The sequence below is a fragment of the Eptesicus fuscus genome, chromosome 10, assembly GCF_027574615.1.
Source record: "Eptesicus fuscus isolate TK198812 chromosome 10, DD_ASM_mEF_20220401, whole genome shotgun sequence".
Lineage (NCBI taxonomy): Eukaryota > Metazoa > Chordata > Mammalia > Chiroptera > Vespertilionidae > Eptesicus > Eptesicus fuscus.
The window spans coordinates 16,929,109-17,073,287 of record NC_072482.1 but is presented as its reverse complement, the minus strand read 5'-3'; the positions used below and the strand labels follow the sequence as shown (position 1 = coordinate 17,073,287).

The window sequence follows — 144,179 nt, the reverse complement described above, 5'->3', positions numbered from 1 at the left end:
GGTGAATTACTTCTTGGGGTCTCTGCATCCATCTATCCATCCCATTAGATATATCCTTGATCCTTAATCCAATAACATAAAAGATTTCTTATATTAATTCCTACATATAACAAATTTATGACAGATGGAGATCCAAACAGGAAGGCCCAGGAATTGGTAACTCTGAGTAAGTTAAAATGGGGAGCAGAAGGAAAGAGGTGAGGGAGGAAGTACAGCTGTAGGGGCCTCTGATTCCTCGACCTCATCACCACTAATGAGATGTCCATCCATTCAACAATGTCCTCAAATCACCAAAGATCACACAACATTGCTTAGTAACCTTGTACATTTTCTTATTACGCTTGATTTCCCACTGTCCAAAATGACTATTTCACATTTTCCGTTCTGCTAACAAGGCTACCTCCCACTTTCCCTCCACCCCAGTGGCATTGACTCTTACTTTGTCAGGGAAATAGAGCGCCACAAACACCTGTATCCACACACCTGCATCTCTTTCATCCGTAGCAGCTCTGCTTCCAAAGCAGAGATGAAAGCGGGGTCTGTGCTCCTCTCAAAGGCTCACATCTTCTCTGATTAGAATCCCATTCTTCTCTCGGGGAACCTGCTTGTCCTTCAGTTTTCTCCCTTGTATCCTGCAATACCAATTTCTCTCTCTCTAGTGGATCATTCTCAATAGCTTCATACATATTATTCACTCCTACTTTAAAGAAAAATATAAACAACACACAAACAAGTCCTTTCATATCATATTCAGCTACAAACCTCAATCTTTCAGAACAGCAAATGAATAAATATAACTGAAAATGATCCTTCTCGTGGCAGATTTAACACCATACCCACTGGTCTTTATACTACCTGTTTTCCCTCTTTAGCCATCTTCTCCTTTTCTTGATATATTAATGTTGGGGTGTGTCCAAAGCTATTCTGGGCCTCTCTACTTCTCCTATTTTATTTATTTTTTTCCAAAAACTTTTATTGACTTGAGAGAGAGGAAGAGAGAGGGAGAGAGAGAAGAAACATTGATGTAAGAGAGAAACATCTATCAGCTGCCTCCTGTACACACCCTGACCGGGGATTGAACTCGAAACCCAGGTATGTGCCCTGACCGGGAATCAAACTGGGGACCCCTCAGTACGTGGGATGATACTCAATCCACTGAGCCACACCTGCCAGGACTCTATTTCTCCTAATTTAAATGACACCTACATGTCAACGAACCCCAAATTATTCTCTCTATCATAGACCTTTCACATATATAATCTTCATAAAACTTCCTACTTCTAACTAAACATAGCCAAAAGGGAACACCCATCCTCTATCACCAACAAGTCCTTCCTTCTCAATAAATACTATTATCTTACATGCAGTATTTCAAGTAAAATAGGCAAAGATTATTTTTGATTCTTCTCTTTTTTTTCACCTCAATTACACTGTAGACATCTGGCTAACTGGACTAGACGGCAGGTACAGTTTTGGGCCAAGGAGAGGCAGGCATTAGCTTGGATAAAAATCAGACTGACTATTTTCTTTGGCCTCTTTTCAAGGCCAGTCCACTAGAATAAACCTTTTCAATTCTGCCTCCATAACATGAGCAAGATTCAATAAACGAAGATTGCAGGGACTATTGCAGTAAGTGGGGAAAGCGAGTCCATTTGTCCCATCCTAGGCTTATTCACTATATATCTATTATTAATACTTCAATATATTTTTTCAGTTTTAAATTTTTATTGGCTGATAAAGAGCTGCCACATTTTCTCCCCACCTTATGCCGTTATCCCTGAATTTAACTTGCAAAGGGAAGTAGAATCCAAACATTGTATTTAACAAAATTTAAACAAGTGGGGGAAATGCTTGTTGTTAGAAAAGAAAACTTATCTGTCTCTCAGCGTAAACTTTGCCTTGTACATCGTATTATTATTAAAATACAGTTTTGTTTTCAGATACAGCTTCACCTGGATCAACGCGGGCCCGATGGTCCTGCCCAGGGTACTTGTTCCGGGAAGTGAATGAAGGAGGGAGCCTGGGTCACTCAGAGGACAGAGTGCGACACTCACATTACTGGTCTCCAAACACATCAACACACACACCCTCTTAATTTTATTCTAGTCCCTTTTTTACTAGGCATCATTTTGTTTTTCGCATTGTTTTGTGTGTTGGGTATGTTGTTGCTTCAGCAATGTGACTAGAAACTCGAAATTATAATTCGTTGGTTTTTATTTCCCTCAATTCTAAGGTATGCTTGTTTTCTGTTCTTTTTCATTCTTATTTTCACGTTCAAAATTATAGAGCTGTCTGTTTTGATTTATGAGATACAATGTACATACAAACTCTATGTCAGAGTAAAAGGTAGAGAACACACTGGAATCAGAAAGTCATGTCTCTGCTTTTGTACACACCCGACTGCTTTAAAGAATGTAGTTGTGTGTCCACGTCTCAGTTTTCTTATCTCTTCCTGAACTTCCACAGGACTAGTGTGAACACAAGAGGACAAACATAAGCAAAATGTGCCAACATGAAGATCTGTATCAAGATTGCCATGGGAAAAGGCAACATTTGTTTCACTATCAGCCCTGACTCTAAGCAGCCTAGATCTGTCCTAATTCCTTATGATTTTTCTATTTATATTTTAATAATGATATTGTATAAAGAATATACGAATGCACACACATGACTTTGATATAGCCATTCTAAACCATTTCTTGAAGATGAATGTAAGTTCTAATAAACTGACACAATAATATATTTGTGGCCAGGGTATTTTGCATGTTTGTTTGTTTTGTGGTGTGGTTTTTTGTTTTTAATTTTGTTTTTTAAAATATATCTTATTATTTCAGAAGAGAGGAAGGATGAGGGAGAGAGAGATAGAAATATCAATGATGAGAATCATTGATTGACTGCCTCCAGCATGCCCACTACTGGGGATCGAGCCCACAACCCAGGTGTGTGCCCTGACCGGGAATCAAACCCTGACCTCCTGGTTCATGGGTTGACGCTCAACCACTGAGCCACACCAGCCAGGCTTTTTGTGGGGGTTTTCTTTGTGTGCATGTGTGTGTGTGTGTGTGTGTGTGTGTGTGTGTGTGTTTAATGAACAGAAAATATATTCTGTGGCCAGCTTCCATATTGTACTCCCCATTCATTTTCCATTCATCTCTCTAACACGGGATTTCTCAACCAAGGCACTACCGACATCTGAGGTCCAATAAATCTTTGTTGTTGGAGTTGTCCTGTGCCTTTTAGAAGGTTTAGCGCCGCTCTGAATACAACTCGCCAGATGCCAACAGCAACATGTACCCCCAGTTTTTGACAATAAACAATGTCTTTAGACACTGCCAAATGTCCCTGGGGGTGGCTGGGGGGGTGGGGTGTGTGTGCAAAATCAGCCCTGGCTCAGAACCACTGCTCTAATAGAATTAAGAATGGCTTTCCTTGGATTTGACTTTACTGAGAGTTCAGGTATAAAATATGTTTTGCTACCAATTATATGTGTAAGACAAGGTCAATTTGGGGGACCTATTTCCAAAGCAGAATGAAAAAAAGGGTTAAAATCATAGGGAATCTAAGTGTTACTCCATGTGTATATATCCTGTTCCCCATCTTATTGAAAATACATCAAAAACTTTCTTGAATATTTATTATGAACTTAAAAACTTCTTAAGACCTGCACATGAGGTAAGATGAGAAGAAGAACTGCATTTACGTATTGAAAATCTTCTGTGGTTCAGCCTCTATATTTGGTGGTTTTCATATCTTATCTCCCTGGATATGACAAGGAAAAGCATGGGTTCTATAGAAGATAAACCTGAGTGTGTCCTGTTCAGCCACTCCCTAGTTTTGCAACATTGATCACATTGTTTTACTTCTCTGAGTTATAATTTCCTCATTTATACGTCTCCTATATAATAAAAGCCTAATATGCAAATCAACCAAATGGCGGAACAACCAGTCGCTATGATGCACACTGACCACCAGGGGGCAAATGCTCTCAATGCAGGAGCTGCTCCCAGCTGCAGACCCCAGGCCAGTCAAGGTGGGTGCAAGTGGGGATCCACCCCCTGATTGCCCCACCAGTTGTCCCACAAAGGAAGGTGACCGGCGGCAGCAGTGGGGGGGCAGGGCCAGCGAGCGGGCAGTGCCAGGCTGGCCAAGGCGGGGGCCAGCAGGGGTCCCCGATTGCCCCATTGGTCGCCCCACAGATCAGCCCTGATTGCCAGCTAGGCCTGGGGATCCTACCTGTGCACAAATTTCATGCACCAGGCCTCTAGTAGTTAATAATAGTGTCTACCTCATAGGATTATTATGAGATTTAAATGTGAGAATGCATGAGCAAGTCACAAAAATTCTTATGCGGCAAATATTCCCAGATGTAAAATAAGAAACATTAGCCTTTCAGTGTAGAAAAATCAGACAATTTACAGGTCCTTTAAACTTCATATTCTTTTTTTTTAATATGGTTTTATTGATTTTAGAGAGATAGGAAGGAAAAGCAAGAGAGAGAAACATTGATGGGAGAGAGAAACATAGATCAGCTGCCTCTGGCATGCCCCCCACTGGGGATCGAGCCTGAAATGTGGGCATGTGTCCTAACCAGAATCAAACCCACTACTTCTTGGTGCATGGCACAATGCTCAACCAACTGAGCCACATTGGGCAGGACTAAACTTCATGTTTTTTAAATAAAACTTTAATAATTTATTTTCTTCCACTTATCTAACTTCTTTGTACATACATTACAATTTTTCAAGTTTTCAACCTCAGGAGGTTAATGCTGTATGACAAATTCTGTCAGACTAAAACTGATAATGCCCTTTGTTTTATTTGCAGTAACAATTAATGAGCTATTTTGAGACTCCATGTCATCTGTAAAAACAAAAGTCTGAATACTCAAGCATGGATAAATTTTTAATGCACTCTATGAATAATAATAATGGATTATAAACCAGCAATATGTCAAAGAGGGAAAAGTAGAAATCTCATCATTTCCTTCCTCCTATTGTTTTTTTATCTTTGACATTATTATATTTATATAAATTTTTAAAAGAAGAACTTTAAACACCATGTTTGATTTTAATGAGTATAATACCGTCTCTTTGAAATGCTCAAATTTTGTCAATTTTGATATCACAGTGACACAGAAATAAGCCAAGACTGGTGACCTAATAAAATTACACAGACAACTGCTTGACTCATTTTCTCTTTCTCTAGAAAAGCTCAATTAAATAGAAGTTATCTCTTCATATAGGTGATTCTTCACAGTAAATTTGGGTAGGGATTCTAACAGCTAAATTTGGGTGAAATCTAAATCTTAGATCATTTGAGAAGCAAATTACACAGGGCATGTTATATTCCAGGGATAAAAGTCCAAATATCTATACTAATAAAAGAGTAATATGCTAATTAGACCAGACGTCCTACCGCTCAGTTCATAATCTCACTGGACATACAAAAAGATCATTAAGTGATACAAGCAAGAATTGCTGTAAGAGGTGGCCACACAAATGAGAGATTCAACCTGAGCAACAGTAAGAGATATTGAATGCAGAAAATCAGGTTAATCTTAGTACCTTTCCTCCTCTCAACTCTCAATTTCCTTTCTTCTGGCTCTTTGCCCTTCTATTCAAAGCTACTTCTATGAGAACAGCATAACTGAAAATTCAGGAGTTAGTGTATAAAGCAAAGTTAAGAGAAGAGCCCAAACCTAGAAATACTTACCACAAAGTTCTGATAGGAAGAGCTCATATAAGGTTACCAAGTACAGGGAGTTCATACTAGTGGGTTAGTCCATTTTGGTGTTTGTTTGGCAGTGGAGAGGTAAAGAATGATTTAAAAGTGAATTTGGTGGGGTACTTCCTCCCACCTTTTAAGAAGACGGAAATAAAAGATGGTTACAGATGGAGGTAGTTTGTAAACCTGGTAAGAGGTTAGGCTTACGTTTTACTCCTAGCCAAATGTTTTCCCTCCCAACTGCAAAAATATAGGTGATTAAAATATTATTTACACGTGATGAGATCTTGGCAGGAAAGATTAACGAAATAGAAACAAAGCTACCATAACAATTGTGATGAAGGAGTAAATGCTCTTACTTTAGTAATGAATGGTATCAAATATGTTATTAGTCTATTAGTATGTTTACTACAATAAAAACATAAATTGGAAAAAATAAATTAAATGCTATACTTTTCATGTTTGCCAGAAAGCCAGCATGCCAGGTGCTTTCAATTATTATCCTCAACAAAGAACTTAAGGCTAGCAAACATTGTTTTAAGACATGCTACAATTTTTATTAAATCCCTCTGAGAAAAAATTAAGAAAAAATATTTGTGGTGTGCAATCAATGTGTCATACATTAAACATTTAGACACACTAAGATCCATTAATTATCCATCACCATCAGTAATGTATAACTCTCTATGCCTTGCTATGCTTTATTTTTGTTTGTCTAAAAATGGAAAGAATAAAATTTACTGCATTTTGTATGCTGCAAAAGAAGATACTTATTATGCTCAGAGCATCATATGAGCATACTGATGCATGAGATATTCCAGTAAGAAAAAATTTACATTATGTCTTTGGCATGTGAATGACAAAGGGGAAATTGCTTCCTACTCTGAAGGAAAAAAACATAGAATTATAGAATTTAAAACTTTAGGATATCATTAAAATGGTTCCCTTGTCAGAAGATGTCTAAAACTTCAGATTTTAGGAAAGCAATCATTTAGACATCATCTCATAGTGATGTTTCAAATCTCACCTCCAACACACATATATAACTATACATTCCAGGATCTTTTGTGACTCCTTCCTTTTTATAAGTTGTAGTTCCTGTTTTTCATATCATTCAGAGGCAGAAATGCAGTCAAAAACATGGATACAAGAATAGAAGTCTCTGGGTTTACATGTTGGTTCCAGAAACTCTTACTTTTAAGACCTTGGAATTAATCTTTCTGTGCCTTAGTTCCTTCAGATGTCAAATTAAAGTGATAAGGCATTTACCGCAGAGGGTTGCTGAGGCTTCCAGTCAAGATGGCAGTGTAGGTAAATGCAGTACTCGCATCCTCCCACAACCACATCAAAAATACAACTAAACTACAGATCAGCCATCACCCAGAACCACCTGAAATCTAGCTGAATGGAAGTCCTACAACTAGCGATATAAAGAAAAAGCCACATAGGGACTGATAGGAGGTGCAGAGACCCAAACTGGCTCCCACACACACATGTGGCAGATAAAAATTGAGAGGAATATCTTGGCTGCAGAGGTCCCCACTAAGAACTGAGGGGTCCAAGCCCCAGAACAGGTGCCCCAGCCTAGGTGCCAAGAGTGCTGGGAAGGGAAGTCCTCATAACTTCTGGCTGTGAAAACCAGTGATGATTGTGGCTGAGTGAGACAGAGGGCTCCTGGAATCCCAGGAAGTTCCTCTTAAAGGACCCACGTATGCCCGGCCGGTGTGGATCAGTGGTTGAGGGTTGACAAATGAACCAGGAGGTCACAGTACAATTCACAGTCAGGCCACAATCCCAGGTTGCAGGCTTTATCCCCAGTAGGGGGCATGCAAAAGGCAGCTGATCAATGATTCTCTCTCATCATTGATGTTTCTATTTCTCTGTCCTCTCCCTTCCCCTCTGAAATAAATAGAAATATTTTTAAAACATTTTTTTAAAAAGGACCCACCTCTGGACTTACTCTGACTCATTCCCTCTGAATTCCAGTCCTGTGGCAGCAGCTTAGAAGGCAGCAGGACATACTGGAAAGAAGTAAATTGTCTGGCATCAGAACTATAGCTCAGGGACCAGCTTTCTCCCAGAAATAATTGCTGGCAGAGGCCATTGTTTCTTTTCTGAGCCCTTCTCCCCACATAGCTGGCAGATGGCTGCCATATCTGAGTCTCCATCAACCTGGCTATCATTGTTCACCCCACCATGGTGATTCCCTGAGGCCCCACCCCCACCAACGTGTGGGCCCACACAAGCTGTTTCCAGTGGCTTTTTCATAGGAATGGCCTATCTTGGCTCATAGTTCAGACTTTCCTAAAACCTCTCAAATAATCAGCATATGGCCTCAGCGTGCTCCATGGCTCCAGGCCTGGCACCTGTAGCAGCTGGCCTTCACAGCTTGGCATCTACTGGGCCCCTCCAAGCCCAGCACAAATAGCAGCCATCTACAGATAACTTTGTAGCTCATATCAGGTGGCCTGGGCAAAACACAGATGGTGACTAACCTTGGCCTGCACCTCCAGGGAGGCCCTACAGCCAGCACACCTGGTAGGCAGCTTCAGACCACATCAAAGCACCACCCAACCACCTCTACAAGAGACACACTCAAGGGGTGGATGCAGTGGGCACCAGAGCCCCATTGAAGTAAGTCCTGCCCCGTGGGGTGGGCTCTTACACAGCTGATCCTCCATGGTGGTGGGTGGTCACAGTCAGTCCTTGTAGACAATTGGCCTGGGGGTAAATCCCTCCCATTGATGTGCCAAAATCTGGGTGAGACCATGTGTCCCTGGATCCGGGTGAGGCCTCGTGCACCTAGGCCCGGGTGAGCCCAAGTGGCCCTGGGTCTGGGAGAGGCCAAGCGTTCCTGGGTCTGGGTGAGACCATGTGTCCCTGGATCCGGGTGAGGCCTCGTGCACCTAGGCCCGGGTGAGCCCAAGTGGCCCTGGGTCTGGGAGAGGCCAAGTGTTCCTGGGTCTGGGTGAGACCATGTGTCCCTGGATCCGGATGAGGCCTCGTGCACCTAGGCCCGGGTGAGCCCAAGTGGCCCTGGGTCTGGGAGAGGCCAAGCGTTCCTGGGTCTGGGTGAGACCATGTGTCCCTGGATCCGGGTGAGGCCTCGTGCACCTAGGCCCGGATGAGCCCAAGTGGCCCTGGGTCTGGGAGAGGCCAAGCGTTCCTGGGTCTGGGTGAGACCATGTGTCCCTGGATCCGGGTGAGGCCTCGTGCACCTAGGCCCGGGTGAGCCCAAGTGGCCCTGGGTCTGGGAGAGGCCAAGCGTCCCTGGGTCCGGGAGAGACCATGTGTCCCTGGATCCAGGTGAGGCCTTGTGCAACTAAGCCCGGGGGAGGCCACGTGCCCCTGGGTCTGGGAGAGGCCAAGCGTCCCTGGGTACGGGTGAAGCCAGATCCTGGGTCCGGGTGAGGCTGTGCGCCCCTGGATCCATCCGGGTGAGGCTGGGTCCCAGGCCCGGGTGAGACCACGCGCCCCTTGGGTATGGGTGAGGCCACGTGCCCCTTAGTCCGGGTGACGCCGTGCCCCTGGGTTCGGCCGAGACCAAACCAGAGGGAGTCGGACCTCCATTACCACCATTTGTCCACCATCCAGAGCTGAGGGATCAGTGCTGACATGTACACATAAGGAACTACTGGACATTGAAATTGGGTCTCAAAAGAACTGTTGGTCCAGGGGGAAGCTCGCTACAGATTGATTCATTTGCCTGTCAGCATAACTATTATTGCTCGTCTCACATTCAGTTCTTATTAGTATATATCTAGTGACATATGATCTCGCTCATCTAGGGGAAATGATGAACAACATAGACTGAGGAACAAGAACAGAACCAGAAGCAAGGAGGCATCGATCGGACTATCGGGCCTCAGAGGGAGGATAGGGGAGGGTAGGGGGAGGGTGGGGGGAGGGGGAGAGTTCAACCAAAGGACCTGTATGCATGCATATAAGCCTATCCAACGGTTAAATTCAACAGGGGATTGGGGCATGCGTGGGGAGAGGGGTGGGATGGGAATGGGGGGATGAGGACAAATATGTGACACCTTAATCAATAAAGAAATTAAAAAAAAAAAAACAAGACTCAACTACATTAACCAAAGAACTTATATTCATACTAGTGGCCCAATGCATGAAATTCATGCACAGGTGGTTGCGGGTGGGGGACAGTGTTCCTCAGCCTGGCCTGCATCCTCTCCAATCTGGGACCCCTTGAAGGATGTCCTACTGCTGGTTTACAGGGATCGGGCCTAAACCAGCAGTCAGACATCCCTCTCACAATCCGGGACTGCTGGCTCCAGCCACTCACCTGCCTGCTTGCCTGCCTGATTGCCCCTAACCACTCTGCCTGCCGGCCTGCTCACTCCCAACTGCACCCCTGCTGGCCTGCTCACTCCAAACTTCCTCCCCCTCGCCCCCCGCTGTCCTGATCACCCCCAACTGCCCCCTTGCTGGTCTGCTTACCCCCAACAGCCCCTGCCATCCCATCCTGGCCTGATCACCCCCCGGCGACCCAAGGTCCCAGCTACTCCTTTTTTACTTTCTCTCTCTTTTTTTTTTTTTTAGCACCTCCTTGAGCGGAGGCCAGGGCTGGCTGGAAGCAAGTATCTAGGATTTATTTATCTTCTTTAATTGAAACTTTGTAGCCTTGAGTGGAGGCCAGGGCCGGCCAGGGCAGGCAGGAAGCTTGGCTTCCTCCATCACCGAGGCAACCCAAGCCTCCTGCTTGCTCCAGCTCCATGGCCGGCTGCCATCTTGGTTGGGTTAATTTGCATACTCACTCCTGATTGACTGGTGGGCGTGGCTTGTGGGCATAGTGGAGTGATGGTTAATTTGCATGTTTCTCTTTTATTAGTGTAGATATGCCTAACACATGGACACAGACAATAGTGTGACGAAGGCCTGGGGTGGGGGCAGGGGTGAGCTAGAAGCAGTCAATGGGGGGGAGGGGGAAGAGGATGCATCTTTAATACTTTCAACAATAAAGATAAATTTTTTTAAAAAGACTCAACTACTCAACAATAAAGATAAATTTTTTTTAAAAGACTCAACTACTCAACAATAAAGATAAATTTTTTTAAAAGATTCAACAATAAAGATAAATTTTTTTTAAAAGACTCAACTACTAGAGGAAGGTGTACACAGCCCACACAGAGAGGGTAGATCCCTCCCATTGATGTGCCAACAGCAATCAAGACTCAACTACAACAGGAGGGTGTACACAGCCCACATGGGGCAGGTCTGCAGGGGTGCACCTGGACTGTCCAGCTCAGGTGAATGGGGAGGCTGTGCCACTGGACTCTACAGGGCACCTATTACATTAGGCCACTCTACCAAACCTGGGAGATGTAGCAGCTCTACCTAATACATGAAAACAAACATAGAGGGCTGCCAAAATGAGGAGACAAAGAAACACATCCTAAATGAAACAAAACTTCAGAAAAAAAGAACTAAACAAAATTGAGACAAGCAATCTACTAGAGGCAGAGTTCAAAACATTGATTATAAGGATGCTCAATGAACTTAGGGGAAGAGTAGGTACACTTAGAGAGAACTTCAACAGCATAAAAAAGGACATAAAAAATTGTAAAAAGAACCAGTCCGAAATGAAGGATACACTAACTGAAATAAAGAATATTTACAGGGAATCAATAGTTGAGTATATGAAGCTGAAAATCAAAACAGTGATTTGGAAAAGCAGTTAATTACCTACAAGGGAGCACCCATACAACTGTCTGCTGATTTCTCAATAGAAACTTTGCAGGCCAGAAGGGAGTGGCAAGAAATATTCAAAGGAATGAAAATCAAGGACCTACAGCCAAGATTACCCAGCAAAACTATCATTTAGAAGTGAAGGTCAGATAGAGAGCTTCACAGACAGGAAAAAACTAAAGGCATTGATCATCACCAAACCAGTATTACATGAAATGTAAAGGGTCTTCAAGAAGAAGAAAAGAACAACAACAACAAAATATGAACAATAAAATGACAATAAATACATATCTATCAATAATTGAATCTAAAAAACAAATGAACAAGCAGAACAGAAACAGACTCATAGATACAGAGAACATTTTGATGGTTGCCAGATAGGAGGGGGGTTGGATGAAAAAGGTGAAGGGATTAAGAAGTATAAATTGGTATTAACAGAATAGTCATGGGGATGTAAAATGCAACATAGGGAATATAGTCAATAATCCTATCTAATAAAGACAGAATATGCAAATTTACCATAACTCTGTGACAAAGATGGTGGCGCCCAAAGCCAATAAGGAGGGAATATACAAATTGACGCGACAAGGTGAGAGGCAGAAGGTGGCTCTGGCTGGAGCGAAGGCAGAAAGGTGGCTCTGGGCCAGAGCAAAGGCGGAATGGCGGCTCAGGCCCAAGCGAAGGTGGTGCTGGCAGCCAGAGGAAGGAAAGCCTGTTCTTGCACGAACCTTTGTGCAAAATTATTTTTTAAAAAATTGAAATAGCCCTGGCCAGTGTGACTCAATCAATGGGAGTGTTGTCCCATACACTGAAAGATTATGGTTCGATTCCCAGTCAGGGCACACACCCAGGATGCGGGTTTGATACCTGGTCAGGGTGTATACAGGAGGCAACCAATCAATGTTTCTCTCTCACACTGTTTTTCTCTGTCTCCCTCTCCCTTCTTCTCTCGCTAAAATCAATAAAAACATTTTTTAAAGATTGAAATAGTGACTGACACATAGCAAATGATTTTTATAAAATTTAATAATTATTAATCACAATTCATCAATTTACCTGTGCCAATTTTGCATTTTCTTATATTTATAGTTTTATATTAAATCATTTCTCATATCCAGAAGTCAGATATTTTCTTTTTAAACCCCATCAAAAATTGGATAGTCAGCAAAACCTTTTCAAACAAATGCACTTGCATATAGAACGCTTTGTATGCCTTGGTCAAAAGTGAAAAAAACAAAATACAAAGAGGAAGGTTTAGTATAAATTAAACTATAAAACATTTCAGTGTTATGGTTTAGATCAGTAATGAAATAAATACTAGCTTTAAATTGCCAAGAGCTAAGGGAGGCAGGTAATGGAGAAAGAAAAGGGAGTGTGAGGATTTTATGTGGACTTACAAGCTATTTTCCTTAACTTTCTAGTTGGCTGCAGATTCAGGGAATGGGAACTTGCAGCAGAAAGAAGCCCTTTACACTGACAGATTTCTATGTCTAGAAAATAATCCAGTATTTCCTGGGAGAAAAATTAAAGACAATTAGTCCATTGTTTTTAAAGCACTTTTGAACAAAGTTGTCCTAAATCTCTAAAAAGTATTGTGGGTTTGGGGTAAATATGAATATCTTTTCTTTTTCAATTAAAAGATGTAGAGTCAGTTCAGTAGGGGGCAATAGGATTACCTGTAGCTTTGTTTGTATAGCAAATGTGTTTTTCTCACTTACATATAATCCCAGAGTCCTCCCTGAATCTTCTCTTTTTCACATCTCCCAATCCAGGAAGTCCTTTGTCTCTACTTCAAACACATGTCCCATTTACAGTGTTTCCCCCAACCCTGCCATGCCACTAACTTCCCTCCCTGGGTAAGTCAGCAGACCCCTGATTGATTTTGCTGCTCTTTCTGCCTTTGTATTTCTGTAGTCTCTCTCCCTCTCTCTCTCTCTCTTTTTTTTTTTTTCTTTTTTGGTTAATCCTCACCTGAGAATATTTTTTTCATTAATTTTTTAGAAAGAGTGGAAGGGAGGAAGGAAGCGGTGGGGGAGAGAGAGAGAAAGGGAGAGAAACATCAATGGAAAAGAGACACATCAATTGGTTGCCTCCCGCATGCACCCCGGCTGGGGCTGGGGACCAAACCTGCAATCCTTGACCAGCAACTGAGGGACCCTTTGTGCACAGGAAAGAACTCTAACCACTTAGCAACACTGGTCAGGGCTACAGTCTTTTCCATGAGGCCATCAGAGTGGTCCAAAAAGTATTTAAAAGGTATAAATCAGATCACAACTCTTTTCTCAGAAATCTCCAAAAACTCTATCTCGCTAAAAAATAATAATAATAAAATAAAATAAACATCCTATATTATTAAATGATGTAAAAGGCTCTCTAGGGCCTGCTGCCCACCACTTCTCTGCCCATCTTCACTCACCATCTTGCTCATGCTGCTCCAGCTGCACTGGCCTCCTGGCTGCTCCTCAGAGCCTTTGTACTGCTGTTCCCTCTGCCTAAAATGCTGTTCCCTATGTATTGCATGCCTAGCTACATTCCGTTTCTGCTCAAATATCTTTTCTGTGAGGCTTCCATGATCACCCTAGTCACTTCCCAACTCCAGTCATATCTTTATTTTTCACTGCAACACTGATCCTGTTTCACACATTTCTCACACACTGAGTCCCTGCGAGAATATACTTTTCATGAGGCAAAATGTTATCCGTATTTGTCAATGCTATGTCCTCTGAGTCATAACAGTACCTGAATTACAGAAGGTACTCAATAAATACTGGTACCTTTTGGATGAATTAGATGAATCCATATTGTGATTGTGTGGTTATTTATAATAGCTTAAGTGGGTGATAAAACTCATGATTTGGGAGGGAGAGTGTCAAAGTTACCTTTCCCACCCCTGGCCCTCAACTCCTATTAACACCTGAGAAGAGCTCCAAGATCTGAGATGGGATGTATTTAGAGGAGGGGACAGTGTGACTAGAGCCAAGTTAAAGAGCAAGAGCAAGGTTCACAGGGAGTTGGAGAGAGAGGGGGCTTGCAGCTGTAGATGATGTCAGAGATAGGGCTGCCAGATAAAACCGAGGACTCCCAGTTACATTTGAATTGCAGATTAACTGCTTATATAAATTTAAATATGATGTGCCTCAATGCCTATTTCTTACATCATTATCAACTCTAGGTAATCAATATGGCCGAACCCTTACGATAGGATCAGGTAATCACTTGGTTGCCTCTTGTAAAAAATGAGTATAAAATAAGAAAGTATAGAAAATTAGCTTCATAAATCTAAACTAGACTCTACAGGTAATAATACATTCTGAATATTGATTGGATAAAAACAGTCATTCATTGGGATTTAAATGTAGATCTGTTGACCAAATGCTTATTTTCATAATGTAATCTACAACTAAATCATTGAGATGATTAAGAAAAATCATTACACTAATAATTTTACTCCAGATTTGATCCTCTACCTTTTCTTACATACATGCCACTTAGATTTCCCTATCATAATGCTCTCAGATTCCTGAAGAGCTCTTGCATTTAAAAATTAATTCTAAAGCGAAGAAAAAACTGATAATGTAGCAGATCACCATTCTTCTTCCATTACAATGAAAAGTTTCATCTCTAGAACTCTTTCCTTATTGTCTGTCATGTTATCTTAAGCAATAAAAATTCTGTACTTTGCATTTTGTGAAATTTTCAAGATGGTTTTTGTTCTTTTTTAAATAGTAGTTTTCAACTAGTTTGCATTTAGAAGACATTATTGAATATTAGAATTTTGGAAAGGGACTAAAATACTCAAACAACATTAACAAATCATCAATAAGTTCAACACAATATTGCCTTAGAACAATGTCTAACAGTATTAATATTTATTTCCTGGTTATCTTTCTGCATTGAGCGCTACCTGAGAAAAACTGTTTACTGCCCTCACCTTTCTCTACTATATGCACCGGGGACAAAATTCTCCCATGTTCCAATAAACATGATTATTTTCCTTCAGAACTAGCTTGACTCCATGCCTATGCCAAAAAAGCTAACACCATAGCTACACACTTCATATAATATCCCCATAATTAGGTAATGATATAATTTAGGTAAAGCAAAACAAATGGTTGTTAAATAATGCTTATTAATATTCTTATTAAAAATTTATCTTTACAGTGCTATCAGAGTAGACTGGCAATTTAACTGAAGAAACTAGAACTCAGCTTTAAAATGTCTTTCTCATTTAAAAATGTATCTCTATAGGTTTAAAAGGTACTCATTCAAAAATCCCTACTAAAATCTCCTCATGAAATCAACTAAAATTGCAATAAAAAAAATGCAATAATGGACCAGACAGTATGGCTCAGTGGTTGAGTGTCAGCCTATGAACCAGGTCACAGTTTGATTCCCAGTCAGGGCACATGCCCAGGTTGCTGGTTTGATCCTCAGTGTGGGGCATGCAGGAGGCAGCAGATCAATGATTCTCTCTCATCATTCATGTTTCTATTTCTTGCTCCCTCTTCCTCTCTGAATCAATAGAAAAATAGAATTTAAAAATGCAATAATGAATATGGAATTGAGAGTGTTAGAAAACAAACAACTGAATCTTCTGTTTAAATGGTCATGTAAGCCCTGGCCAATGTGGCTCAGTTGGTTGAATGGGAAGTAGCTACAGGCTCTTAACAAAAGAAAATGTCCAATGTCCTCTGAAGAAACTCATCTTCAAAAAAAAGCATGCATATAAGCATAATCAATGGACAGAGACACCAGGGGGGTGAGGGCATGAACGGGACTGGGATGGGGGAAGGTAATGGAGGGGGGGTAAGGACACATATGTAATACCTTAATCAGTAAAAATAAATAAAAAAATTTTTAAAAGATAGAAAAAAAACATAGGAATAAATTGACCAATTATAACCCCATGGAGATGTTTAAAACAAGTATTAGTAGTTAATATAGTAATCAATTAAAAATAAATAATAATATCAAATAATTAAACTACAAAAATTTTAAAAACTTGAACTAATTGACATCAATATATAGACAGGGGTGGGAAAAGTAGGTTTACATTTGTAATACAAATAAATAATTCAATAATTAATAAAGAATAATACAAGAATAAACTTTTATGTAATTAAAACTATAAATATGCTTTTGCCCACCATTGAATATATAACATCATGCCCAAATATAATAGAATATGCATTTATGTCAATTATAGCTTTATAAAGTGACCACCTTTTATAAAGTGAAATGATGGAAATTTAAGCTATGGGAGTGAACAGACTCATCCAATATATATAGGTAGAAAGAAAAAAGGAAAAGTTTTAGGCAGAACTCTGAATATGAGGCTGAGCATAAGGACAAATACTTATTACTTCTAAGTCTATTCCCTTAGGCTTAACTATTTTTTTTAGCTGCAACTAAAGAAATCCATCTGGATTAATGTATGTTTATCAAATAAACTAGAGGCCCAGTGCATGAAATTCATGCACAGGTAGAGTCCCTAGTGGCTGCTGGCCTGCAGGCCAGGGACTCCCTTTCCAGGGCTGCCTGCCACCACCGCTGTCCGGGGAGGGGCCGGCTGGGGGGAGGGGCTGCAGGCCGTTGCCCGGCTGGCCCTGACCCTTGTTCAAACTCTCAGTCAAACTCCTGGTTGAACTCCCAGTGAGGGGACAATTTGCATATTAGGCTTTTATTATATAGGATGATTTCCCAATTTAATTATCAAATGTACCAAATGAGTCCTCTTTCTCTGTGTCTTATTTCAGAGGCTGAAACCTCTATAGACTATGGCATATTACAGGGGCTCTCTTGTCTCCGAATTCCCCTTGGGTTTCATCAATGGAAGTCTCTGAAAGGAGATCCAAGGGTTGGAAGAAGAGTATTAGAGTATTCACTGACCCCCTTCCATCATCCCACTCCAGCTTCATTCTGGAAATGTCTGCTGCAGCTCTAGCTCCTTCCTGCAGAGGATTGTAAAGAGCCTCTGCTACTGGGAGTGTCTGCCTACCTCCTGCTCCCTGCTGGTCCCGTCACCCTGAACACACCGTTGCACGCAGCTTTTCATTAAATTATTTCTAAGTAAAGTCTTCTGAGCGTGCCATCTGTTTCCTGCTGGGAGCCTGAAGGAGCCATCACCAATACATTTCAGACGTGATTCTCAGACAAATGCAGAAGCAATCGTGCCCCCCTAATAAACAGAAGCTGGCAGTCAGTCTTCAAACATACAAACAAGTCTATGTTGAAAAGCAGTGGGCTTTCCTCACAGAGGAGCATGAATAAATCAGGAATTATTGTCCTTTCCCGAATAAGCATGTGTCAGCTGCATACTAATTTATATTCTCTTGATTATTTTTCATTCACGCTTCAAAAGTGTGATGCTTCCTAGCTGCTTTTATTTCAAGTCTGTTGAACGAAAAGATAAAATAGTAAAATAGCCTCCTAATGTTTACAGGACTCTCATTTCATCTCTAAAAGATGTGTATCTTTGAAATGCAATTGTGTGCACCAAAGCTTTTGGGCAATTCCCTCAATTTTTTACCCTTTATGTTGTCACTTCTCTTTCTCAGTGGAAAATCCTCAATGCCATTAGTTTTGGAGAAATAATGTATCTCTAGTTTGCTGTCAGGACCCTTATCATCTGTGGATTGAAATCCATGCCTCCCATAAATCAACTTGATTTAAACTTGCCCTCTGTCTCCCTTTGCTTCACCCCTCGTTCTTTCTCTAATCTTCCACTCCCCACTGTCTTACCTCCTTTTGACTATTTATAAGACAGATATTTAATCTGGCCATAAAGTTATGTATTAAGGCTATTTTTCCAAGCTGACTTATTTTAGCCATTCAGTGTAATACCCCTGAAGTTCTAACAGGAAAATTCCTCACAGGCTTGCTCACTAGCTAAATAGTAGCTCTGTCAATAAAAAAAAAAAAAACTGATAGGTTCATTGCATAAAAGTCTCAAAACTCTAGAGCTGCTTGTTTCTGTTCCTTTGGGAGGTCAGGATAACCAACACAGCTTTGGGAAATGTAGGCAGGTTGACTCTGACTATAACTCACCAACAGGAAAATGTTGAGACCAGAATTGAGTGCACTGACCGCTTCTAGTCCAGAAAAACAGGAGAAACCCGGAGAAAGACTGGGAGCATTCAGGGTTGTCACCCTTCTTCTGCCTAAAGAGACAGCATTTTGAAGTGCCCGGCTAGCTCAGTCGGTAGAGCATGAGACTCTTAAAGAGACAGCATTTTTATCTATCTCTGGGCAGCATCCAGAATGTGAGTGCCCGGGGTCACTCTTAAATGCACACACTAGAGAATGTAACATCAAACAGATGAGCACTCTACCAAAAGTCATAATTCTTCTGTCAATTTAATATGCCAGGAAGACAGAATAGATTACTTTGATCGCCTGGGCATTTAACTGTAATGCAATATATGATCTAAACAAATTCTTTAGAATTCAAGCCTTTGTTGAAATGATTCGTCACTTAGATTCATGGAAGATATATAAGAGGATACCATCTTACATACCAAACTATTTGTAACAGAAGGCTTTGCTAATACCCTCAGCCTTAATCATTGACTTTGCTAAAAATGATTTATAAATCTAAGTGATTTCTCATCCTGAGGTTTCAATGGACACGTTTAACAATAAATGAAATACAGACTCTCAATTAAAGAGAGTCATATTCATAGCGTTTAACTAATGGTCTCATACTGCTTCCTGTTTTCTGAGTATCATTTGTAATTTTTTCACCTAACCAAACTCAACCGTCTTATATCTTTCTAATTTCCACTGCAACCTTACAGAATAAAAACAAAATTATATGGATCTTATTAATAGCAGTTTCAGATTTTGGTCACTTACTAGAGAAATCAATAGAAGCAAAGTCTTTGTAACCTCACCCTGCAAAAGCCCTCCTAGCCCTGGCAATCTCAAGATGGTTCACGCAATCTCTTTCACTGTTGCCATGTAAGCTGACATCCTCCCCCGGCACCCCCATACCTACACGCTGTTGCTCTGTGATGGCACCAACATGATGTGGACTGACATTGACATGGCTTTGTTCTATGCAATACCTTATCCAAAGCATTCATGTGATTTCTTTAAGGTCTTTACTCCGTCCATCGGCCGTTTTTCTTCCCTTGCCATCTACTTTGTTCTAGCTGAGGAGTCTTGATAGTAAAATGGATTTTGTTACAAGCTCACAAAAAAAGGTCTCTCAGTTTCTTGAAGTGATAAAGGTACAACTCTTTTTACTCACTCTCCCAGTTCCCTGGTAGATAGGAACTGCAGGCAAATCTGCAGGGTTGGGTCAAAGATCAAAGCATAGTGGCTCTTTCAAAAGTATCCTTTTCTACTTAAATCGGTGAATCATTCTGAACTGAACTCTTCTCTGTTCCATAGCCTTACAGTGATGATTAAGATAAAATTAAAGCACTTGGAGCTAAACATACACTAAATGTATAATAAATATTATTATTATCATTATACTCTTCATATTATAGTCAGTTGTTACAAGGATAAGAATATTAGGTTTCAATCACGATTTTAAGTCTACTCTCTGTGGAATAATATACAAGCCACTAAACCCCTCTTTGGCCACCCTGACCCCAATCAAGCTTCATCTACATTCTACATAAACACTTTAATAGCTGTCTCCTGCCAGCACAATTAAGTCCAAATTCCTATGCAAAGTGCTTCAGGCCTTTGACAGTAAGAGCCTTGACTTTCCAATCTCACACCAACTGGACATTCCACCATTAACCCATCATGCACTCAACACTGGAAACCCCATGCTGTTTCACACCTGGGACCCTTCACATGCCATTCTTCACTTAAAATGCCCTTTCACCTCTCCTTTTCAATATGAAATTTTAGTCATAAAGACTGACTTAAAATATTCTGTGAAACTCTCTCAGAATCCTCCAGTCAGTTACTACTGCCAATATGCTCATATACACTAGTAGTTCCATACATATTTATATCTTAATACCTATGTTGCTCTGGGCTTATTTACTGCTCATATCCCTACCTCAGCTAAGGTTTTCACTCAAAGGTAGGAATCTTATCTTGCTGTCTCCATAACCTCAGCAAGTGGTGCTGCTTTCAGCACAAAAATCAATCCCCAAACGTTGGTAGAAAAATAAGTAAATGAAAAAAAGAGCATTTATTTTAGGCCTCAAAACTCTCATTTATAAAATTAGGAAGTTGTGGCTAATAATCATTTAGGAAAATTCTATGATGCCATCATGAATAATTTTTCTTTAAAAAGATAAATGTTCTAATTTGATTGGAACCCATGTTTTATTCAACCTAAAGAAATTTATTACATGATACATTAATTTCATTACTTATCCACAGCTTTATTGCTGCAAAATAGGCAATACTGAGAACAATTCTGTAAAGGTGTTGGTTTAAATGATATGATTTGGAGGCCTTCTATTTCAAAATGAGATGAAGTAGTTTGCAACAAACCACTATGCCCTGGGAACAGGGACTGAAATCAATGTAGATGGAGGAAAGCTAAAAGGCAAGAAAAAGCACAGAATCAGAAAAAGAACAAAGCGAGAATCAGAACCAAACTGGGATATGACACAGATTCTGGAATTACCAGGTAGGGACTTTACATTCACTACGATTTGTATGTTAAGGAAAAATGGGAAAAGTAGACAACATCTAAGAGCAGATGGATCATATAAACAAAGAGATAAGTCTATCAAAGAACTGAAAGGAAATACTTCAGATCAGAAGTGCTGCAGCAGAAATGAAGAACACCTTGATGTGCTCACCAGCAGACTAGACACAATGAAGGAAAGAATCAGAGTTTAAAGAAATGTCAATAGCAACTTCCCAGACTGGGTGTCACAGAGATTGCTTGTCCTTAAGCAGCAACACCACTTCATGGGCCCAGACAAAGCACCTCAGGAAGTGAATTGAACACAAACTTAGTGAATTGAGGAAAAGAATGAAAAGCAAAATTGGTGATTGAGATACAGTCAGGTTAAAACTGAGGGAAATAATTTAAGATTAAAGCAAATAGGTGGAAAATGGTGCTTACAGGTAAAATTTAATATAAAAATCATATTTACTAGGTAATTTTACAACATACTTGTAGTGCTTCACTTGCTCCTTGGAGAAATGAGCCTAAACTGACATTTCTGAGACAATAACTTAAAGACAATTACATTTTAGCTCATTGAAAAATAGCTTGACTATATTATCCAATGATTGCTATAAAACATTTTTACATGTATTTCCATCCTGTGACATCTCTCTCTCTGCCTCTCTGCCTCTCTCGCATCTGTTCCCCAGCACCAGAGGGATCAGGGATTTCTCTTCATAGACCGTATCTCCAGAGTGCCCTTTTCTCCTCCTATTTAACATTTGTTGACCTTTCATATACTCAAAAGCCTTATTCCTAGGTCTTCAAAGCAACCAATAAAATCTCCATCATGCAAATGAAGACACTTAGCAAAAAAGGCAAAAATGACCTCTAAGGTCATACAACCATTAAATAGATGAGCTAGGACTTGATGCTCATGTAATTTCATCTTACCTTTGCATTTCACATCTCCTATGGGATTCCTACTGTCATTTTGTCATCCTCAACACTGTTTACTAAAACCTAGACTTTAAAATGCATGATTAGTAGAAGTGAATTATTAGCTTTACCTTATAAAATTCCAGTCAACCTATGTATTGTAGCAGTGAAAGTCAAAAGTATCTTAGCTATTTTGAAAAACATTATTGAAAACTTATTAGATACATTTATTTTTACCAATCCTTTACGCATTCCAGGAGCACCTAGGTGACTTCCCAATATAAAGGGTTGGGTTTGGCCCTACCCAGTCTGGCTCAGTGGATAGAGCAGTGATCGGCAAACTCATTAGTCAACAGAGCCAAATATCAACAGTACAACGACTGAAATTTCTTTTGAGAGCCAAATTTTTTTAACTTAAACTATAAAGGTAGGTACATTGTTATTAACTTAATTAGGGTACTCCTAAGCTGGCCTTTGCTAAAAACTCAAGGGGCCAAAGAGCCGCATGTGGCTCGCGAGCCGCAGTTTGCCGACCACTGGGATAGAGTATCGGCCTGCGGACTGAAGGATCCCAGGTTCGATTCTGGGCATATGTATAGGCACACATACATATGACTAGTAAGTGGAAGAGCTAGTAATATGGGTTGCAGGCTCGTTTCCCAGTGGCGGGGGGGGGGGGGGGGGGGCCATGCAGGAGGCAGCCAATCAATGATTCTCTCTCATCATTGATGTTTCTATCTCTCTCTCTCCCTCTCCCTTTCCTCTCTAAAATCAATAAAAATATATTTTAATTAATTAACTAATGGTTGGGTATGTTTAATGTCACTAGAACAACTCTATGCAGAGCTTAGGAGAAGCTAGCAGAATATTTTTACCTGGTCCTACCCACTTTTCAAACACACTCAGCTACCTTCTATAGACAGAAACATAGTTCTAATTGTGGCCACATCTTATTCTCTTCTGAGACTGAATGGAAGATCCCTCACATTTTATCTGAAACACATTTTTACCACCCTTTGTGTTAAAAACACATTTTACCTCACTTTCTAATATCAATAGTATTTATTTCAATTCAGTATTTATTATTTATAGGCTGTTCCTCAGTTTATCTTGACCCAGGGTCATAGAGAGTTTCTCTTATTCATCATTATTTTATGAAGCATTTAATGTGTTCTATATATTGTTTTCAGTAGTATGGATAAAATATAAACAAAGCTCAGTCCTTGCCAGAGAGTTCTAATTTTACTAAAGAAAATAAAAATGTGCATAGATAATGCTAATACTAGATTTTAAATTCCTTAAAAGAAATAAACCAAAAAGTTAGGGTTTTTTCCCCCCACACACTCTTATTTTCTTCACCTCAATATTTACTACCCTAATGGTACCAAATTTAATTTTACATTTTAAACTTCTTTGTCTATTGAAGCATTAAAAATTAGTTAGTATGAAATGGCCATAAATAAAAACCAAATTATTTTACTTCAACCAGACTAATCATTCATGTATCACTTTCAAACTTCATGAATAATTATAATTACAGAAATGCTGTTATCTCCTAAATCCACCCATTTAAACTCTACCAGAATTTTTGCATTGCTTTGCTTAATAATGTAATACCTAAAATATTTACAAATTAATTGAGTAAAATTAGTTCATACATATGTTGTAGCAATAAGACTACAGAGTAATAAATATAATTAACAAGAGAATATCAGCAAGGTATAGAGTACCAGTATACTCTAATTTCTACCCATATGTTATTGTTACACATAAAAAAGCACCACAAGTTTATCATCTCAAATTTTTATGAAACTAATTGATTATAATTAAGAGTTTAATGGCTCCTTCATTTGTCTGTTAAACAAAGTCTCACGGGCCTCATTGAAGGAGGCATGATTCAAGACTAATATTTGGAAATATATATGATCTTCCCTCATAACTCATTTTAAGCTTCAAGTGCTTTTTGTGTTTCTCAGTGTTGCTCCTGGACTGTTCCCATACTCAGTGGCTGCCACTGCTGCCATAACATAACTGTCTTAAGCCAAAAACAAAACAGTCAAAGGAAGGACAGATTGGCATGCAAAATTTTGGGGGAAGTACATCCAATAGTGAGAAATCATAGATGAGAAACAGAGGTAAAAAGGACCTCTTTCAGGGCATACGTATAGGCACACATACATGTGACTAGTAAGTGGAAGAGCTAGTAATATTAACTTGAAATCCATGTGATGGACTTTTCCAGAAGGGCCCCCTGTGATCCCTGCCTCCTGGAATTCATATCCTTGTATAATCCCTGCTCACATTGTACCAGTGTTGTTCTGTGTGATCAATAGAATATGGTAGAAGTGATGATATGTCACTTCTAAAATCAGGTTATAAAAGATATCACAGCTTCTATCTTGGTTCTTCTATCTCTTGGATCATTTGCTTCTGGAGAAGCCAGATGTCTTGTCATGAGGAGCCCAGTAGAGAGACCTATGTTGTGAGGAACTGAGACTTTTTGCAAACAATCACGTAAGTGACCTTAAAAGTAGATCCTCCAAGACCAGTCAAGATGGCTGCAGCCCTGGACTGCAGCTGACTGCAACCTCATCAGAGACCCAAGCTGGAAACTACCCAACAGCCATTCCTATATTCTTGTGCTACGGAAACTGTGAGATGATAAATATTTGTTGTTTTAAACTTCTGTTATGGCATAATTGTTTTCTTGTTTTTTAATATATTTTTTATTGATTTCAAAGAGGAAGGGAGAGGGAGAGAGAGATAAAAACATCAATAATGAGAGAGAATCATTGATTGGCTGCCTCCTCCATGCCCCACACTGGGGATAGAGCCCAAACCCAGGCATGTGCCCTGACCGGGAATTGAACCGTGACCTCCTGGTTCATAGGTCTACGCTCAACCACTGAGCCATGCTGGCCAGGTTGTGGCATAATTTTTTATGCAGCAATATATAGCCAATGAAATGACTTTGGACCTAATTGTAATAAAAAGTTCTAAAAAGTAAAAAGATTGGGGGAGAATGGTATTATACACTAATATCTGAAAAACCAAAGTCTTGAAGGCAAAGCTAAGATCAGTGTCCAAGGGTACTGAGCCACACAGGGAAACATGGACAAGGACCAGTATTTGTAGCCTTACATTTAAGCTGGGCAAGTGGATTCTTATTATAAGAGAAAAGAATATGTTTGAGATTCATAAGCATTAGGCAGTGGGAGGTACCTAGACTAACCCTTTTGGAGTAGAATGACTTAGCCCCTGCCTACAAATTCAACTTCATCTCATGCCAGTCTTCAATAGCTCATCACATTGTACTCCCATTGGTTTTCCATTAGTTTTTAGGAAACTCATTTGTATCTCAGGAACTTGAAACACTCTTGAGCAGCTCCTAACACAGCAGGTGCCTGGTTCCTCACCTCACTCTGTAAGTAGATCCACACTCTGCTCTTCCTCTCCTAAACCTCATCACACGATATGCAATCATTTCTGTGTTTGTTTGCCTAAATATATTTTTATTGGTTTCAGAGAGGAAGAGAAAGGGAGAGAGAGATAGAAACATCAATGATGAGAGAGAATCATTGATCGGCTGCTTTCTGAAAGCCCCCTACTGGGGATTGAGCCCACAACCAGGGCATATGCCCTTGACTGGAAACGAACCCGGGACCCTTCAGTTCGCAGGCTGACGCTCTATCCACTGAGCCAAACCAACCAGAGCACATTTGCCTACTTCTTACCATTCTTTTCATTAAACAGTACAATCCAGGAGGGCAGAGACACTTTCTTTTTTGTTCACTCCTATATTCACTGAGCCTAGCACATTTCCTGGCAAGTAGTAGCTACTCAGAAAATAACTGTGGAATCTTGTTGAAATTCAGAGCAGATGATTCCTCACAACCAACGGTTTAACAATTGCTCATCTCAGAAAAGGGTTGTGTGCCCTCTGCCTGCATTCAAAAAATGTAGAGAAGCTGATAGGGCAGCAAGCCGATGGATGTTCCCAAATGAGCTGGATGCGCCCTGCTGATGATCTCGGAGGAGAGCTGTTTCCTCTAAGGCAAGGCAGCGCTTCACAAATGTTAGCGAGTATCAGAATCACCCGGAAGCCCCACTGCAGTTTCTGATTCAGTAGATCTGGGGTGGGAGCCCAAAAATTTGCATTTCTAACAATTTTCCAGGCAATTCTGTTGCTGCTATTAGGATGATCACCTTTGGAGAGCCACTGATAAAGGAGCCTTCTTCACAGCACCTATTAATATTTCCATATGTCCTTTCCCAGCCTATACTTGTTCAGATGAAGACAAGCAGATAGGAACACTTACATGGCCACAACGGGGCTTTCTACTTGAACTTGGGGAAAAAAAATTCATGGATCTCTCAAATAGGAAAAAATAGAAAAAATAATAACTTTAAGCCAGGAAAAAAATATGCACAGACTATTCCATCTCTCAGCAAAAAATAATAATAATCCTTTGTTCTAAGAAAGCAACTTACATAGAATAAATATTATTTAGAAATGTATTTATTCATTTATTTATTAAAATATTTATTTTAAAAAATATTTATTTAAAAAATATTTATTTATAAAAAATATTTATTTATTTTAAATAAAAATATAAAATATTTCCTAAATTCCTCATAGATGATATGGCCCTTGGAAAGGTCAACTAAGGTCAACATGTCTGTTTTCTATAGAAACTGTGTATGACTCCGCTTTTGTAGAATCATGGGTTACAGAAAATTCTACACAAGAGCACATTTCTTTAAAACCTATACATCTATGCCTTAAAATTCCGTAATTCTTCTCTAATTGTCATGGATATTTTATTCTTATTAATATAAAAATTATGAAATTACAATTATACCAGGACAGGAGCATTGAGCACATTCGAAGTGTGAAGAGGACCGGTATCGTGATGTCAGTAACAAGAACAGTCTGAGGGCCCGGCACACAGACAACCTTGCAAATTTTAATCCGCGTTGTTGCTGGGGTCTCCCTGGAAGCCCAAAAAATATTTGTTCTCTTTCCAAATTCTGAACAAATTTAGAAATAAGAGAACGAGAACCTGGTAGAGACCAAATGATCACTGTAATAATTCACAGAGACTACATAGAAATAGAGAGCTTCATGAGAGAACGAAATGGCCTTTTCACAAAGAGATCATACGCAGGTTCAGACTTCCTGCATGAAAAAGGTAGGGGTTATGCAATCATGGTTTCACTTCGAAAACTGGCCAGAGATCAGCCACCTCTTTCAACTGGAGCAACAGTGAAGAGCTGGGGAGAGAAATGTAGTTTCACCAGTTCAGCCTCTTCCGGAGGAAACATCAGGAGTAAGAAAGAAACGTCCTCACTACCAATGAATGGTACTTTTCAAAATCATCCAGTGTTGTTATATATTTCTATGTTCAGGAGTGTTTGTTTGTTTGTTTGTTTGTTTGTTTGTTTTTAAAAAGACCTCAAGTTTCTTATACTAGGATATGTGTTTCCCCAAACTCCTTAGCATGGATTCAAGGTGCTTTGTGATCTCATCCCCATTTACCTCTTCAACACCATTGCTCATCACTCCCCAACAACTTACTACCCCAGCCTGGACTAGCAAACCTGCCTATTCCTTCCTCAGGACCCAATTTCAACACCAGCTCCCCAACATGGAACTGCAGAAAATATTGATCAGGGAGGAAGCGCTGGCCCTTGCCCAGGCTGAGCCCTCTATGAGAGCCCTCCGTTGCAGAGAGCTACATCTCTTCACACTAGCAGACTCACACACCATCTTCAGGTCAGCGCTGATCTTGCGGATGAAGCAACTACGGCAAGGTGCAGAAACCAGCAGTGGACAGCATGTATGAAGAGTGATTCTGTATATTTATTAGGGGATAATTGTCATAAATGTGCCTCAGTTAATCTCTGACTCCAGCTGAAACTGTGTGAAGTTAATGTTTCGGAGGATGGTTACTTGAAAATCGCTTTTAAATTGAGTCAGGCAGCTAATTAAGTTTCCATTTCCCAGAATTGTTTTAATAAGCCTTATCAAAGCTATTAATAGACTTTGTAGTAAAACACATTTATTACCATTTTGAAGGCCCACAGTGTAGATCTTTTAACTTTTGATTAATGCCTAAAAAGTCACTAAACCACTAAAAGTAATCTTTATCCCTTGTAATGTTTCCCAAAATTATATAGATACTATAAAGGAGTTTTTCATTAAAGCATTTCATTAAGAAATATTTCCCAAGTTCCTCATAGATGGTACATGAAATGCATTGTATTCTAGCACCATAAAGTTAGAGTTAGAATTAGAATTAGAATTAGAATTAGAATTAGAATTATAAATAGAATTAGAAAAAAACATTATGGATCCCCTAACCCATATGTTGTAGAGAGAAAAACAATCCCTATCTACTCAACCTTGAAAGTTTCTGTAACAGCTAGCTAAAAACTGTAAAATATAATCAAAATATCCCATACCCAGAATATGGGTAACTCTTATGATCAATATAACAAGTTACCTGTCTTTCTAGGAGGCTATTTGGTTGTATGACAACTAGTAACCTACAACTCCAAAGAGAGAAATTTCGATATTGGTAGGATTCTAGAATCTATGTGTCCTTGCCTCAATGAAAATGGATGATTTTAGCTTGAGTTGATAAAGGAAGAACCACAGCAGATTGCCATGAAATGATAAATGAGCTGGTAAATTGCTATACCTAATGATAAATACACAAGGATCTATATAAAGCAAGTGTCTGCTCTGGAAAACTTCAGGGAAAAAAAATTAATGACCAAGACAGATTCCAGGAAATGCTTGCATAATTTATCAAATTTAGGAAAATGAAATTGGGAATCTACTTAGACCTCTTGGAAATAAGCCCAAATTTCTTCCAGAAGGCTGAGTAATGTTAAATAGGTATTTATCTCTGTATAGAACAGCTGTCATCTTTTTGCTTGGAAATATATTCCGTTAGCTTCTTTTAGAATATTTTAATAGTTAGAATTTATATTTGGCATTAATATAATTGTTGTTTTCAAATATATGGTATATTTGAGTGATTATATCTATTAGTACATGTAGAAGCTGAGATATAGAGAATTCAGCTGATCTTCCTAGTCATATGTGAGATTTAGTATTTGTTTTGAATGCTCCCTTGTCCTTGTCTTTAGTACCCCGTTTTGTACACATACAATTCCTTGAGCCCCTAGTGCCTTCACACTGCCCATCACTTACCTACTTCCTCTCATTTTAGTGCCCTACCAAGTCCTATATTTCCAGGACACTTCTTCTAACTTAAAAACTTTCTGATAGCAAATTGCAAATGTGCAAGCCCTGCATTGTCTTCTAGCACCATAAAGTTAATTAGAATTAGAATTAGAAAAAACCTTATGGATCCCCTAACCCACATGTTGTAGATGAGAAAAACAATGTACTCTTGATGTCATTGAGAGATTAACAGTTTAATTTTCTTCTCTCTCATGTTCTGGCTTTGATTACAGAAAAATTATACCTTCTGCCAAATGAGGCACATGTTTCCTGGAGGAATCCAAGCATAAATGATGAGCATTTCTATGTACATAGGTTGAGGGGGAGACAGGGAACCATTTAGAGCAGTGGTTCTCAACCTTTTTAATGCCGTGACCCTTTAATACAGTTCCTCGTGTTGTGGTGACCCCCAACCATAAAATTATTTTTGTTGCTACTTCATAACTGTAATTTTGCTACTGTTATGAATCGTAATTTCCAATGGTCTTAGGCTCTACAGCAGCAGTTCTCAACCTGTGGGTCGTGACCCACAGGTTGAGAACCGCTAGCAGGGTCGCCTAAGACCATCGGAAAACACAGATATTTACATTATGATTCATAACAGTAGCAAAATTACAGTTATGAAGTAGCAACGAAAATAATTTTATGGTTGGGGGTCACCACAACATGAGGAACTGTATTAAAGGGTTGCGGCATTAAAAGGTTGAGAACCACTGATTTAGAGCCTTCATAGTCTACCATAGTTGTGGTTACATTCTTCAGTGTTTAGTCAGGTTTGCTGTAATCACATCACAAATCCTCATGTATAGAATTAGTAAAGTGGTGTTTACTCCTTCATAGGAAACTATTTCAGGCATCCATCTAGAGGCACTCAGATTTTAACTCCTGTTAGCATGTATTAGGTAGGAATACACTTAAGCAGTGAGGGAATTTCAGCCTCCTACTGAATTAGAAAAAAATCCAAGAAAAACAAATTCAGTCCTAAGTAATCTCTATGAATCTATTGAGTGCCTGCTGTGTGTAAGTCCCACTATGCTCTAAGCCACATAGTCCCTCCACTCAAAGAGCTTACAGTTTGTTTTGAAATATAAATCATAAAATGTGAGCTAACAGTACCAAACCATACTGCCAATGCTTCTTTACTGTTATAACATGTGATGTAACATAATAATCTTATCAGCATAAAATCAGCTCTGTGACATTATCCCATAACCATATTTTCCACGTTCCAACTTCTCATGGCTTTTATAATGCACATTATGGGTCTACTTTATAATCCTGTCCTCTGTCATTTTAACATAGTTCAGAGCATATCATGTAATCTTTAGAGCAAACAAGAGCAGAATTCAATATTCTTTTGAAGTATACATGGAATATAATCTAAGATAGTCTATTAGGGTTTGTCATAAAACAAACCTCAACAAAGATAAATAACTAAAATCAAACAAAGTATGTTCTCTAGCCACCTCAAAATTAAACAACAACAAAAGTTACAGAAAGGTATCAGGAACATTCTTATATATTTGGAAGTTAAAAAAAACTTCTAAATAAACTATGGTCCAAAGTTGAAGTGTTTAGGGAAATTATAAAACATTTTAACTGAATAAAAAATGAAAACAACATATCAAAATGTATGAGAAACAGAGAAGTTACTCAGAATTTTACAGCATTAAATGCTTATATTCATACATTGTGAAAAGAACTTATATAAAATTAGCAAAGAGAAAACTTCATTAAATCTTAATGACTTTCTAACAAAGTTTATGAATAAATAATATACTACTTGTAAAGAAGTCTAAATGCTACAACAATTAGAAGACAAAATAAATTGGGCAACAATTGAAGATGAATCATAATGACAAATCCTGCCTTCAACTTCCAAACTTTTTAGTTACTTCTCTTCAGTTAGAAAATCTAAGCTACAAGCTTGCCTAGTTAAATTAACATGTGTTCTTGATTTTTGCTTTAATATAAATTAAAATTTTTCCTCCCAAGGCATTCTTTGTATTTTTTTCTTAGCTAATCTCTTAGTGACATGTCAGGTGAAATTACCATTTTGTTCCTCATTTCACATTTAGAGATAGCTATTTCTTATGGTAAAGTTACTTCATTTCAAAATTGGTCTCATTTATTTAATCTTAATTAGTTCATAATTAATCTGCAATAAAATGCAAACAAAATGAATTCTAATTAAAAAGCAAATTCAACAAGTTTTCCAAATCTAATTTTTCATTAAAATCTTCAGGCTAGATTTCATACCTTATAATACTATAAAATTGTTTGGTTCATGACACTGAAGTGAAACCATACTTTATCGTATTTTTTTAATTGGTTAACAATAAACCTAGGTATAGAAGGGCATACATATCAAAGGTAATGGGGGGAAGCCATCTTAAAATCTGTCTGCCACACCTTCCTTCACAACTTTGTGTATGTCCCCATTTCAACTTTTCTCTTTAGATTAAATACAGACAGAAAAGCAGTAAAGGGTAATATAGGGTACATACTCCTGCTTGTGAGCCTCTAGCTAGAGTAAGTATAAGATTTTTTTTAAAAAACTTAAAAAAAAGAAAGCATTTTTATTGTCAATTTTTATGTGCATACCCTCTGTCAAATTACTGTAAAATCTGGGTCCACAACCCTTTTTTTTTTTTTATGAACCTCTAGCTAGAGAGTAGATATGAGAAATGAAATAGGAAATGTTTGTTAAGGACAGATGTCAGTTAAAACTGTGTTTTAATTCATAAACTTGAGACGTGGACACTAAGCAGATACCAGACATCATTTTATGGACCTTTTGTCACAACTATCATAACACATTAATTGTGCATCATTTGAAACAACAGAACTTACAATGCCATGAGACACGATGCCACATGGGTTGCAGAAACAGTAATGGTATAAAAGTGTGAACTCCCTATATCTTCCAGAAGAGATAGCAAGTGAGTAGCCATTCTGTAGATAACTTGTTTTAGGAGGAGCCTATGGGAGAGAAGCTTAGAAAGGTTGACAGATTTGGGAAGAAAAAAATAATGGTTGAGTCATATGAAGCTCAGATGCTTTGTACAATGTCTGAATCTCCAGTTTGACTAATGAGGAAACCTAGAGGGGGTTTTCATCATTCACTGGCTTGGTGCATGTTTATTGCTATAGGTCAGGGGTCGGCAACTCATCAGTCAACAGGGCCAAAGGTCAACAGTACAATGATTGAAATTTCTTTTGAGAGCCGAAAACCGACTTCTGCGCATGGGCCACGAAGTTTCAATCGCACTGTATGTGCGCGCCCGCACGTGGTATTTTGTGGAAGAGCCACACTCAAGGGGCCAAAGAGCCGCATGTGGCTTGCAAGCCATGGTTTGCTGATCACTGCTACAGGTTATGGGAAGCCAAACAAACCAATGAGCCACTATACTCACAATCATGGAAGCACTGTTTCATGGCAATTCACAGACTTCATTCCAAAATGCACAGCAAAAATCCATCCAAGCCCAAGGCTGGCTGCATCTCGAGATCAAACAAATTGACTCTGTGACATGTCCAGCATAGGCCTGATCATTACTTTAGACCCATGGTCGGCAAACTGCGGCTCGCAAGCCACATGCGGCTCTTTGGCCCCTTGAGTGTGGCTCTTCCACAAAATACCATGGCCTGGGCGAGTCTATTTTGAAGAAGTGGCGTTAGAAGAAGTTTAAGTTTAAAAAATTTGGCTCTCAAAAGAAATTTCAGTCGTTGTACTGTTGATATTTGGCTGTTGACTAATGAGTTTGCCAACCACTGCTTTAGACCTAAACACACCTACTTTGCCCCATATTCATGTTATTTCTTTGCTCTGATAGGTATCTCTATACAGACAGCAGAGTGGCCATTGACTTTTACTTTCAACAACTCAGATAAGTTTCACCTCTAAGCACAGGAGGAGTGGAGAGTTGGCACTCATCAGGATCAAACATGTTACTTAGGAAGCTAAATGTACCAAGGGATTCCAAGTCCTCCACATAAAAAACACAAGCTGGAAGGATTACTGCAATAACTCTGTGTTGGACAACAACACACCTTTAAACTTCAATTTCTCTCTCCAGCCATGCATCTACTGTTATAATGACATTCTGCACCAAAGAGAGCCTAATCTCTACACAGATTTTTTAAAATATTTTTTTTATTGATTTCAGAGAGGAGGGGAGATGGAGAGAGAGAGAGAGACAGAAACATCAATGATGAGGGAGAATCATTGATCAACTGCCTCCTGCATGCCCCCTACTGGGGGTCTAGCCCACAACCCGGTCATATGCCCTTGGCTGGAATTGAACCCAGGATCCTTTAGTCCGTAGGCCAATGCTCTAACCACTGAGCCAAAACCAGCTAGGGCTACACAGATTTTTTTTTTAAAGCCACAAACATTAGAAGTTTTTGCACAGCAAAGGGAACCACCAACAGACAACCCACTGAAAAGGAGAACATATTCACATTTGATAAGAAGTTAATGTCCAAAATTTACAAAGAACTGATAAAATTCAACACCAAAAAAACAAGCAATCCAATTAAAAATGGGCATAGGACCTGAATAGACACTTCTCTAAAGAGGACATACAGATGGCCAATAGAAATATAAAATGATGCTCAAAGTCACTAATCATCAGAGAAATGCAAATTAAAACAACAATGAGATGTCACCTCACACCTATCAGAATGGTTATCATCAATAAATCAACAAACAAGTGTTGGCAAGGATGTGGAGAAAAGGGAATCCTTGTGCATTGTTGGTAGGAATGCAGATTGGTGTAGCCAGTATGGAAAGTAGTATGTAGTTACCTCAAAAAAATTAAAAATGGAACTGCTTTATGACCCACAATTCCACTTTTGGGAATTTATCCAAAGAAACCTGAAAAAACTAATTCAAACGAATATATGCACCCATATATTTATTACAGCATTATTTACAGTAGGCCAAGATCTGGAAGCAGCCCAAGTGCCCATCAGTAGATGAATGGATACAAAAGCTGTGATACATTTACACAATGGAATACTAATCAACCATAAAGAAAAGGAACATTTACCCTTTGTGACAGCATAGATAGACCTAGAGAGCATTATGCTAAGTGAAATAAGCCAATCAGGGAAAGACATAGATTCCACGTATGACTTCACTCATATGTGGAATCTAATGAACAAAATAAACTAATACACAAAATAGAGACAGACTCATAGATAGAGATCGGGCTGACAGTTGTTGGAGGAGAGAGGACGACTGGGAGGTGAAGGGATTGAGCAAAAAAAGAAAAAACTCATGGATACCGAAAACTGTGGTGATTGGGAGAGGGGAGTTTGGAGGGGGGAAGGCCATAGGGGGGTTAAATGGTGATGGAAGGAGACTTGACTTGGGGTGGTGAATACATAATACAGTGTACAGATGATGTGTTGTAGAATTGTGCACCTGAAACCTGTATAATTTTGTTAACCAGTGTCACCCCAATAAATTCAATAAAAAGGCAAAGTCACAAACATTAACTTTGCAGTGTTCTGAGAATACTGGACTCAATTACCCTATAGGCTTGGTCAAACCTAATTTAAAACCCTAAAATTACATCTTATTCAGCACCTGCCCCTCTGGGCTTTCCAGAGATACCTAATCCCCTGTCCAGTGGAATCCTCTTACTGAAGAATTATCAGGCTCATAAGCCTTTGAAAGAAATTTTGCCACAGGGAGCCATTCTGCAATGATGGAGATGTCCTGAAAATGCTGTCTTTAAGTATTTCACCATTCCTGAAATACTCTTCTTGTAAATCACACTGAGCATCACTGGCTTTTATTAGGAACCAGAAATGTACTGCTACCCTCTAGGCATAATAGAAAATAACCAGCTTTTCCCATCTTCAATTCTTCAACCAATCAACCCATAACTTTAAAATCTGGAAGCCATGCCTTTTGTCCTATGCCACAATCATAGGTCCAACTTTAGAGTGAATTTTCTCTCAAAATCCCCTCTGATTCATGAGCTTTATCATTGATCCATAGATTCAAATCATGGATTTGTATGTCAGTTTCACTTCTCTTTGTCATAAACCTTTTACACAATATCCCAGAAAAACACGCCAGCTAGATAAATAAAAATAAATAGCCTATTAGATATGAAGAAAGAGCTCATGAGACCTTAACTTCTTAAGACACTATAACTAGAGGTTACTATTCTCTGGAATAGTGTCCACATCATATGAAAACCACCCATCAGTTTTATTTAAAGAAAAATCAATCAAAACTTCTATAGCAAGCTACTGTGGTGGCTATAGGTATTTTAAAAACCCTCCAGATGGAAAACATTAATAATGCTATACAAAGTATTGAAAAACCTTTTCAATGCATAGCTGAGTTCACATTGAAATAAGGAATATTCTCAAAGGAAAGAAGCAGGAAGGAAAAGTGGAATCCAGAGAGCTATACAGAACATTGAAGCAGGCATCGTCACTTGGCTTGAGCTCAGGGGGCAAGGGATAAAGCCAGGAGGGTAAGTAGGGTAGAAGATCAAGGTGAACACCTCCATATAAGAGAAGGATCCCTAAAGGGAAGGCAATACCTTCATAAGGTCCATTAGCTAAACGCTGGCCCCCAGAAGAAAAGGGGAAATAGAAGAGCTAGAACTTCACTCTGGGTGGAGCTGAAAAAATAAGTTCAACTTGCCGGTTCCAATTCTGGGTAATTAGCAGGCACACTACGCCCTGTCTCACCCACTGAATGGACAGAATGCATGGATTCTGAAGAATAAATGATAGCAGGTAGATTGTGGGGGGGCGGGGAGGGGAGATACCAGAATTTGAAATACCACTAAATTAATGATGAGTTTCTTTTTTATCTCAAGGTATCACCCAATCTGGACTCAAGGCAGCTCAAAATATCGAAGTTCAGATACCTGGGGATATTAGAGAGAGCTCCAGAAATCCTCAGGTTCCGTCTTAAAGAATGGAAAAGGAGTCTCCTAACACACAGAGAAACTTGGGTGGGAGTCTCCCTTTTTTTCTTTGTTCTCTCACCCCAGCCCCCGGGCCATCCCACTGCAGCGCTAGAAACAAGAGCACCCCTGGTCCAGCCAGGGCCCAGAGGTGCCCCCACTGTGAGAAGAGGGAACTTTCTCTTCAGTCAGGGCAGAGATGATCAGAAGAGGGTAGGGCTGGCGAGCCTCCTTTCTCTCTCCTCCATCACTTGACCCCAGGAGGAGGGCAGCAGAGCAGAATAAGGGAAACCCCAGCTCCAGGCCAGAAGACTGAAAAGACAAGTACCAGAGAACCTCTTAGGGAACTAAGGAATGAGGGGAACTTCCTTAACCTGAGAAAGGGAATCTATGTTTAGAAAAGGGTAGTTACAGTAAACATCACAGAAAACTATGAATGGTAAAAGCATGACATTTAAGTTAAAAAAGTCAAGTATATAGCTATTAGCACTTGCCTTTTTTAGCCTTAATAGTAGGTACATTGGTATTTGTTTTATTATTATTGCTATATAAAATGTATATTGTATTTTAGCCCTAGCAGGTTTTGCTCAGTGGATAGAGCATCTGCCTGTGGGCTGAAGGGTACCAGGTTCAATTCCAGTCAAGGGCACATGCCTGGGTTGTGGGCTTAATCCCCAATAAGGGGCGTGCAGGAGGCAGCCGATTAATGATTCTCTCTCACATTGATGTTTCTCTCTCTCTTCCTCTCCCTTCCTCTCTGAAATCAATAAATATATATTTAAAAAATAATAATAAAAAGATTTGTAAAAAATTTTAAAAAATGTATATCGTGTTTAGACACTTTTATGCCTATATTTTAGGGGGGGAAGTATGGAAAATTATAAAACAAAAAAGAATGTCTTCATCGCTGTGCATATAAAGTCCATGTTGTACCTCGGGAATGCGCTGCACAGGAAATTTGAAATCAAAATGTCTAGCCTCCACTGTCACTCACTGTCTGCATGACTTGTACTAACTAATCACTGAACACTTCAGAGCCTCAATTTATTTTCTAATAAATTAACTGAGTTGGACTCAATATCTTTAATATATAGTCACACATTCTATAATTCTTTTCAATTAACTGATTGCCAGGCTCTGGGTTTTCATTGCTTTATTTGCATACTTTCATGTATTTGAAGTACAGTTTTGCATTCTTGACAAAGTATGACTAAACAAAATGACATAAAATTCAAATGTCAATGTCCACAAATAAAGTTTTATGGGAACAGAGCCATGCTCATTATTTATGCAAAGTCTATGGCTGCCATTGTGTTTTAACAGCAATGCTGAGCATGTGCAACAGAGACCATATGTGGTACTCATTACTTTCACTGCTGCTCAGCGCACAAGTCACAGTAACAGAGTTATAACTTGGCAACTCTTCAAATGCCATACATATCGCCATGTGGGACTTGATATTTTCAATTACCACTGCATACCCATCGTGCAAAAACAAGAAAAGAAAACTGGACTTCGTACTTCTAAGACACAGTGAAGGGCTTTGTACTCTGGACTTCGTACTTCTAAGGCACAGATTAGGTCACCAAGCATTGTATTTATCATGCAAACACTATAGATGTGCTCAAAGATTACAATATGTGTTGATGTTACCAGATCAAGCACTGATTGAAATATTGACTGCAGCAGAAGAAATGCATCAAGAGAAAACAAACTTGTTTACAAGTAGGAGACATTAGGAAAAAATTTAAATCGGGTTATTCATTTTAGTGGCAGCATCTTCCTCCAAGTTCAAGACAGCCACTCAGAACACTTCAAGGAAGGTGCTGTCCTCCTCATCAATGTAGCCCTCATTATTTATGTAAAATGGAAAGTCTCCTGGGCCTTTTCTTCCTAAACGTTTGAATTCCTTCCTCTTCCTTGCTATAGGAATTTCTGGCATCTCAAACTTCTTCCAGTATAGGCTCCCCTTAGTCCAGTTCCAGTTAACAAGCCACACTTCTCTCAGCTGCTCAAGCTACAGCGGAGCCACTTCTTAGAGCCTCTTCTAAAACCATGCTCCCCTCTCCTGGGTCTAGTGCTCTCAGGCTCTATTGCTACATAACTTTTTTAAAGTCTTACCAATCTTTCCATGGTAAACCTTTCTTCTAAGGTTTGAATTTACAATGGGCCTGTTCACCATAGGGCACTGTTGGAGGAGCTCATTGAGAGGACATTGGAACCAGTGGACAGCCCCATCCCCAGCTGGACCCTGGCAATCGGAGGCTCCTCACCTCCTCCTCAGTGCTGGGAATGTATATTCTGCCCACCTTTCCCTCAACTGAGCCGTTCAAGGATGCAGACTTGAAGGAGCAATGTGTACTGAAACCATCTGGATGGTATATGTGACTGAACCCAGTTAAGGCCTCTGGATAAACTTTCAAGATTCTGGTGGGCAGGTGAGGAGGTCTACTCGTCTTGCTGCCACCAAGACAAGCCTCATATGAAAGTTCCCTTGCTTATTAAAACTGCCACCTACCAGTCTGGAATGCCCTGCCTCTCTCTTCCACCTCTCCTTGCTCTCTGGGGCAGTTTGCTAGCCAACAGGCATTCTGACTCTAGTTATAGGAGAAGGCAATGAGAATTGGCATCTACCTGCCACTTAACAAGCTCATGTGAGTTTAATGAAGGGTCTTCAAGCAATGTAGACCAGGTCCTCAGACAAATGTAAGAGGACAGCCTTTCCTGATGTGAAAAGTTCTGTGAAATTTTGGACTTGAAATATGTGTGTGTGTGTATATATATATCCTCCAAAGTACTCCTTCCATATCTCTATGTCCCACCCTTCCAATAAATCCTAACTTCCACAACAGATATGTTGAGACAATAAAATTAATATATGTTTAAATTTAAGAAATGACAAAATCATATTCTGCACCTGGAAATTACTTACAGAAACCTCATGGCTATCCTATATAATAAAACCCTAATATGCAAATTGACCAACAGTGGAATGACTGGTCGCTATGAAGTGCACTGACCACCAGGGGGCAGATGCACAATGCAGGAGCTGCCCCCTGGTGGTCAGTGCGCTCCCACAGGGGGAGCACCACTCAGCCAGAAGCCGGGCTCACAGCTGGTGAGCACAGCAGAGGTGGCAGGAGCCTCTCAGACATCCCCCGAGGGGTCCCAGACTGCGAGAGGGTGCAGGCCAGGCTGAGGGACACCCCCCCCCCCAGTGCATGAATTTTATGCACCAGGCCTCTAGTAAGAAATAAAAAATTTTAGTGTCTTCATAGAAAATCTTTGGTTTTTTAATTAAATTTATTGGGGTACATTGGTTAATAAAATTATATAGGTCTCAAGTGTACAATTCTATAATATATCATCTCTATATTGCATTGTGTGTTTACTACCCAAAGTCAAATCTCCTTCCATCACATATAGCCTTGAGTGTAGAATTTAAAGCCCTTGATTCATTTTCTCTATAGCAGAGTTTGCAGAAACTGTCTCACTCCATAGTCCTTGTATAACTCATTATAACACATACCCATCATAATATGCCATGGCAACCACCACTTGGTCTGTCCTTAATATTTTAAAGAAATTGATGTCACTCTCTAATAGTATCCTGCTCTTCACTGCCTTCAAATCCAACCAGGTCACATAATAAATTCCTAATTACCAACCTTGAAGTCTGTTGCTTATAATGTCCTCGGGTACCTGATTCTGTATTGGTTTACTCTAGCAGAAAATATTCTGGGCATTTTAAACAGCAAGAAGTTTAATACAAGGAATTGGGTGTTTGCATAATTTTTGTGAGGATTAGAAAAATTCTCTGTGGTCCATTTTCAAAAATTCCTTCCAGGAAAATACCACAGAACCAGCCCCGCGAGGAGTCTCCTTTTCTGCCACAATCAGGCAGCCTCTGTCCCAGCTTCTGGCTTCCAGATTCCAACCTTGCTACAAGTGTCTACAGAGGAAAGAGGTTTCTGTGGTGGGTGCTGAGTAGCCAGAAGGCAGAAGATACACAATTATGGAGTGATGGGACCTAAAAAGAATTTAGGATTATTAATTTAGGCAATAAATGAATGAGGGAAGCACTGATCACAAACTTTATAAAATATTCAGTTCTGTGAAGAAAAAGCCTATTCTAAGTATCTGTTTTACATGGTAGAAAATTGAGCAATAAACCATTAGGTGGGACTGTTTATACCTCTTAAATGAAAATAATCACAGCAATTTATTTCATTGTGTCATTTTACTTTTTCTGGAAGATTATTTCATCTTGTTTGGCTTCTTCATAGGCATTTACCCAAGCTCTCAATTTTTTTCACAGAGTAGAAAATATATAAACAAATATCACACTTAAAAACTGGGTCTCTAACACCAAAGCGAAAAAATTAACATAACTATATAACTCCAGTAAAAAATAATAATAAGCAGGGCAGTCAGAAAGAAGTTTAAAAACTCACAATAGTTTTTTCTATAAAAGTCAAGTAATTGAAATCAAATGGGATAATATGTTTTAAGTGGAGAAGACCCTGTGACCAGAATTGGAGGGTAAATAGTTTATCTGGGAGGTGATCTGAAGAAGCACCAGCGGGGAGAGGGGAAGGGGAACTGGAAGTGAAGGGATCTAATCAAAGGGCTTCAATTCGCTGGGAAAAGGTGTAAACTCACCTCAGGATTATCCCACCCCGGGAAGCCAGGGTGTTTCTCCTCCAACTCCCATCATCACTCATGGAAGCTGCTTCTCAAGGCATCACTGCCAGAGGCACCCAGCCTGGGCCCGCTGAGCAACAGGAGAGAAAACTCCTGCTCCAAATAGTTACGGGTGCTCTCAGTAGGAGGCCATGAACTTGCCCAGCATCTATCTGATACTGTGCGCGCGCGCGCGTGCACGTGTGTGTGTGTGTGTGTGTGTGTGTGTGTGTGTGTGTGTGTGTGTGTGGAATTATCCCAACAGCTATTTCAATCACTTATTTTCTTTTGTGTAGGTATTTTCTTTTGCTGCAAATACAAATATAGAAGCAAATATATACCAAATCGATATACCAGCTAGCAAAGGGTATTAATAAATGCAGAATAGGTAACAGCTTTATACTTTTTTCTTTTTTAAAACAATTTCCAACTACAAAAATGTAGGTATTCAAAATGGATTTTCATATATATATATATATATCTGCTGCAAACAATGAATCAAAAAGCAAAAATGTCCTCAGCATGTACCTCCAGTTTAAAGTCTTAATTGACAAGTTACTTTCATGTCCTTAAGTAAAAACCACAAATGTTAAATAGCTGTTGAAGGAGAGAGTAGCTAAGTGGTTAATTTTATGTAATTCTCTGTTCCCTTTTATTTTCTAAGTCATTACTTTTGGGAAAATTTTCCAGTGTAAAGAAAGGCTATCCCCAAGTATCCGTCTTTCCACTCCGTTAAATACACTGCTATTCAATATTGAGAAATGACTGTGGGGGAAAAGCTGTGAATTTAGATTGCTTATTAAGCACAAAGTAAATCAAACTTCACCTAAGATGTCTTTTTCCTTCTGCCTTTCTTTATCTCCTGCTGCATCCTCTGTACCTTTAAATACAACTTTACTTAACAACAGCAAAACACCAACAATTCTCATGACTTACTTTAAAAACGACTCTCAACATTGTAATCTTCCACTGCTAAAATGTCCATCAGGACACATACAAAACGTTTCCTCTTAATTGATAATAACAAACCAATTTTTAATTATATTATTTCAGTTGCAACAATCTTTTGCCCCTATATTTTTTAATTTTTGGTAAATAAGAAATCAACACTCTCATTTTTGGATTTGAAATGGCATGAAAAAAGCTCCCAATTGACTTTTTGTTACATTTCCATCTGTGACAGGAGGAGCTGATGATAACAGCGAATGTATATTGAACTTCTTTTCAAGTTGTCTTCTTTCCAGAATAATCTTTTTTAATGAAATTGATCAATCTGAGAAGTTTGTCCTTCAGAGATTTTCTCCAGGAAGAGCATGCCAGTGAAATTCAGTAAGGAATTAACTCACACAAAAAATGCAAGTCATTCTATTGCTAATGAAGCCAAAGATATCACTTTTGTGATTGAACTATAAGGGAAATAAAATTGCCCTTACCAATCTGAATATTGTGCAGTACAAAAAAATACATTTCATCTATTTTTTAAAATAGACATATATGTCAAAAAATGATTTCTCTGGTCCAAGAAAATTTTCATTTACAAGGCATTGATCAAAAGGTGAGTTTTCAAAGTTAGTTAATTAGGAATCATGCTAAATACAATAATATTTTAGTAGTGAAATATTATTACACATTTGGCAGTACTATTAAAGGACATAATTTGGCAACCTTGTCACTAAACTTGGCTCCTCTCATAAAAATGAATACCCAGAGAGATTTTTATGCACACTCTAATTTCATTTAAATGCCAAGAATTACTCTAGAGAAATATAGTGCTAACTTTTTAGTGTTTAAGTAGACAATGGTATACATGAACAAAACCCAGCAATGGCAGGCATAGTTTGGGGAAGAAAGGGAAAACAGCAGTGGAAACCCGTTTTGTTAGAACCATGTTCGCCTACCTATTATCCATTCTCCCCTTTCTTTGTACTCACAGACTTTGTATATACGGGCAATCTGCCAACTAAAATCAGCATTTTTCAGCCTCCCTTGTAGCCATGATGGCCAAGTGACACATTTCTGGTCAATGAGATAGAAGCCATATTTTCCTAGGGGTTTCTAGAAATGCCTTGTATTACTGGAATAAGCAATTTTCTTGTTTCCTGTTCCTTTCTTTTTTTTAATGCCTGAAACGTGATCTAGATCTGAAGCAGCAATCATTAACCCATAACTATGAGAGCCACATGCCAACGATGATGATGGGGCATAAAGCTCTGGGAAGACAGACTTTAAATACAACTTAGCAACAGCAAAACAACAACTCTAATGACTTTCTTTTAAAATGACTATCAACATTGTAATTGTCTATTGCTAAACTGTCCATCAAAGTTCTCATGGAGCTGCTACCTCAGACTAAGACTACTTGAGTCAATAATCCTTCTATTATGCAAAAAAAAAAAAATCCTTTTCGGCTAAACCATTGTCGTTAGGTTTCTGTTACATCATGCCAAGTAACCCCTATTGATAACTACCCTCAGTGTAACTACTAAAAAAAAATGTGCAGCGAACTTCTTGAAATTGGACAGCTATTCATACGGGTGTTTATCATGTGTCTTCAGTCATATTGGTGGAAGAACACTCTCTACATAAGAAAATCATGACCTTCTGAAATGGGCTTCTCCTCTGATTTTTATGCAGAATGTTGTAGAATCAATTATCCAATAAATAAAGTAGGATAAGTTCCTGTGAAATGAAAATGCCTCCCAGCCTAAGGTGAATTTGTTGCAGAGCCAAAGAAAAGAACCGACATTCTGATGGAGCATCTTAAATGGTCATGGCTTAGACTCCCTTCCATCTTTTTTTCTTAAAATTCTTCTTCAACTAATTATGTTATTTTTTTTTTCATACACATGTGACTACCATCAGGATCTCAGAAGCTCTGAGTCTGTCCTAACATTCATAATACAAATGTTTCTCAGAAGTCCTGGGAGTGTTGCTCATAGGCAATGATAGCTAAAGGGCAAGAAGCTTGAATTTCAGATGGGTTTGTTATTATCTCTATTTCTCAGGCAGTTTGCAATCAATGATTCATATTGCATTTGCAATAACTTCCTTTAAGTGTTGTTTAAAACTTCACTTTTTTATTTTGCCAGCTTTGCAAAATGGATGTTTACAAACTGCTAAAATTCATAAGGGTAAAGCTAATCATTTATAGATAGGCACATTTCTTTTGAACCATTAGATCAGACTTGCCCAATTTCTGAGGCTCATATCCATAATCCATCAAATTACCAAATATACTTGCTATTTATTAACTTGAATGAAATAATTAATACAAATAATGAACCTCTTAGGAAATATATAAGTCATTTTATCTGTGGGATCTTTGCTTTGATAATTCTCAAGGAAGAAACTGTATAGTTTAAGCAGAGGACTCAGCCAATTCCACAGGGAAGTCTGTATTTGGAGACCTTCAAAGGTTCCCTAAATTGAAATAAAGGGTGAGGCTTTACTACTACATTTACTAATCACCAGATGGGGGCTGCCCCTGGAGAGGGGAACTGTCCTTGGGTGAGTCAGTTCCCATGAACTAGAGTAGTGCTGAAAGAAGGAAGCAGCTGGGATCCATCAGCAGCCAATGCTCCCAGTAGGTGGAGGAATGAGTGTCTTGACCTGAAGGTGACCCTTCTCATCACCATTTGTATGAGACAGAGATCTCATCACACTCTGTTCCCACACTATCTCTCACCCAAACATCCTTGTTGTCAATTTTCTAAGCTTCTTCCATGTCCTTGACCAGTAACCAACCTATTAATGTCTGCCCTTGAATCTCTGTAGTTTGTACCTCAGGTTCTCTTCTGAAATAAATGACCAAAGGCACAACCCAAAGTTTTCATTTTTGTTTGTTCATATGTATCTGCTCTCAGACTATGCAGATACATATGAACACTAGTTGCTACTTGTCCACAGGTATAGGTGGAGGGAGAAATGACAAAGCCGTAGAGAGTACTACAATGTGAGTCTGAATCACCTGCTTTTACTTCTCTACCTTCTGGATTTGCTGAGATCCAACCCCATTACATCATTTCCATTTTATACTGGAATACTGCCGTGCATATTGAGCAGCATGTGCCTGTCAAACAGATAAGTTCAGTTCCACGTGGACATAATCACCTGACTGTGCACCAAGTCAGGAGCTGCTTTTTAATTGGTTGGAGAGGATAAGAAAGAAAGAGAGGTTAAGAGTTACTCGAAACTTGTGGGGGATGATGGTAATGATTGGTATCAAACAATATGAATAGTGAAAGAAGACATTGGTCAAATGAGGCAAATATTGAATTGCAAGTATGGGGGATGAGGTGACTTTGAATGCAGTCTTCATGAATCTTTAGCAGAAGTTCAGTTCTCTCTGAGATGTCCATACTTTTAAAAGGCTACACAGGAAATGGAGAAGGAGTGAGGGGCAGCTGTGTAGGGAGTCAGAACAACCATCCAACTGTGATTACCCAAAGAGCAGAGACAACAGGAAGAAAAGGTGTGTGTGGTTTTTTTTAATTGCTTTTCTATATCATAGTATTTACTGAGTTATGTGCTGACTCAGTGTTGAGTCCCTACACACTCTCTATCCTCTCTAATGCAAATAACAAACCAGTTTTAATTAATTGCCCAGCAATCATTGGCAAATGCCTGAGATGAACTTGAAACACAGACCTGCTAGCTCTGAAGGCCACACTGCCCCACCAGGTAGCTCTCATTCAATTTTGCTGATTTCACAACTTCACCTGGGTCAATCATGAAAGACATTCTGTGTAAAAATCCTTGTTATTATGCAGTTATCTAGGCAAACATGGAATGTTTTCATTCTAAGAGAGGCCTGGAGAGCTCATTAAAGTGGATATATGCTTAGTTGGAGAAAATTAAATTTGTCCCTTGCTTCCTCTAGCTAAGGGAATTTTCAAGGCTCCTTGACATGAAAAGCATTGGGGTACAATGTTCTTCACACTCACGGCCTTCAGGTATGTTAACATATGTCAACTATATAGTTTGAATTAGATTTGGGAACAGGAGAGAGGAACTCTTCCAGGCTGAGAAAACATTTGTGAATTGAAACTATTTTCTTTCTAATTGATCTTCAAAAACTGTTCTAATTTTTAGTGTTATGATTCCAATCAATTCATAAGGTAAAGCATTGTCATTTGAGACTTATCAAATTACATTTCTGCAAAAACAAAAAAAAAAATATTAGAATTCTTTTTTTAATTCATCATTTTTGTAGAGTTTTACTGAAATGATAATTAATTCCTTTTCATAGTTAATGTGTTGGGTCTTATACAGAGCACATAGTAAGTGTTATAAAAGAGTTTGTTTCATTATTGTGTGTGAAACTTAATGAAAATATAAGAAATCCCTTGACATATATTCTAATTTTCTTCTATTATATTGACTGACTCTAATGCATAGCTGGCCCTCTGGGAGCATGAAAAAATTCACCACATCCTAAGGTGTCAGCGAGTGAAATCCCACCATCTCAATTTTTAACAAGGGATTTTCATATCTGTGGGTCTAGCAATGTATTCAGAGACCAGGCCTACCTTCTGGACATGAGGTATTAGATAGACAGCCAATTGGAATGATTTGGAGAACCAAGAACATTGGGGCCAAATATCTTCCTACTGGAGATCTTTTACATCGGTGAGCTCAAACTGGTGGGCTCCAGCTCAGATCTGTTTTATTTGAATGCCTTTATGCTGGCCACACCTTCTCCATTTTGACACAATACCTACCACTTCTTATTGTCTTATGTCCTGATCCAAACATTGATACTACCTACTGGACTCAGAGCAATTAACTTTGGGCAGAAGATATTTCATATTTTAGGAATGCTCTGTCAAGTCCTTAAAGATTAATGATACCTAGTTTTGGCAAGTGTGCAGAAAAAGTCATCTTTCTACATTTTAGCTAAGGGAAAGCCTTTTTGAAGAGAAATGCAGGTTGGTTATTAATAACTATCAACATTTTTTAAATTGTACCATGGATTTTATAATTCCAAATCCAAGAATTTATTTTTCTAAATACTTACAAAAACTTCTATGTACAAGAATGCGTTTAGCTGTGTTTTTCAAAGTAGAAAAATCTTAAAAGCAATCTAGATGTGCATTTATAAAAGAAGAGTTATAGAAATAATGCTATAGCCCTGGCTGGTTTTGCTCAGTGGATAGAGCATTGGCCTGCAGACTGAAGGGTCCTGGGTTTGATTCTGATCAAGGGCACATGCCCAGGTTGTGGGCTCAATCCCCACAGGGGGTGTGCAGGAGGCAGCTGATCAGTGAACCTGTGGGCTGTATGTGCATCCATGGTGTTTGTTGATGCAGTGCAACAAGGGCCTCTCTAGTAATTCATTAGTTCTTTCATGCTGCTGAATCTCCTCTGACTACTGTGTTATTCACATGCCACTGGATGTCTATTTTCATCAGTTTTATTCAACAAGGTGTTAGAGATCAAACTTATTTATTCCCATCTTGGGATTGGCCCTATTTAGTCATTATTGAAATGAATATTACTGGAATTTGCTGCTAATATTTTCTTATGGTAGGATCGGGCCTAAACGGGCTGTCAGACATCCCTCGAGGGGTCCCAGATTGGAGAGGGTGCAGGCTGGGCTGAGGGACACACACCCCTGTGCACAAATTTCATGCACCGGACCTCTAGTATTGAAATAATTCTCCCTAGAATCAGAGATAAGACAAGGATGTCTATTTTCATCAGTTTTATTCAACAAGGTGTTAGAGATCAAACTTATTTATTTATTTCTTTTGTGGTTCAAACTTTTGGTGTTTGGAATGATAAATCATCCCTTAATGTATGGCCACAACTTTTTGTGTGGGCTTTCTTCTACAAGTTTGCCAGTTTGGAATTTTACATTTAGGTCTATGATCTATTTGGGGTAAGTTTTTATATAGTGTGAGATATGAATTGAGTTTTTATTTTTGTTTGTTCAAATCTTAAAAGCAATCTAAATGTGCATTTATAAAAGAATAGTTATAGAAATAATGCTATAGTTTTGTTTTGTTTGTTTTGGGGTTGTTTTTTTTACATATGGATATCCAATTGTTCCAGCATCATTTGTGTAAAGGGTTATTCTTTCTCCATTGAATCGCCTTGCCACTTCTGTCAAGAGTTAATTGAGCCTCTATGTGTAGGCCTATTCCTGGATTCTCCATCCTGTTTTATTAATGTATGGACAAGAGAAATGATTTTGGTAATACCATTGATTTATAAAATTGTTTTGCTAAAATCACACTCTATTGAATACCATAACATTATATTAAATCTTGAAATGCAGAAATATGAGTCCTTCAAGAGTTTTTCTCCCAAAATTGTTTTGAATATTCTATGTCCTGTGCTGCTTATAATAATTTTTACATCAGATGAAAGATTTCTAGTAAAAATTCTCCTCGGATTTTAATTTCCAGTTATTATGTATTTAATATATCTCTCTCCTCTTTCTCTCTCTCTCTTTCTCTCTTCCTCTCTCTCTCTTTCTCTCATCTTACTGAATTGATTAAGACCTCCAACACAGTACTGAATATAAGTGATAGAAGTAGACATTCTTATCTTATTCCTGATCCTAGGGAGAATTATTTCAATATTTCTACATAGAATATAACATTAGCTGTAGGTTATTTGTAGACTTTTTTTATCAGATTGAGAAATTTCCTTCTTCTTTAATTAAAGCTATCATAAATGTCAAGCATAATGCCCCAGAGCCGTGGTCGGCAAACTGTGGCTCGTGAGCCACATGCAGCTCTTTGGCCCCTTGAGTGTGGCTGGCCAGGGAGGGACTTTGGGAGGTTCGCTCCAGGGCATGTCCAACCCATCTCACCCAGTCCTACCCCGCTGGCCACCTTCTAATTAATTTCCTTTCAATGTGCATGAATCCATGCACTGGGGCACTAATTGAAAAAATAAAAGATTAGAAAACAAGCTTCTCAGCTTTAGTGTCTGAAATATCCCTGTTAATCAAAGCCAGAAAGGGAATCATCCCTAAATCCCACTTACCCCCTTCCTTCCTTCCTTCCTTCCTTCCTTCCTTCCTTCCTTCTTTTCCTTCCTTCCTTCCCTCCTTCTTTCCCTCCTTACTTCCCTGTTCCTTCCCTCCTTCTTTCCATCCTTCCTTCCTTTCTTCCTTCCTTCCTTCCATCCTTTCTTTCTTCCTTCTTTTTTTCATTGTAGTAAGAACACTTAATATGAAATCTCCCACCTAACAAATACAATACTATTGACTGCAGGCACTACGTTGTTTAGAAGATCTCTAGAATTTATTCATCTTGCATAACTGAACCTTTTTTATCCATTCTGAGTCTTATGAATAAACATAGCACCTCAGATCTTGCTAGTGTATCATGTTTAGCAGAATGTAAGCTGAACAGCAAGGAGAGGAGCCCTAAAGCAAAGGAGAACCTAATCCCTTGTTCCCATGGAATCCATCCGCTTTGACCTTCAAAGAGAAGCCATCCCTGAAGCATCTAGAAAAGCAGCGTTGGGAACATGCCGCTCCATCAAAGCGCTTTGCACTACACACCCTCTCTCCAGCTCCTCCAAATGGGAATCAGAGTGAGTGTATTGAAAGTACACACATAAGGTGAGAGACTGGAGTGCCCAAAATATATGTATATAAATGATGTTTGCAACTAAATACTGTACCCAAAAGACAGGAAAATAATTTTCTTTACAAGAATCTAAACTATCACTCCCTGGGCATGTTTATGTTATTAATTTTTTCTGTAAAAACCCTTTTTGTGGACTATGAAAAAGAAAACTTCAGGCCTGTTTCTGTCTAAATTAGTTTAGAATATAACCCAGTATATCAGAAAATGAGACTTTTTTAAAAGGTAGATCAAAGAGGTCACATATTCTTTTCACTGTGTTCTAAGTGCTTTAGTATTAAAGAGAGCTGGGGAGTAGGGGAATAAAGAACAACCTTGTCCTATATTTAGTTATTTTCCAGCAAGTGACACAGCAGAGGTTACAAGTAACATTTAGAGTTCTGGGAACCAAACTGGATGGTACGCTGCTGCCACAATGCTCCACAGCCAAATCCTGGCAAGCATTACCTCTGCAGAGAGAACAGTGAATTCCCCCTGGATGTCTTGAAAAAGAAAACAGAAACACTCAAGTTGGGGATGAAAATATCCAAAATGCAGGGTGTTTAAACACCCAAAAAACTGTGGCTCTGGAAAGCACGTCATGCTCCGTTGCGAAGGAAAAGAGCAGGTTACAAAATGCAGGATTTAATGTGAGCCCCTTTACTTATAAATATTTGATATATAGGCACAGATATAATATACGTATGCAATATATGTATATAAGAAAAATATCTGGGAGTAAAGCCTACAAGATGCCAACAGTGCTTAGCGTGGAGTTTTGTTTTCTCTTGCCTCTTTTGGATGATTAAGGATGGACTGATGACCCTCTACATGTACATAGAGGTTTGCTCTGTGTATAGCACACTTATCATTATACTAGTCAATGCTTATCATCTCGCTTCTCCAGTAAACAGAGCAACGTGAGGTCAGGAACAGGATCTTGTATTTCTGGATACCAAAGAAAGAAAGAAAGAAAGAAAGAAAGAAAGAAAGAAAGAAAGAAAGAAAGAAAGAAAGAAAGAAAGAAAGAAAGAAAGAAAGAGAGAGGGAGGGAGGGAGGGAGGGAGGGAGGGAGGGAGGGAGGGAGGGAGGGAGGGAGGGAGGGAGGGAGGGAGGAAGGAAGGAAGGAAGGAAGGAAGGAAGGAAGGAAGGAAGGAAGGAAGGAAGGAAGGGAGAGAAAGAAAGAGAGAGGGAGGAAGAAAATATCATTAATGTGTATGTACCTTCAGTTAAGAAGTGCTAGTGCTAAGATTCAGGGCCACATGTCTAAAACCAAACTAATGTTGGTGTTAAAACTTGAAGTCAAATGGGAGAGAGGAAGGAAAAGAGCAAGCCATGTAGACTTGGTAAAAGTTTAAAGCTATAGTGTAAATCAAATGAATAGAATATCAAATGAAATCTATAATGAGCAATTACTTTTAAAATGTATAGAAAATATGCATGCCACAGCAAATACGTTCTCCCTCACTGATGTATCTAGGTGAGAGCTGAGTAACTAGTGTTTGAGAAAGTTGTAAGAGATATTTCTGTCCTGGGGGAGATATTGATAGGTGATATCCGGGCCCATCCAACTGTGTTTCCTATAATATTTCATTAGGACCAGTCTCCAAATTTTCTAATGAAAGTCCAGGTGACTTTTAGGGACAGAGCCTTCCTTGCTTCTTTCCTTTGACATCCTCTTTTTTCTGGCAGCCATGCACCCCAGTGGCACGTGAAGGCAACAGCAGTGAGAGGAGATTCAGCAGCGTGAAAGAACTGATGAATCACTCGAGAGGCCCTTGCTGCACTGCATCAGCAAACACCATGGATGCAAACGCAGCCCACAGGTCTCACGGAATTTTTTTAATAATTAAAAGTCATGCCGTTAGTAATACCTCTGGGGCATTATGCTTGACATTTATGACAGCTTTAATTAAAGAAGATATACCCATAGGTAAACGCTGGGTATACTAAGAAAGGCTCAGGTTATCCAAAATGTAGATGAAGAAGTTGATTTCTCCTCTGGGACTTGTATTTAGAATAAGTTGGTTAAAACCAGCTACCAAGTAATTGGTGAATGTGAATATGAATTAGAGCGATCTAACAAATAATGCAATTTAGAGCTACCTATTGTCTAAGTCGGCGATTTTCAGCCTTTTTCATCTCATGGCACACATAAATTAATGACCAAAATTCTATGGTACACCAAAAAATATACCTTTTGCCAGTCTGACAAAAAAAAATAGGTATAATTTTGATTTATATACACTCCATGGCTATTGTTGTGCTGGCTGGTGTCATTTTTTTTTATTTGACAATCTAAGGGAAAATAGGTCAGTGCCCCTGACTAAATAGTCAGATATTGCATGTTTTAAAAATTCATGTGGCTCACTGGTTGAAAATGGCTCGTCTAAGTACACAGTCGTCTTTGCCCCAACTTTGAATTAAGTCCTAAGGTATTGAGGAGGCAAAAAGGGCTAATTCCAATGTAGCCCTGATATTTGGGGCTAGTGATGTGAGTCCAGGCCAGTAAGCTCGGTGTACATTCCTGATAACCTATAATTAAGTCACTACCTCTTTCCCAGATACCGGTCTTGCAGAACCAGTTACAGAGGCCATTGGAATGTGGACAGTGCTCTGGCCAGAGGGAGGGCTATTGACTCTGATGCCAGGCCAGACCACCAGATATGGCCTGGAGACCCCCAACACCTGGGGGCCTTCTTGCAAGGCCCGAGAAAAGGACCGGAAGCATGATCCATGCTTGTGGGACAAAGAGCACAGGGAGGGAGATATAAGGGAGGGCCCCATGGGTGTTCCTTCACTCAGATTTGGAAGGCTGTTCCCTGAGTCCGCTGGCGTTATTAAACAGTGTCCCTCCAACTTCCTCAGAAGCATCCTTGGTCTTCTTGGTCTTCTGCAACAGTATGAAGGTTGGAATGAAAAGTGAGAGGATCCAGCTTTTCATTCTTTGAATATTTGAATATTTCTCAGGCATATAGCTAAAGAAAACTGTTCCATTCAAAGAATGGAACTTGGCCCTAGTCGGTTTGGTTCAGTAGATAAAGCATCGCCTGTGAACCGAAGGGTCCCAGGTTTGATTCTGGTCAAGGGCATGTACTTTGGTTGCAGGCTCCTCCCAAACAGGGCCCTGGTACATGCAGGAGGCAACCAATTGATGTGTTTTTCTCACATTGATATTGATCTCTGTTTTTCTTTCTCTTCCACTCTCTCTAAAAATCAACGGAAAAATATCCTCGGGTAAGGATTTAAAAAAAAAAGAATGGAACTTGATCTTTTTCCTATATCATGAGTCACATGGGCACTAATATTAGTAATACTACCTACAGTATTTAATAAACAGAAATATCATTATTTGATGACTGTTAGTATGTGTCAGCATTTCATAGCAAAAACAAATATCTTGGATTTTCATAATATAAATCTATAAAGCTAGTACTTCTTTTCACCTATTTTATTTTTAACCTACTCTCTCATTTCTTATCTAGATCCTTAAAGCCTTTAACCCTACAACTAGCACACACAAAAATAAATACATCTGACAGAATTTAACAGTTATCAAATTCAAAAAGTTCTGCCAAAATGAGATAGAGGCACTTGTCTCCTGAGAAATCTTTTGGGAGACAGTAAAAAAGGATTAAATTGACATTCCAATCACTCTGTACACACACACACACACACACACACACACACACACACACACACACAAAGAATAAATAGCTCTGATCAGAAGGAACTTCTCATTCATGGAGAAGATAGACCCGTAAGTAAATAAGTGTTATACCCACAAATAGGTGTACTGAAGGTAGATGCACTGAAGGAGACACACACGGGTGTTATCGGTGCCCTGGGAAGTGAGCCCTCACTCAGGCCATTGTGGGAACGGAGGGCTTCCCGGATAGCCACTTGAGCTGAGATCAAGCCATGTAGGTGTTAACCAGGCAAACGGGTGGGGGCTGCGCGAAGCAGAGTAGGGAAGGACGTGCCAGGCAGAAGGGGTGACATGAAGAAGGGCAAACCAGAAAAAGTCCAGTGGGGAACTCTGAAGCAGTGTCATGGGTCGTGGTGCGAATGAGGGGTGAGGAAGAACTGGTGAGAGAGGGTGAATAAGATTTGGAAAAGTCTGTGTGAGAAGGGAAGAACTATCGGGTGACGACAATGGTAGCAAAAGCTGAACACAGTCCAAGTGAAACAAGCCAAAGGAGAGGGAAGGTTGACGATATAAAAAAGAGAGGAGCCCTAGCTGGTTTGGCTCAATGGATAGAGCATTGGCCTGGGGACTGAAGGGCCCCAGGTTCGATTCCAGCCAAGGGCACATGCCTGGGTTGCGGGCTCGATCCCCAGTAGGGGGCGTGCAAAAGGCAGCCAATCAATGATTCTTTCTCATCATTGATGTTTCTATCTCTCTCTCCCTCTCCCTTCCTCTCTAAAATAAATAAAATATAAAAAAGAGAGGAGATGTCTTCAAAGGTAATGCCCCAGGGGAGATGTGAGAAGATGAGATCTTAAAAGATAGAAGAGGTGACACAAATGAAAGGACTGACCTGATGCCAGAGACAACTCTGGCTTGTCTCTGTATTGTTTATCTTTCTGTTGTTGTTGTTCATTCTTTATAGAACACAATACTAGGCTGGCGCAAAAACATTTTGTTAACAGTTCTAAAGAGCATTGACTTCTTAGCACTATCGTAACATACCTTTATCTGGAAGGTCTGAATGTGCACCTTCTCTGGGGAATGTACTCACTAAATTCAATACAAGTACCTGCCCTGCATCACTGGATCTTTGTGAATGCTCAGAACACCTGTGTAGTCATCGCCTGAATTAAGTCTTGACACCCTGTCAGTACGTCTTGTGACAAAGAGGAATGAATGTCAGGTTTTCCTTCCTCAAGGGTACTGTTAGGAGGAACCGTCTGTTCTTGTTTAATTAGCATTGATTTTCTTCAAACTGACTATTACTCTCGGGTCATAATATTTTTTAATTGCTTGAGATGAAACAAACACTTCATTTGGTGAGTTTTTTAAAAGGATCACTCTTTGTAATACCTTCTGTTAATTGAAGATTTTACTGCTTGTTTATATCTCATTCATTTTATATGTAGATCTGAATATTTTTCTCATTAACAGAAAACGTTGATGAGGGATATCCAATTCATAATAGGGATGAAAGGGTAGTGTTGTTGTTAAAATCTGGTCTCTCAAACTGCTGGATCCATATATCATGTTACAACCTGGGCATGTGCCCTGACCGGGAATCAAATGCATGACCTTTTGGTGCATGGCATGACATTCAACCAACTGAGCCACACTGACCAGGGCATATAATATTACTCTTGATATGATGTGATAAAAATGGTACTTTACTTCTGTAGTGTTCCTCTCAAAAACATAGAACCCCAGTGCAATCCTTAGAAAAACATCGGACAAATCCCAAATGAGGGACATTCTTCAAAATACCTGAAGTGTAAGCTTCCAAAGTGCCAAGCATATAAAAAAATAAGGAACGCCTGGGAAACTGTCACAGTCAAGAGGAACCTAAGGCGCCCTGATAACTAATGCAATGCAGTATCCTGGATGGGATCCCAGAAAAGAAACAAGGCATTCAGTAAAAACTAATGAAATATGAATCAAATATGGATTTTACTTAATAATTGTGTACCCATTTTGGTTCACCAATGGTAGCAAATGTACCATAGAAGGTAAGGTGTTAATAATAGCAGAAATGTGGGAAAGCTTTGTATTATCATCTCAATGTGTCTATAAATCTAAAACTGTTCTAAAGTTTAAAATTTTTATTTAAAAGATACATTTAAATAAAACACCTGCAATTTTGAAACAGATGTTAAGCAATTTCTCTGAAATTACCTTTCTCTATCTGTCTCTTTATTCCTTCTTCCTTTCTCTCTCTTCCTCCAAATTTACTTGCTGGGACTACTGCCCCTTAGAAGCCATAAGGCTAGGATGAGAGTTTCCTGAGGTCCATTGAGAAGGATCCATGAAGGAAGGGCATGCCAAGTTCACACACAAGAAGAAGCATGTTATTCATTAGGGAGAATCAATTCCTGGCAAAGCTGTGAACAGCTATCATACGGGGAGCTGGGTACTGTGTTAGGTACCACTTACATCATCTTTTCATATCTGTTCTCATAGTAGCTGTATTGATATAGATACCCATCCCTTTTTGTAGATGAGGCTTAGTTGATACAGAATCCCACAGCTCACAGGAACCAGAGTTAAGTTCCACCCCCCTAGTTGGAACCACTGCACATACTCCCAAGGCCATGGTCAGATGATCAACTTGTCTTTCGGGATCTCCAGCTTCCATTTTTGTGTACCTCCTTCTCTCTGGGAGTCCAGCAACATTTAGTGCCCACTAAGCCATTTAGTACCTCTTCCTTTCTCCAGAAATAAAAATGAGAGCAAGGGAGTGTGGAAGGATGTGAGGAAAATGAGAAGGGAGAAACAGAGCTAAGATTAGTTGAGCAGCTGTCATCCACCAAGACACTTGGTAGATACTTTACCCACTTTAATAACATGAGCCTGCATGAAATCCTCATAAGAGCATCATTTCCATTTTTAGGCTCATGGTCACTCAGTGCTTTTACTTCAGCTGCTTTAAAAGGGAAAGTTCTTCCTTTTCTGTTATCACTCTCCACAATATTCCTTTATATACTGTTCACCCCATTCATGCTTGCCTCCCCTGTGTCCTCCCTGTCCTTGCTGGGCCCCTACTTCATCCTGTTCTAATCTCCTTGATTTTTCTGCTCCACTGGCCAGCTTTCAAGTTTTCCAATGTGAGTTTTGCTTGGCTCCATATATTTCTCCTCTACTCTAAGCTTTTATGAATACTGTCACCTCTGTCTTCTGTTCTTCATACAGCTAACTCCTCCTCTATATTGGATTTTCACTTACATGTCAATTGACCGAGCAAGGTCTGTCCCAACATCCCAGACTAAATAAGGCCACCCTATTACCCTATTAATAGCTGTCCGTTTTCTTTAGCTGGGGTTGACACATGCATTGTAACTGTGTATGCAGTGATGGTCTTATGCATTTACTTTCTGTCCCCAATCTGGACCATCAGCTCCATGAAGAAATAGATTATATCTATTTTTTTCATATATGCATAGCACAGTGTCTGGCATATAATATGGCTCAATAAATATTTATTAAATATAGTTTTGAAATTAATAGATATAATAAGAAATGTTTTCCTTTCTGAAACATTCTTTTCAAGGAATGTGTCACTGTGTGCCTTATATTAAAGTTATTTATGCACATGCAGTCTTTTCTTAGCTAGACTTAAAGCTCTAAAGGTATTTTCCTATGTAGCCTCTATTTCTCTCTCTCTCTCTCTCTCTCTCTCTCTCTCTCTCTCTCTCTCTCTCACACACACACACACACACACACACACACACATACACACACATACACACACACACACACACACCAAGAAAATCCTATGTGGTAGATGCTAAATAGCAAGATGGCAAACTGAAAACAAACCATATAAGTTCTTTGAAAGAGCAATACCGACAAGCTATGCCTGAAACCCATTAAATGGCTCTGGATGGTGTATTAGAATCATTACTGATAAACTAATGGGGCTTCACAGAGTTCAGAAACCATCTTTCTTTTTTTTCAAATCCCTTCCATAAATAGGCTCCTCCTGGCCTCAAAGTCAACGTGCTCTGTTTGCAAAAAAAACTGTCAATGATCCTTAAAGAATTTTCACAGTCTCCCTCCTCCCCCTTCTTCACTTCAGAATGCAATGATGCCCATAAATCCCCCCACCTACCCACCCACCCCGGTTGTCCCCAGAGGGTAAGTGTCTTGATCAACATCTCTCAGCTGCCTGAGCAACTTCCTGGCTCAGTCATGACCCCCTGTCCTCTGTTCCATCTTGATGATGAAATCCTTGTCTGATGTCCCTCCAGCAAGGCTCAGAAGCATTTCCTCTGTCACATAAACAATTATCTGATCATTTTAAGTTCATTTCCAAGGGGGGAAAAAACGCAAGATTTAATTTAAAATGTAAGAGCATGTTTATCTCGAATGCCTCCGTCATCAGAGAATGAGCTCATTCCCTCTGAATAGCACTCGAGGAGATGGGCTGGATGGTAAGCAGCATCGTGCTGTCACCAAAAGATGAATGTGTCCAATTATCAGTGACGCCTTGCCCTCGGTAGAGTTAAACTGAAGGGTAACAGAGGAGAGCTCTTCAGCGCCAGGGCTGGTGGATTTGTGACCTAAACTCAAAAGCGAATCCTGGTCAGCACAGTGTGAACATCCTGCTCTTTTCCTAGTGCTGGAGAGCTTGGAGCTGAACATAATTGTGGAGCTTAAACAATTCACAAGCATTCATTAAGCAACTCAATGGGGGGTTTCTCGCTGTGCTCAGGCTTGGCGCTTCCCCTCTCTGACTCATCCTCCAGGCCATGCGGGCTGGTGAGTGTGCACACTTGCTTTGCCAGCACACTCGGGTATGTGTGTTGAGAGTGGAAGGATGCTGTGAAGAGGAAGAATTAATACGGAAACATGGGAACTGAGTGGGGATAAAAGAGGACCACTGACACTCTTGAGTGTTACTATGTTCACCCAGAAGCCAGCCTTCCCACACTAGCAGTTAGCAGCTGTGCATCACTGCAGGTTGCCCAGGACCAAACCAGAGAGAGTCGGACCTGCATTACCACCATTTGTCCACCATCCAGAACTGTAATGTCAGTGCTGACATGAACACATAAGGAACTGTTGGACATTGAAATTGGGTCTCAAAAGAACTGTTGGCCCAGAAAGAAACTCACTACAGACCGATTCATTTGCCTGTCACCATAACCATTATTGCTTGCCTCATTTTCGGTTCTTATAAGTGTATTTCTAATAGCACGTGATCTCACTCATCTAGGGGAAATAATGAACAACATAGACTGATGAACAAGAACAGACCCAGAAACAAGGAGGCATGGATCAGACTGTTGGGCCTCAGAGAGAGGGTAGGGGAGAGTGGGGGTAAAGGGGAGAGATCAACCAAAGGACTTGTGTGCAAGCATATGAGCCTAACCAGCGGTTAAGGACAACAGGGGTGTGGGGGCATGTGTGGGGAGGGGTGTGGAATGGGAATGGAGGGATGAGGACAAATATGTGATACCTTAATCAATAAAGAAATTAAATAAATAAATAAATAAATAAATAAATAATAAAAGAATTAAAGTAGAGAGAAGGGCTCTTTAGTACTTGAAATATATTCATTTTACCAAAAATCACCCCACATGCTGCCATTGGCATCTGCACTTTAGGTAGTAAACCTCTCCCCATGCTGACATCGGGAGCCCAGAGGCACCAAAGAGGCTACAAATCAAAGTGAAAATGCAAAGCAGGATCTGATTCATTCACCTTATGATATAAAATAAACCTGCCCTTTCATGGTGTTAGACTGCATGTTTATAACTATGAATACAAATATATAACACAAAATAATGCCTTCCAAAATGTGGATATTTGTATGGAATGCTATAATGAACACTGCCATTTTTAATATCTAGTATGCAAACATTTTTCTCTTTGAGGGATTAATGCCGGGGTGATATCCAGCATCTAGAAGTGTTCAGGAATCTGGAGAAGGCTCCACGTGTAAATTAATAAGGAGACTAGAAATACAATATAAATTTGTAATCCACAGGGGAGCCAGACGAGGGCTTAGCTTCAGTAACCAAGTTCTCTGAATCTGGACCCCTCGCTCTTTATTAATACAAATTGCCCTAAAGCAAAGCAGATATACATATCAAAGGTTAAGGTTTAGTATACAGTAGGCATTGTCAGCTTTGGGGGCACTGCCTTCAGCTGTTCAGGTGTTTGGCCAGCAGGAGGCAATAACATGTAGATTAAAATGCCCTCAGCTGACTGGCAGCAAGCAATCATTTATATAAATTCAGGTTTGGGGAAATGCTTTTTGGCCATTCCAGTAGGCAATAATAGTTATTCAGCCCTGCTGAATATAGAAGCCCATCAACCTTTTGAGGACTTCTTGCATTTATTATGACATGCTGGAATTAGCCTCCAGCAAGGGATATCTTAAAGTACAAGTGGGGTTCCATCTCTTACAACATAAGAAAAGAAAGATTGTCTTCCCAAGACTTCTGGCAGCTGGGCATGGCTGTCACACATGGTATCAGCCAATTGATATCCCAATTGAGAATTTGAGCCTTTGAACCTTGAGAGACTAATACCAAAGAATTAAAGAAAAAATTAAGACCTCAATAAAATACTAGCAAACAGAATCCACAAAATATAAAAAGAATTGTAAACCATGACCAAGTACACTAGCATCTGAAAATCATTGTAATATACCATAGCAATAAAGACCCAAAACCACAGAATCCAATAGAACAGAAGGAAACTTTCTCAAGCTGATCAATGACATATATGGAAAAACTAAACTAATATCGTACTTCATGGTGCAAGACTTAACACTTTTCCCCTAAACTCAGGAAAAAGATGAATATGTCCACTCTTGTCACTTCTATTTAGCATTGTATTAGAGGTTCCAGTCAGGGCAATTAGGCAAGAAATAAACCATATTGGAAAAGAACAAGTAAAACTTTCTCCATTTTCAGATAACAAGATCTTGCATATAGAAAATCTAATAAATGCATTCAGCAGAATTGCAAGGTACAAAAGATGAATATACAAAACCAACTGCATTTCTATACACTAGCAATGAACAATGAAATTAAGAAAACAAAGCATTTACAATAGCGTCATAAAAATAAAATACTTAAGTGTAAAATGTTATGTGCATACCTGTATATGTATGTGTCTGTAAATTTAAATACTTAAATTTAACGTAAGTGTAAAATGTAGCCTTCAAAAACTATAAAACACCATTGAAAGAAATTAAAGAATTAGTGTTTTCTCAGAGCAGCAGAAGTGAAGTTGAGAGCTAGGCAATAACAGATGACTAAGGATGAAGATGCTGGTGATAATAGGGACTGATGTTTCCAATAAGGAAGGAGCAAGAGACATCACCAGCAAACTCTTTGTAGGATGGAAATTTGGCCGTGGCATAGCTCTAAATGTTGGTCCACTCACTGAGTCTATTTCCTCATCCCTCCCTTAAGCCCAGATCTATGTATTGTCCTCTCAATAATTTCCATTTAGTCAGAGTTGGTTTCTATTTCTTGTAGCCAAGAACCCTGACCGAGGCAGGTATTACTATTTAGTTTCCCTTCCAATTCTATTGATTTTGGTTTAAAAAGGAAAATTCCTTTTAATTCCTATTACACATTTTTTAGAACTTTCTAAGTGCCATTGATTTCCCAATGTTTAATTCATTTCCTCGGTAGCCTTATAACTTAATAATAATAGCCTTATGAAGTATATATTATTACTCTTCTTTTTACATATGAGAAAACTAAAATTGAAGGAGGTGGCACAATTGCCTAGGATAGGATGGATTACAGATGGGAATCCAGATAAGCTGGGTACAGACTCTAGGCAGCTTCTACTACACTAAGCTGCTTCCTTGATTTTCTGTCCTCAAAACACAGAGTGCAGGTGAGCTTGCCCACGGAGGAGTGGCTTGAGGTCAAGTAGACACCACTCTAAACAGTATAAAACCTCAAATTACTCATGAATTGCTCATATCCAGTCAGTGAAATAGGAACAGTTATTAACAGTTCTGTTTTCCAAAAATATTTAATGACATAACTAAATGCACAATATTAGTTGGAAATTTTAGGATAAACATGGTCAGAAACAAATCCAATCATGTTATGTGCATACCTGTATATGTATGTGTCTGTGTATGAGACAGACACACAAATTTATGTAAATTGCTAACCATTAATAACAAAAAGGGAGCATCCCAATACGTTGAGATTTTGCTTCCCGGCAATTGTCGACAGTTTGGCCCTAATAAACACACACACACACACACACACACACACACACACACACACACACACACACAGATGAGGAAGGAAAATAGCATAAATTTCAAGGAGAAATAGGGGTATAGGAGACAGGCAGCGATAGAGAAAATATGTCGCTCTATTCTTGGCCATGAAGGAAAAGTCAGGGCCCATGGAAATCCTACCAAACTATACTCACCAAAATCCTATTTCAGTCCCTAGTCCTTAAAATAAAACCACCTTTCCTTTCTGTGTCAGAGATTCCTATCACTTTTTATTATTATTATTTATTGGGTTGACATTGGTTCGCAAAAGCATGCAGGCTTCAAGCATACAACTCAACAAAACAATCTCTGTACACTGCATCGTATGCCATCGCCCAAAGCAAAGTCTTTTCCATCCCCACTCATGCCCCTTTTGCCCACTTCCACCTGCTCCCACCCTAGTTCCCAAATATCCAAGGAATGCTGCCCTCTCCTGGCCATTTCTGGTATTACAACTCTTCCAACTGGAGCACACTTAGCACTAAGGCGACTATCAACCTGTTCTCTTCACTGTTTACTGTTCCAAGATGAACTGAAATGACCACAGGTGCCTAAGAGGCTAACACCGCTTGGGACCCACTGCCAACAATCCTTAATCCCATTTATGTCAGTCTGGCCATTATCCAAATCCAAGTTCACAATGGTGGGCACTCTTGAAAGCTCCTACCCACCCAACCCTGGGCACTGGCAATTTTCTTTTTTGATTAAGGCAGTTTTTGCAGGCTGGGTTTCCATAACGAATTTGAATGTTATCATCTGTGTTCCCTGGTTTCATACCTTTCTACTCACACCTGTGTCTTCCTTCTGCCTAATTGAACGGTATGACTCACTTTAATAATTTTGAGTCTCCACACTAGACGATAAAACTGCTGAATTTGGTGGCATTATTAATATGGGAGAAAGAAAGCTGGGCCCATGGACATCTGAAATTCCATCTGTCATTTTGGGGAACTTTCAATGTTAGAGGCTCTGTTCTAATATCTGCAAGGAGGATCCAGAGGTCTCCTGCTACGGTTGAAAACAGAGCCTTCACTTGGGGTAGCTCCTGTGGACAATCACTACACTACAAAGCAATTTCATCGGTCATAAAACTGTTGTAGCCACTAATGACCAGCTATGTCTCCTGCCAGCAATGCAACAAGCCCAGTACTATCACCGATAAACGCATTTGTCAGTCATTGAAGCAACATTATCTCTTCATGCTGAGAGTTGATTGCTGGCTTAGGATAGAACCAGAAAGTAAAGGTTTAACAATGAAGCTTATTCAACTGGTAACATGTATTTGCTGCAATTTATATTATGGTTGTAGCCTGATAAAAAATTGTAGATGGATTCTTTTAGGCCAAAGGCTTTTGATAATATACTCTATTTTGAGTGTTTCTGAGCATATGTGTAGTAAGTCTTTCTGAATTTAAATTATTGTGTAGCCCATTAAATTACATAAATTTGATACACTGACCCCAGGAATGAGAAAGTGCAGAAGAAGTAGAGAAGAACTGAGCATTTAACACAATGAAGCTACTGTAGGGGGCGTTCAAGCAAGAGGTTGTCATTGAATCTTTGTATTTTTTCTAACAGCATGTCTGCTTTCAAGTTAAGTCCAGTTTCTCTTTGTTTTCCTTGGGTGCAATTTCTTTGCTTTTTCAAGGAGTCTAGGAACATGAGTACCCATTTAAAAACATATGTGATGAAGATAAATACAACTGTAATCAAATAGAAAGTATTTTAAGAACCTAAACTTGGTTTTGACACTGTGAAAGATAAAATAGGAGTATATGCAGGGTGGGGCAAATGTTGGTTTACAGTTATTTGTATGGAAAATAATACCAGAATTAATAAATAATAGTACAAGAATCAACTCTGTGTTTTGCCCCACCCTGTATTAGTTAGAATTCATTGGGTACAAGGAACATATCATATGCAGCTAAAACTGGTTTCATTGGTAAGAACAGTTATTTTCCCCCATAACAAAAGCTCTAGAGGTGAGGCAGTTCCATGATTTCTGTAGTCACGCAGCAATAGAATCAGAGATCCATGTTCCATACATGGACCCATGTGTCCACTCTGCCACCTTAGATTACTGGCTCTCATTTTTGGCTTTTCTCCTTTGGGTGGCAAGATTGCCATCAGAGCTCCCAGCAACCACCACAAGGAACAAAACAGGGGATTTTATTTTATTATCAGGCATTTTTTAAATCAGGAAGTTAAATATTTCCCAGAAACAATAGCGCCTGCTTCCTTCTATTCAAGTCTCCTTGGCCAGAAATGGACTCACTACCCAAGTCCTAGCTGCCAGAGATATGGCAAAGAGTTTTTTTAGGCACTTTCGGCCAAGAAAGCACGAAGGAGTTTGTAGGGTGCAGACAGCTGGTATGTGAGCAAACAACATAATCTGTTGCATAAAGGTAAATTCACAGTTTTTTTCATTAAAATATATTTTATTGATTTTTTTTACAGAGAGGAAGGGAAAGGGATAGAGAGTTAGAAACATCGATGAGAGAGAAACATTGATCAGCTGCCTCCTGAACACCCCCTACTGGGGATGTGCCCACAACCAAGATACATGCCTTTGACTGGAATCGAACCTGGGACACCCCAGTCCACAGGCCAATGCTCTTTCCACTGAGCCAAACCGGTCAGGGCTCACAAATAGCTTTTGTGATTATTAATTAACTATTAATAACATCATTTTGTATGGCAACTGACAGTTCACAAAGTACTTTCTAATGAATTACTTCACTTAACCTTCACATTACCTTGCAGAATAGATTAAATCATTCCATATTTTTAATAAGAGAAGCAAACCTCAGTATGGAAAAAGACTAGTAATGTTGTACCAATTAAGCCTTCTTCAACTTTGTAAGTCTAGTAGTATACAAACCTAGAAATCATAGACATCAGTTAGAACTGGCATGGAGACTTTAAGACCAGAAACAGTCAGGGGAACCAGGCACTACATAGCCAGATCACTACCAAAATTTAACTCATGGCCTAGGAAAAGAGGAAATTAGCAAACAAGAAAAAATGAGAAGCCAATAAATGGATAAATTCTAAGATAGGGGCCATGAATGCAAAATCAACTGAGAATTTTAATTCCACACTACTTATTGGGCACCTACTAATTCTCTGTTTAGATTGTAGAGGAAATCAATGTGAATTAGACTTAGTCTTTACCTTCTAAGAGGAGTCATATAATACCAATTAGTAAATGCTCTAATAGAATATAAAGCTCAATAGTCCATAAATACATGGGGAAAGATAAAGCAAATAGACAGATTTTAGAGAGGAGGCAGCATTTTCACTTAAAGAAAAAATATGTGCCACAGGTGGAGATATATATATATATGTAATATTAGCAGAGATATAATAATAGAAACCAGAGTGTATGGAAGAATAGAACGGGGGCGCTAACAGAACAGGTAGAGTGTTTGGCTAGGTAGGAATTGATGGAGGAGAGAGGATGGAGAATGACATCTTGCATGTGTCAACATAATCATCAGTTAATGGTTATCTTGAAATTAAGTGACCTTTGGCCAGGGAGCAATTCCATGAAACAAGACATACAAAAGGGGCAGCCAAACAGGAATGGGGCATTTAAGTATGCCTGACGCTGCGGCCCCTGAGAGCTGGCACCAGGGAGTTGGACCCTACAGGAGTCTATCAATCTACTGAAACCATGAGCCCCGCCCCTTGCATTTACCCTCTGAATGAACCTCTGATTTTAGAGCTCTGATCTTTCTTAAGAAACATAAACTCCAGGACAAGCTCCAAATATCATGAGTAAGTCATCTTTATTTTGGGAAATGCTTGACCAAATGTCAGGGACACTAGACTCTCTTATTTTTGTCAGTCTTGACGCTTTACTGATTTTCTCAATGAGGCAGGAAGTGCAAGTGACAGAGCTCCAAAAGGCAAATAGCCAACCAAAATGCATTTCCAAAATAATCCCGCTTTGTTTCCAACTCAAGGTAACGTTAAGGGATAATCATGTTTTACTTGCACTGGTTTTGGGGGCCTCCCTAAGTGAGGTTTCTCTTGTACTTCAAAGTTCTGGGCAGTAGACATTGTACCCACCTTCGGAGAGGTGGGCACAGATGAAGCCACCTGCGGGAAAACTCCAAGAATGCCACCTGGTTACTGCTCACCCAGAGCAGGCCTCCTCCTCACTCTTTTATGACTGAGGTGAGTGACCATGCTGGCCTAGCATCACATTTTAGTGCTGAGGGGAGGCTTCTGTTATTTAACAGAACAATGAGTATTAATGCTAGAAAGCATTGGACCAACAATTCCAATCCTGGGAGCCCATTTGAAATAAACAAGAAGATAGGCGCGCACACTGAAGCAACCCACATATTCAGCAATAGAAGGGTTGTCCTATAGCCATAGTTCTGAAATGCCATGGAGAATCAGAAAGAATGGGGTACATCCATACATACTGACACAACCCATTAAATGTTTATAAAAGCCAATTCAAAGAATTGTCCCATTCATATAAAAACATACAGGATTCTCCATTTATATAAAAACATACAGAATTGCCCCACTTATATAAAAACCATGTAAAAACATATGTAAATTATACACATAATATTGTATAGTGAATGTATCTGGAGGCTGGGGTGAAGAAGGGTTTTCCCCATTTTTAACAAACATTTCCATATTGTTATGTATATATGCATTTTATAGGGTGTGTCTGTCACCTGTGTGACTTGGAAAGTTTTGTATCTGTACAGAGTGGTGACATGGCAGGACTGACCCAGAAGAGCCATGCTCAGGAGCCGCTGATCTGAAAACAGGTAGGACAGCCTGAACTGGAAGCTTGGGGGGGGGGGAGCCATGGAAGAGAAATAACAGAGAATGTCCCAGGATAAACAAAAGATGCAGGTGAGTTCTGGCCCCAGAGCAGAGCAGACTCCCGACCATTTGTCCTGCTCCACAGTGTCAGCTTAATACAGGCCGCTGAGGGCTTCATCGCTGCTCACCACAACTTGCCTGTGCACCTTTCAGGAAGTTACTTTTAAGTGTCTGTTCCCTCATCTGTTAGAAAAGGAGAGGGAAGAGGGTCAACTATGGGAAATGTCGCCTACCTTGGTAAAGCTGGACGTAAGGGAGCTGTGCTTGTCCATTTCAGCTCCTCGGCTCCATCTGTCACTGTAGCATCCAGCCCACAGCTCCCTGAATAAGCAACTAGATTTCCCTGTATTCTAAGGTTACTCAGAGCATCCTGGGCCTTCTCCACTGTGTTCCAGTCAATTCCTGCTATCTTCTGGACTATCCCCCTGTTGGAGGGGGTCATCGAGAAGACGTGACCACCAGTTGCCCCTGGAACCAGACCCAGGCAATGGGAGGCTCTCCCTCCCGCTCCTCCCCTGTCCTTGGAAAGCATGTTCTGCCCAATGTTCCGCAGCTGGAGCTGTTTCAAGGGCTCGGCCTTCAGGAGTAAGACGTTGTTGAGACCACCGAACGGGGCAGTGACTGAGCCCAGTTAAACTATATAAAAGTTTCAGATTCTCGTGGGCAGGTGTGAAGATGTAACTGTCCTGTGGCTGCCCAAGAAAAGCACGTTTCCTTGCTTATTACAGCTGCCACCTACCAATCTGGACTGGCCCGCCTCTTCCATCTCTCCCTGCCCTCTGTGCACGGGGCCAATTACAGATTTCACCTGCGAAGCTCCCGAGGCAATTCCAGATTTCACCTGCGAAATTCCCGAGGTAGTTTTCAAACCAACACTGTCTGACCTCCAGGTAAACAGAGCAAATCCAGATTTATGGTCACGGCATTTCAGCAAATATTTCAAGGAACAGTCCTCCAGGTGTCCTTTAGTATCTCATGCAACACTGAGAGCCTGCTGCGTATAAAGGTGGACACTGTTGCTGCAATGTGTGCAGTTGATGGAGAATAGAAGCAGCCTCCTCAGTAGCTAATAAAAGGCCATCTGGGGACACCCTTCAACGCTGATGTTACATTTCATTTTTTTAATGCACTAGAGATTGCGTGGGAAATTAGGTTTTGTGAAAGCCAGCAAAGGGGACGTCTGCTGCCTTTCCTTGGGACTTTGTCATTTATATTGATGATATTGTTTTTAAACTGACAAGGTGACTCAAATCAAATCCATTTGCAAAACTTACTTGGGATGGGCTGCTGTGGATTTCTATATATCACAAGTCCACACCTCGGAAAAAGCTAAATAAATATCACACCTTATGTATAGTGTCCTTTGATATCTTAGTAGTTAACAATCTTTTTTTTTTTACTTTGTCTTAACTGAGTGAAAAATTGTATTCACTGACTCACTGGATAGCCCACACTATTTGTTTCTCTCTCCCTCAGGGAAGTAAAACTAATATTCTTCAGTGTTTCCTCTGATATGCACATTCTAATAAAAGACATTCAAGGAGAGTATTAAAGTATTAAGAAATCTGAGGCCCAGCCAGTGTAGCTCAGTGGTTGAGCACTGACCTATGAACTAGGAGGTCAATTCCCATCTGGGCACATACCCGGGTTGTGGGCTCAATCCCCAGTGGGGAATGCGTAGGAGGCAGTCAATCAATGATTTACTCTCATCATTGTTTCTATCTCTCCCTCTCCCTTCCTCTCTAAAATCAATTAAAAAAAAAAAAAAAACTTTTATTTTTTTTTTTAAAGAAAGAGGCTCAGCAGGACAAATAGGTAACTTGCCCAGAATCCAACATCTGGTAAGAGGCCGAGACGGAACTAGAACTTGGAACTAGAACTTGGATCGGTCTCATATGCACGTCCTTGCTCTCTGCACGGCTCAGTATGGTTCCCAGGGACTGAGATGAGATGCTACGTCCTGGGTGCAACATAAAAGCCCAGAGCGGAGCTTGATCCAGTGGACAGAGAGCAGGAAAGAAAATGCGTTTCCAAATTGGAATCAGAATCATGGAAACAGAAAGCTTTACATCCATCAGTACCCATAATTAGGTTACTTCCACACCACTTGCATATCTTCACTACCATTTACCTCAGCAAAGATATAAAGTAAAAACTGTTTGTTTTAGCTCTGCATGTACATGCACATACGTGCACATACACACATGCACACGTTAAAATACTGACTAAGGGAAATGAAGAATTTGACAGTGGAAATAAGTCTATATAGAGGAGGTGCATATGCAGAGTCCTTAGCATACTACTTCCTTCCACTCGTGGTTCCCTGTGGAGAGCACAGTTCCTGTGGACATCCTCTTCAGGAGGTTCCTATGATGCATAGGTTGGGCTCTCCTTGTTGTTGAACCAGTTTGGGCTCAGTAAAGCCATACTAGGGCAAATGGAAGCGTAAGCTGTACACAGGTGACTTTTAAAAACTTTGCTGCCAATTTCACATTACTCAGAAAAAAACACACATTTTTCTGTGCCTTAATCTTCTCATCTTCTCTTTTTCACTGATCCTCCCCTAATTCTATTATTCACACCCTTAGCTCCTTTATAATCTCTCCCAGATCAAAATGTGTGTAAAAAGGACTAGTAAGGATTGTCAATATCTCTTTCCATTATTTACATTTTACTCTCAGTTCTCCCTGGAATTAAAGATCCTGTTTGCTGTTAAAGGAATTTCCAGCACAGCTAAGCATTCAGGAAAGTATATTTTGAAACAACATCTTTGAAATCATACTAATGGATTATTTCTCCTTTTGGTCTACCAATTTATTGTCCAACTGAATAGAGACTTTGATGAGTCAGAAAATTTGACTGAATAAAATGCTATTTTTTATCATGATAATTCTGATTAGCCACATCCTCATAAAAACGATGGAGGAAAGGTATTTCACAGAACCATTTTTACTCCACTGAAGAGGGATTCATATCCACGGGTTGGCTAACAATTAGATGTTTAAAGCACCCTTAGCTGGATTCTTAGCAAATGGAAGTCTAGAATTATCTCAAATGTCTTCTATAAAAAGGACTGGCATTTTGGAGAACAGAAAGGTAACTCTGAATCTTGAAACAAACAAACATTCCTTTCCGCTCCTGGCTCTTTGCTTGATGATCATACTAAATCATCTAATCCTTTGGTCAAAAAGCCTCATTTTGGGGGAGAAATGTCTCTTGGTTTTGTTAAGCCAAAATAGTAAGTGATTGAATTTTCTCACCTGAAAAGCCAGTGAGCAGAGCTGGTCTTAATTTTTTGGCTTATTGCAGACACCATCTCTGAACCATTTTATATGAATGGTGCTGCCAATTCAAGGGCAGTAGGTCCTCAAATAACATCCTTCCATTCAATGTTGTTTCATTATAATGCTGATGGGGGAGGGGGAATTGATTCCCAACTATAGGCACTGTCCATGTAGAGCTTGCACATGTCTTTTCTCCAGGTAGTCTGACTTCCTCCCACACTCCAAAGATGTGCGTGTGAGGTGAAATGGGGTGTCCTAATTGCCCTAGTCTCAGTGAGTGAGTGTGTGATTTACCCTGCGATAGCAGGACCCCTATGTCCAGTTTTGCACCCTGAGCTGCCAGGATGGGCTCTGCCACCAACAACCCTGCACTGGAATAGCAGGTTGGAAAATGTATGTATACCTCACATTTATTTCAATGTTTAATATTAGGAGCATTTGGGGTCTTTATTTAGAAGTTTGGTGATGGTTTAATGACCAGAAATATGCCGTAGGAACTTAACTCTTGTTTATATCAATTAACCCGTGCTAAAATTGGTTTCATTATACATCGTTTTGCTTACATCACAGTTTCCAAGAATTTTTTGACGTTAAGTGAGATCTTACTATATATGTAAGGCACATATCTAAAAATTTTGTTTTTCCCCCTACAATGGAATGATTTGCCAGTGATCCAGTTAAGAGATTCCTATGTGACCAAACATAGTTAGTACAATGGGCCTGGGTTTGAGTGTGGGTTTACAAAATGGATTGAAAGTAAGGGGTGTATTCTGAGTTAATCTGCATTTTTGATAAGCAGTCATAAAGGGTTGCACCGCTAGAGGGCCATCAGCCACAACTTGAAAAATACCTCCCTAATTGCAGAAGCCTTGGCCAACCTCAGGCAAAAAAGAAATGCAAAATTCTGCCCCTGATTTCATCGGCATTTGAGAAAGCTATTATCTATCACAAAGGCCTTAGTTACAGGAAGCATGTGAAAAGAAAAAAAAAAAGTCTTATAACTCAAAAATTTTAAAAAGGAGATAATATAGAATTATTTTTCTACTTCAATAATATACAAGTATCTTCTACTTGAAATCAGCAAGCTACCTAGAGGAAATAGATTTTAGAGAGAATTCACAATAAGATGCTAATAAATGATAAAATCTTCATCCTGCATCTTAACCTTATCATGAATTTCATGCTTCAACCTACGCAACTGCTCCCATTTCCCAGATTCTCTGTTTCCTTATACCTCTGTTATGTATACTCAGACCTCTGCCCACTTAAACTCTCCCATTGTTTTAGGCCTCAGATGTTGTCTCCTTGTAGCTTTCATTTCTCCCAGGGGAGAAATGAGCAACTCCTTGTGTCTCACAGCACTATGTGGAGATGTCTACATATGTAGTCAGTCTTCCTGTGAGTTCATCTTAGTTCATGCAAACTGGCTACCAGCTCCTTGAGAAGAACCATGTCATGTGCATATATTATTTTTATTTCCAAGGGCTAACAGTGAGGCTAGCATATACCATAATAATAATAAATACTATAGAAAACACTTATTGGCCTTCCACTGCATGTTGCATAGTTCAAAGCATGTCAGATGCATGATTTCATTTAATCCTTAAAATGAACGTTTTATGTGGGCTCTATCATTACCCTCTCCTAAGATGGAAAATTGCAACACAGAGCAAGCAGAGCTAGGATGGTGCATGACCACAGAGGAGTGGCACTCCAGGAGCTGGGCAGTGCACAGCCTGTGCACAATTAGCAATGGCCCTCTCAGTTGATACTCTCAGAGTAAATTTAAATGTCCAATTTAACATTAGGCTTTTAGCAGATATATTTGCAATTTTAAAGACTATTTTTACAGGTCTTGATGCCTTAAACCAAAGAACGTGTTAGGGGCCAAAAGGGCCATCTGCCTAATGTCCTTTAAAATGTAATGTCTAGACAAGCATTTACACTGACAGAAAATTGTCATTAACTTTGGTCTGATGATCATGTGGTCTAATGAGAAGGACACCATTAAAGGAGACAATAGGGCAGACTGAAGTCTAGTAAAGACGGTCTAGAAAGCCATCAAATGTCATCACTGTTACTCTACTCTCTACCCCCTAAGAAAGCTCTGGGCTAGGCTTTCCATTCACAGAAAGAATTGAACAGGAAAATGTCTCTTTGCTCTAAGGCATATGTAATGCTTATTGGCCAGGTGAAGCCCTCTAAAACAATAAAATCTTGTATGTTTTTTTTTTCCAAAAAGTATAGCGTATTAGAATTTAACAAATGATATTCAACCAATAAAAATATATATCCCATGACCTCATGGCATTTATCTAAATTAATATTTTGTCCATGATCTCAGAATCAAATTATTGGAATAATCCTAAAAGAAGGTATTAAATTCTGCATTTCTCTTTTTTAAAGGACTTTGGGGGAATATGTGTATCCTGTTGGGTGAAAATTACTTTTATGGTGCCCGAATTCATGGTAAATGAAAGAGAAGGTCACTATAACAATAAAAGGCTTGAGTGCAGAGGGAGGAAATAGGCCATGAAGAATTAGTAACTTAAAATGAGTCAGTGTGAATTATGGGTGGATTTACTGAATAAAATTCAATAATAATCTCATGTCCAAGGTCATATTCTAGCTTCATTGCTAATCAACTAACCATTTTAACACAAATGCAGCACAGTTCAAGAGCAATGATCAACAGCGAGTGTTACTGACCACAGATCACAATCACAAAGGATGACAGTAGGTGCATCGAAGCAGATTATTTAAAGAGATGTGCTTTTTCTGAGAGTGTTTATAGCACCTATGAGTCTCTGGGATGGACATCATTTCAAACAGTGTTTCAAGGATATAGAATAAGCCTGGACTTAGGGAGACACCTACAGGTACAATAGAAAAAATTAAAACGAGAAATAGAACCAGAAAACCATAGCATTATGTTTAACCAGGAAAAGCAAAGTGATTTTTCTTCAAAAAGTATTTTTAAGTGCTCAGAGCATTTTTCATAATGATCAGTACAAATGAGAAAATACCTTAATAACAACTATATAGATTTTTAAATCTTACCTCTCACGTGTAGGCTACTTAAAAAAATCAAGCTTTGTCTAATGGCCTACAGGACGGTCCATAATTCTTTTAAAATGAGCCAGAATTTACCTATTAGAAATAACATTAGCTTTTATCATAATCATCATCATCATTGTCATTTTTTTACTAACTACCAAATAGCACAAGTATATTTAGATATTCATTACTTCAATAAGTATTTTTCTTCATCTAAAATAAAATATTACTGGGGAAATGAGCATAGTCTACATTAGCAGACATTTATGCCTTAACATAAATGGTTTTATTAAATCCCTTATTTGTTTTTGTAAAAAAAAAAAGGTTTTTTAGTACTATGAGGTGGATAGGAATTTAAAGGCACTAGGGGAGGGTGGTGATAACATCTGGCATAATTTCGTCTGTGCCTAGATCTGGAGATCTTCAACAACCCCCGTCTCTCCTCTCCTTTACTTGCATCTCCCTCCCTGATGGAAATCAGAGCAAGGAGAATTCATCCTGGTTTCTTTTGCTTGGTTACTCTCGCTCCCTTACTTCCGTGCAGGTTTCACTCAGAAAGGATGCCTCCTAAACCTCTCCTCCACTTGCTATATTGCTATTATAATACTGTATAACACTTAAATTTCCAATAAGTTTCAGGGAAAGGACTTTAATGTCTTCCGAGACCCCTAAAGGTATCATTCCAGTGTACTTCTAAAGCCAGAACAGCTTCCCAAGCTCTAGTACTGACAAAAAGATCGTTGGAAAACAAATCTCAAAATTTTATCTTTCCTGCTTTTGACATTATTCCTGTGTATCCAGTCATCAAATAACCGCACATCCAAAAAGGTCCATAGGTTGCCACTGCCGCCCCCGCCACCGTCAAGACCATGATGGGGAGACTCACTGCTTTCCTCAAGAATGTCATGTCTTTCACAAATTAAGGCCACACTAGAATTCTGCCCCCTCAGTCCCTACACCCCCAGGGCCCAAGCTTGGAGTGGCTGAAAAAACTCTGAACACCTCCCCTGACAGGGAGGAGGTCCCCTCCACTGTGGCCCCCAATAAAAATGTGAAAACAAAAACAAAAAGTCCACAAAAGAACAACCAAAATAGGTTAGGAAACAGCAGATTCCACACAGCAATCTTCCAGAATAAGATCACATCCTTTCCACCTTTGCCATCTCTGAGCGGTACCTAAGCATAGGTAATATTAAGACTTTCTCTATTCCATACTGTAACAGTCTCATAACTCTTATCTCCATCTTGCCCCTTAAAAGGCATTTGCCACACAGCTACTGTGTTAAAAACACAAATCTTACCAGGTTACTTCTGTGGTTAAAACCCTTATATGATTCTGTCTTTATTTACAGGATAAAGTTCAAATCCTTTAACTGTATAAGCCTCTATATGTGACCTTCTTAGTGTTATGCCTTACCATTCATTCTTTTTAAATAATAACAATAATTAACATTTATAAAACATGTACCATGTCAAGACTGTCCGATACTTTTTATTGTAGTAAAATACACATAACATAAAACTGACCTTATTAAACATTTTTAAGTGTATGGTTCTGTGGCTTTACGTACAGTCACGTTGTTGTGCAATCATCACCACCATCCGTCTCTGAAACTGTTTCTTCTTCCCCATATGCAACTCTACACCCATTAAACACTAATGCCTCATTCCCTCCTCTCCCCAAGTCCTGGCAACCACCATTCTTTGTCTCTGCAAATTTGACTATCCTACGTACCTCATAATTGAAATCATATATTTGTCCTTTTGTGACTGGCTTGTTTCACTTGAATATCAAGGTTCATCTAGGGCAGTGATGGGCAACCTTTTGAGCTCGGTGTGTCAAACTTCGCCAAAAAACTGAGCATAACTCGGGTAGTGTGTCACTTTGAGTAAAAAACATTATTTCGCAAATGTTTTATCCTCGGCATGCGGCTGCCTCAGCGGCCGCGTGTCATCAGAAATGGCTACGTGTGTCAGTGCTGACACGTGTGTCATAGGTTCGCCATCACTGATCTAGGGTGTTGTTGCATGTATCAGAATTTCCTTCCTTTTTAAGGCTGAATAGTATTCTTATGTAAGTATGTATGTACTACATTTTATTTATCCATTCACCTGTCAATGGATCTTGGGTTGCTTCAATCCTTTGGCTAGTGTGAATAATGCTGCTATAAATATAGGTGTACAAATATCTGTTTGAGTCCCTGCTTTCAATTCTTTTGGATATATACCCAGAAGTGGAATTGCTGGGCCATTTGGTAATTGTTTTTTTAAATCATATCATTTCTGAAAACAACTAATCTGCTGCCTCACACAACAATTTCAAAAATACAACTAAAAGACAAAAACGTCTACCACCCAGAACCACGGGAAAGCTGGCTGAGTGGAAGATTTACAACTAAGAAGAGAAAGAAGCACAATCGCTGAAAAGCTGAGGTATGGAGGCACGCGAATCGGGCCGGCGGCGGGCGGCTGGGTGCGCGGCTTTTCTTCAACCCGCAGGGAGACAAGCTCCCGATCACTCTGAAATCCAGTTTCTGGGGACACTCGGGGGACCCAGGCACCTACGGGGAGAAGCTGGACTCTCGGCCATCGGGTCAGAAAGTGAGAGTGACTTTTTTGCAGTGGTGCGCCCAGCAATCATTGTTTACTGCGCTGGAGCGCGGGGCGCAGGGACTTGGAAACGTGGAAAGGCAGAGACAGCTGACGGCAGCCATCGCCGTTGGCCACGCCCCAGCCTAGTGATGCCCTGAGACCCCACCCAGCCCTGAGGCCCCGCCCTGAGGCCCCGCCCCGCACATTCTACAAACCCGCCCCGGCTCCACACAGCGGCTTTTGCATATAAATGGCCTGTTCTGGAGCAGCTTAACCAACTGCAGCTCCAGTCAGACTGCTCCAAAACCGCCCAAGCAAAGGAGGAGAAAACTAGCCCTTGCTGTAGCTCCTGCTGGGGGACACACAGTACACAAGGGTACACCAAGAGTGTCCACCTCAAGTAACTGGGAGGCTGACCCGTTGAACCAATAGGACACCTAGTACACAAAACTACCCTACCAACTTAGGGAAGCAGAGAATATGAGAAGGCAAGGAAACAGATCACAAACCAAAGAAATGGAGGAGAACAAGCGACTGGACATAGAGTTCAAAACCACGGTTATAAGGTTTTTCAAGAATTTCATGGAAAAGGCCGATAAATTCAATGAGGACCAACTAGAAATTAAACATACACTGACTGAGATAAAAAATATTATACAGAGACCCAAAAGCAGACTAGAGGATTGCAAGAATCAACTCAAAGATTTGGAATACAAAGAGGCCAAGGACACTCTTCCAGAGAAGCATGAAGAGAAGAGAATTCAGAAAGTTGAAGATCGTGTAAGAAGCCTCTGGGACAACTTCAAGCGAACCAACATCAGAATTATGGGGGTACCAGAAGAAGAGAGAGAGCAAGATGCTGAAAACCTATTTGAAGAAATAATGAACGAAAACTTCCCCCACCTGATGAAAGAAATAGACTTACAAGTCCAGGAAGCGCACAGAACCCCAAACAAAAGGAATCCAAAGAGGACCACACCAAGACACATCATAATTAAAATGCCAAGAGCAAAAGACAAAGAGAGAATCTTACAAGCAGCAAGAGAAAAACAGTTAGTTACCTACAAGGGAGCTCCCATACGATTATTAGCTAATTTCTCAACAGAAACCATGCAGGCCAGACGGGAGTGGCAAGAAATATTCAAAGTGATGAATAGCAGGAACCTACAACCAAGACTACTCTACCCAGCAAAGTTATCATTCAGAATTGAAGGGCAGATAAAGAGCTTCACAGATAAGAAAAAGCTAAAGGAGTTCATCACCACCAAACCAGCATTATATGAAATGCTGAAAGGTATTCTTTAAAAAGAGGAAAAAGAAGAAGAAAGATAAAAATTATGAACAAATACATATCTATCAACAAGTGAATCTAAAAGTCAAGTGAATTAAAAATCTGAGGAACAGAATAAACTGGTGAACTTAATAGAATCAGGCATAGAATGGGAGTGGATTGATAATTCTCAGGGGGAAAGGGGTGTCTGTGTGGGGAGTATGGGAAGAGACTGGACAAAAATCATACACCTATGTATAAGGACAGCGGGTGGGGGGAGGTAAGGGAGGAGGGGGGGTAGGAACTGGGTGGTGGGGAGATATGTGGGGGAAAAGGAGAAACAATTGTAATCTGAACAATAAAGATTCATTAAAAAAAAAAAAAGAAAAAAAAATCATATCATTTCCCACAGTAGCAGCATTACCGTACATTCCCACCAGCAATGTACAGGGGCTCTGTGATAGATAATTTTACATGTCAACTAGACGCCATGAGGTGCCCAGATTAAATATTCTTTCTGGTTGTGTCTATTAGGCTGTTCCTGGATGAGCTTAACATTGAATTAGTGGGCTTAGTCAAGTCCCACTGTGGACAGGTGTCATCCAATCTGCTAAGGGCCTGGATAGAACAAAGGCAGAGGACGGAGGGATTCTCCCCTTTTTCCCGCCTAACTGGGATTTACATCATGGTCTCCTTTCATTCTCAGGCGTTCAGATGTGGGCTGAATTTTATCACTGACGTTTCTAGATGTATAGACCATGGCCCTTCTACACTCTCAGCTCACATTGCCATTCTGAGGAAGCCATACTCACAACCAAAGCACTTTCATGTTAGGGAATATTCATAAATATCTATCCACTCTCCCGGGTCTTGAGCCAAGTCCAGCAATAACAAGGTCACATGTTCGTGCCCAGGAAGAAAGTAGTCAGACCAGAAATATTCTGCCGTTTCCCACCCTTTACAACCTTCTGATTTAATACTCTTACTGAGGTAATCCTATTAGAATTTGGCTGAGAACCATAACCACAATCTATTTCCCTACATAAATACTCACCCACTATATTTTCCAAGATATATGTATTTTTTTACTCACATATGGATTTTATTTTCAGATGTTCAAGTCAATATAATGCTAAATTGAAAATGGGACTAGTCAGATTTTTTAAGGTACAATTTAATTCTTAAAATAGAAAGTAAATAGATTTACAAGTAATATTTCCAAAAAAAAAACATGATTTTTTTAAAGAACACCTTTGTCTAGAGTTTCTGGTAAAGCAGTGAGCATGTGTTATTGAGAGTTTTTTAGGATAATTTTTTTCAGTGAAATTGTACATACACACTTATAGCATGGCAACATTCTTATGTCAGGTATTTTAATGTAAAACTTTCAGGAAAGCATATATACATCATGGTCTCCTTTCATTCTCAGGCGTTCAGACATGGGCTGAATTTTATCACTGACTTTTCTAGATGTATAGACCATGGCCCTTACGTGTTGAATTAAATATACGGTGTTGAATTAAATTGAAAATATCTTCTTTAATCATCATTGAAAGAATGTTTTAGAAAAAAGCTAAAACAGAAAGAGAATGTTACATAGATTGCTGCTTCTTTTCCAAACACTTCTCAATATCATCAAGCACTTGAACAGCAGCCTTTGGAATTCGTGTCCCAGGACCAAATACATTGGAAACACCAACTTCATACAGAAATTCATAATCCTGTTGAAAGAATTTGTTTAATTAATAGAAACAATAATATTTTTAATTTCAAGCAAATGAAACAAAAGAACAATACTTGCCTTCTTTTTTCTTTGTCCCCAGTGCCCCAAACTTTCTCCACTAATACACTACTGGCATTTGGGGGTGAAAATTCTTCCTTGATTGGGACTGCTAAAAACCACTAGCACACCCTTATATTCTAAGTCATTAAAAGAACAAAACACATTCTGCCCATTTCCCAAACACCCTGCTGTTGTTCATTAGTTTATTTTAAACAAAGTCAAAGTTTGAGTGAAAATATTCACAGGACAGAAATACTCCTCCAGGCTTTAGGCTGTTTCAATATTGGAATATTTATTGCTATAATAATATCAAGTTTAGGGCATGCTTTAAAGCCCTGATCCTCAATCACTAGGGCAATTATATATTTCAGGACATTCTGGTTTGTGCTATTGCAGCACAAACCTTTTTCTTTTCTTGTGAGCTTTTTTTCATTGAAGTATAACTGACATATAACATTATATTAGTTTCAGGTACATAACATAATGATTTGATATTTGTATATACTGCAAAGTTATCACCACAACATGTCCAACTAACATCCATCACCACAGAGTTACAAAATTATGTGTGTGTGTGTGTGTGTATGTTGAGAACTTTTAAGATTTATTCTCTTGCCCTGGCTGGTATGGCTCAGTTAATTACAGCATCATCCTGTGCACCGAAGGGTCTCGGACTGGATTCCCAGTCAAGGCAAATACTGAGGTTTTGAGTTGGATCCCCAGTTAGGTTGCATATGGGAGGCAACCAATTGATGTTTCTTTCTTTCTCTTTCTCTCTCCCATTCCTTCTACCCCTCTTCTTTTCTGTCTCTCTAGAATCAATGAAAAACATATCCTCGGGTAAGAATTGTTTTTTAAGATTTATTCTTAGTAACCTTCAAATATGCAATACAGTATTATTAACTATTGTCACTATGCCATACATTACATCTCCATGAAAGTTTGTACTTTGTGACTCCCTTCACCCATTTTCACCCACCCTCTGTCTCTGGCAATCATCAATCTGTTCTTCCACATGTAAGTGAAATCACATGGTATTGTTTTTCTCTGTCTGACTTATTTCACTGAGCATAACACCCTCTAGTATTTTCACAAATAGCAACATTTCATTCTTTGTGTGGCTGAATAATATTCCATTGTGTATACAGACCACATTTTCATGGAGGTGCATGTTTTCCTTTTCTTCAGATAAATGCCCAGAAGTAGAATTACTAGCACATATGGTAGTTCTATTTTTAATATTTTGAAAAACCTCCATACTGTTTTCTATAGTGCCTGTACCAATTTACATTCCCACCAACAGGGTACAAAAGTTCCCTTTTCTCTACATCCATGCCAGCACTTGTTATTTTTGTCTTTGTGATAACAGCTATTCCAACAGATGTGAGGTAACACCTCATTGTGGTTTTGATTTGCATTTCATTGATGATTAGTGATGTTGAGCAGCTTTTCACATACCTGTTGGCCATCTGTATGTTTTCTTTGGAAGCATGTCTATTCAGATACTCAAGCCATTTTTAAATCACTCTTTGGTTATTGCAGCACCCATTTTCATTATCAAGTGATCAAATTTGAATGATAAATTATATGGTCATGCTAATTATCCCCCAACTATTTCTTTTCTGTTTCTATTATTTCCTTATAATATTCTTGCAATACTATAATCCTGCAATAGCACTTAATCCACCTCATTGAACTTTACTCCTAGTCTATGAACTTCTAAGGACAAAGATCACATCTAAGCATCTTTATATCCTCAGTTCGTGACACATAAAGGTGCTGAAACTATGCCATCACTCTTGGGCAGATGCTATAGATTTAAAAGTTCATAAGAAAACTTGATAAAACATGTAATAACAATTACTCCAAATTGGGGATGGTTAAATTGCTAGGTTATCTTCTATATTTTCTAACAATGCTATGTACCATTTGCTCTGACATCCAAGTTATGGATTTGGAATGGAGGACTCAACTAGGAGAGGACTATGAAATGTTGCCACTGGAGAAAGGGTCCTTGACTTATCTAATCCTAACATAAGCCTTGTAAATGTATTTTAATGAGAGGATAAAATGTTAGAAACAAGTGAATCTGAGTAAAGGGCATACCAGTGTTCTTTGTACTATTTTCATTTTGTACCCTATTAGTTTGAAATTATTTCTAAATAAAAAGTTATTATTATAAAGTGTCTTCCACTGAGCTGGGCCAGGCATATCACACTGTCTGCTTCATGATGGCTGCTAATTTTGCCTAGAGTACTTGGAAGCCACTGTTGTTAAAGGGGTTAGAAGATCCTGAAGGTAGTTACACATACTGGTGAGGGCAAACCACATTTATTTAATCAGGCAGCAGAAACTATAAGCTCCACAATGGCAGTTGCTAAATCTATTTAATTAACCAACATATATTAGTGCTATCTAATTTAAAATCTATGCATCTTTCAATCAAGTAATAACATTTGATATATTTACTACAAACAAATAATAATTTAAAAATGCATGGGTACTGACTGCTATAATTATAACAGATACCCATATTAACACTTTCAAGTGTGTCATTACAGAAAATGATACTTAGTCTTTAAACTCAGAGGAAAAAAGTACAAGAAACACCTACAGATATTCCAAGTGATTCAAATATCCAGAGTTAATACAACTTGTGAAATATATTCCTTGAAAATGTCTGCTTACTCATATAACAAGCCTGTGTGTGTTTTTTCAGCTTGTATTTCAATTCCATTATTTTATTCAGCCTAATTATTTTGGTTCTTAAATTTTAATATCATGCCCAAGAGCTTAGATATTAGTCTCTAAAACTGCAATATAGATAGAAGTATTCCAGTGATAGATAGCAATAAAGAATAAAAGCCCTTTATATTCCCAAATAGTAAGCTATAGCTATGAAAAATTAGGCAAGTATGTTAACAAAAGCAATTTTGTGTTGACTATATTACCTTTAAGTATTGTGTTGGTAGTCAGAATAAAATACCTATATATATATAGTTTGTTTGCTAGTACCATGTTATTACCAATCTCATAACCTCATACATATGTGTTCTCTCATTTTGTAGGTTGTATCTAAAGCCACTATTTTATATTCTGAGTTGTAATGGAGAAAAAAAATTATAGACTGGGACACAAGCTCCCATTTCAATGATAGATTCCTGCTCTAGTGGTGGGGGCTTTGTAGCATCTATAAATCATTCCTTAGAGCAATCTCATATACAGTTCTTCTATCTTGATTTTTTTTTTCCATTCTCAGTAAAAAAAAAAAAAAAGAGAGAGAGAGAGAGAGAGAACTCGATATAATTAAAAATTGGATTGGAAATAGACCCAATTTATATTTTTGTTGTTGTTAATCCTCACCTGAAGATAGTTTTCCATTGATTTTTAGAGAGTGGAAGGGAGGGGGAGAGACAAAGAGAGAGAGAAACATCAATGTGAGAGCAACACATCAATTGGTTACCTCCCACATGTGCCTCGACCAGGGTCGGGGATCGAGCCTGCAACCCAAGTACATGCCCTTGTCCGGAATCGAACCTGGGACGCTTCAGTCCATGGGTCGATATTCTATCCACTCAGACAAACCGGTTAGGGCCCAATTTATATCTTTACTAATTATTTTAACTGATAGGTAAAGGTAACATGTGGAAGGAGTCCCCCACTCCATTAATAAATTAATTGACATCACTGATTGTTACCTAGTGTCCATTTCTCCTTTCCTAAGATGATCCACATTTTTGTTCAAGAATCCATCTCTACTCCATTTGGCTAATAATTTTTAGAACAGGCTGATTCCATTTACATATGAAATATGTTATTTTGGGCTCAAAGAAAACTTTACCCAATCAAATTACCTTTAATAAAAAAGGGGTTTTATTGGACCATGTAATTATTACAGCTCTGAGGTAGGGCAGCATTTAGGGATGGGAGCATGGGGGAAAGGGACAAGGTAGCTACTCTAAAACAACATAAGCAAACGCTGCCGACTGGCTAAGGACTCCCTTTACTACCAGGGGAGGAGTGCTCACTATATCTCTGGGTGCTATATGCACAGTGTGTTTACCATTCTTCTCTATTCCAGCTGTGAGATTTTTATTACCTTATCCTGTTCCTTCTCATCACTGTTTATTGAATATAAAGAAAGTAGATCTCTATTTCGGTTACTAGTTTGCAAGGGGATAATTCTCTCAAAGAAGCTCTGTAAATTGTTAAATGATACATATGGATTATATATAGCTTAAAGAGAAAACAACATTACCCACTTGTGGACTTTGTAGAACTTAGTAAAATCACCAGAAAATAATTTGGCTCAAAATCTACCACACATTGATCTTCGGGAAAGGTGTGCAGAGCTATACATTGTTTACTCAGGATTCCCATCATAGCACTAGAAAAATACAGGCGATGAAAAATACCTGTGGTGGTATCACCCCTCCACACATGACAAGAATATCTGGCCGTCCAAGGGAGCTGAGCTGTTTGATGAGCTCAGGAACGAGGGTTTTGTGACCAGCAGCAAGTGTGCTCACACCCACAGCGTGCACGTCTGCGTCCACAGCCTGCTGGGCCACCTCAAGGGGAGTCTAAACAATTAGAAAGGAAAGGGACAAATCTCATTTATTCCAAAAAGTGTTATCTACTTAATCAACATTCTAAGATTTTACTCATTAAAAATCTTGAAGTGAATATAACTTCCTATTTCATCATTCTCAAATCATAAATACCAACTCATCCAATGGCTGCAATAACACCAGTGCTGTATTTGCTTCTAGCACTAGAATTTATCAGATTTAAGCTATACCAAAACATATTTCCTCTTCATTATCATTTTTTAAGAATGTATCTGTTGTCTTCATTATCAACATTTATTGAGTAGTTGTGCAGTATAAGGCAACTTGTTATAGTATATATGAAGAAGTAAAAGGCCAAATATAAAATGCAATGTTAAAAGTGAATCTTAGATTTTAAAACAGAATGGGAAAGAGTGATGTTAGCAAGATAGCAGGCGAGGAAACTCCAGGACATGGTTCTCCCACAGAGACACTGAATTAACAGCAATATGTGGACCAGAATAACGTTGTAAGAACTCTACTTTTAACCAATTTAGAATATAAAAGTTATAAAGGATATTTCCCATATTCCATTATTAACTGGGTTACCCAAGATCATATCCACTTTCTGTAATGAGTCTGTGACACTGCTTTGATAATTTACATGTATTTAAGTCATTCATATAAAAATGCCTAAGAGTTTCTCATTGAGAATATAATGTAAATTGAGAAATTTCAGAAGGATAAGGCCACCTCAGAAACCACTGCACAATTATAAGTTCAAAAAAATTATTAAAATCTATGAATTTTCGAAGTTTGGCAAGATTTTAAGGCTCATAATTTTAGTGTGGAAACAAGAGATTCTATACTCTCAGTAATGGAGCTACATTCAAGAAGATCTCTAGGTAAGACATGCAGCATGTAGATCAAATTTTAAATATGCAATATATTAACACATAAAATTAAATATATTAATACATACAATTAAAACCTTTTAAAAATTATGCATACTTTTGCCATTGATTTCTTAAAGGTGAAAAATTTAATTAATTTAAGCATGATTTATCATCCATTTCATCCATGCTACCACAATTTATAAGATAAAATTCCATCTAAACAGTTCAGTTCCATACTTTATGCTTATATAAACTATATTTTGCATTATCAAAGGCTGAAAATTTTGAAACCTCACATCTAATTTTGATTAAATCAGTCATCAAAAAACTATAGGGTTGTACCTTCAGCCACAGATAAGTTTTTATTTAAATGACACAGTATTCTGTTAACAAAGTTGATGGTACTAAAAGGCCAATTATATTTTTATAGATGGTATTTAAGAGGGAATGAACTTACAGTTCTTCGAAAAATTCTTTTAGGTGCCAAAGGCTTTTATTTACTTTTATTTTATGAAAGAAATATTTCCCAATTACTAAATATTGGAAATGCATTACATTTGATCACTTTAAAACAAACAAAACAAAAAACTAAAGTAAAATGGTAGAAGATAACTTTAAAAATAGAAAAATATTCAACTTAAAGAATGAAAACAACCTAAATATATATATATATTTATAAAATATATTTGAGGAGCATTTAAAATCTTGCTTCCTGGTATATTTCATCAGTTTGGTTCAAATAAACACTTATAAAAATTCTCAAAAAATAATAAAATTAAATATACTTGAGATTCTTAATAAAACCTACCTTAAATGCATAAGACTAAACACATTAATAAATTCACCTACCAACACAGTTCAAGGACATATCTCCAGAAATTTGGGCTCTTTATAGTAACAATTTCTCCTAGACTCTCTTGAGTAATATTCAAAAAGGGAAAACTCTTATGGGAGATTCTACAAAGGCTAGACCTCTAAAGGAAGGTTTACTTCTTTACTGTAAAAATACAATGAGTACTCTTTTAGTCTCTATCTTAGTTTAGTTGACGTATCTGCATTTGTAATAACAGTACTTCCCTCTCCTTGAAACTCTTCTCTTAGTTTTTATCCCCCTATTTATCCCATTTCTTTTCATTCCTTTGCTGTTTCCTTCTCTTCTATTTCCTTTTAATGTTCAAGTTTTCTCGTCTTGCTATATAAACTCTTTATGGAAAATGACATCCATGTCATGGTTTTAAGTAATATTTATGTAGTGACAAGTCACAAAGTCTTGTCTATAACTGAGGCCTCTCTGCTGTTTCAGACATGTATATCCAACTTATGTGGTCATCTTCATTTGAATGTCCCACAGCTGGTTCTCTTAAGCCTGCCAACCTATCTGTAAATAGCCTCTTCATTACATTTTCTTCAAAACCCTAGCTGACTCTTTGTTTCTGTGAAGACCCTGATCCTGCCTTGGTTAAGGCCTTTGTTGTTACTCAGATTACCAAACGTTTTAGCTGGACACCTTGCAATCTATCTAGTCATAGCTCCTCTCAATCCATTTCAGTAAGAGACTTTAGTACAAAGTGACCTTTCTAAAGTATAAATTTGATTGTGTCACTCTACCCAAACACATTTGGGATAAGGTTCAAACTCCTTAGAATGGCATACAAGGCCATTCATCACAATCTGCACACCATCCCAGTTTTCCTGAACCTCCTGGAGGCATCATGCTCCATAGTTCTGCACCTCTGCTCAAGCCAACCCTTCTTAGCATGCTCTTGCCTGCTTTGTTCTCAGGCTTCTGAAAGGCACAGCTCAAATGCAACTTCCTAGGATTCTTGGACAAGTTCCTCATCCCTAGTTTATTACATGGATATTACTATGCTGTGATTGGTAGTAAGTAAATCTCTGTTAGAAGCTTGTAACCTCCCTGAAGACAAAATAAAATCGAATCTTATAGAACTCAGAAGCTAACACCTGGTAGATGATCAGTAAATATGTAATGGATAAAGCCTTTCATATAAAAGTTATTACAATTTACTCCTCAACCAAAGATTTTTGGATGAGTGAATGATTAATGCCTCATCATCCTATAGAGAATTTCAGCTTCATTTACTTGCAACAAATTATTTTTCTGCTAATTCTAATATTCTGTGATCAAATAAAATACTACTGGAGAGTAAAAAAGAGAAAATCTAATTTTAAATTGAGCTTACTCTGATGCTTGATTTCCCTTTAAAAACACTTTCCACCAATCCAATGTGGGCTATCTTTCCCACAAAATATTAGTCACATCTTAATAAGTAGCACAATAAGATACTTGAAAGTAATCTTCACAGCTTCAGAAGCCTAATAAAAGTTACAGTTCAGAACTGACAATGATTTTTACAAAGTCTGATTAACAAGTACATTAGCATGAGTTATATTTCATTCCTACTTCTGTCCTAATTAATTAGATTACATGCATTCAAAAATAAATTAGGAAATTTGTTAAATTCAAGTTCTTCTTTTAAAACTTTAAAATATCATCATGGTCTATTATGTTTTTATGATTTTTTCCTACATGTGATTTATGATATACTTTTTGAAATTCTCCCCAACAATTTTCAGTACCTGAAAAAGAGGACCAATGTCCACATCAAAGCCCAGATCAGCAAATCCTGTAGCTATAACTTTTGCTCCTCTGTCATGTCCATCTTGTCCCATTTTTGCCACAAGAAGACGAGGTCTGCGACCTTCACGTTCCATGAATTTATGAACCCTAAGCAACATTTTAAAATACAATAATTATATATTAGTTGCCCAAAAGTAGGATATAAAACCTACAATTTATTTGCAGCAAATCTTTCAAGTTTATTTAAAAATCTATTTATTAAAATATTTTTAACATCTGTTTTACATTTTACTCCATTAAAGCCTGAATATTTACCATCTCCCCCGTAGAGGAAAGTTTGAAAGATGGCACACAGCATGTAAGCCCATATCCCTAAGAGCATCACAGTGAACCAAGATGAGAAAATCTTTTCACCTTCTTAAGCACCTCCAGATTACTGAATATTAAATATTAGAGATATTTAAATGTAAACTAAAAAGTGCCTTTCAGAGTTATTTACATACATATGCTACTCACTAGCTGTAGTGAACTATCCATATACCTCCCTTCACAAGTGTGAACTCCCCCAAGCTGACTGCAGCATGTCTTACAGTGACATGTAATCAAAATACTCGCTTAATTAAATCAATAACTGTATACACCATATGAAAAAGCACTACATTTATTTCTGACAAAAGGAAAAAGGATTCCATTTTGATGACTTTCACCTTGGCTGTTTTGGTACTTATCTCGTATATAGGTAGTCACATAAAAATTTTAGTGGGAACTTCTATTACAAAGTTTGAGAAAACTAATCACCAGGAAGCTACTTCTTACACTTGAGAAGCATGATCTTTTTATATTAATATATATTTCCAAATCACGTTTGACAGTTATTACTGACAGTTCACTGAAGACTGATTTTAATTAATGCATAGAGATGGCAACCAAATATGTACTTTCAAATAGGAAAATTAAGATTTTATAATTATTTCCAGCAATTAATGTAAATAAACTTGAGAAAATATGAAAGCACTTTAGTACTTTAGTAAGGAGAATGAAATTGAAGTACCTGGAGGATATGAAGCAATATCACATTAGTTAAATAAACATCTGTTTAAAATGAGAAACTACTAACGGGGACTACGGTGAAAGTTCAGAATATTGTTTTAGTAAAACTACAGACTAACAGGAAAGACAATTTACATCTTTTCTAAGGGATATGTGAAAAAACTAAGCCTGCAGTAGATTCATGGGGCCTGTGTTAACTGAAAAGAAGATATGCTGCTATAAGAAATCTCACATATTACCTCGTGATAGCATATGTTATCTCTTTACTTTCTCCAAATTCTTGGCGATAGGCTCCACTCACCATCCGATCATTAGCTTTGTGTTCACCAAATACCTTTTTCATGGCATCTGTGATTTCTCCAACTGTACATCTAAAATATTAACAGTTAATATTCTATTAACATCATTTTATGAGATTAAAATATTTAGTTACTGACTGGCCAATGTGGCTCAGTTGTTGAGTGCTGGCCCATGAAACAGGAGGTCATGGTTCGAATCCCAGTCAGGTCAGGGCACATGCCCAGGTTGCAGGCTCGTGCCCCACTAGGGGGGCATGCAGGAGGCAGCAGATCGATGTTTCTGTTTCTATCTCTCTATTCCTCTCCCTTCCTCTCTCTAAATATCAATAAAACGTATATTTTAAAAATATTTAGTTACCTTAATATCAATATAATTAGACATGTTTTATTACCTAAGTAAAAAATAGGCTGTCAAAAATCTAAGTAAGAATTTTTTATTGCATCATGAAAGTATCTTCCTCAGATACTTATGAAGAGTGATTTTAGAGACATAGAAGCATGTAATGGACTGGTGAATCTCAGAGGGAAGGCTGGGGTGGGGGATGGGTGGGGAGAGATTAACCAGGGAATTTATATGCATATATGCATAGCCCCTGGGTCCACAGACACAGACAATAGTGTGGTGAAGGCCTGGGAGGGGCGGGTACCGGGTGGAGGGGATCAATGGGGAAAAAATAGGGGAGAACATCTGTAACACTTACAACAATAAAGATAAATTTAAAAAAAGAAAAAGTAATTTTAGATGCCTTTATATATAGTAAACTCTTTTCAACATTTTCAACCAAAAAAATGACTGACCTAAAAACTATATATAGATAAGCCTCTAAAGGTTACTGAGTAATTCACCACAACATAAATGTGCAAAGAGCAATATATTTTCATTAAAAGACAATCTTTTATGAAAGATTTGTTTATTCCATTTGTTTATTAATTCATTCAACATGCACTAAGTACCTAATATGGGCCAAGCACTGGTAAGTGCTAGAAATTCATTGATATATAAGACAAAAAAACACACGTACCTGTTCTTATAGAGCTTATCATCCAGTCAGGGGATACGGACAATACATAGTAAACAAATACTAAGATAATAATGTGGTAATAAGTACTACAAAGACACTAAAGTAGGGCAAAAGAAATGGGGTGGCTGGGAAAGCAGTTTTAAAGATACTGAAGATATGAAGACTTTTGAACTAGGATATAAATAATAAGAAATAGAAGATAAGGAGAAGAGTATTTGAAAAAGGAAACACTACATACAAAGGCTCTGAGAAGTAGAAAAACTTTGTATTTTAAAAATAGAAAGGGGGACATTGAGGACACAGCATAGTGAAGGAATCAGGATAAGGTCAGAGAGGTAGGCAAGAGTCATATTCAGCGCGGCCTTGCAGGCCTTGGTAAGATTAAGTTTTAATTTAAAAGTACTAGAAGTCCATTAGAGGGACTTTAAGAAATTAAAACTGAAGTAAATAAAATAAAAAACAACCCACACACTATTTACTCTACCCCTTAAGCACTTAAAACATGTTTTTTAAAAGTTCATTATCTTCAGCAATAAATAATAAAAGCAAAAATAATTTATTTAGTGACATTATCATACATTGGGAGAAAAGTTTCTGTGAGTCACTCGCTTTTTTCCACGTCCTAGGAGGCAAGGCACTGATTGCCCCTTATTCTGGACTCTCTTTTCGAAGATATCTACATAGTGAATAGCCCTGGAAGACAGACATATAGTCCACCTCTGGACAAAGGGAAAGTCTTCTTATTGTCCAATGTATTCATGTCTCCCTACATGTGAAAGTACATTAAACTTCAACTTGCAAATGGATTCATTACAATGTCAAATGTCCTGAGCCGCAGGGAAATACACAAATATTAATACTCTGCATTCAAAATATATGAATGTTTTAAATGCACAGATGTTTAAGAAAAACAAGAATGAACTTTATTTTGTTCTCCAATATTTTCTTTTAGGCTCCCATGGTTTATGGAATCAACCTTTTATTTTAGTACACTCTGAAAAGCTAACTGGCCAATTTTTACGGTTTGGAAATCTCCAAAGGTAATACCCTCACCTTGCGCGAGCAGCATCCACTGCAAGAGCCAGAATATTCCCATCTCCACTGGCGGCACACGCAGTCAGCGCAGCAAGACACTGGTCCGCCACAGCAGGATCCCTGCTAGACTTGATCTTATGGGAAAAGTCAAGGAAAGGGAGGATTTAAGTGAATAGAGAATAAAGCAGAGGTTAGGAGATTAGAACCTGTTATACATCACACAGAAACTGTTCCATAGTCATAACCTTAAAAAAGAAGAGGGGAAAAGAGAGTAATATGTATCCTAAGTCTGATATTCCTTTAATTTATTCATTTACTCATTCAATAAACATTTAAGAACTTCCTAAATAAGACTAAAATCTGTATAACCCTGATAAATTAGAAACAAGCAGGGAAGTAATACGTAACAGTGCTGACCATCCCAAATAGTACATGCTTCTAGGCTTTTCCCCTTATCTTCTATTTCTTATTATTTATGTCCTAGTTCATAAGTCTTCATATCTTCAATATCTTCAAAACTACTTTCCCAGCCACCCCATTCCGTTTGGCCTACTTTAGTGACTTTGTAGTATTATCCCATGATTATCTTAATATTTGTTTACTATGTATTGTCTGTCTCCCCTGACTGTATGATAAGCTCTATAAGACACTGAAAACAAGTGGCTCTTTTATATGAGGAATTTCAAAGGCACTAAAGATGAATAGTGACAAGGAAGAAAAAAATTAGCAGATTACAACTTAGATAATATTTTAGTTACATTTTGTTTCCTTAACTAATTAACAATATATCAATATGTATGTATACTGTTTTTTCTTTTGTATTTAAGAGTAATAAGCCAGAGAAAGACAAACACCATATGATCTCACTTATATGTGGAATCTAATGAACAAAATAAACTGACAACCAAAAGAGAAACAGAGACATTGGATACATGAAACAGACTGACAGCTGTCAGAGGGGAGGTAGGTGGGGTGGACAGGATGAAAGAAGGTGAAGAGAATAACCAAACAACATATTTGCATAGTCCATGGACACAGATAACAGTGTGGTGAGGGCCAGAGGGAGGGGAGAGTGGGGTCTGGGCGGAGGGTAGGCAAAGAGGGGGAAATGGGGGACATTTGCAATAATGTCAACAATAAAAAATGTATTTTAAAAAATTCCAAGGAGACAAAGAGAGACAGAGACCATGAGAAATACTGAGATAAAGAAAGACAATGAAAGGCATGGTCAAAACTTTTCCTTTCAAGTCCTAGGTATACTGTGCTCTGTCAACAACCTGTCTAAAAAAAGTTACTTAAAATCCAACATTTTACAGGTTTTCATCACTTGTAAAAGAGTCTAAAATACTATACTGCTCACTATGTCACTAAAATTCCATGGTATCATGTGTCCCTGGATCCGGGTGAGGCCTCGTGCACCTAGGCCCGGGTGAAGCCATGTGCCCCTGGGTCTGGGAGAGGCCAAGCGTCCCTGGGTCCGGGTGAGACCATGTGTCCCTGGATCCAGATGAGGCCTCGTGCACCTAGGCCCGGGTGAGCCCAAGTGGCCCTGGGTCTGGGAGAGGCCAAGCGTCCCTGGGTCCGGGAGAGACCATGTGTCCCTGGATCCAGGTGAGGCCTTGTGCAACTAAGCCCGGGTGAGGCCACGTGCCCCTGGGTCTGGGAGAGGCCAAGCGTCCCTGGGTACGGGTGAAGCCAGATCCTGGGTCCGGGTGAGGCCGTGCGCACCTGGATCCATCCGGGTGAGGCTGGGTCCCAGGCCCGGGTGAGACCACGCGCCCCTTGGGTATGGGTGAGGCCACGTGCCCCTTAGTCCGGGTGACGCCGTGCCCCTGGGTTCGGCCGAGACCAAACCAGAGGGAGTCGGACCTCCATTACCACCATTTGTCCACCATCCAGAGCTGAGGGGTCAGTGCTAACATGTACACATAAGGAACTACTGGACATCGAAATTGGGTCTCAAGAGAACTGTTGGTCCAGGGGGAAGCTCGCTACAGATTGATTCATTTGCCTGTCAGCATAACTATTATTGCTCGTCTCACATTCAGTTCTTATTAGTATATATCTAGTGACATATGATCTCGCTCATCTAGGGGAAATGATGAACAACATAGACTGAGGAACAAGAACAGAACCAGAAGCAAGGAGGCATCGATCGGACTATCGGGCCTCAGAGGGAGGATAGGGGAGGATAGGGGGAGGGTGGGGGGAGGGGGAGAGTTCAACCAACGGACCTGTATGCATGCATATAAGCCTATCCAACGGTTAAGCTCAACAGGGGATTGGGGCTTGCGTGGGGAGAGGGGTGGGATGGGAATGGGGGGATGAGGACAAATATGTGACACCTTAATCAATAAAGAAATTAAAAAAAAAAAAATAAAATAAAATAAAATAAAATAAAATAAAATTCCATGGTATCTATAAGCAGAGGTGGGCCAGAAAATGTATATTAAGGGCAAGGAAAAAACGAACTCCATTATTAAATTTCTCCCTCTTGCCCAAAATAAGGTCTATTGTCATTTATTATAAATGGAACCCCTCAAGCTTGAGGGTATAGAATTAATAAAAGCCTAAAGTATAACAGAAGAAAAAAGGGGTTTCCCAAATATAATAAATATTGAGACTTCTGTGGTCACTGGAAATAAAATGCTACACACTAAAAGGGCCTTTTAAAATGACAAAATGTAAGAGAGGAGTCACTATCTCCTGATTAAATAGGAGGAAATATCATTAAACATCTACCATACACTCTATCATTATGCAGTCAATCTACCTGGACAAAGTTTATTAGATTGTTACAGATCATTTGAACCGAGAGGTGGGGAGAGTTATATCTTAAACAAGGGATGGGGAACCCTTTTCCTGCAAAGGACCATTTGGATAGTTATAACATCACTAGAGGCCCAGTGCACGAATTTGTGCACGGGTGAGGCCCCTCTGGGTGGCCTGCGAGGATCGAGGATCGGGCCAAAACCCGCAGTCCAACACTGCCTGCAGCTCCTACCTGCCGCTCCCGCTCATCCCGGCCCCACTGAGCCTGCTGCAGGCTCACACTCAATCAGTCCCAATTGGCAGAGGCTTGCACTGCCACAACAGTGCTCACCAGCCATGAGCCCTGCATCTGGCGCCCTCCCGAGGGGAGTGGCCTATGGGATCGGGCTGAAACCGGCTCTCTGACATCCCCCAAGGGGTCCCGGATTGTGAGAGGGCACAGGCCAGGCCGATGGACATCACTGGTGCACAATCAGGCCGGGGAGAGACCGCAGGAGGGCTCCAGGGCATGTCTGGCCCGGTCTTGCCCAGTCCTGATCAGGGCTGGCCGGCCAGGGAGGACGTGGGAGGTTGGCCAGCCGGGGAGGGACCGCGGGACGGCTCCAGGGCGTGTCCAGCCCATCTTGCTCAGTCCCAATCGGTCGGACCCCAGCAGCAAGCTAACCTACCAGTCGGAGCGTCTGTCCCCTGGTGGTCAGTGCACGTTATAGCAACTGGTCGACTGCCCCATGGTGGTCAGTGCACGTCATAGCGACTGGTTGACCAGTCGACTGTCTGCCCCCTGGTGGTCAGTGCACGTCATAGCGACTGGTTGACCAGTCAACTGTCTGCCCCCTGGTGGTCAGTGCATGTCATAGCGAGCGGCTGAGTGACCTTAGCATATCATTAGCATACTAGAGGCCCGGCGCACAAAATTTGTGCACGGGGGAGGGGGGGTTGTCCCTCAGCCTGGCCTGGACCCTCTCACAATCTGGGACCTCTAGCTCCTAACCACTCGCCTGCCTGCCTGCCTCATCACTCCTAACCACTCGCCTGCCTGCCTGATCGCCCCCAACCACTCACCTGCCTGCCTGATCGCCCCTAACCACCTCTGCCTCAGCCTTCATTGCGGTGGCTTTGTCCGGAAGGATGTCCAAATGACATCCGGAAGGTCGTTCGGCTGTCTGGTCTAATTAGCATATTACACTTTTATTATTATAGATTACACTTTAATTGGTTGAACAGTAGACCAGTCACCGGATGACCAGACACTCAGCATATTAGGCTTTTATTATATAGGATTCGCGAGCCATACAAAATTATCAACTTAAAAATTGGTCTGCTATGTTTGGTCAAACATTTAATAACTCACCCCTAATGCCTTGGCAAATGATTTCTGGGGTCTTATATAGCCTGAGGGCCAGTCATTCCCCACCCTTGTCTTAAACAATCACAGGGAAAGTGAACAGGGAAAAGCCATTAAGGAATTTCAAGTTTCCTGCCTTAGACATAAATACAACAGTCAGAGATTAAGAGACCAAGGTAGCTTCATACAATAGAAATATATAGGTTACAACAGTGAAAATTAGTATGTTTAATCTAGTGTAGTATTTCATATACTTTAGATCATCTTAGTGAGAAAGTAGAAATAAGAAGGAAAGACAGTACTTTCATTTCAATCAAAATAAATATAGTTCATTATAAAGTGTAGCTTACTAAAGCGCTACCAAATATATTTTATTTAAAAATACAAAAACAAAAGATAAATGATTCATAATAGTATCAGGATCCATGGTCTAGTGGAAATAAATTACAGTGAGAAGCCCTGGGTTCCAATATTGATTCTCAACTTTATTGTGAGTTACATAATCACCTATGCCTTATTCTAATCTGCAAATTATAGGAAATATTATTATGGTGTGGTTTTTAATACTGACATATCATTTTCTCAGAGGCAGATAGCATGATTTAAAGCACTGAGTTTTTGGCACTAAGTCAACATACTTAGATTTGAGTCTTGGCTATACAATTATTTGTCCAAGTTTCTCAATTTCCCTTATCTTTAGTTTTCCTTATCTTTAAAATATTGGGAAATAATATCCACCTCATGAGGTTGTTGTAAGGAATTAACAGGATAGTGTAAGAGCTTAGCCAGTGCCCAGAACACAGAAAGCACTCAAAACATGATAGCTATTACCTTCTTAAGTTTCTCAATCTGCTTGTTGCGCACTGAAGTATTATCAATCGCCATAACATCCACAGGTTCTTCTTTCTCCAGCTGGTACTTATTTACTCCAACAATTACTTCAGAACCTGTTATTTCCCAGAGGAAAATAATATGTAGATTCTACTCACAAATAAATGCCTAATAGTAATAGTCATGTATTTCTCTTGTAAGTTCAATATTATTAAGTAGTCTTCTTAACACTTAGTGAAACACTTAAATATAAATCAGCAAAATCCAATCTGGGATGAAGGTGGGAGGAGGAAAAAACTGGTACATATCAGAAACTCTGTAAAGGACCATTTTTTATTATTCTCCCAAACAATATGCTTTCCCAGAGTTTCTGACAAACCATCTTTTAACACTTTTACAAAATCAAAACAGTCATAGCAGCAACCATCTAAGATTTATAAAGTAGAGAATTAACACCCAACAAGTTTTCTAATATTTTCTTGAATTCTCTTATGGCCAATCACATGAAAACAAAAAATATTTTTAAAACTATAAATGATAAACTAGAATTACAAAGACACTTCCTTAACATGATAAAGAATATATTTTGCCTCAAGCTACCAGATTATTAGTCTAGCAAAAGACAACCTGCTACCCCAACCCCAGGTTATATATCCCTCCTTAATTCCTTCATAGAATTTACCACTATCTAGAATTGCTTTTTTATTTACTTGTTTACTTGTTAATTTTCTCTCTCTTACTAAAATGTTAACTCTGTGGGTGCACAGACCATGCCTGTCCTATTTACAGTTGTACACCAAGACACAGCACAGCGTCTCAAAGACTGAAGACTAAAAAGTGTTGACTGATTGAATGAATACATGGAACTCCAATGCAGAGCCCAATGACCAATTATCATGTTACCTTCCAAATGCTGAAGATACCCACCCACACACATGTACATGGACACAATGGGCATGCCTCCATTCATACTTGCATGCTTTGTACATATGCTTGTCCATGTGCATCCATACATACTAAAATACAGAGAAAGACAGACAGACAGCTAGATGGATAGATTTAGATGAGAAACATTTTATCCACATTTCCATTTTTCTGTTACTTTTGTTTTATTGACTATATATGTTATCTTCAAACAGAAATTAATATTTCATTTTAAATACTGGATTTCACATATGAACATTTCTACTTTATCTTACCAGAATCAATTCTAGCTTGTCTTCGGGCAGCACATTCTTCAATTCGAAGTTTCGGTATTCCCTCTGCTACGGCTTTAGCCATTCCACCCATTTCTTCAATTTCATTAATGAGCTAATAAGAAAAATAGATTAACAAAATGAGAAGAGAATATAAAACTACTAGAGGCCCATTGCACCAAGATTCGTGCAATAGGCCTTCCTTCCCCTGGCTGCCGGCACCGGTTTTCCTCCAGCACCCGGGACCCAAGCCTTTGCTCCAGCTGCAGCGGAGAAGCCAAACCTCGAGGCTTCTCCGCTCCAACTGCAGTGAAGAAGCCAAGCCTCTTCAGTCTTCAGTCGTCTTTAGTCTTCAGTCTTCACTCCGCGCCTGCATATGCAAATTAACCTGCCATCTTTGTTGGGTTAATTTGCATACTCACCCCTGATTGGCTGGTGGGCATCGCGAAGGTATGGTCAATTTGCATATTTCTCTTTTATTAGTGCAGATTTTCATAAACTATTCAGATTTATGTTACATAATTACTAATATTGAATTATTTCAGTGGTAAATTTAATCATTTATAAGAATTAAGTTAACATCAAGGGAATTAGAAATTCTGCAGAGTTAATAATACTACAGTTATATTTGAAAGTTGCTAAGAAAGTAGACTTTAAAATTTATCCTCACACACAAAAAGTTGTAACCCTGTATAACTAAACTTATTCTGGTAATCATTTCACAATATATACATATATCAAATCATTATTTTATACAACTAAAACTAATACAATGTTATATGTCAATTATATCTCAATTTTTAAAAAATCTGTTTAAAGTTTCTTAAAAGTCAACAGAAAAACTAACAAGTATACTCTGGAAAATAAAAACTCTCAGGTCTTAGGAAGAAACTAAAGATAACATCAATTCTCTAATCTTTATTTTTAGTTACATAAATAAAGTTTTCATAATTACTTAAATACTCTTTAAAATATTTCAAAATTCAATTCTACTTTTTTTAAAATATATTTTTATTGATTTCAGAGAGGAAGGGAAAGGGAGAGAGAGATAGAAACATCAATGAAAAGAGGGAATCATCGATCAGCTGCCTCCTGCATGCCCCACACTGGGTATCGAGCCCACAACACGGGCATGTGCCTTGGACCAGAATCAAACCTGAGAGACCCTTCAGTCAGCAGGCCAACACTCTATCCACTGAGCCAAACCAGCCAGGGCCAATTCTACTTTTTATTTGAGCAGCAGAGTAATGGTATAACTCCATCTTTATTGACACCAGGAGTCATATAAACCTTCAATCACAGCCTCAGATATAAATGAAAAGGTTGGGAAAGGGAGGGGTGGTGGAATAGTGCCTGACAGCAGAAAGGAGTAAGGTCAATCGTACTTATTTTTTTTTACAAGTATGCATTTTTTTTCTTTTTTTAAAATATATTTTTATTGATTTCAGAGAAGGGAGAAGGAGAGATAGAAACATCAATGATGAGAGAGAATCATTGATCGGCTGCCTCCTGCACAACCCCTATGAGGGATCAAGCCAGCAACCTGGGCATGTGCCCTTGACCGAAACTGAACCTGGGACCCTTCAGTCCACAGACCAACACTCTATCAGACCAACACTGAGCCAAATGGGCTAGGGCAAATGCACATGTATTTTTAAATTATGTTTCAGTTTCAAATACTAGAAAGTCAAATCTAAAATTCTTTTCCATCAAACATTTTATTAATCTTAAATCTATAAATGATTTGATTTATAAATCAAGACATCTATAAATCTGTATAAACCTGTAAATCTTGAAAACAAAGTTTCAAAGAGACTAAACTGACCTTCAAAGCAGCTTCATACACATCATTTGTGAGAGATTCCATCATATATGAACCTCCCCAAGGATCAGCTACTTTGGGAATCCCAGATTCTTCTTGAATGATGATTTGTGTGTTCCTGGCAATTCGGGCACTTTTCACGGTAGGCAAACCCAAGGCTTCATCAAAAGAATTTGTGTGCAAAGATTGAGTCCCTCCAAAGACCGCTGCCATTGCTTCCACTGTGGTACGAATAATGTTATTGTAAGGATCCTAAAATATTTAAAGAAAAAAAAAAAGGCAACAGTTTTATATATATATAAATGTCTACATTAGGCTTCAGAATATCAAATAAATTTAGACAAATTAGTAAATGAGCCAGACTTAGAATTAAGAGTCAAAGTGTCTAGTCTGTGCGTAGGCACTAAAAATATTACCTCTTATAATCCCTGAAATATTAAATATTTATTGTTTTTACTTTTGTATTTCTTACTCTTCTATAAGTGTATCATAATTGTACACCTTGTTTTGTATACCTTGAATATCTGCCACAAGATGTACCCAAAACAGGCCCTCAATAAATGAGTTATTGTGCTCCTAGTTGTGATTTGGGCAAGTCATTGAACCTTTCTGGACTTCAATTTCCTTAGCTGTAAAAATGAGGAGTTTAAGACAAAAACAATTACTAAAGTTCCTTCCAATCCTAACGTCTGTATTTCTCCATTTATAAGGAAGTTATATTTAATATGGAGCATATTCATTTTATTCACTTTTAAATATATAAAAACAATCTAACTCTAAAGCTATAAATTTTAAAATTTATCAAAAAAACTTAATATATAAAGAAAAATGCATGTAAAAAAGACCACCATAAAAATTTTAATAGAATGAAATTAAATTACCCAAGTGATGATAGTTTTTACATGCTGTCTGCATGCATGCTTATTTAAACATACAACTATAATAAATAAATATATATAATCAATTTAATTAGGCAGTTTTATGTTATGAATTTTCACCATTAAAATTATTTAAAACAATAGCATTAAATTATGATTTCTACTTCTTCCTCACCACATTTCTTCCCCTTTAAAAGTAAAACATGTGCCCTGGCTGGTTTGGCTCAGTGGATGGCGCATCGACTTGCAGACTGAAGGGTCCCGGGTTCGATTCCAGTCAAGGACACATGCCCGGGTTGTGAGCTCAATCTCCAGTAGTGGGTGTGCAGGAGGCAACCGAGCAATGATTCTCATCATTGATGTTTCTATCTCTCTCTCCCTCTCCCTTTCTCTCTGAAATCAATAAAAATATTTTTAAAAATAAAAATAAATCAAAGTAAAATATGTAAGCTGATTTAAGTAATTTTATATTGTTAACCACTAGAGGGAGACAATTTTATTTATTTTAATATGTGTAAAAACAAATAAGTATGTGTTAAGTATGAATTATGCTTCAGATTAATAATTATTTTCAAATATTAGTAGATAGGTTCTTAAATCTATTTCCTGACTGGATCATGTTGCTTACAAGAAAATATATGGCTTTGTTAAAATTCTACACTTTAAATTATATGAATACCTGCTCAGTAAGTGACCATCCTGATGTCTGACAATGTGCTCTTAGAAGAAGGGATTTAGAGTTCTTAGGCTGAAAGATTTTCTCAATTAAGTGAGCCCAGAGTCTTCTCCCAGCTCTCATTTTTGCTATTTCCATATAGAAGTTCATCCCAATTCCCCAGAAGAAAGACAACCTAAAATAGTAATGTTAAGTCCAGAATTTGATTATAGTTAACAATATAAAGTGGAAAATAAAACAAATTGTATCACACACTAAAAACAATGTCAGATTTTAATTTCACAACTTAATTTAAATTAAAATCAAGCATACATACTTTAGTAACTTTAAACCTAACATATAAAAGTACAGTTTTATGCATGCAGAAGAAATGGCTGTGATTATTTGCTTCAGGTAAGAATTGTGTTGTTGAATTTTTAGAAGAAAAAAAAAAGTCCTCTTGTGTCCTTAAAGAATTATTCACTATACTACACACACACACACACACACACACACACACACACACACACACGTAGATATTTTTTAAGACTACCCAAAGACAGGGGTCACTTACAAAGGGAATAAAACTACAAGCTTGATTGTTTGAATAGCAATTTAAGTTTTTTTAAAAGAATGACTATCTAGGCATATACTTGGTTTAGGCATATATTTTTCCAATTATTCCCAACCCACTACTCCCTTTTACATTATGAGCTGTACAGATTTAAGTTACTTGCCTGAGTCTAAAAGCAAAAAGGTTGTGAACCCCTATATAAAACAAGGTGAGCCTTAAGTAAAGAAACTAAAACACAATAAAAATTCTTGATATATACTTGGAAGTTTTTGGTTTTATTTTTTGTTTTATTTTTATTTTTATTGGGGTGACATTGGTTAATAAAATTATATGGGGTTCAGCTGTACATTTCTATAACACGTTATCTATATATTATATTATGTGATCACCACCCCAAGCCAAGTCTACTTCCAACACCATTTATCCCTCCTATATCCTCTTCTACCTCTCCCCACCCCCTTTTCTTCTGGTAATCACCATACTGTTGTCTGTGTCTATGAGTTGTTTGTTTTTGTTTTTTATTTCACTTAGCTGGAAGTTCTTATCACAGCAGTTCTCAAATATTTTGGTCTCAGGCTTCCTTTAACTCTTAAAAATTACTAAAGAAAAGTTATTTGGATAATATCTATCAATATTTTATATATTAATTAATTTAGAAATAACAAATCCAACATATTAACATAAGTAACATTTTCATTAAAAATAATACTTTTCTGGGAGGAACCAAGATGGCGCCATAGGTTAAACACCTAACCTGCAGCCGGGCACAACAATTTCAAAAATACAACTAGAGGTCAGAACGGACATCGTCCAGAACCACAGGAAAGTTGGTGGACTGAAATGCCCACAGCTGGGGGGAAGGAGAAGGCCACGGGGACAGTCTGGGAAGCCTTAAAAGCCTAAGGTATGGAGAAACGGGCGGAGACACGAGCACACGCGCCTGCGGGGAGGATGGAACCGGAGAGGAAGGGGCAGCTGATGACCTGGCCGGCGTTCACTGGCAGGAAGGAGATAAAGGCTCCGGAGTGCGCTGAGCGCCGGCTCCGATTGCACTGAACCCCATTCCGGGCGAAACCCTGGGAAACTCACTCACTTTCGCAACTCCGCCGCCCCCGCAGGCCGCCCGGCCCGGGACGCTGGGGACGCCGCCGCAGCGGCGGCGCCCGGAGCCCGGCGGCCTCCCAGCACCCGTCCCCGCCGCGCAGCCCCCGCGCGCCTGGTGCCGCGGGCCGCGCACCCCGCACACCGGACGGAGGCCCGGGCGCCCTCTCCGTGCACCTCCCGGCGGCGCTAGACTTCAGTAGAGTTGACTGAATTCAAGGGATTAAGAAGTATAAATTGGGGGGACGCCGCGGCGGCGACGCCCGGAACGCGGCGATGGCGGTGCCTGGAGCTCGGCGGCCGCCCAGCGCCCGTCCATGCCGCGCGGCCCTCGCGCGCCTGGTTCCGCGGGACGCGCGCACCGCACACCGGACGGAGGCCCGGGCGCCCTTTCCGTGCACCTCCCGGCGGCGCTAGACTTCAGTAGAGTTGACTGAAATGAAGGGATTAAGAAGTACAAATTGGGAAGTTTGAAAAAGATGGCGGCGGAGGTTAAAGGCTGTTCTGTTGCCTCGCACCCAGCGAAATCGGAGGGGATGAGGTGTGGAGGCGCGTGGGTCTGGCTGGTGGCGGGGGAAAGGGGCTTTTGTTCCAAACCTAGGGGAGATTAGCTCTCCATCACCCTGAAATCCATCTTCTGGCGAACCGCGGGAGACCCAGATGCCTGCGGGGAGAGGCGGGACTCTTGCGGAGGTGCGCCCAGCAATCAGTGTTTGCTGTGCTGGAGTGCGGAACGAGGGGACTTAGATACGTGGAAGGCAGAAGGACCAGACTCACAGCCATCGCGGCTCGCCGCACCATGGCCTGTTGGCGCCCTGAGACCCCGCCCCGCCCTGGGACCCGCCCCGCACGTTTTGAAGACCTGCCCCGCAAGTCTTGCAGGCACACCTGCGCCCCAAGCAACGGCTTATGCATGTGGGTGGCCTGCTCTCTGGCAGCGGACCAGATGAACTGCTGTTCTAGTCGGACTGCTCCAGGGCCACTCAGACAGGAGGAAGAAACTACAGTTTTTGCTGTAATCCTTGCTGAGTGCCTAAGGCAGTAGCTGATCTACACCCCATTGGAGACCCAGAAACGAGGGCATCTAGTGGTCTGTGGGAGATGACACCAGATTTCAACCACGTGCATAAGGGACACATTCAACAGGAATATTCAGTGAGCGCCAAAGCTTTGCTGCACCAAGACCCGGCCCATAAACGTGTCTCCTGCACAGCAACTCTTCCTTTATAGACAAAGAGAGCCCCCCCAGTGACACCAACAACAATCAAGACTTAACTATACAAAGGAGGACCAAGATGGAGGCATAGGGCGGAAGCCTGATTGTTGCCTACCACAACAACTTTGAGACTACGACAAGAGAGCAGAGCAGACACCATCCAAGACCACCATAGGGCTGGCTGAGTAGATGCTCTACAACTAGAATAAAAGAGGGGTATGTGGGATGATGCTGATGCCGGTGACCCAAAGACCACACTTTAAGAACTACGGCTCAGGCGACACAAAAGAACTATGGCTCAGGCGATACAACAGCGGCCTGGAACGTGCTCGGCGCAGTTCCCCCGGCGGTCTCCGGCTGAGGGGACGGCTCCACTGGCAGCCAAGCATGGACAGACGAGCCCCTATGAGACATGGGGTGGGAGACTCCGCGCTTGCTGACCTCCGAGTCCGTCAAGAATCTCAACGCCCCGGAAGCGGCCAGGTGCACATGCTCGGCGACCGGCCACTGATGCAGACCCAAGGGCCGACGCAGCGACGCCAGACCGGCCCACCGCCATGCACCGGGCGCACCGGAGCTTCGCCGAGCCGCCGCCCGACGAGTTCTGCAGCAGCCATACTGGAGCTCTGGAAGGATGGCCAGGGGAATTGCTGAGGGGGGATTGACCGGCAGGAATTGGGATCGGGAAGACGGGGCCCCGCTGAGACCCGGGTGCGGGCGGGGTTGCGCGCCTCTGGGCTAGGGTGTGGTCACACGCCTCTGGGTATAAGTGAGGCCTCACGTCCCTGGGTCTAGGTGAGGCCACATGCCCCTGGGTCCAGGTGAGGCCGGACTCCGGGTCCGGGTGAGGCCATGTGCCCCTGCACCCGGATGACGCTGGATCCCGTGCCCGGGCGAGGCCAAGCGCCCCTGGGTCTGGGAGAGCCCACACACCCCTGGGTCCAGGCGAGACCATGTGTCCCTGGATCCGGGTGAGACCTCGTGCACCTAGGCCTGGGTGAGGTCACGTGCCCCGGGGTCTGAGAGGCCAAGCGTCCCTGGGTCCGGGTGAGACCATGTGTCCCTGGATCCGGGTGAGGCCGCGTGCACCTAGGCCCGGGTGAGCCCAAGTGGCCCTGGGTCTGGGAGAGGCCAAGCGTCCCTGGGTCCGGGTGCGACCATGTGTCCCTGGAGCCGGATGAGGCCTCGTGCACCTAGGCCCGGGTGAGGCCACGTGCCCCTGGGTCTGGGAGAGGCCAAGCGTCCCTGGGTCCGGGTGAGACCATGTGTCCCTGGATCCGGGTGAGGCCTCATGCACCTAGGCCCAGGTGAGCCCAAGTGGCCCTGGGTTTGGGAGAGGCCAAGAGTCCCTGGGTCCGGGTGAGACCATGTGTCCCAGGATCCGGGTGAGGCCTCATGCACCTAGGCCCGGGTGAGCCCAAGTGGCCCTGGGTCTGGGAGAGGCCAAGCGTCCCTGGGTCCGGGTGAGACCATGTGTCCCTGGATCCGGGTGAGGCCTCGTGCACCTAGGCCCGGGTGAGCCCAAGTGGCCCTGGGTCTGGGAGAGGCCAAGCGTCCCTGGGTCCGGGTGAGACCATGGGTCCCAGGATCCGGGTGAGGCCTCGTGCACCTAGGCCCGGGTGAGCCCAAGTGGCCCTGGGTCTGGGAGAGGCCAAGCGTCCCTGGGTCCGGGTGAGACCATGTGTCCCTGGATCCGGGTGAGGCCTCGTGCACCTAGGCCCGGGTGAGCCCAAGTGGCCCTGGGTCTGGGAGAGGCCAAGCATCCCTGGGTCTGAGTGAGACCATGTGTCCCTGGATCCGGGTGAGGCCTCGTGCACCTAGGCCCGGGTGAGGCCACGTGCCCCTGGGTCTGGGAGAGGCCAAGCGTCCCTGGGTCCGGGTGAGACCATGCGTCCCTGGATCCGGATGAGGCCTCGTGCACCTAGGCCCGGGTGAGCCCAAGTGGCCCTGGGTCTGGGAGAGGCCAAGCGTCCCTGGGTCCGGGTGAGACCATGTGTCCCTGGATCCGGGTGAGGCCTCGTACACCTAGGCCCGGGTGAGCCCAAGTGGCCCTGGGTCTGGGAGAGGCCAAGCGTCCCTGGGTCCGGGTGCGACCATGTGTCCCTGGATCCGGATGAGGCCTCGTGCACCTAGGCCCGGGTGAGGCCACGTGCCCCTGGGTCTGGAAGAGGCCAAGCGTCCCTGGGTCCGGGTGAGACCATGTGTCCCTGGATCCGGGTGAGGCCTCGTGCACCTAGGCCCGGGTGAGCCCAAGTGGCCCTGGGTCTGGGAGAGGTCAAACGTTCCTGGGTCTGGGTGAGACCATGTGTCCCTGGATCCGGGTGAGGCCTCGTGCACCTAGGCCCGGGTGAGGCCACGTGCCCCTGGGTCTGGGAGAGGCCAAGCGTCCCTGGGTCCGGGTGAGACCATGCGTCCCTGGATCCGGATGAGGCCTCATGCACCTAGGCCCGGGTGAGCCCAAGTGGCCCTGGGTCTGGGAGAGGCCAAGCATCCCTGGGTCCGGGAGAGACCATGTGTCCCTGGATCCAGGTGAGGCCTTGTGCAACTAAGCCCGGGTGAGGCCACGTGCCCCTGGGTCTGGGAGAGGCCAAGCGTCCCTGGGTACGGGTGAAGCCAGATCCTGGGTCCGGGTGAGGCCGTGCGCACCTTGATCCATCCGGGTGAGGCTGGGTCCCAGGCCCGGGTGAGACCACGCGCCCCTTGGGTATGGGTGAGGCCACGTGCCCCTTAGTCCGGGTGACGCCGTGCCCCTGGGTTCGGCCGAGACCAAACCAGAGGGAGTCGGACCTCCATTACCACCATTTGTCCACCATCCAGAGCTGAGGGGTCAGTGCTGACATGTACACATAAGGAACTACTGGACATTGAAATTGGGTCTCAAAAGAACTGTTGGTCCAGGGGGAAGCTCGCTACAGATTGATTCATTTGCCTGTCAGCATAACTATTATTGCTCGTCTCACATTCAGTTCTTATTAGTATATATCTAGTGACATATGATCTCGCTCATCTAGGGGAAATGATGAACAACATAGACTGAGGAACAAGAACAGAACCAGAACAAGGAGGCATCGATCGGACTATCGGGCCTCAGAGGGAGGATAGGGGAGGGTAGAGGGAGGGTGGGGGGAGGGGGAGAGTTCAACCAAAGGACCTGTATGCATGCATATAAGCCTATCCAACGGTTAAGTTCAACAGGGGATTGGGGCATGCGTGGGGCGGGGGGTGGGATGGGAATGGGGGGATGAGGACAAATATGTGACACCTTAATCAATAAAGAAATTTAAAAAAAAAAAAATAATAATACTTTTCTAAAACAAAAAATTATGAGTCACTGATCTACATTTTTTCAAATCTCTGTAATGTGTGGCTCCAGGAAGATAGCTGGAGTCACATATCTGCTTCTGCATTTAACCTGTTACATTACATATCATGTAGACTTTGAAAACCACTGCATACTCTTGAGAGAATCAAAGTGAAAGTAGCAAATTCTTAATATAATCATGAATCCCTTTTGACCTCTAAAACCCAGGAAAGTTTTAATGACTCCCAGGAGTTCTTGGACCACACTTTGAGAACTGCTGTCATAATAAGTATGCAACAATCCCTCATCTGAGCATTCACTAGTCTATAAACTCTCTGAGGGCAGAAGCCATGTTTTTCACATGCTACATGACTAGTGCTTGGCCCAGAGCAAAGCTTAGCACGTTATTGCTCATCAGACTGATTTTGATCTCCATATTTAAATGCTTCATAAACTTCATTTAAGTTTGTTCATGTTTGCATACAATTTTATTAACAAGGTGTTTGAAAGAAAATTTTTAATAGCACTGTGCATTCCAAATTTATAAGTGCAACAGATGAAAAACTAAAATGTAATAGGTGACTTCTGTATTTTAAACTTTCATTAAAAAAATAAAAACAGCTCTAGCTGGTTTGGCTCAGTGAATAGAGCGTCAGCCTGTGGACTGAAGCGTCCCAGGTTCAATTCCAGCCAAGGGCACATGCCTGGGTTGCGGGCTCCATCCCTGGTGGGGGGCGTGCGAGAGGCAGCCGATCAATGATTCTCTCTCATCACTGATGTTTCTATCTCTTTCTCTCTAAAATCAATAAAAATATATTAAAAAATAAATAAATAAAATAAAATAAAAATAAATCTATCTTAAGCATTATATTCACATTTTAATATTATTTGTCAAAACGCGCCAGTTAATTGTATCCTCTGAATATCACAGGAGACAAGATTCTTCTTATTTACTAAGAAGTATAGTCAAACTTTATTCTGATTTTTAATTATGAACAGTATTGATTTATTCTCTCATTAACACTCTGATAAAACAATAGAATATAGTATAACACATATACAAATTCATTTTATCAATATATTTTGCTGTGTGTGCTCATAAAATAATCCTATGCATTTTCTTAATGTTGAGGCAATATCCGAGTTTAATTTACTCACCTTGGTGCAAATTCATCAATTGTCAGGCCAGCTTGGATTCCAGTTCTACAGTATTCCAACCCATCTGCTATAGTATAGGCCAGTTCCAAGATGGCATCAGCTCCTGCTTCCTGCATATGGTATCCACTGATTGAAATTGAATTAAATTTTGGCATGTGCTACATAAAATAAAATAAAAACACAACACTGAATAAAAATATTAAAAGGTTCTATTAAATCTATTTTATAAGATAATATTATTTTTAAACAATGTCCAACTCAGATATACTAATAGCTTATATTAACTGAAAATATTTAATGCTTACTTTGTTACATTTAATTCACTTGCCAATTTAAATGACTGATCCAATGAACCTTTAACACCAAAATTTAAACTTCAAAATTAGCTGGCTGAGGTCAGGAATGTAACCTTTGCCCTAGGAACTGAATAAAGACATCTTTAATTCAAGACCAAAGACTTCAACCTCATAAGAGGTCCTAGGACTTCATAACTTGGGGCTAATCTGCTGAAGATGTATAAATTTAATTGTTATTTGTTATTAATTATCTTATTTGAATGAAGTCATTGAACATGAGTAAGTACACAATGTAGGAACAGAAAAATTATTCAATCCCAAGTACTACATATTGAAACAAAACAGGATACAATGAGTGACAAAAATCAAATATTTCAGTTTAATTTACTGAGATATTTAATGCTATGCATATCTCAGACAGATTCTTTCTACCATAATCACTAAGAAAACAGCATTTCCACTATTCTCCTAAAATTTCATGTTAGATAGGATGAAATATCACATATCACACATATTCTCAAGAGCCAAAAAATTATTATCCTTCCCAAATATTAACCAAACCTAAAATAATAAAACCTAAATGACCAGGAAGATAACGGGAAGTCACAGTGGTTAAGAACATGGGCTCTGGAATCAGAGTGCTCAAATTCTAGCTGTTACTTAACTAGCCATGAGACTGACAGTAGGAAAGTTTCTCGACCTTATTATTCCTGCATTTCCTAAAGTATAAATTACAGATAATGATTGTTCCTTCCACATGAAGTTGTTGTAAAATTAAATGAAATGATTCATCTAAACCACTTAGTATTATGTCACTGCACAGTAAGCACACAAAAAATTAGTTGGCCTAGCCAGTTTGCTCAGTGGTTAGAACGTCAGCCTGTGGACTAAAAAGTCTCAGGCACGTGCGATAGGCAACCAATCGATGTGTCTCTCTCTCTGTCTCTCCCCCTCCCTTCCATTCTCTCTAAAAATCAATGCAAAAAATATCCTCGAGTGAGAATTAACAACAAAAAATCAGTTGTTCTAGCATATGATGTGAATTATCTGTATTTTACTTTGCAAATACTTTTATAACTAACTAAAAGCTCTTTAAAATTTTCCATCACAAAAGCAATAAGGGACTTGAATTACATGGAAGATACTACTTGAGTGTATTGGGAGTTTACAAATAAGAAGCAATGAAATAAACAGGTGCTTCTCTACCAAGAGGAGTTTAGTAGTAGGATTTCCTTAATAATAATAAAAATACTGGACTATTGAAATATTATTCAGCCTTAAAAAGGGAGGATAGTCTAACACATGCTACAACATGGATGCACCATGAGGACATTATTCTAAGTGAAATAAGCCAGTTGTACAAAGACAAATACTATATGGTTCCCTTTATATGTGGTACTTAGTCAAATTCATAAAGATTAAAAAGTAGAATGGTGGTTGTGGGGGAAGGTGAGGAAGGAGGGGATAATGGAAAGTTAGTACTTATATACAGAGTTTCAGTTTTGCAAGATTAAGAGTTCTGGAGATGAATGGTGGTGATGGCTGCACAACAATGTGAATGTACTTAATGCCACTGACTATACACTTAAAAAATATTAAGATGGTAAATTTTATGTTATGTGTATTTTGCCACGATTAGAAATTTTTTAAGGAATAATACAAAAGTTTACAGTTTACAAGCACTTTAATACAACATTATTTGATCAATATCCAAAACTGGCACTTTTATCATTTATATGAAGGACTATATATAAAGCAATTTTGAGCTTGTAGATGACATTAGGATCTTTTACAAGATGAAATGTAGAAGCATGGCAGCACAGACTGCTATATTCTCCACTCTCCTATAATACCTGCACTATAAATTCAGAGTGCCAATGTCCAGAACTGTACTTCCAATCTTCTCTCACTACTGGGGTGTCTCCATTGAGACATACAAGTAGAAATTTGGTTTGTTCCTTCTGGAAGTTTACCTTTTATCATACAAACACACCTGGCCCATGAACTGGCACACTAACAACAGAGGAGAAGCCAGATGAAAGGAGACTGGAACCCTATGACTGTGGTGGTTTCTGACAGCCCACCTTACTTCTACGTGAAAGAGAACTTCCTCCTATTTAGTTTAAACGACTACTTTTTGTATATCTGGGTTTGTCATATGCTATCCTCCTGGACATGTGTTCTTGACATTGAAAAGGGTGATGGAAATGTACAATTCTAAACAATATCATTTTCATGGACAGATGAAATCTCTGAAAATAAATAAAATTGCAAAGTGTAAAGGCTAAGTCTCAAAAGAGGAGAGTATGCAATACTTGCAAGAGTTTTGAGATAATAGCAATTATAAGAGGTGAAAGAGATAAAGATTTGATGGTGGAAGTGAGATTTGCCCTTTATGAAACAGTGGTCTAACTTTAAGGTTGGTAAGGAAAAGGAGAGTATTGCCATCAAGAAACAAAGAGAGACCGGCCAGTGTTGCTCATCAACCCAGGAACCAAGAGGTCACAGTTCAATTCCTGGTCAGGGCACATGCCCAGGTTTTGGACTCGATTCCCAGTACAAGGTGTGCAGGAGGCAGCTGATTGATGATGTTTCTCTCATCGATGTTTCTATCTCTCTATCCCTCTCCCTTCTTCTCTCTCTAAAAATCAATAAAAACGTATTTTTAAAATGCTTAAATTATATATATTTTTAAAAGCAAAGTGAGAATGATGGGGGGGGGGGGAAATATATATATGAATTACCCAAAGGGAAATTAAGAAACCGGGTTTCCTGTGGAGGGACTGCTGTTAATATAAGAACATTATAAGGCCTTATTTTCCCACCACTCTGATTGAGAAAGATGAACCTAATTCAGGGATGAAATATTAGGAGCCTCATTGTAAGTTACAGATATAAATGATATCTTCTAATCCAGCAATTTCCAATCTTTTTCATCTCATGGCACACATAAACTACTAAAATACTGCAGCACACCAAAAAATATATATTTTGCTGACATAACAAGAAAATAGCTATATTTTTTTATTCATTCACACCAGATGGCCATTGTTGTATTGGCTGTTGTCATTTTTTTATTTGATAATCTAAGGTAAAAAAGGTCAATGCCTGTGACTAAATAGTCAGGTATTGCATGTTTTAAAAACTCTTGCAGCACACCAGTGTATCACGGACACAGTGGTTGAAAATTGCTATTCTAATCCAATTTTTAGCAGAAATAAAGCTGATACTTTGATCCCCATCTGTCTGACACCTGTGTCTATTCACAACTGAAGAAATGAAGAAGTGTAAATTATGGGTCCTCTCTGATTATAAAAATTTTAATAATAAAGAAAATACAGTAAATGTCTAGTGTCCTGATTTCTATAGCTAATGACAGACCATAACATTAGTACATGAAAGACAAAAACAAAAACAAAAAAAACTAACAACACACATACACAAAAACAAAACAAGACAAAAAAAGCCCACATCTGACTTTATACTACAATAAGTATTACTCAGAGTCAGTTACTGAATTCAAATTAGGTTATGGTATTTTATAAAAATTCCTACATTCACAGAACTACAGAAAAACCTATAATAAACACAAAGAATACCTGTGCTGTATATTGGAAGATGTCAGCAATAATTTTCATGGATGGTTCTGGAGGAAAAATGTAAGTATTTCTGACCATAAACTCCTTTAGTATATCATTTTGGATCGTACCAGTAAGTTTTTCTTTAGGTACACCTTGCTCTTCTCCAGTTACTATAAAATTTGCAAGAACTGGAATAACTGCTCCATTCATGGTCATGGAAACTGACATTTTTTCTAAAGGAATTCCGTCAAAAAGAATTTTGGTATCTTCCACACTGTCAATTGCAACTCCAGCCATTCCAACATCACCACGAACTCGAGGGTTGTCTGAATCATAGCCACGATGTGTTGCCAGATCAAAGGCAACTGATAATCCCTGTTGGCCAGCTAAATATATAAAGAAAAAATAATGTAAGATGAAAGAGTGTGGCATAGAAGTTAACTGATTTGCCTATCACAACTATGTGTTGATTCATCTCATCATAGTATACTTTTATAACAAACATTTTTATGTTTGTAAATGTCAAAAGAAATTTAAATAGATATTTTATTTCCTAAGACAGACAGTTGTTTCCCATGTGCTAAAATGCAAATTGAGCTCCAGACCTCACTATCAGAATGAAAGAAACAAAACACCTCATTTATGTCACATCCATTTGTAGATTTTTTGTATCTTAACCTTTTTTGATAGAAATATGTTGATGATTCATGTCAAGATTTGGCTGTTTATATATAGTTAACAGTATTTAGTATTTCAATGCTCACTTACTTATTTTTGTTCATTTAATATGGTCATTACAGGATGTCTTGGCTATTCAAATATTCTGGGAAACTATGAAAATCATGCGAAAAACTGAAATATTCTACACTAAATATAAGTTCAGTCCTCTATGGCCAATACAAACTTATAGACTCTCAAGTCCAGCATTCAAACAAATGACTTTATAATAGATCAGAAAGAAGAAATAGTAAGTACTATTTTCAGAGAATGAATGCCAGATTACACTGAATATATTTATACCACATTATTATTTATTACTTTCTTTGGACATCACTTAATCCATTTTGTCCTCCAATTCCTACCCTAAAATAATGTTTATTTAAACTTTTCAAAGGCAAAGCCAATGTCTCTTTTCTTCTTACAATTTCATTTCACCTAATTTCTTTTACACAATGTGCATGGAAGTGTTTTTTGCTTTCAAGAACTGAGTATTTTATTCTGGCTCACCTATCTTTTGACCATGGAAGTTGAAAACCATTCGTTGTTTTCAGAATACAATCTAAACTACAAAATTATAAAATAACTATTATCTTTACAGAGATTAACCAACCTCCCCTCAAAAAGAAGCCAAGATGAGAAAGTGTATGTTTGATCATAAATATTATATCTCATTAAAATCTCACCCTTAATATTGTCCTTATAGAACTTATTGCTCTCTTCCACAGTACTAAAGCCAGCATACTGGCGGATGGTCCAGGGCCTAAAGGTGTACATGGTGGGATATGGTCCACGTGTGAATGGCTTCACGCCTGGAAGTTCTTCAGGTGAGTCCTTGGTATCCCTGCTGGAATATAAGGGCTTTATGGAGATCCCTTCGGGGGTGCGCCATATTAGGTCTTCCGGATTTTTGCCTTTCAGCTGCTTTTTAGCCAGGGCAGCCCATTCTGGGTGAAGGGGTTGTTTTTGATGTAGAAGTCGCTGCCATATAAGTCTGGAGCCTGAGGACTCTTTTAGTTGCTTCAGATGATGAGGTGAAAGCAAAACAAGCCGAGTCTTAGCCCTCAACATGATGGAGCATGGAAAACACCCAACAGAATAAAAAACTGACCTAGAAAAAAAGCACAGTGTATATTTATTTACAAGAGAAAGGCAAAATGGGAGCTATTAGTGAGAAAAGAGAAGGAAGAAGGTATATTAGTATGATTTTATCTCTTCTTCTTTTCTGCTTCCTGTATCTGATATTTTATAACTGGCCCGTCTCTCACAACTACTATTATTGTTCTAGTCTTCTTCCTCAATAGCCTCTTAGCTGATTTTACTAACCAGTCTTGGCCCCTCTAATTTATTCTACACACTGACAGCAGAGCAAATCTGATGTCACATTGCTCTTATAGACGTTTCAAAGGCTCTGCACTGTATAGAGGATATAGCATATAACATCTTAATTGATTCTTTTCATTCAAATGGTTTTCATTTAACACTTATTTAATGACAGGCATCGTGTTGGCTGCTGGATAAAAAGTGGTAAGGAAGACAAACAAGCATTTAAGGCCTTCATGACCAGCTTGCCTCTCACTTATCTCTGCCTTTGTCCTCTAGACAATCTGTGTTCTATAGATAGTGGATTACCCACAGTTCCCTGCATATGTCAAAGTTCTTTGATTTGTTCTTGCTCTCCCATCTGCCTAGAATGTTCTTATTTGGCTAATTCAGCTAAGGCATCATCTCAAATATACAAGGCTTTCTATGGGCCCAGCACTGCTCTAAGAACTTTATACATAAAGTACCAATTTTAATTTTCACAACACTAAGAAATAGGTACTAATATTATTACAGACAAGGAAACTGAGGCACAAAAGAGCCAGCATTTGAATCTAGGCAGTCCCATTTCAAAGGCCTTGAATTGAATTAATATACTCACAGCCTCTCCTTGAATCTACAAGCTGGGCTAAATGGCCTCTTCAGTAATCCACAGAACTCCGTTTCCCTATTTATAAATCTACTATTGGCCCAGTGCACGAATTTGTGCACATTGAAAGGAAATCAATTAGAAGAAATATTTTAATGTCGCTATTCGCCCTTTCTCTATAATAGAAGTGTCAACCAAATTCACGATCGACAATGACAGATCAAAATACACGCGTGCGATTGGCGCTAGCGAGAGCTTTATACTAGCATGTATCGTGCATGCACAAGTCAACTTAGCTTTTTATAGATATAGAACAAACTTGCTTAATTAGAACTGCTTTCTGATTTAGCTAAACTTTTTCCAGCCCAGCGAAGCACCCCAACTTCTCTTTCAGGTAATTGTCAGCAACACAGCAGTAAATATCAACATGAAGTATATTATTACTGTAGATCATGCAGGGAGAACAAAGGGTAAAATATTTAACTGCAGCAGTGTTTGACTATATTCTGTGCAGTGAGAAAACCTGAAGTCATTTTCAAGGTCCACCATTTCTTACTTCTTTTCAGTCAGGTCAAGTTTTAAGTTTTCTAAATCTCCATTTTCTGGCTAACGAAAAGAAAATAGGATTCCACCAAGTCTCCTATCTACCTACTCCAGGACTTCTGTGAGGATTTAATGAGGCACAGGAAAACACTTCACAGACATTTCGTTACAGTGTAAAGTGTTTCCACCTGGCTAAAGTGTTCCTGAGCTGAAGAAACTGCAAGGAGGCTAGGGAGAGGAAGCCGGGTGTTGCTACGTGATGTCATTACCCGGACAGAGGGAAGGACACTTAGCATATTAGCCTCTTATATAGAGAGATCATCTCCCATGTGACAACATATTCGAACACTATCTTTTATGCTTCTATAAAATGCATTTATTTATGTAAGATACATTTGATATCTATATAAAATACATGTATATAAAATCATATATACATCTCTCTATATATAGGGGTTAGTCTATACACTGCTAGTCTACACACTGGTCTGACATTAGAGCTACATATTCCTTATAACTAGCATAGAGTCTTACACTAGGTATCTAAGTCCCATTAAGTCCAATTTCATCATTTTACATATGTAGAAATTTAGGTCCACAGAAATAAAGAAATAAAATAGCTTGATCAAAATTCCACAAAGCAGTAAACTGTTTATCTGAATTGCTACTTGTTAGAACCTAGTATTTTAAAATATTCTGATATGCAAATTTTATAATATATCCATCATGCCATATTGTTTTATAATAGACTAGTAGCCCATTTGCAGGAAAATCCTGCAAGCGGCTGTTGCGGCCGCGTGTGCTGCTGCTGCCGCCGCCTTTATAGCCACCGCACCTGCACCCGCTCGTCACTGCCGCCTGCCCCGCTCCACCCCGTTCCACCCCGCTCCAACCCCACCCAGGCTTTCCCTCTGGCAGCCACCTTGCTTTCTGCTTTTCCTCCCTCTTCCTTCTAAGTTGTCTTCAGTCTTCACTCCTCCCTCTCTCAGCATATGCAAATTAACCGCCATCTTTGTTGGGTAATTTGCATGCTCGCCCTGATTGGCTGGTGGGTGTGGCTTTGGCGGGTGGGCGTAGCGAAGGTGCTGTCAATTTGCATATTACTATTTTAATAGATAAGTCAAGAAGTAATGTGAGCTTAAAATTCTAGTTTCCATACCATTTCTTACCTATAGTAAAGCTTAAAAGAAAATAAAAATACCCAACTTTTATTAGAGGGTTGTGAAATAAAACACATAAACCACTTATGGGAGTATTAATTGCTTTCACCACTTCAGAAAACAAATTGAAAATATGTACAAGAAGTCTCGGAAATGATTTTGCCATTCCACTGAGGAACATCACTCCTAGTAATGTTACTACATAAAATACGTGTTCCCTTTAGTTTTAGTTGTAATAAAGAAGACTTAGAAAGATAATCAACAACATAGGAATGAATAATTATAGCAAAATACAAATGATAGAATTTTATGTAGCCATTAAAATGTATTTAAAAAATAGCCCAAACTAATCTTTGATGTTAGAAGGGAGAAGAATAGTTACTCATGGTGGCTAGTATAGAAAGAAAGCAAGAGAGGAGTTTTTGAGGTGGTCATGATTTGAATGCTGATTATATAGATGTATTCAGTTTGTGGAAATTTGTCAAACTGTACAATTACTGCATGTGCACTTACATGTAAATATATTATATATAGGTCAAAATTTTAAATATGTTATACATAGTTTCTTTAAAAAGGAGACAGGCTCAAAAAGTATCAAGTGAAAGAATCAGGATAAAAAATTGTAAATACAATATATTCAACTAGCTAAAAATACATAAAATCTAATGGAAACACAACAAAAACAATTCCCATTTTTTAATTTTTTAAATATATTTTTATTGATTTCAGAGAGGAAGGGAGAGGGAGAGAGAGAGAGACATCAATGCTGAGAGATAATCATTGATTGGCTGCCTTGTGCACACCCCTAACTGGGGATGGAGGCCCAACCCGACATGTGCCCCTACCGGGAACCAAAACGTGACCTCCTGGTTCCTATGCAACACTCAACCACTGAGCCACACTGGACAAGCCCATTTTAAAAGCTATTATGATTTTTAATTTATGAAATCCATGGGATCTTTGTCATCCATCTAACAAGCCACACATACATGTATTAACTTCAAAGGTGGATGAGAAAAATAAGTTATAACTGAACCATTAGTGTAATCTCTCTCTATATATATTCTATATATACTAGAGGCCTGGTGCACGAAATTCGTGCACGGGGGCGGGGGGTGTCCCTCAGCCCAGCTTGCACCCTCTCCAATCTGGGACCCCTCGAGGGATGTCCGACTGCCCATTTAGGCCCAATCCCCCCGGACATCCCTCTGACAATCCAGGACTGCTGGCTCCCAACTGCTCGCCTGCCTGCCTTCCTGATTTCCCCTAACCACTTCTGCCTGCCAGCCTGATCACCCCCTAACCACTTCCCTGCCAGCCTGACTGATGCCTAACTGCTCTCCTGCCAGCCTGTTTGCCCCTAACTTCCCTCCTCTGCTGGCCTGGTCACCCCTAACTGCCCTCCTCTGCAGGTTTGATCGCCTCCAACTGCCCTCCCTTGCAGGCCTGGTCCCTCTCAACTGCCTTCCCTTGCAGGCCTGGTCCCTCCCCTGCTGGCCATCTTGTGGTGGCCATCTTGTGTCCACATGGGGGTAGGATCTTTGACCACATAGGGGCAGCTATCTTGATCTTGTGTGTTGGAGTGATTGTCAATCTGCATATTACTCTTTTATTAGATAGGATAGAGGTCTGGTGCATGGGTGGGGACCAGCTGGTCTGCCCTGAAGGGTGTCCTGGATCAGTGTGGGGTTCCCTTGGGGCGTGGAGAGGCCCGGGCGAGGGGCCTGTGGTGGTTTGCAGGCCAGCCACACCCCTGGCGACCCAAGCAGAGGCCCTGATATCTGGAATTTATTTACCTTCTACAATTGAAACTTTGTAGCCTAGAGCGGAACCAAGCCTCCTGCTCGATCCGTGGCTGCCGCCATTTCTGTTTGGATTTGTTTACCTTCTATAATTGAAACTTTGTATCTTGAGTGGAAGCCTGGGCCCACCAGAGTGTGTGGAAAGCTTGGCTTCCTCTGTTGCCGTGGAAACCCAAGCCTCCCTTCTGGTAGCCATCTTGGTTGGGGTTAATTTGCATACTCGCCCTGATTGGCTGGTGGGCGTGGCTTATGTAGTGGAGTGGTGGTTAATTTGCATATTACTCTTTTATTAGAGAGGATAAGCCTAAGTGACCAGATGACCAGCCAGTAGCTATGACATGCACTGACCACCAGGGGGCAGATGCTCAATGCAGGAGCTGCCCTCTGGTGGTCAGTGCACCCCCACTGCTCAGCTGACCCATGGGTACCAGACACCGAGCTCATGGCTGGCGAGAGCAGCTCTGGTGGTGGTGCGAGCCTCGCCCGCCTCCATGGCAGCGCTACTGGGCAGCGGCAGGTGCAGCGGGGCTGGAATGAGTGGGAGTGGCGTCCGGCCAGGCTTGGGTTCCTCCCGGCCACCTGCTGCTTCGCACACTACTACGGGGGATGTCGGACTGCCGGTTTCAGCCCAATCCCTGCAGGCCAGGCTGAGGGACCCCACCAGTGCATGAATCCGTGCACTGGGCCTCTAGTCTATAATAATAAATGTGTAATATGCTAATTAGACCGAACGACCTTCCAGACGTCATTCTGGATGAAGCCACTGCAGCGGGGGCCAAGGCAGAGGCAGTTAGGGGTGATCAGGCAGGCAGGCAGATGGGTGAGGGATGATCAGGCAGGCAGGTGAGTGGTTAGGGGTGATCAGGCAGGCAGGCAGGCGAGCAGTTAAGGGCAATCAGGCAGGCAGGCAGAGTGGTTAGGGGCGATCAGGCTGGCAGGCAAGTGGTTAGGGGCGATCAGGCAGGCAGGCAGAGTGGTTAGGGGCATCAGACAGGCAGGCAAGTGGTTAGGGGCGATCAGGCAGGCAGGTAGAGTGGTTAGGGGCATCAGGCAGGCAGACGAGTGGTTAGGAGCCAGTGGTCTCGGATTGCGAGAGGGATGTCCGACTGCCAGTTTAGATCACTGCGGGATCAGGCCTAAACACTGGCAGTCGGACGTCCCCCGAGGGGTCCCGGATTGCGAGAGGGTGCAGGCCAGGCTGAGGGACACCCTGCCCTGCCACACCCCCCCCACTGCCACCCACCCATCAGTGACTACTGCTGATGGCAACAGGACTTCTAAATTTTCTCAGACCCATCAAGAGAGGTTTCGAATCCAGCCCATATTGCTCAGTGGTCAAGTGAGGACCCATGAACCAGCAGGTCACGGTTGGATTCCCAGTCAGGGCACATGCTGGGTTGCCGCCTGGATCTCCAATAGGGGGCGTGCAGGAGACAGGCGATAAATGATTCTCTTTCATCACTGATGTTTCTATATCTCTCCCTCTCCCTTCCTCTCTGAAATCAATAAAAACATTTTTTAAAGAGAAGCTTCAAGCATTCAAAGAAGCAACTTGCAAAGCAAATAACCTTCAAGTTTTGGCTGTTTACATGTAGCTCCACATTAATATTTTAATAATTAGTCACCTCTGCTCTGCCAACATGGCTCAGTGGTTGAGCGTGGACCTATGGACCCAGCGGGTCACGGTTGCTGGCTCCATCCCCAGTAGGGGGCATGCAGGAGGCAGCTGATAAATTATTCTCTCTCATCAATGATGTTTCTCTCTCTCCTCCTCCTTTCCTCTCTGAAACCAATAAAAATATTTTTTTTAAAAAAAGAACTAACCAATTTCCAATGTTCAGCAAATCTGGATTGACGGTGACAACATAGAACATGCATATTAAATACTAGCATAAATAAATCATTAAACATAACATATGGGGGGGGAATCATCAAGTGATCTAAAACCACACGTACACTATCCACGTTTTCGACCTTCTGATATAATGCTCTCTTTCTAGATAGAGCGGAGAACAAGTTAGTAATTTACAATTTTACGTCAACTTAGATCTGTCTTTCCGTTACCTGCACACCGAAAGTCACTTTGAGTACCGCCACCTCTAACAAACACACACACACACACACTCTCAGTAACATGCGGAGCCAACACACCCTTCTGGAGCCTTAACAAGTGACCTCTGCCTAGGAACCTCGGGGTGCTTGGGTGGCCAGGGAAAATGGCGACATGGCCCCCGACCCGTTAAAAACACCTTCCCGGCAGCACCTCGGAACTCCCAAGGGCCTCACTGAGAGTGAGAGGTCAGCGGCGAATCTAAACCTAAGGATAAGGTAGAGGAGAGCGGGATCCCGTCCGAGCAGGAGGACGTAAAGGAAGAAGTGGGGAGGGTGGAGAGGTCAGAGGCGCAGAGGACGGGGGTGACGGGGAGAAAGGAGCCCGAAGAGTGGAGGGGTCGTAAAGGCTGGCGTGCCCCAAGGTGCACAGTCCTACTCACTGGCCGCTCGGTCTCGGACCTGGGCTTCGGGAGAACGCGGCTGCCGCTGGGCGCCCCCGGCCCCACCAGCCACAGGTCCACTCGGCTGGGCCCCCGCGAGCCAGCCAGTCGGGGGGCGTAGGTCGGCAACGCCCTCCTTCCAGCCAATCACCTCGCGCACTCGGGGCGCGCTCCTGATGACGTCAGGGAGCGGCTAGCAGCCAGCCTCTCGCTAGCGGCGTTTCCGGTCTCTACCAGTCCACTTCCGGGTTTCCCCGGTTTGATTGTTTGGGCGCGAATGGCGGCGGGCCCTGCTCGCTGAATGGTTCGAGAGCAGCGGTCGGTGAGTAGTGAAAGCCGTACCTTGCCCGTCGGTGCGGCGGGAGAGTGAGTTTTGTGACCGACCCGTTCGTGGCAAACTCCGCGGTTTGCATTTGAGAAGCGTGAGGTGACTTTTCCAAAGGGGAGGGGGGGAATGCAAGCAGGTCTGCCCTGCCGGGCCACGGATGGAATTATTTGATTCGCGGGGAGGGAGCGGAGCCACGCTGGTTCGCCCCTCCTTTCCCCGACTCATCCTCACCCTCGTCCTCCTTCCTTAATCTCCCCGCAGCCCGTGGCGGGACCCAGTGCAGCCTCCGAGATTTGTGTCTGGCCTTGAGGCGACTGCGGTCGGCGGCCGCTGGCGTCATTGTCCAGAGGTAAACATTGTGTTTGTGTTTTGCCACACGTCGTGCTCACGTCTTCGGCCCTCACCGAGGTCTAGATTGAGATCCCTGATTTCCACGAGTTTCAGCAAGCGAGTAAGAAAACAAGGCAACCTCGGGTGCCTCCCTGTGACCTACACCGTAAAGCATACATTCTTACTGCAAAATAAAGTCTGCCCCAGCCACCGTTCCAGTTACTAGTATTCCTGTCCAGTCCTCCCATGCACGTTCAAGTGAAGCGAACGCACCAGTCTCCATCAGGCTGTCCTGTCATCAGGTGTTCGCTCTTTTCTCTCGAATACGTCATTCTCCTTCTGGCTCAGTATTTCAAACTGTAACTCAAATATTAATTTTTTATCTGAATACTGTATATTCTCTCACACACCATCTTGAGATAGTCATTCACTCATTTGTCCTATAACATTTGTCACACTGTATATAACTGTAAATAATAATTGCTTTTTTGTATCTGTCTGTACCCACTACCACTAAGCTGTGGTTTTCTGTGGATCTAAAATTCCTATTCCTTTTTTTTTTTTGGAGCTATATCCCAGATATTGTTCGGGGCTTAATCACAAGGAACAACAACAGCCTGTAATTGTTGGAATCGAGAGTCTAGGACTAGGCAGTTGATGTATTCTGTACAAAATTTTAGCTTTACACAAGCCTTTGGTGTTGGTACTTTTACTAACCCATTTTACCAGTGGGAAAGTGAGCAAATTTATTTGGCCGAGGCTCTGCAGTTAGTTAAATGGCAGAGCCAGGATTTGGAACCTGGGCAATGTATTCTCACTCCTGGCTCACTCTTGGCAGTGGTTCCCAACCGGGGGCGATTTCACTGCAGGGGCATTTGATGATGTCTGGAGATAATTTTGGCTGTCACAACTGGGGAAGGTGCTACTTACATCTTGTGAGTGGAAACCAGGGATGCTGCTAAACATCCTACGGTGCACCGGATAGCACCCACAACAGAGAATTATCCCGTTCCCACTGTGAATATGGTGTAGGGCCAAGGTTGAGAAACTTTTTACATTATGGTTTATTGCTTCAAGTAGGTTTCAGTGAAAATGGTGCTTTCTCAAACTGATAAAGGACCAACATTTGTTTTTTAGTTTTTTTTTTTTTTTTTTTTTTAATATATTTTATTGATTTTTTTACAGAGAGGAAGGGAGAGGGATAGACAGTTAGAAACATCGATGAGAGAGAAACATCGATCAGCTGCCTCCTGCACGCCCCCTACCGGGGATGTGCCCGCAACCAAGGTACATGCCCTTGACCGGAATCGAACCCGGGACCTTGCAGTCTGCAGGCCGACGCTCTATCCATTCAGCCAAACCGGTTTTGGCTGTTTTTTAGTTTTTAATCAGTCACATCTGACACTTGTAAAATGCAATTAAAAATGAATTGCTAGTCAAATCCATAGAATATTAAACACCAAGAAGGAATCCTAATGTCTACTATAGACCAAGCATGTCAAACTCAAAGGTTAACACGGGCCAGATAAACAAGGTTTAAGTTTATGTGAGCCGCAAAAAACAAAAGCTTCAATTTTCATAGAAACATAGGTTTATTTCGATAGAGACATACTGAATACAAAAGGCTGAAATAAATAACTGTTAACATAAAATAATAGAACATTTTAATAAAAATTAATCCTTTTTCTTAAACATTATTTTACCAGACACTGAATAACTGCACAAATTAATAAGGGTAACGCAAATAAACCTATTTTTCTTGTTCTCCGAAAGCAAAATATTTCCTGTTGCACACACCAAACAAGTCAGTCCAAGACTAATGACGTGGCAATCGGCTGCTAACATATTCACTGCTAGTATTAATGGAGAAATGGTGTGCCTGCACATAAGGCATGTAAGGGAAATGAATGCAACACGATTATAGTAATCAGTCATTAGCGAATGTAGTAGTTCGTTATTAATAATCCTATATAATAAAAAGCTAATATGCAAATCGACCAAACAGCAGAACTACCAGTCACTATGAGGTGCACTGACCACCATGGGGCAGACACTCAACACAGGAGCTGCCCCCTGATGGTCAGTGCACTCCCACAGCGGGAGCACCGCTCAGCCAGAAGCCGGGCTCACAGCTGGCGGGCACAGCAGTAGTCGGACATCCCCCGAGGGCTCCTGGACTGCAAGAGGGCACAGGCCGGGCTGAGGGTCACTCTCCAGTGCACAAATTTCATGCACCGGGTCTCTAGTTACGTATAACAGGATATTGTAAAAATTAAGTTACGAAATGTTTATTAAAATGTTTCTTACATACCATTATATTGGCTGGACCACAAAAATATTTGCTGTGGGCTGCACGCAGGCCGCAAGTTTGACATACTTGCTACAGACTCTGCATGGTGTCATGTATCAATGTAGGTTCATAAATTGTAGCAAATGTACCACTCTAGTGTGGGATGTTGATGGTGGGGAAGGGTAGTGGTGGGAGGGGGTATACCAGTATATTGGAACTCTGTACTTTCTGCTCAATTTTGCTGTAAACCTAAAAATGCTCTAAAAAACAGTCTATTTTTTAGGGGGAAAAATTACTAGAAAAATGAAGTCTAGTAAAAAGAAAAAAAACAAAGCCAATTATTTCTGATCAGATTCAATATAGACAAAATTGTCAAATTGTTTGAAAAGTTTCTAAATCAATACTCTCAATTTCTATACTTAAAAGGACTATAAGAATTTATGTATGGATGTATATGTGTTTATATATTTCCATGTATACTGTACCTAATTTCTGGCTATCTACTCCTTATAACCTAATGCAAGAATAAATATCCTATTCCTCTGTTCCTTTTATCAGAAATGAGTTTGGTTATTAAAAACTTATCAGATGGAGAAAGGGGGTTATTCTAAATTTTGTCTTTGATGTTCTTACTCCACTCTTGTGCCTGTTTTTTAATTTGTGGGAGGGACAGAGGAATCAGTATATACTTCTGTGCTCTTGTTAAAATGCACATAACCCAGACAGTTACATAGCTTAATTCCTTATGAGTGAATTTACCACATTAATCTGCACAAGTTAGATTCATGGTGTAATTCTAAAAATTACCTTCTTCCATTTTGGCATAAGTTGAATGATAAAAAAGACCTGAGTGATACCTGTGAGATAGTAGATGTGAAAGTTATCTGTGACCAGAGTAAGACAATTCAGCAGTTTATATTCCCATATACTTGGATTTAAATATGGAGATAATGTTATTGTATGAAGGAGTATAAAGTTATAGATGCAAAAGCATTTTAAAATGATTTTGCAAAGCCATGCAAATGGAAGAAATTTCTAGGAATGAAATTAAATTGGATATTCTAACTCTAATAAGAACAAATGTTATTTGTTTTTAAATATGTTTAAATGTTTAAAATATTTAAAAGGCCAATTTGGAATATATATAGATATAGGTAGTTTTTGAACAAAATGTTATGCAAGTCTTAGGCATTTTTCTGTCCTTTTCATTTTTACAGATTTTTGTTGGAGCACTGTTAGAATTATCCTATTTAGATCAAGATGTCTAGCAAAGCAAATGCTTCCAAGAAAAGATCTCGACAGTTAAAAAGAAATCCAAAAAGAAAAATTGATGATAAGGAAGTGGAGTTATCAGAGAAAGAGGTAATGAAAATAATCTAGTTTATCATCCAAAACTCATTAGAAATGTCATCTTTTCTCTGTAAAGGAGTATATGAAGACTAAAGGCCACTTTTACTGCAAATTATAGTAATTCATATTATGTGAGAGTTGTTACATCACGATTTGTAAAAGATCTCAGACAAAAATTGTTTACTTCAATTCTGAAGATATTAATCAGAATTCTTTGGGGAGGAGTGGGTCATAGGACATTGCTGAAGTATTTAAATGGGAAACTAGGAATAAAGGATACAAATTCTATGTCATTCATATGTTAAAAGACAAGAGAATATGACAGTTGGTGGAGGAGATTTTTATTAAGATAGAGAAAAATTAGATCGGTGGGAATTAGCTTTTTCCTACCATGACTTTACCATCTCTTCTAAAAGAATAAATTACTAAATAATCACCCTTTTTCCTCCGTTTTACCCTATATTAGAGAGTGCCTCTATTTGTTTTGCAGATTAAGTATGTAACACTATTTCACTGGCAAAATGAGAAATGATTTATTTCAAACATTGTTTGAGATCCTAGGACATTCTATTATACATTATCACATTGTCTAGGAGTTGCTTTAGTTGTATTTTTTGCCTGAGACAAGTACATACCCTTTTTCTGAAAAAGTGGCAATATACTTTTTTCTACCTAGCCAAAACTTATATAAATACTCTTCCAAGTAAATGACAAATCTGTTTCCAAAGCAAAAATTTTTAATCTGATGTTTAATTCTTTCTGTGTATGTGTACCTGTTTTTCCCTCTAGGTTAAAAACACAGTGAAAAAAAATAAAAAACATCCAAAGCATCTGTCTTCTGAAGGTATTTCCTTTCTATATCTTGTTGAACTGGCCTTTCTCAAGCTATGTTTATTCATGAAAAAATTGTCAGTATCTTGTTTCTGAATTCTGCAAAAGCATAGGATAGTAAACTGCAGCATTCTCATTTTTGCAAGAGTAAGTAGCACTGGTTAGTCAGTTATTTTGGTCAACTGAAATTTTATTTATTATCGCTAACAAAATACTGTGTAGGGTTCTAAAATTGATAGGAAGTAGAGAAAAAGTGTCCCACAGTCTGAATTATACCGATGTGTTATACATAGAAGCACCTAGTGATTTCTCAAGACAAATATGCTTCTGTTCTGCCGCCACTGCACAGGGTAGTTTGGAACCACTACCTGATTTTATTTGGAGTAAATTAGTTTAATTAAATATCACCTTTTCCTTGAAGAATTGCCTGCCTTTCCTCACCCAAGACCAGGTTATGTCGTCTGGTTTTATACTTCCAGAGCGCACAGTACTTCTGCTTTTATAATGCTTGGCATTCTTTTAATTATTTAATCTCTTTTTTCTCCAAAGTAAACCTTCATGTGAGCCAATAGTATATCTCCTTTGTTTATCCCTTCTCAGTAGAATAGTTAACCATCTGCTAAACACTGTCTGTGGTTTGGTTAATCTCTTTTGTTCCAGTTGCCACCCAACATTTAGTAGAAAAAGTGCCCAAGTCTTACAAACTCTTTAATTAAGATCATTTCTGAGAACCATACTTTTATGTTGAATCCTAATAATTGTAGCTTGGTTCTTCATTTAAAATTATCTTGGTTTTGTATCTGCAGTGTCGGTTAATATTATCTTAGTTAACATAAAAATAGGTAGCATGTTCATATTTAACACCTGGCATGTGAGGGCTGTGCAATAAAGAGGAAATTAAACAGATTATATAGCTTTATAATATTTGGATCTCTTAATTCCATTAGCTATTTTAGATAAATTTATACTTTAATCACTTTTTAAGTTAAATTATACAAACTTCTAGACTGAGCATTCTCTTCTTTCACCAGGACAAACAGAGCAAACTAGTCTAAGACAAGTAAAGATAGCATCCAGCAGGAGAAAAACCTGGCAGCCTCTTTCGGAGAGTAGCAGAAAGCATTTGCAAACTCTGATGGAAACAGTCATCATGTGAGTAGGAAATTTTTTCACTTAACTTTATTTCTACCTACGTCTTCTATAGATAGTATTCTTTTAAATGTTATTTTCTGTTTTATGGTGATAGGATGTTTTTCTGTTTCAGAAGATATTTTTATTGGCATTAGCCTAAGCAGAAAAGTTTTGATTAATTTCAGAAACTTAGAATTCCATCAGGGAAATAAAAATGAAGTCTATGTGGCCTGATCCGTACAATATGGACATTTTAGGAAGAAGTTGAGTTCAAATTGACACTCTATGGAAGTTACCACGCTAGAGGGGATACAAAGAAAATAAGGATTCTGCCCCCAAGGAGCTAAAATCCATCAGAAGAGTCAGGCATATAAATTAAACACAACAACATAATATAATAAAAACCACTTTGATTATTCCTCCACTTAAAATGTATGCAAAAGAAAAAGTGATTGGTTCTGCCTGGCTAGGAAAGAGGCAAACTAATATTTACTCAATCCTTTTTCTTTTTATTTTCTAGAGCAATTTTGAGTAACAAAGGTAGAGAAAATGAACAAATTCAATATCATCTCAACTGCCTGAAGAAAAGGTAATATAGAATGCAATATGAAACAATTAAAATATATTTAGGAAAAGTTTAATCTGTCTCTATGTTGCAGAACAGACATTTGTGGAATAGAAAAGTTTTTCATTTGGGATTTTTGTTGTTGTTTTAAAAAGAGGAACAATTTGGGAATATATATTCCATCCTAAATTGCTGCTATATGCAAGTCTGCGTTCTTTAAGAGAATTTATTAGGAAGAATCTGGAGGTGACAAAATGCCTCCTCCTATAATTCACTTTTCTGTATTGGGATTTGAACAATATTTTGTCAACTTTAACTCCCTTCAACTGCATTTTGAACAATATGAAGTTAACAGGTCACCACTCTTATTTATTCTATCACTGTGTTTTCGTGTAATTTTCCAGAATATTACTGCTCTTCCTGTTTAGGCGAGTCACAAATGGAGGTTTCTTTTCATGTATTCTTAAAAAGTCACACCACTATGAGTGATTTTCACTGATTATTTTTTTCTGGTATTTGCACAACGTTGTCTTTTCATAGAAGAATGTTCTGCATCTTAGTTACTTGTGTACCCAGAAATGTTTATAACCCAGTACTTTATTCTTCGGAAGACTGATCACAAATTCTGCTTACTTTAAGTGTCAAGTAGCAAAATAAAAAGATTGGGATGGGGTAAATGAGTTGGTGGAGAGAAGTTGAAGAGATTAAAGAAAGGCTTCTATAAGCAGGCCTGAAAATAGCTTATAGGAGTAACAGCCTAATATTGAAGGAGTGCCCCAAGAAAACTACTAAATTAGATAATATATAATAAAGGTGTAGCTTATTCATGGTCTTTTTAATATGGGACAAATAACCATGATTAGTTTATAAATGAGAATATGACAGTACATAATAGCTGTTCTTCACCATGGTAATCAGAAAAGATTAAATTCTGTTCAACACATAGACTGTCTCTTCATTATGTAGCAGCCATGGAGATGTATATTTTAAAGACTGCCTGTTTTGGTGTTTGTTCTTGCAGCTCACTTTCTTTAATCCCCAAAATAATGATACTCAAGACACTTTCCCTTTTACTAATGTAGCTATGTTTACAGCCTTAGCAAATTTATTTTAACTGGATTTCTGAATACATTTTCCTATAGCAGCATTTCTCAAAGTATATTTGGAACACTTATTCTTAAAGATACTCTGTGAATAAAAGTGATATATTGTGAATAATATTTTGGTTCATTAGCATATTAAAAGTCCTGCAGTTAGTAAATGTATTTTATTTTGCTTAACCTAGCATCTTCCAAATTAGTATTTATCACAGGGACTCTTTATTTCATATATTAATCTCATCTCGGCTCTACATTTGGCTGTATTCTTTTAAACAGATTACCCTCACTAGGTTAGAATTGTAGACATAGACAGCTTCCTAGTTATCTGTTCAGCCTTGTGAAGAAAGAGGAGAAAGAAAACACTTATCCTCTTAGCTCCAGTCACAAAATTCTAGGAGATAGATTGTAATTGGCCCAGCTTGGATGATAACCCTGTCTTTGGGCTGATTTTGTGGCAAGACTGTTATGATTGATATAGACTGTATCATACACATACCCAGATGATCAGACAAATAGGGTTGCTAGTCAGATAAAGTGGTTATACCCTATAGTTTCTAGAGGAACATGCTTTGGGAAAGTTGTCGTATAGAAACAATGGTGATTAAGTATTATTGCTAAGTAGGGTGTATTCATGTTATATTTTTAGTTTAAAAATCTGACCACTATTTTGGACATTAGAATAGTAGATGACCCTTCCACAGAATTGACTTAATTAACTTTTAAAAGAAACTGATTTTAAATGGAAACTTTATTTTCGTTAAGAAGTCAAAAACTTAGCCTCTTGGGAAGATTATACAGAGAAGATTTATGTTTAAACATGATGCCCTAATGATGGTTTTCTGGAAAACTGAAGTTTATCCCAAAAGTTTGATGAAAATTATGATTGGTCGGGGTTTTACTGCCTACTTTTTTCTTTACAAAAATTAATATTTTGAATAAGACCCCAGGAAGATAAGTCTTAGGTTCCACTGTTGTTCAGATTGAGTAGTAGAACCTTTTAGCACCCCTAAGTGCTCCTATTAGGTAAAAGCAACCAAATTCAGATTTTCCTACTATGGAAACAAGAATCAAATATTGGAAAGCTGTATTGCTCTCTGCTAGAAGTGAGGGTAGTAATGTCAGTTTTTATTGGTGCTCTAATCAACCCAGTTTGAAGGAGGACTTTTTAACTTTAATATTCAATACTATTCTGTTGATAGTACTTTAAAACAAAGCACTTTAATCTCAGTGTTTTATTTGTCTTAAAGTCTGTGGGACTTAGTTTTCTTTAAAGTCATTTTATTAATCACATTTTCTAAAACAACTGAGATTTAGAATCCAGGCTCATTGTTAAGATTTATAGAGCAGTGCTCCATCTCTTACTCAATAATTCACAATAAATAATACACTTATTTGCTGGAATAGTCTAGAAAACACATTTTAAAAAAAACAAGGAAATTTTTATTTTAAAATGCATATAAGTAATTGTTAAATGTATAAAGAGAAAATTTTCCTTTTATGAAGAAGCTTAAGTGCCCCCATGATTTGAAGTAAATCTTTAAAAAGTAAAATGTTAAATGATGATTTGTCAGGGCTTTTTTGGGGAGACTTACTGCTAAGATGAGTCACTTTTAATAAAGATGAAGCCTTTGGGAGCAAGACGGCAAATAAAAAAGATAACAGTATTTCAAAACAAAACAAAAGTAATATTAATGGTACTCAAAAAATAAACCAATAATTGTGTTTTAATTCTATTCCTAAGATTGCTACAAATGTTTGAAACCCTAAAAGTCCCTCCCCCAAAACTGAAAGATTTAACTAACATGTCAAGTCTACTGAAAATGGAAAGGGCCCGTCACAGAGCCAATGAAGAAGGCCTGGCGTCATTGCAGGTATGAGATTGAACAGGGAATCCCTACCTAGGGGGACGGGGAAGAGACAAAACGTTTTATAAATTATGATGATAAATAATAAATAAATACTAGATCTTGGACCAGGTTTGTTCATTAAATTCTTTTTTTTTTTTTAATGCTAACCAAAAACTTCACCTAAACTTGGGGCCTCTAAAGTTAAGTATTTCTAATAAATTAGTGATTAAGTAACTGTCTTGTGTTTGTTTGTTTGTTTTTTTGTTTTTGTTATTTTTTTAAAATATATTTTTATTGATTTTTTTACAGAGAGGAAGGGAGAGGGAATAGAGAGCTGGAAACATTGATGAGAGAGAAACATGGACCAGCTGCCTCCTGCACACCCCCCACCGGGGATGTGCCCGCAATCAACGTATATGCCCTTGACCGGAATCGAACCTGGGACCTTTCAGTCCGCAGGCCGACGCTCTATCCACTGAGCCAAACCGGCTTCGGCTGTTTTTTTGTTTTTTTTACCAGACTTTATAACTGAACTATCTTAGTGATTTTTTAAAATATTTTTATTTATTTCAGAGAGGAGAGTTAGAGAGATAGAAACATCAATGATGAGAGAGAATCATTGATCTCTGCCTCCTGCACAATCCTCACTGGGGATCAAGTCCACAGCCCCTCAAGTGCCCTGACCTGGAATCAAACTGTGACCTCCTGCTTCATAAATGGACACTCAACCACTAAGTCACACTGGCCAGGCTATTTTAGTATTTTTTATTATCAAATTATAGGAACTCATCACTAAATGCCGTAGAATTTGAAAACATTAGTTTTTCCATCCTGTACTTCATTGTCAGGAACACAGTCATCATCATCATTGCTATTATAGCTAACATATAATGAGGGCTTTCTTTGTTCTAGGCACTTTTCTAAGCACTTATAGTTATATCCCTTAATCCTCACAAGGACTTAGAGAGGTCTATGCTATATTATCCTCATGCTACACATGTGAAAAAGACATACTGACATTTCTGGCTGAACCTTAGACAAACTGCTTAAAGCTGTAGTGCAGAGCTAGCCAGTCCAATGTCAGAGCATGATTCTTAATCATTATGCTGTAGAAGCTACTGAGAAATAACATTAGTTGTTATCATTAACTTCAGCCTTGTACTTAGTGGATACTTGAACAATTAAGAAAAGCACCTTATTGGGAGATCACTTCATAAATTACATAACTGTTTAATCACTATGCTGTACACATGAAACCAATATAAATAATATTGCATGTCAACTGTAATTTAAAAATATTTTAAAGAGTGCAGGCAAATCAAATAGATCTATATATAGAGAGAAAGAAGCAACCTTAAGGGGCTTATTGAATAATTCTAAAAAAGTAGAGCAGATTGGACCATATATCCCTTAGTCATTTTGATGTTGTTTGTAGATGCGGTGTTTAGATCTTTGTTAGTAATTCAGTAAGTACAAGGTGGTAGTAGTTTATGCAAGCAATGCCAAGGATTTCTAATATTTCAAAATTCACAAATAATTTATTCTAGTTTATCCATATAATTTAGATAATGTTGGAAGGATTCGTTTCTGAGCAACAAATCTACATATATTGTAAATTAATAGGGTGGTATTTTTTAGTGATTACCTGGCTTTCTTCATAGGGTGAGATTACGTTTAATTTTCTCCCAGTGTTACTACTTTTCAAGGATTATTTTCAGTACTGGCACTAGTTCTAACTAGTTGGATGACATTATTATGGGTTATTGTTTTTATTTTCAGATTCATTGAGGTATAATTGACAAATTCTAAGATTTAAAGTGTGCATCATGGTGATTTTATATACGTATGCATTTGTGTGAAAGGATTCCCATCTAGTCAATTACCACATCCATTTCTCACATATATCCTTTAGGGAGAGGTATAGATAATATTTAAATTCTACTCTTTTAGCAAATTTCAATTATACAATACTAGAGGCCTGGTGCACGAATTCACGCGTGGGTTAGATCCCTCAGCCTGGCCAGCAATCGGGGCCGATCAGGGCCATCTCGCCCAGTCCTGACTGGGGCCGATGGGGGCTGGCCGGTGGGGAGGGATAGTGGGAGGTTGGCCGGCTGGGGAGGGACTGCGGGAGGCTTCCGGGGCATGTCCAGCCCTCTCGCCCAGTCCCAATTGGCCGAACCCCAGCAGCAAGCTAACCTACCATTCGGAGCATCTGCCCCTTGGTGGTCAGTGCATGTCATAATGACTGGTCAAGTGGTCGACCGAACAGTTGGACACTTAGCATGTTATGCTTTTATTATATAGGATTATTGAAAGGAACTGTGGGCCATGAGGCTGCATTGAGCACAGGGGTGGGACTTGGCCCATCCTCTGCGCCCAGCCCCTCCCGCTGCAGCCCCTGGTCCCCTGTCTGCCAGCAGCCCTGCTCCCACCGCCACTGCTCCCACGCACTGACCATGCTGGCCCCACTCACACCCACTGACGGCGCGGAGCGAATGGGGCCGGTGCCAGCAGTGGGTGCGACCAGCGGTTGCTGCCCCGATTGCCCTTCAAGAGCAGGGGGAGGTGGAGAAGCCCTAAGGGGCGATTGGGGCTGGTGCTTGCAGCGGGTGCAAGTGGCGGCTTCAGTGCTGGCAGCAGGTGCAAGCAGGGCTGGCACCAGCAGCAGGTGCAAGTGCCAGGCAGGACCACTGCGCATGGGAGCAAAGAATTTTCAATAACCACCAGAGGCTCACCCCAATGACAGCAACTGGTGTCCCACCTTGGTCTGGCGCCCCCGCTCACCTGCTCCACCATCCCGACCTCGGCCAATGCCTGCCATGTTCCTCGCTCTGCCACATGCTGCTGACACCAGCCATGTTCTGTATGTGCCCCCTAGTGGTCAGCCCATGTCATAGCAGCTAGTTGTTCAGTTCTGACGTTCAGTCTATTTGCATATTAGCCTTTTATTACATAGGATAGTGTTATCAGTTATAATCACTATGTTTTACATTAGATTATTAGGCCTCATTATCTTGTAACTAAAACTTTGTACCCTTTTAACATCCCTTCCCTATTTCTCCCACTCCCCAGCCCCTGACAATCACTTTCCTACTCTGTTTCTATGACTTCGACTTTTTTGAGGTTATTTTAAATGGCTTTAAAGTGTAATAATAGTAAATGTTACTTTAATATTTAATATTTCCATAAATCACTTGAAAGTGATTAGAGATAGTAAATGACAGTGTGATTTTTGTAGTACTGGGAGGCATTTCTGTGTTACAGCTAAAATGTGTGGATATTCCATACCCAGCAGTTCTCCAGTTCTTGCTGGTTGTCCTACATTTTAATTCAGTGCTGACACTTATCTGGCGTAAGCACAGACCCCACAGGGTCAGTCCCACAAGACTGCCCCCCCATGCCCACTTTAGATCCCGGATTCCAGTTTCAAGCCCAAGCCTCCTGTACTTCTGAGCAACCAAGTATAAATTGGGGGTTCCTGTCACCCCCTCATCAGGTTCGATAATTTGCTAGAAGGGCTCATAGAACTTAGGAAAGCAATAGTACTATTACCAATCCTCTAATAAAATTGTAATATGCAAATTAACCATCACTCCGCTACATAAGCCACGCCCACCAGCCAATCAGGGTGAGTATGCAAATTAACCCCATCCAAGATGGCTACAGCCCCAGAGAGCAAGGTTTCCCAGGTAACAGAGGAAGCCAAGCTTTCCATAGCCGTTGCAGGCCTAAGCCTCCACTCAAGCTACAAAGTTTCAATTATAGAAGGTAAACAAATTCAAACAAATGGTGGCAGAATGGAGCTTGAGAGAGCAGGCCAGGGTTGCCGGCGGCAACAGGGGAAGCAAAGCTTTCCGCACACCCTGGCCAGGCTCAACCGCTTAAGGCTACAAAGTTTCAATTATAGAAGGAAAATAAATTCCAGATACCAAGGCCTCCACTTGGGTTGCCAAGGGGTGTGGCTGGCCTGCAAACCACCACAGGCCCCTCACTCAGGCTGCCCCACGCCCCAAGGGAACCCCCACCTGATTCGGGACACCCTTCAGGGCAAACCAGCTGGCCCCCACCCGTGCACCAGGCCTCTATCCTATCTAATAAAAGAGTAATATACAGATTGATCATCACTGCAACACACAATATAGCTGTCCCCATGTGGACACATGATGGCCACTACAAGATGGCCAGCAGGAGAGGGCAGTTGGGAGGCACCCGGCCTGCAAGGGAGGGCAGTTGGGAGGGACCAGACCTGCAAGGGAGGGCAGTTGTGAGGGACCAGACCTGCAAGGGAGGACAGTTGGAGGTGATCAACCCTGCAGGAGAGGGCAGTTAGGGGTGACCAGGCCGGCAGAGGAGGCAAGTTGGGGGCAAACAGGCTGGCAGGGGAGTAGTTAAGCATCAACCAGGCTGGCAGTGGAGTGGTTAGGGGGTGATCAGGCTAGCAGGCAGAAGCGGTTAGGGGCAATCAGGAAGGCAGTCAGGCAAGCAGTTGGGAGCCAGCAGTCCTGGATTGTGAGAGGGCAGTTGGACATCCCTCCAGGAGTCCCAGATTGGAGAGGGTACAGGCTGGGCTGAGGGACAGCCCCCCGCTGTGCACTAATTCCGTGCACCGGGCTTCTAGTCTATATGTAAAAGGCTAATATGCTAAGTGTCTGTCGGGGTAATGACATCACGTAGCAACACCCAGCTTCCTCTCCCTAGCAACAACTAGCCTCCTTGCAGTTTCTTCAGCCCAGGAATACGACTTGCTTTATAGCCAGGTGGAAACATTTTACAAGTGTTTTTGGTAGCTGTGCCAGGAACCAGGACAAAAATCAAATATAACTAATCCCACCCTTCCCCACCCCCCATCAATTAGGAGTTACAAGGTTTTTAGAAACTGTGCCAGGAACTGAGGATGAAGACTGAATAAATGTATATTTCTTGTATTACAGCAGTCTGTGGTTTGCTTGATAAGTCAGTTACTCAGCAGAAGCACTGTTGTCATTTTGGGCATAAGAGTTCTTCGTTGGCATGAGAGAGTCTTTGAAGTAGGAGTTTGTAGAATTTGTATTCATTTGTTTTCTTCTATGTGCATTACTTAGAAAGCTTTTTCCTACTGCAGCCTAGAGTTACTGCTGGTGGTGACTTTGGGGTCCCCTCAGCCCAGCCTGCATCCTCTCCAATCCAGGACCCCTCAGGGGATTCCCGTCTGTTGGTTTAGGTCCAATCCCAGGGATTGGGCCTAAACTGGCAGTTGGACATCCCTCTCACAATCCGGGACTGCTAGCTCCTACCTGCTCACCTGCCTGCCTGCCTGGTTGCCCCTAACTGCCCCCCCTGCCGGCCTGATCACCCCTAACCGCCTCTGCCTGCTAGCCTGATTGCCCCTAACTGTCCCCCCACCACCAGCAGCCTGGTCACCCCTCACTGCTCTCCCCCTTCTGGCCTGGTCGCCCCCAACTACCTCCTCTGCTGACCTGGTTGCCCCCAACTGCCCTCTCCTGCCTGCCTGGTCGCCCCAACTGCCCCCCCACCCCCACCCGCTGGCCTGGTCACCCCTTACTGCCCCCCCTGCCGGCCTGGTCGCCCCTCACTGCCCCCCCCCTGCCAGCCTGGTCGTCCCACGCAGCCTGCTGTTCTGTCATAGCATGAGGGCATCTGGACCAATCTGCATATTACCCTTATATTAGTATAGATGAGGTTGAGTGAAACAATGTTATTAGAGGAATGCTATACCAAAAAGTGAAGTTACAGAATTCAGGAAAGAATCCTATATAATAAAAGACTAATATGCAAATTGACCAAATGGTGGAACAACTGGTTGCTATGATGTGCACTGACCACCAGGGGGCAGACGCTCAATGCAGGAGCTGCCCCCTGGTGGTCAGTGCACTTCCACAGGGGGAGTGCCACTCAGCCAGAAGCTGGACTCATGGCTGGAGAGCACAGCAGTGGTGGTGGGAGCCTCTCCCGCCTCCGAGGCAGTGCTAAGGATGTCTGACTGACGGCTTAGGCCCACTTCCCCAAGGGCTCCCAGACTGCGAGAGGGCACAGCCTGGGCTGAGAGGAACGCCCCCGAGTGCACGAATTTCATGCACCGGGCCTCTAGTTAGAAATAAAAGAAAAAGCCTTTCGGATTTGCAGACTGAGTTAAAAAGAGTATTAAAGCAAACAAATACAACTGATAATACAATACATAGAAGGTGAAATGAGAAAATGTTAAGAATCAAAAAGAAGGATTATTTTTTAAAGATATCGAGAAAAAAATGGAAAATACAAAAGTTGCAACATGGGTATGGTAGGAATACCCAAAGTAAATAACCAAAGCAATGGAACAATTAATTTTTTAAAATTCATAATGAAAAAATTTAGTCATTATCATTAACTCTCCCATCAGTGCTATTATTCATTTCCCTCTATATTATTTGAATGGTGGGCCCCAAAAAATACATTTAAATCTTAACTCCTGGAATATGACCTTATTTAGAAAGCGAATCTTCCCGTGTGTAATTAAGTTAGGATCTCAAGGTGAGATCATCCTGGATTATCTTGGGTGGGCCCTAAATCCAGTGACAAGTATCCTTCAAGAGATCGAAATGTCCTTACAAGGGATAGACATGAAGGAAAAGGCCTTGTACAAACATGCAGAAGTTGGAGTGATGCAGCTACAAGGAATGCTGGCAGCCTCCGAAGCCGGAAGAGGCAAGAAAGGAATCTTCCCTAGAGCCTTCAGAGGGAGCCTGCCCACGAATCTTTGTAGCGGCATTCATGATTCCCAAAACTTGGAAAAAAACAAGATGTCCTTCAGTAGGTGAATGGGTAAATAAACAGTGGCACATGTAGACAATAGGATATTAAAATCAGCATTAAAAAGAAAGTAGCTATCAAGCCCAAAAAGGCAAGGAGGAAACTTAATGCATATCATTAAGTGAAATAAGCTAATTTGAGAAGGCTGTGTACTATCTGATTGCAACTGTGTGACATCTGGACAAGACAAAACTGGGGACAATAAAAGGATGAGTGATTGCCAGGGTGTGTGGTGAGGGTATAGATGAACAGGCCATCAGCCCTCGGGCTCTGCTGGATTTACACAGGGCTTCCAGAATCTGAAGCTAGCAGCTTCAGTATGTTTTTGAGGAAATATTCTTGTACGTAGGTATATCTTTTTGTTTCAGGAAATTCACTTCTTTATAATGCATTGTTACAGTGATCAATTAGTTCCTAGCAAGTCTGGTTTTTGAAAAAAAAAAAAATATATATATATATATATTTACCAGTTTCTTTTTAACAATGTTGCAATATATAAGGTTTTTAAAAGATATGTGAATATCTTTGGGGTTTATTTAATAAAATATTTAATTTGAAACATTAACTTTCTCTTTCTGACTCAGGAAGAAATAGATAAAATAGTAGAGACCACAGAGGCAGTGACTGGGAATATCCAGAGCCTAAAGAACAAAATTCAAATTCTGACAAGTGAGGTGGAAGAAGAGGAGGAGAAAGTTAAACAGGTAACTGTTTAATAATATATTGCTAGACTTGGTGTAATTTTTAATGCTTACATTTTACCAAGACAACTTTTCCGTGTAATAAGTTCAGAGATATTAGTCTTTTTAAAGAACCTATAGTTTTCTTTTTCTACTTTAGATGTTTCAAATAGATAGCAGTGGGGTACTCTCCCTTCCAGAACTTTCTCAGAAGAGTCTCAAAGCACCCATACTTCAGGTAAGTAACAACTGACTATATTGACTGTATCACCAGTTATTAATTTAATATTTAAAAGCATTATATATCCTGTTTCTTTTTTAAAAAATGGAATTCATGGTATACATGTACACAATTATTTCTTATTTGACACTATAGTTTGAACATCTTTCTTTGTCAGTCTATATAGATGTGTCTCATCCTTGTTAATCCTATATAATATGAGAGGAATATGCTAATTATCCATTACACCATAGCATCACAACTAATCAACAAGTGGTGGAGAGCTACAGGAGGGCAGGGCAGCGAGCTACAGCGGAGAGCTACCAGTGGTGGTGGGCGGGTGGCCAGCTAAGGCAAGCAGCAGCAGCAAGCTACTCACACACGGATTCATGCGAAGGGCTACTACAAATGTATAACAATCTGTAGCTGTATAATATTCCATTGTATGGATATACCAGCATATAAGTTGTGAGTTACTGATGGAAATAAGTAAGTTTTACCAGATAATGCTGAGTATACCCTTGTACATACATTTTTACGCATTTGTGTGGTCATATGACTGTAGAATAGATTTAGGGAAGTAAATTCGAACAGTTGCTTTTGCTTATGCTTCTAACAATGACATATAACTCTTCATAAAATAGTATTATGTCTTATTTGTAGTAGGCTATATACTGCTAACTTGTCTTTCTTCAAGGACTCTAGTAGATATTATAGTGTAAATGGGTATAGTGGTAGAAAGTCTTTATATTTTCTCAAAAGGTATTTTGAAGTTTTCCTATTTACAATTCATCTAGATGTAAGGAGCAAAATGGGCAGAGAAAAAAACAGAATAATATCGATTTGAGAGGAGAACAGAATGAGTTGATGGTTTTTGAAGTTGAATGATGGGAACATGAGATTTATTATACCACTTTCTAAATAACATACATTTTATATTTTTCATAATAAGATTAAAAAACAATTATATGGGTGAAAGTGGTCAAATGGTACAAACTTCCAGTTGTAAAATAAATAAGTAACGAGGATGTAATATACAGTATAGTAATTAGTCAATAATACTGTATTGTATTTTTGAAAGTTGTAAGAGTAAATCTTAAAAGTTCTTATCACACAAAAAACTTGTAACTGTGTGGTGATGGATGTTAACTAGATTCATTGCACAGTATATACAAATATTGAATCATTATGTTATACACCTAAAACTAATATAATGTTTTATGTCAACTATATTTCAATAAACATTTTTAAACATTATACCCACAGGAAGAAATTTTGGCACAAATTCCAAACCAGAATGCTCTTCTGAAGGACTTTGATGTTCTCCATAATTCGTCTCAGACAAAGAACATGCTAACTTTCATCGAAGAAGCCTATAAGAGATTGGATGCCTCTTGAAGAATGTTGTTAGGTTATTCCACATTAATTTATAGTGTTTATAAGTTGTAAAACTGTTAGCCTGCTGATATTTCAGAGGCTAAGGCTTCTTTAGGGTTTATTGTTTCCTAAAAATGGAGCTTAAAATGAGCCTCTGCAGATCTACCATTAGCATCTAGTGTAGTCCTGAAAACTGGTTTTAGCAGTTGCTGCGTACAGGAGCTCACATTTTTGTTCCCGTTATTTACCTGACACAAAAATAAGAACAGACACAGTCCACTGATTTATATGCTAGATAAAGCTCATTTATTGATCAGTGCAGAGGAAATTTGATACTGTGACTTAATATATGTAACCTATTTTAAAGTACCTAGTTCATAAAAACATCTTTGCTGTCATTATTATTCTTTAGCTGATGACTTGCATTTTCTGCCCTGGTCATCTGAAACTTGAGAAATCTCCAAATGCCTTTACTTTTTTACATAACTCTCTAGACTTTGTGGTATAATTAAGATTCACCATGTGTCTTTAACTTTGGAGGTAGCATGAACATTTTATTTCTTTGGTTGGTTTAGTGAATAGATGTTGCATACTTATTTTCCCTTATCATCAAATCATACTTTCATTTCATAAAATTATTAAAATAGAACATAAACACATTTACTCCCTTAAAACAAAAACCAAATAAAAATGAATTTCCTAAACCTTTCCTCGTTGTGATTATAATATGTATATACATGTAAATAAATGATCGGTAAAACATATTAAAAATTATTTTTATTGTCTGGGTTGCTTTTATCTATTTGTAAGTAAAGTAACTGAAATTTAATTATTTTTCTGTCTCACCTAGAATACTTTGCCAGTTAATGTAGAAGGTGCCACAAATCTGTTAATATCCTCCAGGCAGAGACCACCAGGAACAAGCTCAGTGTAATGCTCACTGCCGCGAGGGAGGCCACACGCCACAGGAAACCCTGGGTAGCTCCGTAAAAGGGTCAAAAGCAATATCCTCTTAGGAAGCAATGGTCCAAAAAGCCATTAATGGATTTTAGAGGGAAAGAAAGCCTTCAATAATAGAAACTTGTACTGCAGCATTTAAAGAAAGTATTTATGTGTATTTTGGACTGTCTGCTACATCAGGCAAAGCAAGTAAAAGATTTTACAAAATATCTTAGAAAACTTCACTTGGAGACTTAGAGCTTTAGGGTTTTAAAGTGACTAATAGAGCCCCAACTCACTAATTTTTTTAAAGTCTTGTTTCTCAGAAAATCTGTTAAACAGATTATTGAACATCAACTGGAACTTGTACTTACTGACAGTTCTTCATTCATAAACTGGTCATACTACACTCTTGGAGCTTTGAAAAGTATGTGACCTAATTTTGAGAGATCTACAGTTCTTCTGGCAGGTATCAGGCAATTTAAAACACATAATATTTTCTTTAAAGGATGCATGTTAGTGTACTCTTTATGAATAATTTAAGTTAATTACAAACCCAAATAAAATTCAACTGTACTTGGTACCAATAATTCAAATGGCTGTAGTTCCTAGTAATTTCCACACCCACCTGAGTTCTCACATGCACAGTCCATGCCAACTATGACCCACCCATCTAGCAAGGAGATGGTAAGTGCCAATGCCAGAAACTTTAAATACTAAAAATACGTATTTTGAAGTGGAGGATATATAGTGTAAAGACATAACATATGATAAAGATAGCATTTCAAGTAAAATTCAGAAAGATATTCAATAAATGGTCTTGAGAAAACCGCTAACCACGCCAGAGATGGGGACAGAGAAACAGTGGTTAAAATTCCTACTTTATGCCAAAACTAGAGGCCTGGTGCACGAATTCATGCATGGGTGTGGCCTCTCGGCCTAGCCAGCGATCAGGGCCAGCTGGCCGGGGGGAGGGACAGTAGGAGGTTGGCCAGCCCCAGGAGGTTGGCTGTGGGAGCGCACTGAACACCAGGGGGCAGCTCCTGCGTTGAGCGTCTGCACCCTGGTGGTCACTGTGTCACAGCTACTGGCCGGTTGTCCAGTTGTAACTGCTGCTTAGGCTTTTATATATATAGACAAGAGGTCCGGTGCCCGAAAATTCATGCACTTGGGGGGGGGGGGTTCCTCAACCTGGCCTGCCCCCTCTCACAGTCCAGGAGCCCTCAGGGGATGTCCTCTGTGGGAGGCTGATCAGGGGAAGGCACTGCCCCCATCACCCCCCTGCTACTGCCACTGCCAGCCACCGCAACTGCTGGCCCTTGGCCCTCACTTCTTAGTGCTGGCCCCGCCCCCTGCCCACTGGTGGGTGGGGGGAGATCTGGGGCCAGGCTGGCTGTGGGAGGCGCTGTGGGAAGTTGAGGCACAGCAGGTTGCACCCTGTCCAGCCTCTGCAGAGACGTGGCACCTGGACCCAGCCAGAGCTGCTGCCTCTGTGGCTGCCTCTGTGGAAGGGGCAGCACTGGGACTGGGCTGCGCTGCAGCCTGTCCTGCGCTACCTTTGCAGCAGGGGGCACAGCACCACCTTCTCTCTGCCCCTGCAAGAGGGGCTGCAGCACTGGACCAGTGGCACTGGCCTGGCCCATCCCTCCCGCACGAGCACCAGATCCACCCGTCCCTCCCATGAGGGCTGGACCCACCCACCTCTCCCATGTGGCAACGGCTCTAGGCCCTCACAGCCGCTGTGGCTTTGTCTGGATGGACATCTGGATGGACATCTGGAAGACGTCCACCCTAATAAGCATATTGCCCTTTTATTAGTATAGACTAGCGTTCCCGTTGCAGGAAAAATCCTGCAATAGGGTTTCCTGCTGCACTCTACCCCGCCCCGCCTCCGCTCCTCCCTTGTCCCCCGGCCCACCTTCTCCGCCAGCCCGCCCCGCTCTCCTTCCTTCCCCCCCGGCCCCGCCTCCGCTCCTCCCTTCTCCTCCCCCCGGCTTGCTTGCTTCTCCGCAGCTTTGCTCCCTTCAGCATCTCTTGGCTTCTTTCTATGCTGTCTTGGTATGCAAATTAGCCACCATCTTTGTTGGGGTAATTTGCATACCCGTCCTGATTGGTTGGTGGGCGTGTCTTGGTTGGTGGGCGTGGCTTAGGTGTAGCGAAGGTGCGGTCAATTTGCATATTTGTCTATTATAAGGTAGGATAGATTCCAAATAAAGTTAAACATTAACTTAAAATGTCAGTAACGAACAGATTAAATACCAGTAGGAAAGTGGTCAATTCTCAAAGATCCATAAATGGCCAATGTGTATTTGGAAGATGTTCACTTTGATGCAAAATAAAACATTTTCACCTATCAGACTGAAGAAGGCTAAAAGGGAAAGTTGCTGAACATACGGGAAAGTGGGTCCCCACTGATGCGGCTGAAGGAAGGAAGGTAAACTGGTGTAATCTGTGTGTGTGACCAGGGTTAGGGGGAGGCAGCTTGTACACATATGTTGCAGAACCTTAGGGTACTGCCAGTCATTAAAAATTCTTTATACGAGCCCTTCCGTTTCCCCCAAATCTCAGAGGGGCATATATTTAACAAACAGGTTTTGTTTAAATTTGACCTGCGCTGGAACCTAAAATTAAAGGATTTACTTTCTTCTATTTGGTTGGATTGAATTTCCTGGCATTCTCTATTTACCAAAAATAAATACAGGTGCACCTGTCAAAATTAGTATTTGAATGCAGGTTGGTTTAGTTTCCAAACATAAGACTTCTAAATCCTCTCATGTTTCATTCATTGTCAAGAAATATTCAGCTTTGTGGGAGAGAGGGAGGAAAGAAGGAAAGCAAAAGCAGAGAGGAATTCAAATTTCCCATTTGGACTTTACCATGTTAAAAGTGACTGAGCCCTGTGTGTATTAACTAGCTTTTCTTATTAAAAGTTGCTGCCACTGAAGGTGGTCCTTCACTACTACACCACCATAGAAATGGTTTCTCTTGGCTTAGATGTTTGCTCTCATTAAAGTGACCTCTGCTGTTACCAAGGCTAGGAAATTGCTGTAGCAGCCACATTTAAGACAGATTATAGTTATTAACACGTGAAGCGCCATGTCAGTCACCGCTGACTGACACTATACTTTCCGTTTGGGCCTCAGTCTCCGGCCGCCAGCATATGGGTGAAATCGGATACCGCGGGCTAAAGGGAAAGGAAGACAAAACAGGCTTGGTGCTTAACGTGTTAAAATTGGACAAACAGGAAGAAGAAAGAGGGCTGTTCCCCGAATTCAATAAACGATTCTAGATTGCTTTTTAAAAATGAAAGTATTCATTTTTTAACCAATAGACACAAATGTGCAATTTCACCATTTCATACCCCCAACGAGGTCTTTAAAATTAGTGTAGGTTTTCATATGAGACAACAGCACCGTATGACAATAATAACTGATAAAAACAGCTGACATTTCCTGATGCGTGCTCTGTGCCAGACACTATTCTAAGCCCATCGCATGTGTACATACATTTATGCCAGTGTTTAATCCTAACAACATTATGGGGACTGAACCCCATAACAGTCACCATTATCCCCATCCTGGAGGTGACGAACCTGAGGCAGGGGAAACTAAGTGAGTGTCATAAGATCCTCCGATAGCAAGTAATAGAACTAGGAAGCGAAAAAAAGTTGTAATTTTGACTTAGGAATTTGCTGATACCCTACAAATAGAAGGGGCTACTGAAGTTGACGTGTAAATCATGTTAAAAACAATGTACAAGCCCATCTATTTTTCTATGATAATATGTATTATGGATTTGTTCAGTTGAGTTTATAGAAGAAAATCTCTTTAAATTTATCTTGTATTAGTAACCTCCTTTTCCTCCCACTTTTTCCTTGTAAATCCCAGAGTTAACCTTTCAGTTTAGCATAATGGACATATTTCCAATATAAGTATCTTCAACCAATGTAGTTTTCCTGGAAAAGTAATATGCTTTGCCTTATTGGTTACTTTTCCTAATGGCAAAAAGCAACTGTTTTAATTAGTTCTGTTTTAACTGTTTTATAGAGAGCAAAGAACTTTGAAAAAAGAATAGAAGTTTCCGTTTTGGATGCACCAGGAAACAGGAGGTGGCCTAAATCTGGGAAGACATTTACTGTATAGGTCTCTCTGAGTCCATAAATAACTTGACCCCTAACTTTAAGGTGTTTCTGGTATTGTACTTTATATCTAAAGCAGATTCTGTTCTACCAGTAACAGCTTCTGTTCCTTTTTAAATCAATTTTCCTCAATAATATTTACAGAAGACTAGATTTATAGTATCCTTAGGAACATGCACAGGTATATATAGCCCTCCATAACATCTTTAAAAAACAAAGTTATCAATAATATCAGGATCCATAAACACTTATTTTGACGTCCAGTAATTGTCATCGAATACAAGTTTTTCAGTCACTTTCATCCACCAATTACCCAGTGTATTACTTAAAACCAGCATCTTCAAGTAAAGAATGCCCTAACCTACCCCTTCATTTGAACTTGACTTTATGAGACATACGTGGTAAACAGTATCCTCCCAGGTGATCACATTCAAATCGAAGCAGTCTCCATATACCCTGGGGATATTTGTACTGTTTGTTATCTAAGACTCAGGGACTGTGTTGTGTGCTGAGATTCCCTGCAAATGCTTCTGTGGTCATTACTAATGGTTAGAGGGAAGCAAGTAAACTGTGAACGATTTTTCATTTAAAAGAATTAACATTTCCAAAGATACTCTCAATTTTACAAGCATCCTCTTTAGACATTACCCTCTTTCAGCCTGGGAAGCTCAGAGCAGCAAAGTTATTATTTTTTAGAATAGATAAAAAAATATAAGAAGTCAATATCCACATGATTTTATTGTTTCCCCACTTGCCTATGTCCCGTTTCATTTTTTTCTTTTTTTAATTTTATTTTATTCTTTAAAGTATTACAAATAGTAGTACTATGTGTCTCCTTTTTTTCCCCCATTGACCTTTTACTCTCTTCCATTGAGCCTGATGGATAGATAGGTTTTGTGTCTAGAAAATGTTCAGATCTAAATCAAAATTAGTCCTCAGCGGCTTTTCTACGGTCAGATTAAATATGATTGAAAGGCGGAGGTGGTGGGAAACAGTGGTGCTGCATTCATGGTAAATCTCACCCGACATCAGAAACTCCTCCCTCTCTACAGGTGTGACATTTCCTTCTCCCTCCCTTCTCTGTGCACTGAGGATTAAAGAAGGAGGCCTGAGGAATAAACTCACCATTTGGGGAGAAGGAGCTGCTGCTTGCCCAGTGAAAACCCTGTTACAGGCTAGCCGCTCAACAGCAGGTAAGCATTTATTAATGAAAACCCAGCTTTTAGTTAATACATTTTAATTTAAGTT

At 40.0% G+C, this 144,179-nt stretch overlaps 2 protein-coding genes across 7 annotated transcripts; one reads left to right on the top strand and one right to left on the bottom strand.

The window, feature by feature from the left end:
- Window positions 1-77,937: 77,937 nt before the first annotated feature.
- Window positions 77,938-119,128, bottom strand: MMUT (methylmalonyl-CoA mutase). 2 transcript variants are annotated; one of them, XM_008153207.3, is made up of 13 exons: window positions 119,017-119,128; window positions 111,794-112,218; window positions 110,409-110,776; window positions 106,514-106,671; window positions 99,188-99,359; window positions 97,634-97,882; window positions 95,812-95,923; window positions 94,613-94,728; window positions 89,683-89,798; window positions 87,548-87,679; window positions 86,258-86,405; window positions 82,629-82,796; window positions 77,938-78,151 (listed from the first exon to the last, which is right to left on the bottom strand). In XM_008153207.3, the coding sequence occupies exons 2-13, from the start codon at window positions 112,176-112,178 to the stop codon at window positions 78,023-78,025; spliced, it is 2,253 nt and encodes a 750-aa protein (XP_008151429.1). In that variant the 5' UTR covers window positions 112,179-112,218; window positions 119,017-119,128; the 3' UTR covers window positions 77,938-78,022. The 2 variants fall into 2 exon arrangements, with proteins under 2 accessions (XP_008151429.1, XP_054578081.1); XM_054722106.1 differs by lacking the exon at window positions 87,548-87,679 and having other exon boundaries at window positions 119,017-119,073.
- Window positions 119,129-119,262: 134 nt separating this feature from the next.
- On the top strand, window positions 119,263-138,612 carry CENPQ (centromere protein Q). 5 transcript variants are annotated; one of them, XM_054721957.1, is made up of 10 exons: window positions 119,263-119,338; window positions 119,606-119,693; window positions 123,182-123,326; window positions 124,104-124,158; window positions 125,177-125,297; window positions 125,797-125,865; window positions 128,683-128,812; window positions 136,162-136,281; window positions 136,418-136,495; window positions 137,744-138,612. In XM_054721957.1, exons 3-10 carry the CDS (start codon window positions 123,225-123,227, stop codon window positions 137,873-137,875), a joined length of 807 nt encoding a protein of 268 aa, XP_054577932.1. In that variant the 5' UTR covers window positions 119,263-119,338; window positions 119,606-119,693; window positions 123,182-123,224; the 3' UTR covers window positions 137,876-138,612. The 5 variants fall into 5 exon arrangements, with proteins under 5 accessions (XP_054577932.1, XP_027983732.1, XP_054577933.1 ...); XM_028127931.2 differs by having other exon boundaries at window positions 119,606-119,795; XM_054721958.1 differs by having other exon boundaries at window positions 119,263-119,443.
- The last annotated feature ends 5,567 nt before the right edge of the window (window positions 138,613-144,179 follow it).

Coding starts and splice junctions, on each gene's coding strand:
- MMUT (XM_008153207.3), bottom strand. CDS start 112,178: ATGTTGAGGGCTAAGACTCGGCTTGTTTTGCTTTCACCTCATCATCTG. Junction 94,729..95,811: donor ACAAGCTAGAATTGATTCTG/GTAAGATAAAGT, acceptor GGGAAATAACAG/GTTCTGAAGTAATTGTTGGA. Junction 87,680..89,682: donor GTGGATGCTGCTCGCGCAAG/GTGAGGGTATTA, acceptor TTAATATTTTAG/ATGTACAGTTGGAGAAATCA.
- CENPQ (XM_054721957.1), top strand. CDS start 123,225: ATGTCTAGCAAAGCAAATGCTTCCAAGAAAAGATCTCGACAGTTAAAA. Junction 128,813..136,161: donor AAGGCCTGGCGTCATTGCAG/GTATGAGATTGA, acceptor TTTCTGACTCAG/GAAGAAATAGATAAAATAGT. Junction 136,282..136,417: donor AGGAGGAGAAAGTTAAACAG/GTAACTGTTTAA, acceptor TTTCTACTTTAG/ATGTTTCAAATAGATAGCAG.